The following is a 144,179-nucleotide window of genomic DNA, read 5'->3' as shown; positions in this document are numbered from 1 at the left end:
GTAATGAAAACTGTATTATTAGTAGTAATCAGCATGGATTCATGAAAAATCGTTCTTGCCAAACCAATCTATAAACCTTCTACGATGAAGTGAGCTGCCACCTAGATAAAGGGAAGCCTGTGGATGTGGTGTATCTGGACTTTGCAAAGGCCTTTGACACCGTCCCCCACAAACGCTTACTGTACAAACTAAGGAAGGTAGGTATGGACCATAAGGTGAGTACCTGGATAGAGAACTGGCTCGAGGGGAGAGTCCAGAGGGTGGTGATTAATGGGGAGTACTCGGATTGGGCGGGTGTGGAAAGTGGGCTCCCCAAGGGTTCTGTCCTGGGACCAATCCTGTTTAATTTATTCATAAATGATCTAGAGGAGGGGATATCGAGTACAATCTCAGTATTTGCGGATGATACTAAACTAAGCATGCCAATATCTTCTATGCAGGATGTGGAAACCTTACAAGCGGACCTGAACAAAATAACGGGGTGGGCAACTACATGGCAGATGAGGTTTAATGTTGAAAAATGTAAAGTAATGCACTTGGGTGCCAGAAACCAGAAAGCAAGCTATTCACTAGGGGGGGAACCTCTGGGTGAGTCTAGGATGGAAAAGGACTTGGGGGTACTGGTAGACAACAGGCTTGGCAGTGGCATGCAATGCCAAGCCGCTGCAAGCAAAGCCAACAGAATACTGGGATGTATAAAAAAGGGGATTCACTCCAGAAATAAAGAGATTATTCTCCCGCTCTACAAGACTCTGGTCCGGCCACATTTGAAGTATGCTGTTCAGTTCTGGGCAGCGGTCCTCAGGAAGGATGTGCTGGAACTGGAGAGAGTCCAGAGAAGGGCAACAAAAATAATTAGGGGAATGGAGGACATCAGCTATGAGGAAAGACTACAAGCACTGAACTTATTCTCTCTGGAGAAGAGACGATTGAGGGGGGATATGATATCAATGTACAAATACTGTACTGGCGACCCTAGCATAAGGAACAAACTATTCAGAGAGAGGAGATACAATAAGACACGTGGCCATTCACTAAAACTAGAGGAAAGGCGGTTTAACCTTAAAATGCGTAAGGGGTTCTTCACTGTAAGAGCGGTAAGGATGTGGAATTCTCTTCCACAAGCAGTCGTATCAGCTGGGAGCATTGATAGTTTCAAAAAAACTATTAAATGGGCACCTTGGAGACCACAACATACAGGGGTACACAATGTATGGTTAAAAGCAAACACACACACATCATAGGTTGAACTGGATGGACGGATGTCTTTTTTCAACCTCACTAACTATGTAACTATGTTCCTGAGACCCCATCTCTATGGACAGTATACCAGCTTGGTGGTTTGACCAGATCCATAGGCCATGTCAAGACTCATAGCCCATGTCAAGAAGATGAATCTATAAAATCTAATTCCTAAAAGCCCTACTTACACTTTGAGGGTGAAACTGAAATTAACTTGGAATATGAAGAGGCTAGGAATGTATACCCAGGTGACTGTACTACTGGTAACAAAACAGAAGGGGGTACAGTAGAACAAATAGAAGAGGGCACCAGATCTGTATAAGCAAGATAAAAAGTGTAATTTATTAAGTATCACTTACATGTAAACAAGCTTTAAACTGCACACAGGGCTGGTATAGTTGCTCAAATGAAAGTAGTGGTCTCGATGGACTGGCACAGACCAGGAATCGCCATGGGGAGAGCGGGCGGCCTCCAGGGCTCTGACACACACCACTGCAGCTGAGTGCACAAGCAGACAGATTAAGAAAGGGGGCGGGCCGCATCGTGTTTCCGAGGCCATGCCTCCTTCGTCAGGATAACCCGCCCCTCACGAGGACAGATATATATACTATCATGAAGGGGAAAAGCAACCAATTAAAAATGAGCACCCAAAGGTTAGGGGGAGGAGGGAAGAGCACTAACAAAGGCAGAGCTATCTATAAAACCACAGACAAAAGGTAAATATAAATATAATCTGATTGTACGTAGCACATCATGCTACACCAGCGCAGATTGTAGCAACTATGAACAAGGAAATTCCTCTCCAGTCCAAAGAAAATAAATAATAATTATTAAAAAAAAAAAACAACACTACATTGTAACAGCAGCAATAGTTTTAACAATGTAAGGATAAATATTTATAACTACAAAAAACTATAAACTATAAAACTATTAGAAAACTATTATTTGGGACACATAAACATCAAATGAATATTCAATTACCATACATTGCATATGTATAGAGTATAGGGATCGATCGATATCGGTTTTTCCTTGCCGATACCGATATCGATATTTTGGCCATTGCATATCTGTATCAGCCGATATGGGCCGATATTTTGAACATTTAAACTTTTGCAAAATAAACACAATTTTCTACACAAATCTGTTACTAAACATGTTAATGTTTGTTTATTAACATTTTTAACATTAACTGCATGAAAACTGATGGGAAAACCGCACTTGCAGGACATCAGTTTCATATCATCTGATTGTGAATGATGCATAAACTGCTGCAGTAGTGCACTCACTCACTGCAATAATTTTAAATCACTACTGCAGTGCAGTCAGTGCAAAACTGCTAGAAAAAAAGCTAGATAAACAGCTAGACAGTGGATTGGAGTCAGTGGACTACCGCTGCAGTAGTGCACTCACTGGAATGATTTTAAATCACTACTGCAGTCAGTGCAAATTAAACTGCTAGAAAAAAAGCTAGACAACAACAAACAGCTAGACAGTGGATTGGAGGAGTCAGTGGACTGCTGCTGCAGTAGTGCACTCACTGCAATGATTTTAAATCACTTACTGCAGTCAGTGCAAAACCTCTAGAAAAAAAGCTAGACAAAAGCTAGACAGTGGAATGGATTGGAGTGAAGTGGACACTAGTACTATACTACTACACTTTCAATACTCCCAGTTAAGTAGAACAATATTATAGTACAGAAAGAATAACATTTCAGCATGTTCACCAGTTAAACGGCTTCTGTTTTTTTCATAAATTGCTGCCACTTCACTAAAAACACGATCACTTGGTACCGGGGAAGGAAGAGCAGAAAGGTATCTTCTAGCATGAGAAGCAAGTCTTTTGTAGCGTGCCTCATTTTCTTTCCACCACTGAAGAGGATCACCCCTTCTTCTGTCAATCACTGGTTCCTTCAAATAGAGATGAAGTTCATCATCCAGGCTCATTATTGCAGATTCAGAAGAATCCTCCGCATGAGGCCCCAATAAAACACTGAACATGGCATCTATTCAACCACGATGAAGTTTCTCTTCTGTCCGTTGTCTTTTTGGACATTTTTCTCTTTTTGAAGCATCCTGCTCTTTCACATTAGAAACCTGCTCTTCTTGACTTTTCTTTTTGGCAGGAACCTCCTGTTGAATATCTTCTGTCAGCCATTGTTTTGCATTGGCCAATACATCATCAGAAGAGAAAGGATGGTTCTTGTATCGAGGATCCAAAAGACATGCAAGTACAACATTTTTATTCTCTTCGTGCTTCTCAAAACGTTTGGCGAGGTTGTCCCTCATGGCCTGCCTACATGTTTTAGTGCCACCTGTGTTGGGTCCTTCATTCTCTTGAAGAAGACAGATGACACAGATAAGTCGTAATGACTCACCTCTAGTGTCACTTCCTCTATGGGAGGAGGGTCTCAATGACATAGGCTACATTGTCCCACTGATCAGCAGTAGGACAAGAATATCCTCCATATTCACCTGAATATATGGTAACAGCTCGCTTCTGCTCCAGCATTCTTTGCAGCATGTGAAGTGTTGAGTTCCATTGTGTTAGAACAGTGTTAATCAAGTTGTTTTTGGGTAGGCCAAGGTCTTCCTGAATGCACCTCAGTCGCTGCTTGGCAAGGATTGCATGGTGGAAATGGCCTGCGCACCTCTTTAACATGCTAATTATGTCAAGCAAAGCTCTCTGGTTTGACATACAATCATTTACCACAAGTTGGAGGGTGTGTGTCATGCAACTGAGGTCTGATACTTCAGGAAGTCTCATTCCTTTCACCATGTTCGTTCCGCTGTCTTGAAGCACAAGCATCACTCCGTCTTTGGTGATTCCCCATTCTTCTAGCATGCCTAAAAACCTTTCTCTAATGTACTCCCCAGTGTGGGATCCTTGCATCACTTTTATATTCAACACCAAATGCCTTCTTGTCCATCCGCTGTCAATGAAGTGGCATGTAAGACTCATTAGTGATTCTGTTTGTCCTGACCAGCATGATTCGTGAATGAGAGTGAGTTGCCAGCATTCTCTGGTTTCAGCATAGCCTTTACTTTCTCAACGACCTTTTGGGGAATCTTTCCCAACATTTCAGTTCGATAATACTTGTCACTCTTCAGTGTGTACCTTGGCTCAACTATGGACATCAACCGCTTAAATCCAGAGTCAGACATCATTGTAAATGGCTGGTTTTCAGTGACCATCATCTCTGTGATTACGCTGTCCAGCAGTTGGGATCTTCCATCCGATTTTAGCCACCTGATTTTTTTTTCTGAAACATGTCTGTTATTGTTGCCTGGGATAGTGATGTTTCACCTTGTGATTAATTTTGTTTTTTCTGTGCTGCATGATATAATTCAACATGATGAACTCTTAGATGGGCCCAAAGATTTGATGTATTTTTGGTTTTTGCAGTTATTGATCCCATGCTTACATTGTTTGTGCACGTGTTGCACACTGCTGCTTTTCCTGGAGGTGGACATGAGAAATAGTCCCAGACCACACTTTTCATTTTTCTATCTGCATCCATCTCCATTGAAATTTGAAAGATACTACTGAGATTGAATATAGGCATAAAAAAAACTGGCTGGCTGGCACCCTGTGGTGATGAGTGGCTGTCACGCTTTGGTGGGTGGCTGGCTAGCTGGCTGGCACCCTTTGGTGGCTGGCTGGCACCCTGTGGTGGGTGGGTGGCTGGCACCCTTTGGTGGGTGGCTGGCACCTTGTGGTGGGTGACTGGCTGGCACCTTGTGGTGGGTGACTGGCTGGCACCCTGTGGTGGGTGGCTGGCTGGCTGGCACCCTGTGGGGGTGGCTGGCTGGCACCATGTGGTGGCTGGCTGGCTGGCACCCTTTGGTGGGTGGCTGGCTGGCTGGCATCCATCTCCATTGAAATTTGAAAGACACTACTGAAATTTAATATAGGCTTAAAAACTGGCTGGCTGGCACCCTGTGGTGATGAGTGGCTGGTACCCTTTGGTGGGTGGCTGGCTGGCTGGCACCCTTTCGTGGGTGGCTGTCTGGCACCATCTGGTGGGTGGGTGGCTTGCACCCTGTGGGAGGTGGCTTGCTGGCTGGCACCCTGTGGTGGGTAGCTGGCTGGCACCCTGTGGTGGGTGGCTGGCTGGCTGGCACCCTAGGGTGACTGGCTGGCCCGCACCCTGTGGTGGGTGGCGGGCACAATATGGTGGGTGGGTGGCTGGCTGGCACCCTAGGGTGGCTGGCACCCTGTGGTGGGTGGCGGGCTGGCTGGCACCCTTTGGTGGCTGGCTGGCTGGAACCCTTTGGTGCGTGGCTGGCTGGAACCCTATGGTGGGTGGCTGGCTGGTACAGGCCCAGGGCCTGTGGCTGGCTGATTGGTACAGGCCTGTGGGTGTGTGGGTGGCTGGCGGGATGGATGGCACCGGGCAGCTGTGGGTGGGTGTATGTATGGTGGCTGTGTTAAACACACTGTGTGCACTGTACACTCACTGTCCCAAGACTTCCCGACTCCAGACGAGGCTGAGGGAGGCGGCCTAAAAAAGGCAGAAGCTGTCAGAGTGCGCGGAGGCACGTGGCGCAGCATACGCAATGACGTCATGACAATATTGGCAATATTGGTAACCTCCGGGGCCGATTCCAATATATCGGGGAAAGTGCATATCGGCCCTCGATATATATCGGCTTTGCCGATAATCGGTCGATCCCTAATAGAGTAAAATTCTGTTAGGAGCATATGAACATGTAAGCATATATGAATATATGTATGAAAACTGTTAGAAACTAGTTTACTAAGAGCCAATGTTAAAGTATAATAAAAATGGATGCAACCTAAAATGCATGTATAGGTCAGATATGCGCAAGCTCACCACATGTAGCCTCTAAAATTATAGAAGATACATATGGGGAGAAACCCATAAGGGACATACATACATACATACATACATATATATATATATATATATATACATATACATACATATAACAGATATATACTATAATACCTAATCCATATATGTCTACCTACAGACCCAAGTGTCCACATGTATCAAAACATGTACAAAGAAAAAAATATACAATACTCTGGTCGGGTCTCATATTTTATTTATATATACCTTTGTCTGTATTTTTATAGGTAGCTCCGCCTTTGTTAGTGCCCCTCCCCCTCTCCCTAACCTTTGGGCTGTTTGTCCGTGTCCATGGTGTCGTGCACCAGGAGGAACCCAGGACCCACTGCACCAGTGCAGGGTCTGACAATAGGTCCAAGGATTTCATCCCGATACTTAATGGCAATCAGAGTGCCATTGTCTAGCCTATAGAGGTCTGTGCATCCCTCCATAGCTATGCCTTCCCAGACTATCACTGACCCACCATCAAACCGGTCATGCTAAGCAATGTTACAGGCAGCATAACATTTTCCACAGCTTCTCCAGACCATTCCACGTCTGTCACCTGTGCTCAGGGTGAACCTGCTCTCATTTGTGAAAAGCACAGGGCGCCAGTGGCAGACCTGCCAATTCTGGTGTTCAATGACAAATGCCAATTGAGCTCCACGGTGCCGGGCAGTGAGACAGGGCCCACTAGGGGACATCGGGCCCTCAAGCCACCCTCATGATGTCTGTTTCTGATTGTTTGGTCAGAGACATTTACACCAGTGGCCTGCTGAAGGTCATTTTGTAGGGCTCTGGCAGATACTGGTCCTGCTGATGGGGTAAGAATCTTCCACGGCCCTATCCAGCTCTCCTGGAGTAATTGCCTGTCTCCTGAAATCTCCTGCATGCTCTTGAGACTTTGCTGGGAGACACAGCAAACCTTCTGGAGATAGCACATATTAATGTGTCATCCTGGAGGAGTTGGTCTGCCTGTGAAACCTCTATAGGGTCCAGGTATGACCTCATGCTACTGGTAGCGACACTGACCCTAGGCAAATGCAAAACTAGTGAAAAACAGTCAGAAAAGTTGAGTAGGGAAAAAAATGTCAGTGGTCTCCACCTGTAAAACCATTCCTGTTTTGGAGGTTGTCTCATTGTTGCCCTTCTAGTGCACCTGTTGTTAATTTCATTAACACCAAAGCAGCTGAAACTGATTACCAACCCTTTCTTCTACTTGACTGACCAGATCAATATGCCAAGAGTTTATTTGACTTGGTTTTTTTGAGCAGTGCACTTGGGATTCGACTTTAACCATTTTTGTTTTTGTAATAGAGGCAATTCATTTTAAAAAGTCCTTTTTTTTGTCAACTAGAGGTAGGCCATAACGTACTTGGGTTTGGACTTAAACCATTTCTTGTGATAGTACTAATTCATTTTAGAAAGTCCCTTTTGTGCTAGTCAAATACATATTATTTCATGTTTCGTGTGTTAGAAAGATAGTACAGAATGCATATTGGCTCATATGATATTTATAGGCTGTGGACTGTTAGTGATAGCTCATTTGTACAAACTTTCTATGATGATCTGTTTGGTAAATTGTTTTAGATGACAGGATAGTTTATGTAAGGATTTGTAGTAGATGTAGATGTGGAAAAGTTGTGCTTTATTCATGGAGAGTGTTATTGATCTCTTCTCTGACTAAATCTGGTACAATACATCTGGCTGCATTCCATTAAATAAATGCATTCAATTTTGTTTAAACATCATAAGAGACTTACTCAACAAACACAAAACGGTATATATAGCTAGCGATTGTTAAAATAAAAACTGATGATGTCTCATGGCTGGACGACACCTCATGTTTACAAGGTCCTATATTTAGGTAGGAATAAGGTTCAGCTTTGGGTCTACCACATGTTGAAGATAAACCAAGAGTGTTTAAGGTTCACAATCCCAGTGTCTTTTTTGGGGTTTTTATTGTTGTGGTTTTATGTATTTGTTCTGCCCATATTGGTCATAGCAAATATGTTATAGATTATACTGCAATGTTGTTTTACATTGCTGCCATCTAGTGGTCAGAGTTAGTTATTATTTGCCAGAGCTTGACAGGAAGTACTGTTTTCCTCAGAGAGAGAGGCTGTAACCTTTAACCTGGAACTGTATTTCCTCCATTTCACAACTGACTCCCTGATACTGCAGACAGCAGCAGAAGAGCTCCTATCTATTCTTGGGCTAATGATGGAATTGTCTGTAAGTACATTCACTGGTGGAGTGAGGCTGCTGTATAATGTTTAATGTACTGACACATATGTTTTGTTTATGCTTATGTTGTAGTTTTACAAAGTTATTCAGAAAAAAAGAATACATACAGTTCTGATGTCTCCCGTTTCTTGACTTCTGAATTATTGTTAAGCTGTCTGACTAGTGTTATATAACAGTTCAATAACGCGAAGCAGAACAGTAAAAAGACAACCACGTTCTTTCGGGAATAAACTGAGACGCCATTACTGCAGCATGAGTCTAAGATCAGGAACAAAGTACCAGGCTGATGTCACGCTACCGCCGACACAGCAAGGCAGGGAGAACATTCCTGGCGCCCAGCAAGACGATGCACAATCGCATGTATCCAGAAATTCACAGGCTAGCAAGATGTCCTCAGCAAGTTCCTCAGCGGCTAGAGCTCGTGCCAAGGCAGAAGCTGCCCGCGTCCAGCTACAGTACGCAGAAAAAGATGATGCAGGAGTTAGCATCAAAGAAAGCTGTCATGGCACAAGAAGATGCTGAATTAGAATCAAAATTGCTCATCCTGCAGTGACAGGTTGCAGTTGCTCAAGCAGAGGCCGATGCCTACATGGGAACAAGTCGATCAGGAAGTGAAAAATGATATAAAGGTGCAGAGGTTCCAGAAAAACCTCTATTCTCTGCAGATCGTACAAGTTAGTAGGGATGATCGAACGGTTCGGGTCGACCATCGGTTCGACCCGAACATTGGATGTTCGATATTCGGCTGAATACCGAACTTTTTGCAGTAAAAGTTTGGTATTCGGCCACCAGAACCGCCCAAAATGCACTGGGACAGGAACTGGGCTTTAAAAGCCCGTGATTGGCCCAGAAACGTCTGCAAAAGCCAATGAGGGGGCAGGAGTCTCCTAGGAACGTGATTGGAGTGACTACGGGGACCAGAGGCCAATCAGGAGTGAATACGCCCCACACTATATAAGATAGCCCCGCCTAACCCCTAGCACAGTGATACAGAGCCTGTTGAAGAGAGTTGAAGCAGTTCTCTAACTCCTGCTTTGCTACACTACATTTTCTACATATCGAGTGGTTCTAAAGCTCCATATAGCAGAATTGTATTTAGCTTATAGCCAGTGTAGTTAGATACAGTTAGATCTACTGTACGAGTGAGTCTACTACGCCGCTTATTTACAACTGTATGTTACTATTATTCACCATGGGGTATTTTTCCTTTCATGTGAGCACTCAGGGCACCCGCCGCTGACTACTCTGACTGCTCGTTCATCTCGAAAAGGAACATCTCCATACATCAACATACAGGTTGTACCAAGCTATTTGCGCCACCTAGTGGCCACTCGTGGAATTTCACTTATCCACTTTTTTATTTTAATTTATATATTTTTTTCACTCACGCTGATACAGATCAAGTGGCACATTCATTTGGAAATCACTCACATATCTTCGGTTGTGGGTCTTTTGTCACAACATCGGTTTATATATATATATATACAATTTCTTCGCATGTATTGTTTGATTTGAATATATCTTTGTTATCCATTTATTATTATTTTTAGATATTGCACCATTTGTGGGTTATTGTCTACCAGTACACTTCCCCTTACACTTCACAAGGGGCATTTTTTATTTCAGAGGTAGCGCCACCACCAATCTTCACACTTCTTCTATAACACTTGCACCTTACACCCAAGGTCTGATTGGGGCAGCTTACACCTCTATCTAATATATTTCTCTCCCAAACATCTAGTCCGTAGCGCTGGTCATATTTCTTTATTAGATACAGCGATTGTGCTGGTTCTTAGAGTTACAAAAAAAACTTAAGGGACAGTGTCAGTCTTCTGCTGTATGGAGCTTTCTATTTAGTGCGAGGAAAGGGATATCTAGTGTAGTTAGGGAACTTTGTACTACATTAGTTATATTTAATAATTGAGTTTCTGTAGGGAAAGTGAAAGTGTGAGGGTTCTGTTTAGTGAGCACGTTGCACAGTGCTGCTGTATCACAGCAGGTATACGTGCTTGCTAGGCAGCAAAATACAGTGACAACTTCACGCCTGTTGTTCAAAGCGTTAGGTCCACTGTGCAAAAGGCTTTGCTACTGTGCGTGACACGCATCTGCTGTGCTGTATCCAGCGATAACTGTGGGTCGCATAGCAGTGTGCGTTTTTCACCGCACACAGTTGCCAACGCATCAGTGACAACTTAACGCCTGTTGTTCAAAGCGTTAGGTCCACTGTGCAAAAGGCTTTGCTACTGTGCGTGACACGCATCTGCTGTGCTGTATCCAGCGACAACTGTGGGTCGCATAACAGTGTGCGTTTTTCACCGCACACAGTTGCCAACGCATTAGTGACAACCTAACGCCTGTTGTTCAAAGCGTTAGGTCCACTGTGCGTGACACGCATCTGCTGTGCTGTATCCAGCGACAACTGTGGGTCGCATAGCAGTGTGCGTTTTTCACCGCACACAGTTGCCAACGCATCAGTGACAACCTAACGCCTGTTGTTCAAAGCGTTAGGTCCACTGTGCAAAAGGCTTTGCTACTGTGCGTGACACGCATCTGCTGTGCTGTATCCAGCGACAACTGTGGGTCGCATAGCAGTGTGCGTTTTTCCACCGCACACAGTTGCCAATGCATCAGTGACAAATTAACACCTGTTGTTCAAAGCGTTAGGTCCACTGTGCAAAAGCCTTTGCAACTGTGTGTGACACGCATCTGCTGTGCTGTATCCAGCGACAACTGTGGGTCGCATAGCAGTGTGCGTTTTTCACCGCACACAGTTGCCAACGCATCAGTGACAACCTAACGCCTGTTGTTCAAAGCGTTAGGTCCACTGTGCAAAAGGCTTTGCTACTGTGCGTGACACGCATCTGCTGTGCTGTATCCAGCGACAACTGTGGGTCACATAGCAGTGTGCGTTTTTCACCGCACACAGTTGCCAACGCATCAGTGACAACCTAACGCCTGTTGTTCAAAGCGTTAGGTCCACTGTGCAAAAGGCTTTGCTACTGTGCGTGACACGCATCTGCTGTGCTGTATCCAGAGACAACTGTGGGTCGCGTAGCAGTGTGCGTTTTTCACCGCACACAGTTGCCAACGCATCAGTGACAACTTAACACCTGTTGTTCAAAGCGTTAGGTCCACTGTGCAAAAGCCTTTGCAACTGTGTGTGACACGCATCTGCTGTGCTGTACACAGTTGCCAACGCATCAGTGACAAATATGCCTGGTAGACCAAGAAAAGGCATACATGGCCCTGCTGCTTCTAGGGTGTCTAGAGGCAGGGGTGGACGTGGTGGTCAGTCCTCAGCCAGGCCACCATTTGGATTGTTCTCCGGCAGTGGCCAAGCTATACGTCCACAGTATGTACAGGAGGTGGTGGACTATATGACCAAACCCTCATCATCGGCATCATCTGCAACTACAGTGACCCAGGCAGAGAAAAGAGGTCAGTCTTCTGCAGTTGGCAGAACAAATACAGATGAGTCCATGTCCACCTCACGTCCTCCCTTAGACCCAACTTCAGACATGACAGAGGAGTCCGCTGAGCTCTTTGACCACAGTGTCGGCCATCTACTCCAGCCTGATGCTCAGTCCTTTATGGAGTCTGATGTTGGGTCTGAGTTTGAGGAGGAGGCAGAGCAAACAAGAGGGGAGAGCAGACGGCCCGCTCCATCTAAGGCCGCACCTGTTGTCTCCCGGGCCAGGCCTGATGCTCAGTTTTTGATGGAGTCAGATGTTGGGTCTGAGGTTGAGGAGGAGGCAGAGCAAGCAAGAGGGGAGAGCAGACGGCCCGCTCCATCTAAGGCCGCACCTGTTGTCTCCCAGGCCAGGCCTGATGCTCAGTCTTTGATGGAGTCAGATGTTGGGTCTGAGGTTGAGGAGGAGGCAGAGCAAGCAAGAGGGGAGAGCAGACGGCCTGCTCCATCTAAGGCCGCACCTGTTGTCTCCCGGGCCACTATAAACACCTCATCTTGCTGGGCCTTTTTTGAGACATCCCATGCAGACAAAACGGTTGCGATCTGCAAGATTTGTAAGAAGGGTATAAAACGTGGCAAAAATGTCAACCACCTGGGTCGGCCTCCTAGTCCTCCTCGCGCTCCTCCTCATGCTCCACCTGCTCCACCTGCACATCAGTCTGTTCCTGGCCCTGCTATAGTCACTCGTCACCTGTTGGCAGCCTCCACTGACAGGGATGATGATATAGCAGGCAGTGTCGCATCTACCTCCAGCACACCACCAGCTGTAACATCTAGACGCCTAATTTCGATTCCACACATGCTGGAACGAAAAAAAATGTATACTCCCCGCCACCCACATGCCCAGCGTCTAAACAGTAGTTTGGCTAAACTACTGGCTCTGCAACTATTACCATTTAACCTGGTAGAGTCTGCTCCCTTCCGTGACTTCGCAAAATGTGCAGTTCCACAGTGGCAGGTGCCAAGTCGGCATTACTTTGCCCGTAAGGCCCTGCCATCCCTATACCAACATGTGGAAGGCAATGTAGTGTCGTCCCTGGCCAAGTCAGTCAGCCGTAAGATACACTTGACGGCTGACACTTGGTCAAGAAAACATGGGCAGGGACGGTACATTTCTGTCACTGCTCACTGGGTGACACTGCTTGCCAGCGGAAGGGATTGTAGCCAGAGCTCGGTGCTGCAGCCAGTGTTGCCCCCACGTCTGCAAACAGCTGGTGGTGTCGCTGATCCGGGTAGATCGATCACTTCTACCCCCTCCTGCTCCTCCTCCTCTACCTCCTCCATGCCCTCCTCTGCAGAATGGTCCTTTGAATATGATGAGGTACCACGTAAACGTTCAAAGGGCTATTCTATGTCTCAGGCCAAAAGGTGTCACGCAGTGCTGCAGCTTGTGTGTCTAGGGGACAGGCAGCACACTGCCCCTCAGATTCTTGGGGCTCTGCAGGCACAGGCCCAGAGGTGGTTGACACCACGCCAGCTGCAGCCAGGGATGGTGGTTACTGATAATGGGTCAAACCTCCTGGCCGCCCTTCGTTAGGGAAAGTTAACCCATGTGCCATGCCTGGCGCATGTCCTGAATCTCGTGGTACAGCGGTTTTTGAACTCATACCCGGGAATGCAGGATGTGCTAAGGATGGCAAGAAGGGTGTGCAGTCACTTCAGGCGGTCGTACAGTGCCACTGCACGTTTGGCCGAAGTGCAGCACGAGTTTCACCTGCCGGTACACCGCCTCATCTGTGACATGCCCACCCGCTGGAACTCCACCTTGGCTATGCTGCAGCGCCTGTACACGCAGCAGAGGGCCCTCAATGAATACCTATGCGAGTACGGCACCAGCACTGGCTCTGCGCGCCTGGGCTTCTTTTCACCACGGCAGTGGCTTTTGATTAAGGATGCATGCGCTGTCCTCTCGCCATTTGAGGAGGCCACAAGGATGGTCAGCCGGGACAGCGCATGCATCAGTGACACCCTACCGGTACTGTTTTTGTTGGAGCACACTCTGCGTGGCATTATGGACAGGGCACTGGAGGCAGAGCAGCAGGAGGAAGAGGAGGACTTCCTTGCCTCTCAAGGCCCCCTTTATCCTGAGAATCCTGACCCCATTATGCCTAGCTTCCAGAGGCCCGAGCAGGATCCAGGGGTGGAAGAGGAGGAGGAGGAGGACGATTCTGCGGGAACTTTTGCAGGGTTTGAGGAGGAGGAGGAGGAAGACATGTGGCAATCTGCAAGGCCTAGTTTGACTCCCTCAGGACACTTTGGAGTAGTGCGTGGCTGGGAGGAGGAGGAGCCCGTTCAAGATAATGTCGTTTTGAGTGACCCCGAGGAGTCAGCTTCTGAGGCCTTCGCTAATTTGCGACGCATGGGAAACATCATGCTTCAGAGCCTGCGAAAGGACCCCAGAATCAAGGCCATTAAACAGACTGACCACTATTGGTTAGCCACCCTACTTGACCCCCGGTACAAGTCTAAAGTCTCGGAGCTTTTCCCATCCACCCAGAGAGTCCACAGGATCAAATCCCTTGAGGACAGTCTCAAGAGGATTCTGGTGAACACGTTCCCCGACTCCCGTAGGGTGCAGGGGCGGGGACAACCTACCATGGATTCTACTGGTGGTCACGAGAGGAGCGTTGGAGAAGGCGTGCGGTTGACGGATGCCTTTCTGTCTTTTTTTAGTCCTCCCCGCCCAGGCCTCTCAGCTGCCACATCGCATCGACAGCGTCTGCATCACATGGTGGACGATTACGTGAGGGCACAAAGTGACACAGAGGACTTTTCATGTGACGAAGCCGATCCACTGGCATACTGGGTCTTAAGATTAGACCACTGGCCAGAACTGGCCCAGTATGCCATGGAGTTGTTGGCCTGCCCTGCTTCCAGTGTCCTATCGGAACGGGCATTCAGCGCAGCAGGAGGATTCGTCACAGACCATCGAACGAGACTCTCCACCGACTCAGTCGACCGTTTGACATTCATTAAAATGAATCAGTCGTGGATATCAAGCTTTGATGCACCTGATGCAGACCTTGTAGACTAGGCTATCGTTGTGATGTGGCTGCTGAGCCTCAGTTTAAGCCTGGACCATGGTGCCACCCTCAAACCCTCCTCTCATTTTCTTTACGTTCACAGAACCTCATTTTGGTTATAACAAAAACTACCATCTTTGCGCACCTGTTCCACAGGTGCACACCTTTACAATTTTTGGGCCTCCTTCAACACCAGCTCTTTGGGGTTAAGGTGGGGAGGCTATGCTAAAACAAAAACTACCATGTTTGCGCACCTGTTCCACAGGTGCACACCTTTACAATTTTTGGGCCTCCTTCAACACCAGCTCTTTGGGGTTACGGTGGGGAGGCTATGCTAAATAAAAACTACCATGTTTGCGAACCTGTTCCACAGGTGCACACCTTTACAATTTTTGGGCCTCCTTCAACACCAGCTCTTTGGGGTTATGGTGGGGAGGCTCCACCAACACCAAAACTACCATGTTTGCGCACCTGTTCCACATGTGCACACCTTCATAATTTTTACGCCTTCTTCAACACCAGCTCTTTGGGCTTACAGTGGTATGGCTCCGCCAACACCCAAACTGTAACAATCCTATAGGCTCACCTGACTCAGAGGACTGCTGGCCGGAGGTATGAGTGGAGCCCAGTGGCAAGGACCGCAGGCCGATAGTAGGTGCAGGGAGTCTGGCAGAGGCTTGGTCAGATAATCCGGGTTGGCTACGGTGGTAGCGGTGCTGGATGCCGGATGGACACCAGGTAGTACTCTGCTGAGGACACGGGTTCACCTGAGGTGCGGAAACTAAGTGATAGCTGGTTTTCACTAGAGCCCCTGATGGTGGGGATAGACTGCACTGCAAGCTAACACCAGGACGCGGTCCTCAGGATCACCCAGCCAGGCAGAGTGCAGGTTTGGTCCGAAGGCGGAGGAGCAGACAAGGGATAACCAGAGAGAAGTCAGACGAGCCAAAGGTCGGGGCAGGCAGCAGTAAGCGTGGTCAGACAATCCGGATCAGCAACAGAGGTAGCAGTTCAGTAGGTAGGGACAAAGCAGAAGAGTAGTCGGTAGTCAATTCCTGGTCAGCGTTGGATTTGTGGTAGTAGATAGAGCAGCAGATGAGGAGACGCTTGATCAGGGCTCAGGAGCTCAATAATCAGCAAGCTTGAGTGCACGGGGCTGGACTTATATAGGGAAGTACCAGGTGTCAGGAATCAAGGGTGATGAGAAATGCTTGGCAAGACTAAGGTTTAATAATAGGCTTCAGGGAAGAATGTTCAGGGAAGAATGTTCAGGGAAGAATGTTCAGGGAGGAAAGTCCAGAGAGGACGGTAGCCTAGTAAGCAGGGCTACCGCCTGGGATGTGGCTGGTCACGGGTTCGAATCCCGACACAAACAACAATTTTTGCGCACCTGTCACACAGATGCATATCATTGTAATTTTTTCCCTACAAAGGCAATTATTGCCTTCATTACCAGCACTTTCATAGGGATATGGTGTCAAGGCATCGTCGGCACCACCAAAGGCCCAATTTTTAAGCATCCTTTACTTCTATTCAAAGTCAAGAGACAACAGTATTCATCCAAAACATCTCTAATCTTGTTCACTCTGCACTACATTGTGGCCCCTACCCCTAACCCTAACCCTCAATGTATCCGTGCATATATGTCTGTTTCTTGTGAGAATTCAAGTTAAAGTGCACCAAACACCATTTTACATGAAATAAAGTGCAACTACATACATCCTTGGACTTCTTGAAAACATTTGGTAATAATAGCCCCATTGTGGAAATACACCCATTAATTATATGCACATTTAAAGAGACAGCACCTTTTTCCAAAAAAAACTCGAATCTTGTTCCCAGTGCACTGCATAGAAACATAGAAACATAGAATGTGTCGGCAGATAAGAACCATTTGGCCCATCTAGTCTGCCCAATATATCTGAATCCTATGAATAGTCCCTGGCCCTATCTTATATGAAGGATAGCCTTATGCCTATCCCATGCATGCTTAAACTCCTTCACTGTATTTGCAGCTACCACTTCTGCAGGAAGGTTATTCCATGCATCCACTACTCTCTCAGTAAAGTAATACTTCCTCATATTACTTTTAAACCTTTGCCCCTCTAATTTAAAACTGTGTCCTCTTGTGGTAGTTTTTCTTCTTTTAAATATGCTCTCCTCCTTTACCGAGTTGATTCCCTTTATGTATTTAAAAGTTTCTATCATATCCCCTCTGTCTCTTCTTTCTTCCAAGCTATACATGTTCAGGTCCTTTAACCTTTCCTGGTAAGTTTTTTCCTGCAATCCATGTACTAGTTTAGTAGCTCTTCTCTGAACTCTCTCTAGAGTATCTATATCCTTCTGGAGATATGGCCTCCAGTACTGCGCACAATACTGCATTATGTCCCCATCATACACATTGGCTGTGCCGTTGATTAGGAGCAAAAGAAAGGTGCGGTTAAGCAAAAAAGTCATTTTTGAAGGTTTGGTATGCTATAATTCTGGTTCTGGACATGCTACAGAGCTGAAACTTCACAGGTACACCTTTTAGACCCCCCAGACACTAAATCCAAAGAAATCTCTTTTTTTTTCTTTTTTTTTTTTTCTTTTTTCAATAATTGGCTCTCTATCAAAAACGACAATTTTTTAGAACTTTTTTTTGTGTGATTAATAGTCCCTGGGGCATGACCCAGAACCCTAGGCACTTTTTAGGGGCATTTATTGGGTTTTAGGGCTTCAAAATGGTGTTTTTTTATTCCAGAAGTTCGGGTCCCATTGATTTCAATGGGGTTCTGGAATCCGAACCGAACTTTCCTGAAATTCGGGTGTTCTGGTCGAACCGAACTTTTCAAAAGTTCGATCATCCCTACAAGTGAGTACATCCAGAACCTTACTGATGCACACGCAAAGGAACAGTCTCTTAAACCTGAAGCAAAGGAAGTCAGGCCGAGATCAACAGACCCCCCTGAGCAGGCCCAATCAACCACATGAGGTCAGCGGCTGCCAGCAAATCTAGAATGAAGCACCAGAAACCCCTAAGAACAAAAAACAAGTGTTCCCATCACCTCAACCTATAGATTACATGCGCGAACAACAATGTGCAGTGGGCGTCACCAAATATCTTATCCGCAAAGAAATGGTTAGCTCAGGCTTTCTCCAATTCGATGACTGTCCTGAAAACTATTGGGCATGGAAATCTTCTTTTCTGAATGCCACTGAAGGTCTGAACTTATCACCAGCAGAAATGCTTAATTTAATGATAAAATGGCTTGGTACCGAGTCAGTAGAGCATGAGAAGAGGATGAGAAGAGCAAACCTGTTCAATCCTGCAGCAGGACTCAACATGACCTGGAAAAGACTAGAAGAAACGTATGGATCCCCAGAGGTAATAGAAGGAGCACTGTTGAGAAAACCTGAAGTCTTTCCCAAGGTGGGCTACAGAGACAACGTGCGGCTACAAGAACTAAGTGATCTTCTACTAGAGATAGAATATGCCAAAGAGGATGGCTACTTGCCAGGACTTTCATATCTAGATACAGCTAGAGGCACTAATCCCATAGTAGAGAAACTGCCCTCAAATCTGCAAGACAAGTGGATGTATGTGGGAGGTAAATTCAAAGAAGATTATGGAGTCGCCTTTCCCCCTTTCTCTGTGTTTTCTAGGTTTGTCTGACAGCAAGCGAAAATCCAAAGTGATCCCAGTTTCGCCTTCACCACCAGCGGCAATCAATCGCACAGACCTGAGAGACCTCACAGACCTCACGGTAGGACCTCTGTATCCACACACACAAAACACTACCAAAGCACCCACAAGGTACACACCATAGAAAACCCTGATAGACATTGCCCAATACACAAAAAAACACATCCACTAAAGAAATGCAAAGGCTTTAGAAGCAAACCCATTGCAGAGCGGATGTCCTTCCTTAAACAAAACGGCATCTGCTTCAAGTGCTGCGGATCTACTTTTCACATTGCCAAAGACTGCAAAATACCAGTAGAATGTACAGAATGTGGCAGTGAGAGACATATTGCAGCTTTACACCCTGGCCCTGCTCCTGCTCCACTAGAGACTGTAGAACCCAGGAAAGATCAGGGCAGGGAGCAACAAGAGACCCCACTCTCCTCAGTAATGTCTAATTGCACTGAAGTATGTGGACAGGGCAAGAGTGCACGATCATGCTCAAAAATCTGTTTAGTGACTGTGTATCCCACTGGCAAGAGAGAAAGGACAGTGAAAATGTATGCAGTGCTAGATGAACAGAGCAACAGATCCCTTGCAAATCCCTTGCAAAGTCAGATCTTTGATATCTTTAACCTTAAGGCAAGTGCAGTTCCATACACTCTAAGGACATGTGCAGGGAGAATTGAAACCACAGGGAGAAGAGCTACTGACTTTACCATTGAATCCTTCAATAAGAAAGTGCAGTTCCCACTTCCTACCCTAATAGAGTGTGGCATGATATCTGACGACAAAACTGAGATTCCCTCTCCAGAAGTAGCCCATCACCACCCTCACCTCCGCTCAATTGCTCACCTTATCCCAGCTGTTGAGCCAGATGTTTCTATCCTACTTCTTGGGAGAGACATCCTTTAGGTACACAAGGTGCGCCAGCAAATCAATGGACCTTATAATGCCCCCTATGCACAGAGACTGGACCTGGGGTGGGTCATTGTAGGAGAAGTTTGCCTGGGGACAGTGCACCAGCCTGACAACATTAGCACTCTGAAGACGTCCGTGTTAACAAATGGACGCAATCTCTTCTCAGTCCCTGTCACAACAGCTTCATTGTCAAGGAAAGCTTTGGCAGGTCAACACAACACTGTGACTCTTCTACACTATATGGTAAAGAAGAAGTCAATTCCAACATTGAAACAGACAATCTAGGGATTACAGTGTTCCAGAAAACTAAAGATGATGACAAACAGGCCCTCTCTATAGAGGATCAGACCTTCTTGCAGATTATGGACAGAGAGGCTTACCAAGATGACAATCACAGTTGGGTGGCCCCTCCCCCCTTTCGCACACCCAGAGGTGTTTTGCCTAGTAACAGGGAACAAGCCATGAAGCGTTTGCATTCACTCAGCAAAACACTGCAGAGAAAGCCAGAGGTGAAAAGAGATTTAATTAAATTCATTAAAGGGATGTTAGACAACGATCACGCTAAAGTTGCAGAACCACTTGAGACAGACAGGGAACACTGGTATCTACCAATGTTTGGTGTCTACCATCCACACAAACCTAACCAAATCAGAATAGTTTTTGATTCCAGCGCAGAGTATAAAGGAGTCTCTTTAAATGACATACTTTTGAGTGGCCCTGACCTAAACAATACTTTGCTAGGTGTCCTCATGCGCTTCAGAAAAGAGCCTGTTGCTTTCACATCAGATGTGCGACAAATGTTTTATTGTTTTCTTGTCAGAGAAGACCACAGAGACTTTCTACGTTTTCTCTGGTACAAAGACAATGATATAGACAAAGAAATTGTCGAGTACAGAATGAAAGTGCACGTATTTGGCAATAGCCCATCTCCTTCTGTTGCTATATACTGCATGCAAAAAGCTGCCCAGAAAGATGCAGATCGCTATGGACAAGAAGCCAAACACTTTGTATTGAGACATTTCTATGTAGATGATGGACTTGCTTCTGCTAGCACACCTGAAGATGCAATTTCCATCCTCAGTAAAGCAAAGCAAATGCTGGCAGAATCCAACCTGTGTCTTCAAAAAATTGCTTCCAACAGCCAAGAAGTAATGGAAGCCTTCCCTGTAGGAGACAGAGCTAAGGACCTTAAGAATCTTTGCCTAGGTACAGACACTCTTCCCCTGCAGAAAAGCCTAGGCCTAAGTTTGGATCTAGAATCAGATAGTTTTGTTTTCAGAGTTTCCTCAGAGGAAAAGCCTTTTACACGTAGAGGCATTCTATCTACCGTAAATAGCCTCTATGATCCCCTAGGATTTGTATCGCCTGTGACAGAGGTAAGGTCCTAGTTCGGGAACTGTCATCTGGGAAAAGTGAATGGAATGCATTGCTTCCACAGGAGAGACTAAGTGAGTGGGTTCAATGGACAGAATCCTTGCAAATGTTAGAGCACCTAAAGATAGACAGATGCTATGTGCCCGTATCTCTATCAACAGCTTGCAGGAAGGAACTGTGTATCTTTTCAGACGCATCCATGACAGCTATAGGTGCAGTAGCTTACTTGAAGGTAATTGATGCAGAAAATGTGTGTCATGTTGGATTTGTCATGGGAAAGTCCAAATTAAGCCCTAAACCAGCCCACACTATTCCTCGTTTAGAGTTGTGTGCTGCTGTACTTGCAGTTTGAAATGTCTGAGCTAATCACAGATGAACAAGACATTGACTTTGATGCTGTGAAATTCTTCACCGATAGCAAGATTGTCCTAGGGTACATTTGCAATGTGTGACATTTGTATGTCTCCAACAGAGTGAATAGAATCAGGCAATCTACTCACCCAGATCAGTGGTTCTATGTATCTACAGAGCAAAACCCTGCAGATTATGCCACTAGACCTATTCAAGCAGTATGCCTTTAGAACTCTATATGGTCCTCCGACTCAGATACACCTATTGTCCTTACCCCAGCAATGTTGTTGACTCAAAGGGTGAACTCTTTGTCTGCTCCATCTGGAACCATAAGTACAACCCAAATTCATGCAAAACAATAGAAGCAAGTACAATGCTTGTCAGACACCTTTTGGAAAAGATGGAAGAGAGAGTATCTGTCAAACCTGCAATTCCGTAGGAAATGCACTGAGGATCACCCAAATGTAAAAGTGGGTGGTGTTGTTCTGTTGAAGGACAGCCAAGAGAGCAGAAACGAGTGGCCTGTAGGACTTATTGTCAATGTTCTACCTAGCAGGGATGGCAAGGTTAGAAAGGTAGAGGTCAAGATTGTAAAAAATGAGACTGCCAGAATTTATCACAGACCTATAACTGACATTATAGTTTTGATATCAGACTAACTAGGATTCCATTTTCCTCTTTATATGTTTTTTCTGCATAGCAGTAATTGTTTGGGTAGTGACATAATAAATTATGCCAGACAGGGAGTGTTCTGCCCATATTGGTCATAGCAAATGTGTTATAGATTATACTGCAATGTTGTTTGACATTGCTGCCATCTAGTGGTCAGAGTTAGTTATTATTTGCCAGAGCTTGACAGGAAGTACTGTTTTCCTCAGAGAGAGAGGCTGTAACCTTTAACCTGGAACTGTATTTCCTCCATTTCACAACTGACTCCCTGATACTGCAGACAGCAGCAGAAGAGCTCCTATCTATTCTTGGGCTAATGATGGAATTGTCTGTAAGTACATTCACTGATGGAGTGAGGCTGCTGTATAATGTTTAATGTACTGACACATATGTTTTGTTTATGCTTATGTTGTAGTTTTACAAAGTTATTCAGAAAAAAGAATACATACAGATCTGATGTCTCCCGTTTCTTGACTTCTGAATTATTGTTAAGCTGTCTGACTAGTGTTATACAACAGTTCAATAATGCAAAGCAGAACAGTATTTGTCTTTAATTTTATAGTTGATTAATGGTAAGTGCCTATTTTTAGCTGGTGTCCTGTCCATAGCAAACGTTTTTGCAGCAGCAGCACATTTTACCTGTAAAAAATGTACTTTTGTGTATGGGCAGGATTTTGGAAGTTCTATTTATTTTGGGGAGTAAGTTGTTTTTAGTCTATGTTACCACATCTAGTATGTTCATATCCTTACATAAATGATCCTGTACTCTAAAACGGGGCCTTTATTTGAGGTTAAACTGTTTTGTTTTTTGCTGCAAGGCTTTCCTTTTAAAAAGTAGGCTTCTCCTGAACAATTTTATACTGCTGTGCCTTCTTTTTTTTGTTTTTTAATATATTTTTATTAAAGAATATCAAATAGAAAATACAGAAAGTACATACACGGCACTACAGAACCAATGAGTGATATCCATAAAAACAGTAACATTCATTTAGGAGTTGCAACAAAAATCAAAAATATGCAGGATAACAACCAATAACTGTGCCAAATGAACAGAAGTAAAGAAAAGGGGGTATGAATCAGAGTGAGAAGGAAGATGGGAGGGGGTGGGGGAGGTGGAAGGTCCCGTCCAGAGGCCCACATATGTAAGTCGTTGTGAGAAACTCCGTCATATCTAGGCCTAGGTCAGCTCAAGGTAGGGAGGGAGCACCGAAGATGGGAGACATAGCTTCAGCATAATGCGAGGAATATATAAAGGCGAACCAGCAGGCCCATCTTTTCAAATAAATCTGGGCTTGATCTCTCAAATCAAAAGAAAGGTCTTCCATGCAGGCAAGATAGGCTACTTGCTCCAACCATATTGGTATGGAAGGAATGGTGGGCTGTTTCCAAAATTTGGGGATTAAAGATTTTGCTGCATTAAGTAGATGGGGAGTAATAATATTTTTTTGTATCGGCCCACTGGTTCACCCGTACAATGGAACATAACTGCCCATGGGTCGTCTGGCACCGCATAGCCCTGTATGATTTTGATCCAATGTAAAACAGATGACCAGTAAAGCCTCAGAAGTGGAAAGAACCACCAGATGTGCACATGGGAGGCAGTCTCTCCGCAACCCCTCCAGCATTGAGCAGGATAGTCCTGAAACATCGAGTGCAGTTGAAGCAGTGAATAGTGCCACCTGGATAGAAGTTTATAGTTAATTTCCAAAGATTTCATTGAAATGGAAGAGGTGTGTGTCATTTGAAGGATCCGTTTTCATTGAGGGACCAATAAGGGACGATCCAAGTCCCGTTCCCATTTTGATAGAAACGTGCCAGTGTGGGTAACATCCAGTGATAGCAAAGCTTTGTACATAAGGGATTGTCTGTCTCTAGGAGGTTGAAGCATAGCTAGGACCGCTTCCACAAGGTTGAGGTTCATCTTAGAGCGGAGAGGCTTGGGCAATGCATTCACAAAACCGGTAAGTTGTTGATATTGCCATTTGATCATTGGTGTGGCAGGGGTACGGTTGAGCAGGGTAGACAAAGGCAGGATGCTGTCTGCAGAAGTAATGTGCTGTAGCAAGGTTGGAGATGATAGAAGCCATTAGCCAAAAGCGGGGTCCATCCCCCCGGTAGAAAATAGGAATGACCCACTAAATGCATCAAGGGAGAGTTATACGCCGAAGAACTGCGCCTGTGTAAAGAGTCCCAAACAGCGAAGGTAGAGACAGTAAGAGGGGAAGTGTCAGCAGAATGCAGTCTGAAGCGGTTAGGTATCCACAATTGAGGGTATAAAGCGGAGTGATGCAGGCCCGACTCCAATTGGACCCATAGTTTAGTGTCTCTATGGTGCTTCCAGTCCAGCAGACAGAGAAGCGCCGAAGCCTCGTAGTACTTTTTAAAATCTGGGAGGGCTAAGCCGCCCTCAGTCTTAGGCCTGGCGAGTTGGTGGTGAGCGATACATAGGCGTTATACTGCTGTGTCTTCTGTAATATCTTAAAGCAATATTAAACCCAAAAGCAAATATTTATTATATTGCAGCTTATCAATTCTTGGATGTGATGGCTTCCTTCATTTTCTTCTTTAGGCTTTCTTTTCTTTATTTTCATCTGCTGATCCAGCCAATACGTTTGTTATTTTTTTAACAGAACAAGCTCTCCAGCAAATGTATCAGTTACAGTATGGAGACAAACCATTTACTACTACAAAAGTGCTTTCAATGATCAGCTTTTATTTATTTTTAAAAAAAATGTCTGTAGTTGCTGATGTAAATGCAGCATGAGTTTGTTAGTGTATCTAAATTTACTGGTACATCTAACACCCCCCTCCCCTCAGACTAACAATGCTGCTGTCCAAAGGTGCCTCAGTGTTGCTTTATCCAGAGTATATGTACTCTAATACAGGAGGTGTAGATCATCAGGTAAAAATAGAGCGAAAAAACAAAAAAGCAATTTAATGCAGCCATCACATCGAAGGTTTGGTAAGTTGCAATATATTACATTTTTTCTTTGGGGTTTAACCACTTCCATACAGAGCAGTTAGACCCCCTTCCTTCCCAGACCAATTTTCAGCTTTCAGCACTCTCACACTTTGAATGACAATTGCTCAGTCATGCTACACTGTAACCAAACAAAATTTTTATCATTTTTTTCACACAAATAGAGCTTTCTTTTGGTGGTATTTGATCACAACTGGGTTTTTTTTTCTTCGTGATATAAGCAAAAAAAGAGCAAAAATTTTGAAAAAAAAAACACTTTTTTTTAGTTTCTATTATACAATTTTGCAAAAAATTAATTTTTCTTCATACATTTGGGCCAAAATTTATACTGCTACATATCTCTGGTAAAATTAACCCAAATTAGTGTATATTATTTAGTCTGTGTGAAAGTTATTGAGTCTAGAAGCGATGGTACCAATTACTGAAAATTGATCACACCAGATGTACTGACTGCCTATCTCCGTTCTTGAGGCCCTGAAATGTCAGAACAGTACAAATACCCCCCAAATGACCCCTTTTTGTAAAGTAGACAGTCCAAGGTATTTAGTAAGAGGCATGGTGAGTTTTTTGAAGTTATAATTTTTTCCCACAATTCTTGGGAAAATGAAGAAAAAAAATTGTTTTTCTTTTTTTCCCAAAACGTTGTCAATTTATAAGCTATTTCTAACACATAGCATGTACACAGCAAAAATGACACCCCAAAATTCATTCTGTTACTCCTTCTGAGTATGGTGATACCACATGTGTGAGCCTTTTACACAGCCTGGCCACAAAAAGAGACTCCACGTCCAAGTAGCACCATAAGGCGTTTTAGGAGCATAAATACACATAAAACTTTCTTACTACCTATCACACTTTTCAAGGCCCTAGAGCACCAATACAATGGAAAAGTCCACAAAATGACCCCATTTTGGAAAGCAAACACTCCAACGTATATTCTATGAGGCATTATGGGTCCTTTGAACATGTCATTTTTTTCCACAAGTTTTTGGAAAATGTGGGAAAAAAATAAAAACTTTTTTTTTTTACACAAAGTTGTCAATTTATAGGATATTCCTAACACATAGCATGTACACAGCAAAAATGACACCCCAAAATACATTCTGCCACTCCTCCTGAGTATGGCAATACCACATGTGTGAGACTTTTTCACAGCCTAGCCATATAGAGGGGCCTAACATCCAAGGCGCATCATCATGCATCCTAGCCACTTGCCTAGGCCTATTTTTGACATTTGGTGTTTACAAGCTAAAATCAGTTGTTTTGCTAGAAAATTGCTTAGAACCCCCAAACATTATATATTTTTTTTTAGCAGAGACCCTAGAGATTAAAGTGGAGATTATTGCAATATTTTTTATCACACCGTATTTGCGCAGCGGTCTTCCAAACGCAATTTTTTTGGAAAAAATTCACTTTTTTTAATTAAAAAATAAGAAACCAGTAAAGTTAGCCCAATTTTTTTCCATAATGTGAAAGATAATGTTACGCCGAGTAAATAGATACCCAACATGTCATGTTTCAAAATTGCGCACGCTCACGGAATGGCGACAAACTTTGGTACTTAAAAATCCCCATAGGCGACAATTTAAAAATTTCTACAGGTTGCCATCTTTGAGTTACAGAGGAGGTCTAGGGCTCAAATTATTCCCCTTGCTCTAACGATCGCGGCGATACCTTACATGTGTGGTTTGAACACCGTTTACATATGTGGGCGGGGTTTCCATATGCGTCGCTTCTGCGCGCGAGCTAAAGGGGACAGGGCGCTTTAATTTTTTTTTTTTTTTTTACTATTTATTTTATTTATTATTTTTTATTTTTACACCGTTTAACAAAAGAAAAAAAAAATGGATCATTTTTATTTCTATTACAAGAAATGTAAACATTACTAGTAATAGAAAAAGGCATGACAGGACCTCTTTTTGTGAGATCTGGGGTCAAAAAGTCCTCAGATCTCACAAGTACACTAAAAGATAGAAAAAAAAAAAAAAAAATTATTATATAAAATGAAAAAAAAAAAAAAAGGACATTTAAACCGGTTGCTAGGCAACAACATTTTCCGTAGCTCTGGGCCTCCAAGACCATAGAGTCAAGTGAGGGCAAGCTTGCCCTCACTCGACATCCTGTCTGTGAGGATCCGGGACCGGATCGTTTTCCCCGCTGCCGGCGGGTCCGGTAAGCGGGGAAAAGGACCGGACGCGGTGGGAGGGGGGGGGAACCTCTTCCGCCATCCCGGAAGGGTGATCCCATGGCGAATCCGCCGCTGGGACCACCCTTATCGGAAAGCCAACCGTCCACCGTTTAAAAAAATACCAGGGTTATGGCAGCTATCTGCTGCCATAACACCGGTATTTAGGTTTAAACGGAGGACGTATATAAACCTTTTTGGACTTGGACATGGTGGCTGTATGAAGGGTGACCGGTACTCGGGTACTTTGTTGGGCAGGTGACAGGTACTCTGGTACTGATGAGCAGGTGGCAGGTACTCGGGTACTCCGATAGGCAGGTGACAGGTACTCGGGTACTCTGATGGGCAAGTGACAGGCAGGTGATAGGTACTGATGAGTAGTACTGATACTGATAGGTGATACTGATACTGTACTGATGGGTACTGATGATCAGTACTGATACGTGATAGGTACTGATGAGTACTGATGAGTAGTGATGGGTACTGATGGCAAGTACTCGGGTACTTCAGGCGTCAGGTACTCTGATGAGCAGGTGGAAGGTACTCGGGTACTCTGATGGGTAGGTGACAGGTACTCAGGTACTCTGATGATGGGTACTCCGTTGACAGGTAATCAAAGTATCCGAGTACCTGTCATCAGAATACCCGAGTATCCGTCATCAGAGTACCCGAGTACCTGTCATCAGAGTACCCGAGTACCTGTCATCAGAGTACCCGAGTACCTGTCATCAGAGTATCCGAGTACCTGTCATCAGAGTACCTGCGTACCTGTCATCAGAGTACCCGAGTACCTGTCATCAGAGTACCCGAGTACCTGTCATCAGAGTACCCGAGTACCTGTCATCAGAGTACCCGAGTACCTGTCATCAGAGTACCCGAGTACCCGTCATCAGAGTACCCGAGTACCTGTCATCAGAGTACCCGAGTACCTGTCATCAGAGTACCCAAGTACCTGTCATCAGCCCATCAGAGTACCCGAGTACCTGTCATCAGAGTACCTGATGGGCTGGTGACAGGTACTCGGGTACTTTGATGGGCTAGTGACAGGTTCTCTTTATTGGGGGGGGGCAATCAGTGTGTTTAGGGTGCACTGTAGTTGGTAACTAGCTGTTACCACAATCTCTTCCTCACACAGGATCAGTGTGTGAGGAGGAGAACACGGTGACAGCTAGTTACCGTGTTCTCTGTTGACATTTGTGACCGGCTGTGATTGGACACAGCCGGTCACGTGGTAAAGATCCAATTTCATTGGCTCTTTACCTAGATCGGGGATCGACTCTGTCCGAGGGACGAGCCTCGTCCCCGATCGCTGCTCTGCGCGCCCCCGGGGGCGCGCATTGCAGAGAGAACGAGCGGCTCGTGCAGGAGCCGCTCATGTGATCGGCTGTGACTGACACAGCCGATCACATGGTAAACAGCCAATTTCTATTGGCTGTTTACCTTGATCAGGGATGGGCTATGTCCGAGGGACGAGCCTCACCCCCGATCGCCGCACTGCGCGCCCCCGGGGGCGCGCAGTAGCAGCTAGAGCGGGCGGACGTCATATGACGGCCGCCCGGAACGGTAAAGCCATCCTGCCGGCGTCATATTACTATGCGCCGGTATGGATGTGGTTAACATTGCTTTAACTCTTGTCGGAAAATGTTTACCTGTACTCTTTGTCTCTAGTCAATTTGGAGCAAAATTCAATATTTAAAATTGTCCTGCTGCTGGCAAATTTTACACTGCTGTGTCATCTGTGGTCATTAAATTCCTGGAGTAAAACCTCAAAATGTGTTTTTGTCTATAGCAAATTTGGGTCTAAAATTGCTATTTAAAATTGTCCTGCTGCTGGCTAAATGTACACTGCTGTAACATTTGTAGTACCTTAAAGTGGTTGTAAAGGTTCTAAGGTGTTTTACCTTAATGCATTATCTGCACTAGGGTAAAAAAGCCTTCAGAGTGCAGCCCCCCCAGTCCCCCTTATACTTACCTGAGCCCAATCTTGATCCAGCGCTGTGCATGGGAGCAGAGGCTCTCTCCACTCTCTCCATCCTCATTGGCTCACAGACAGCAGCGAGAGCCATTGGCTCCCTCTGCTGTCAATCACAGCCAGTGAGGAGGGAGCGGGGGCAGAGCTGAGCCATGCTCTATGTGTCAATGGACACAAAGAGGCCGCTCTGGAGTGAGCCTGCACAAGTGCCCCTATATCAAGCCGCTTTCTATGGAGGAATTCAGTGGGGGGGGGGGGGTAAGGAGCTGGAGGCCCAAGAAGAGAAGGACCAGGGCTGCTCCATACAAAGCCATTGTACAGAGCAGGTAAGTATGACATATTTGTGATTTTAAAGCAAAAGCATTTGTAGGTTTACAATCAATTTAATTGTGTTGTAAAACCCCTATCTGTGATCTTGTTACCAGTAAAAATTGGGCAAAGAATTGCTATTTAAAATTGTCCTGCTGCTGGTCAATTTTACATTTCATTACAACTACATTACATTAGTAATACACCTGCCTGCACTCTTTGGAGTTGATAACTAAAGGAAAATAGACTTTTCACTTTGAAAGTGCAGTTGCACTCTACAAGGGAATTACTCCTACAGCTTGGTGAATAAGGTGAAGTTTTGCTGGCTTTCAACATAAAAGGAGCTGGCTCCTTGCCCCTAGGAGGGGTTCCTGTGGATATACTGCCAAAATGTAGCTGGCTACTCTGCTAGAGTGATTGCCCCCTTTGGGGAGGGGGTTGATAGGAGCCCAATCGGGGTTCTTAGTAAGGGTCCTGAGCCTGGGGACCCTAAGGACTGATTATGATTTCAGGTACTTATATAGCGCTGTCAATTTAAGCAGTGCTTTACATATACATTGTACATTCACATCAGTCCTTACCCTCAAGGAGCTTACAATCTAAGGTCCCTAACACACATATATACATAGTAGGGACAATTTTATTATTATTTTTATTCAGGATCCAATTAACCTACCAGCATGTCTTTGGAGTGTGGGAGGAAACCTGAGTACCCGAAGGAAACACACGCAGGCACAGGGAGAACATGCAAACTCCAGGCAGGTAGTGTCGTGGTTGGGATTCGAACCAGCGACCCTCTTGCTGCTAGGTGAAAGTGCTAACCACTACACCACTGTGCCGCTGTAGCTGTTAATCATGGACTGACTGCCTTCATAGATTATTGCTAATCATGGACTCTAAGGGACTTGTATTGTCTTATGTGGATTCTGATTTTTTGCCTAAATGGACCCCTGCCTTACAAGGGACTGACTTATGGGCTTACCTCCTAATGCATGAACATTTCTTGGGATATTAGAAGAGCTCTGTATAGGAATTGTGTTGAGAATGTTTCTTAAGAATTGTACTGTTATCAGCAACTACCTCAGTAAAGGATATCGTTTGTTTACTTACTTTTTCTGGTCCAAATTCTTTTAAAGTTGTGCATCACACAGTGTATCAAAAGAACAGGGCTTGCAACACAATAAAAGGACTGAGTTAGGGGAAAATACAGTACATGGTTTTAACAAACAGAATGCTTTCCAGAGGAAGCTAATGGTAAGGATAGAGTGGGGCAAACGGTTCAAACCGAGCAAAAGCACAGCCTGTACATCGCCGGTCGGGCTAACACCCAAATTTTTTGACACTCGTCATGATGTTTGCCCACAAATCCTCCCACAATGCACTGGGTGCTGCACAGTGCATTCTAAGCCCTAAATGTAAAAAGAAAAAAAAATGCTTCGCCCAGGACAAAGGCTAATCTCCATCTGCCTGCTCCGCCATTTGACAGTTCTTATATAGGTAAGGGACAGGGCCATCTGGTGATGTCATCTGATTGCACCACCCCCTTGTGATGTCACCGACTGGCGCATGCTCGGTCAGTGATTTCACAAGGGGGCAATGCCACCAGGTGACATTGTCCCTTACCTATATAATACTTGTCAAACGGCGAAAGCCTGCAGTAAGCGGTTAGCCTTTGTTGCAGGCGGAGCATTTTTATTGTTTTGGGTCCAGCAGTGGAGGTGGTGTTGTGATTGACTATGGATCTACTGTACATCGGTGGACATTGTTTTTTTTTTTATTTTTAATAAACTAATTGTCAAAAACTGTATGTGTGTTTTTATTTCTTTTTGATGCTTTTTTAGTGAATGGGTAGGGGTACTTACCCCATACTTATTCACATGGGGGGGGGGGAATCTGGAGGCCCCCTTGTTAAAGTAGGTTTCCAGATTCCGATAAGCCCCCTGCCCGCAAACCCCCACAGACACAGCCTATGGTTGTCAGGAAGAGGCCCTTGTCACCATCAACCACAAAGCACCCTCCCTATGTTGAAAGTATGTGGCCTGGTATGGTTCAGGAGCGATCGCTTGTCCCTCCCTTTCCTGACCTGGCAGGCTCCATACCAGGGTCCGGTATGGCCCAATGATCAACAAAAGAAATGTGACCACACTCGGAAGAAGATGAAGATGGAAGTGTTTTATTCCCCGTTCACTTGAAAATAAACAATGCTTCACATAGACAAGGGACAGGTAAACGCGTTTCATGATTCCACAGATCGCTTATTCATTACCAATGGTGAAACGCGTTTACCTGTCCCGTGTCTATGTGAAGCATTGTTTATTTTCAAGTGTACGGGGAATAAAACACTTCCATCTTCATCTTCTTCCGAGTGCGGTCACATTTCTTTTGTTGATCATTGGACCATTGGATGATGGATCCGACCTGCACGGAACACTTTATCTCACCTGAGTGGCTTTTTTCTGTTACCTGTAGGGTCCGGTATGGCCTCTATACCCATTTGATTTTTTGCAAGTTCGGGTCCCATAGACTTCAATGGGGTTTGGAGTTCGGGTCTGAACTTTTGCTATGTTTGGAAGTTCTGGTGAAAACGAGTGTTCAGCCCATCTCTAGCTAAGGGCTACAATGTCTGTGTCACATGCAAGCAGTCAATCAGCCAGAACACGGGTGACATGGCAGAGGTGATAGTCACTCTGGTAGTGGAAACGGTTAAGTGCTTGGCACCTCCACTAGTAGCTGTTTCCTCACGCTTTGGGCCCGGACCTGCGGCACATGAATGCCTAGGGACTCAGCTTGAAGTCAGAGGAGAATAAGAGCAAGCACAGTGGTTGGAGAAGAAGAGAGAGCATTTATTTTATTCCATAGCAACCATGGGACTAGTCACTGGGAGAGAGGGGACATGTACTGCTGGATTGGTGGGATCTGGTACAGGCTCAGCGGTACTGGTCCCTTAATGCTGCACACCTGGGAAGTGGTGTTCTTTAAAGTAAAGTGTGTCTGAAGTATCAGAGGTGTAATGCATTCAGCCACGGATTACAACAAATTACCAGTGAAGTTGCCCCTCAATTCTCAGTTCGGGATATCTGCCTTAAAGTGGTTCTAAAGCCTTAAGGTTTTTCACCTTAATGCATTCTATGCGTTAAGGTTCTAGAACCTTCTGTGCTGCAGCTCCTCCCCAGCCCCCCCCTTTTTCCTCATTGGACTGGTTGATAGCAGCGGGAGCCATTGGCAGGTCCCGCTGTCTGTGTCAGTGGATGCACGGGTGCCCCCAGGGAGATCGGCTTTCAGTGAGGGCACTCTCTAAAGAGGAGGGGCCTGGAGCGCCAGCGGGGGACCCCAGAAGAATAGGATAATGGCTGCTCTGTTAAAAAGCATTGCACAGAGCAGGTAAGTATAGGCATGTTTGTTTTTTTAATTTAAAAAAAAACTAGGGTTTAATACTGCTTTAAGGTTGACTGCCTCTTGACCACAGCTCCCTGCCTTGGGGTTAGGCATTAATGAGTGCAGTTCCACTTGCGCCTAAGCCCAACCCACAAACTGATAATACATATATTTATCCGCATTGTACAGACATGGTTAACTATGGTAAGCAAACCTCCCTAGCCCCCTCAAAAACATTACAGAAAGAAAGAGAAAAGTAGTTTTTTTTAATGTCGCAGTGTTAAAAAAAAAACATGTAAAAAGGTAACCAGCAATTTTTTTATATATGCAAAAATATAGCAAACCCTGGTTCACATTGAGTCACCTTTCACTGCCACATCCTTTAATAAACTTGGAAAAATTGGATGTTGGGATACCGGCATCTACCGTCATACTCAAGGCTATGAGGGAGATGTATCGGCATAAATCCACTAAAGGATTGGGACATTGAAGGCATAGACATAGGGTGAAAAAATAGAAGAATATGGACCAAAATATAATAATAAAACATCAACATTATTGAAATTCACATAGCAAAAAATGTTAAAATTGTTGATGCAAAGAAACATCACAACAAGTAGAAAATATACACAAGATTACAAGGTAATACATAGAACCAAAAATACAGTAATGGAGGTCACCAGGGTCCTACATGTTTCGCCGTATAGTAGGCTTCTTCAGGGACCAATGCTGTTTGTGACCTGTTTTATGGTTCTAAGCAAGGTATTACAAGGGTCAATGGCCACAGCTATAGCACATATGCATTGACAGAAAATTTACATATATGCATAAGCATGTTGCTTACCAATAATTAAAATTAGTAGGGATATCCATTGACAGCGACAGGGGGTCCTGAAGGAACGAGCAACCACACGGGGTAAACCGGCTCAGGTCAGAAAGTGACATAGGGCCGCATGTCTCCAAATTTGGCAAGCATTGGACCGGACCAAGGTCCACAGCGGGAGTGTAAAATTCCACAAAGAGGACAGGAAATAATACATATATCCAAGCCTCTAAGAGAGAAATTAGACAGAGGTATTAGTATTGGGATATGTTAAACTACAGGATCATACTTCAGTGTATAATATGATGTATGGTGAGAAAAGTGTACAAGAGAACAGTAGTCCCAGGTGAAGAGAAGTGATAATTGGAGAATAGTCCACCGTGAAAAATAAGAGTAAAGACTTAACCACCAAAAGGATTAATTGGGTGGTCTTTTATCCAAAGTTTTGGTGAAAGACCATCCAGAAGAGTGAGCATATGCGAGTGAAGACTGAAAAAGAGGGGACAAAGAGAGTCCAAAAGGTATAAGATAAAAATGCCAACTGTGCAGTATATTACCAGGGGTGGAAAAGAGAAGTAGAGGAGAGAAATAGAATCAGAAAGTAGTTTACCAAAGTGCAGTATTTGCCTAAATTCATAAAGAAATTAGATTTTTTTACATTTTTTTATTGGATATGTTTTATGGCAGAAAGTAAAAAATATTGTTTGGTTTTGTTTTTCAAAATCTTTGAATTTAAATCTTTGAAACTGCAGAGGTTATCAAATACCACAAAAAAGCTCTATTTGTGGGTGGGGGTAAAGAATAATCGTTTTATTTGGGTACAGTGTCGCACGACCACGCAATTGCAAAAAAGGCCTGGTCATGAAAAGGGGTAAATTTTTCAGAGCTGAAGTGGTTAAAGAAGAATTCCAGGTCTGGTAATTTATACATAGTTACATTGGCCCATCTTCCACCAATGTAAATATGTATGTGCCATATGTGTTGGATTCCATGGAAGCAGGAAATCATTGTAGTAGGCACCACTTCTACAATAATCTCCACTAGTTTCCGGGTCCTGTGCTCTTCTGCTGCATTGTGAACACAGGAGGTCACTTGTTTGGCATGGGCACCATTCAGGGAACACTTTGCATTTTCTCAACAAATGCAAAGCATTCTCTGATTGAACGGAATTGAGGGGCAGTGCTGCAGCATCACAATCTTGTTTACTAAAATGATTACCAGCTTCCACAGGGATCCCACATGTAATGAACATACATACCTGTACTTAAATTGGTCTAAGCTGTCCAATGTAAAAATTGCCATACCCAAACTTCAGCTTCAAGAAAACTGCATGCAGTGAGGCAAGATGCTAAACAGAGAAAAATGATAGGTTTACATAGACTTTGATATGTACAATATCATAGCTCCCAACTGTCCCTGATTTTGGGGGACTGTCCCTGATTTGGAACAAAGTCCCTCTGTCCCTATTTCCTCCTCATTTGTCCGTCATTTTGGTCTGATCCATATAGTTGTATATAAAATGCACTAAAGTGTTTTACAGTGTTAAACCTTTCCTCCAATTTCTAAATTGTTGCATTGGAAAATTTCAAAAGCCAGTATAAAGAAATAGTAGTGGTGAAAAAAAAAAAAAGTACCTGTGTGTTTAATTCAATTTTTTTTTGTATAATTGTCCTTTAAGGGGCGTGGCAGGGGGTGTGTCCCATGCCTACAAACTTTTGCTAACAGGTGTCCCTTGTTCCCATCTCAAAAAGTTGGGAGGTATGCAATATGCAAGTTGAAGTATATGTATGTGTTTATTTGTATTATTTAAACAAAGACAAAAAAATACAATTAGTGTAGCAAACTTTTTTTTTTCATAAATTCTTTATTTACTTGGATACAGTAAGTGCATACAAGTGGTTCAATCAAGTCAAATTGTAAAAGGTATACAGAGTAGCAAGCCAACCAACATGACCTATATTTCCATGTCAGTATTCTATACATTTTTTATTTAATTGAGATTTATTTGTTAGCCATGATTATTTTCTGAAATGTCTAAAACTTGCAGTATTTAGAATAGTTCATCATATCTCCCAGCTTTGTTCCAGCCAGATATTGTTGGAATTTTTCATCCATCTCTTTGCTCTGTTCTTCAGTGAAGAGGCTCTTCCAGTCTCCAACTTGTCCTGTTCAAAAACAAAAATGATTTCTAGATTTTGTAACAGAACTAGCCCAGCACAGAATGAAAAAATTGATGAATCATTAAAGAAACGTGTGTCTATGTAGGCATAGGACTGCCTGTGGTATATTGGTATATAGGTTGTACTGATAGATAGTAGGGAAAAGCATGCCATAGCCATCATCTTATTGAACATTACCTATATTATATGGATGCAAAGCGTGTCTTTAATACAGAGATGTGAAAATCACTATTCTGTTCTGCAGTTTTTATACATAACTGTGATGATCTTTGCAAGTGCCTCACTCTCCTTTTTGAAGACCAAAATAAAAAAATAAAAACAGGCACCCATATGCTTTTATGACACTTTTTTCTCTTTGTTGAAAATTAAATTTCCTCATGTGGTCACTTTGGAAATTTTGCAAAAATATCTAGTTGCTTCATATTTCTTAAAGGAAAATACATTTATTTATTGTTAATATTGAAAAGTGTTTCTTAAAGTAATTTTTCCTTTCTTCCTTCCCAGTTTTATATGCTTGCTGTACAAGCAAGCATTTTTTGTTATTAAACAAAAAAAGACATGAGGGTTAAGAGCCCATTCACACTAGCACGACTTGTGAGGCGACTTGTGTAGCCCCAGGTCACTTGACATAACAAAAGCAATGTTAATCAATCAGTGCCGTCTTAATTGGCACTACTGAAGTCGCTCTGACTTCAGAAAAGGGTCCTGTACTACTTTGAGGCGACCTGTGATCCGACTGTCCCATATACTTCAATGGGAGTCGCCTCCTTCTCTTAATTGAAGCGACTTGTTATCAGACTTTCCAGGAAGAAGAAAGAGATTAGCCAGGCATTCCCCACAGACAGTCGCCTGTCTCTTCAAAGTAGTGCACAAGTCTCTTCCAAGTCTCTTCCAAGTCTCTAAACAAGTCTCTAAACAAGTCTCTAAACAAGTCTCTAAACAAGTCTCTTCAAGTCACGGGGCGACTTTCTGGTCGTGGTAGTGTGAACTGGCTCTTACAATTACTTTAATAATTACAGTATCTGTTAGTATGCAATATACAGCACTACTCTGCATGTAGAATCCTTCAGATTCAGATTATGAGGAAAAACCAAAACCTAGAGTATATAAAGTACATAGGGGGGGGGGAGTACTGCTACAGAAGCTATATTAACCTTATCATTAATGTCTAGATGCCAGACCGAATTTAGCATGTGGGTGGAAATGAATGCGCCTATTGGGAACATTCACGAAAGCGCTTGCTAATGCCTTGGACACAGGCAGGGGGACCCTGGTCATGTGAAAATCCGCATTCTGGTGACACCACAACTTAGAAGCAAGCCTTGCACAGTTCCACTTTGTACAGTAAGAACTCCTCTGTTGAGCCCTCATCCTGTGTAAATGTACACTTTATCGACTGTTGGGTTTTATCTATTAACCCGTGCGAGCTGATGATTGAATATTTATTTCTTTATTCATTCTTTGATGTTTGTCACTTTATTAGCGCAGATTGTTTTTTTTTTTTTTTTATTTCAAATGTACACTTTAGCCCCTCTTTTCCGAATGCAGCATTTCTAAGGGGATACTGCAGTGCCTGTATCCCACTCCACCAGCTGAGCCATGATTGCCACCTCACTCCCAGTGACAATGTGAGAATCCCGCCATTCACACACTACAGACCTCTGCTGCTAAGGAGATTTAACACTTTTTGGATCCACTTCCTCTAGGCTAGATCCATAGGTTCCCTGTGTCACGATGCCCATGCATGGCGTACCGATTGCTAGGGAGAGGGTCAAGCTCACCAACTCTATCACTACCAGGGTAGACAAGGCACTAACCTTTAGCTGGTAATTGGAGTGCAGCAAGGGTGGTGACAGAGCAGGGTTATATGCCAGAGGTCCATAAACCACCATTCTTAATCCAAGTCTGGTGGCTTTCTATGTAAGTGCTTCATATGCCATTGCACTGTATGGATCTTTATTTGTTTTATATCGGATATTGTTTTAGCTCTAATTTTTAATAGATACTACACTATGAGGAGATTTCCTCTCTCTTTTTTGCTTGGTAATTCAATATACCGTTTTTTCGGATTCAACATCTGAGGAAACTCTATCCTTTGGAGGGATAAGAAGATTATTCCCCACCTGACCTCTATTTGGCTTCATTTAACACACAGTAGCTGTCTTGACATGACAGCATATGGGTCTGGTGAGTTTTCACGTTTTACTTTGGTGGAGGATCTTTAATGGTGTCGGTTTGAATTATATGGACACAGAATATTTCTATCCATATGGTTTTGCTGCCTTTGGACATTTTTAGTTATTAATGGACTGAATTTTACATATATTACATCATACATTTATTTTTTTGTATTCACTGGTGATTGCAAGCTGCTTTTCTATTGATTATTAGGCGCTGACATTTTCTTTTATGTACAGCTTCCCAGCCAGGTACACTCACAATTTCTAATGACGTGGAGAAATAGGTTCCAACCAAACCGACAGTGTCTGTTCGGAAGGCAACCAGAAAATATGCAACCCTACGCTTTCCCTCCTCATTAGGAACCTTTCCCTAGAGCTATTATTGTCCCTCATAGATAGGGTACCTGTCTCTACTCTACCAACTCACCAAAAGCATGCCAAACCTGGGAGCTAGGGCCCTTAAAAGGCTCAGCCTGGCCCAAGATGGTCCTCGGAGTCACTTGGGGAGACAGCATTCAGTTGGATCACTTCCCCAGTGACCCAGGAAACCATAGAGGAGCCATGTTCCTCCTGACTTTCTATCTGCAGTCGCCGCGAATAGCGCCAGCTGCAGTAGGGAGAGCAGACTGCACCTGCCTACACGCTGACTGGGAGATATAAATATTTAGGGATTTGATAACAGATGGAAATAGTCAGGGCAATGCAGTAAAGCATTGCCAACAGTTTGGCACTTTAGACCTTTAAAATAGCTTGCGCCACATTCAAAACCCCCTACTGACCATTGCATCAATTTTACTGACATGTACAGCAGTCTCAGGTAGTTCATAATAGCGCCACTTTGTAAAAAGGGTGCTGTTAATGCGCAAAATTTAAAATAGATAACAAAACTGGAGGTAATTAAGACCTACTGTAACTTGGTGTACAGAGGCAGGCAAAGTGCTTGTCTCTGTATGCAGTGTTGCAGAGCGGCAGATTTGCCACTGCTACCCTCTCCCTGTCACTGGTTGTTACAGCCTTCTTAGCAACCAGTGATGCTGCAGTGGGCAGAGCCTGATTGTGAAGGTGTCAAACTAGCTCCAATTGTACGCTCTCCCCTTGTAGCAGAATGTCTATCAGCTAACTATCAACCCACTGCCTGCTGTCAATTGCAAAGGGAGCTGACCTGATGGAAAACTTGTGTCTGTGAATTCCCATCAGACTCCACCTTCCAAGGTACAAAACTGGCTGTACATCACAAGCCACGCCCCTTGACATTTTTACAGTAACAGTGCATATGTATAGCACTGATTACTGTAGTAATGTCACTGGTACCCCCAAAAGTGTCAAAAATGTTAGCCAGGGGTCCAATCTGTGCGCCGCAATGTCGCAGTCCCGCAAAAAAAAAATCGCAGATCGCCGTCATTACTAGTTTAAAAAAAAAAAAAACAATAAAAATTACATAAATCTTTCCCTTAGTTAGTAAACGCAATAACTTTTGCGCAAACCAATCAAAATATGCTTATTGCGATTTTTTTACCAAAAATATGTAGCAGAAAACAAATTGGCCCAAAATGTTAAAAAATTTAGATTTTTACATTTTTTGGGGAATTTCATATAAAAAAATGTGAAAAATATTGTTATTTTTTTTTTTAAATTGACGCTCTTCTTTTGTTTATAGTGCAAAAAAGAAAAAAATCGCACAGGTGATCAAATACCACCAAAATAAAGCCCTGTTTGTGGGAAAAAAAGGACGTCAATTTCATTCGGGTACAGTGTTGCACGACCGCACAATTGTCCGTTAAATTCACGCAGTGCCGAATCGCAAAATAGGCCCTGGTCTTTGAACAGCCACATCCTCCTGGGCTTAAGTGGTTAATAAACAGATGAAATACATAAATAGTGGCTGTTTTAGCAGCCAAAGGATTTTCATTTCTGTCTATCCAGTCCTTTGGTTTACATAGTTCTGCCACACAGCAAAGCCCTTTCTGGAAGGACATAAGACCTGATTTTGCTGTGATTAGGTAACACTTGCAGGTTTTGCGCCTCCCCCAGCCTGTAAATGGGTAGAGAAAAAATAGGCAGCAGGCTGATGGTCTCATCTGTCTGTCACTCTTCTCTCTCCAAGGTCAAATTCATTTACTTAAACTGCTTGCCTTTAAAAAAAAATCATGATGTATTGATAAATACAGAGCCGCACTAATTGTATATCTGCCTGGAGTTCAGCTTTAAAAATGCTACAGTTTAAGGACCTAACGATTTCTAATAATATATATATTCTCTCCCAAATTTTAGAATAGTTGCTACCTTTTCTGAAGAAAGCTTCATTGAGTTTCCCATGTGTGTTCCCAGATTTTTCTTTCATAGATGTAAAAGAAGTTCGTCTTTCAACCTCACGAAGTTGCTCTTCTGTCAGAGGAAATTTAAGGAATTCTGAGATTGCTTTCAGTTGAGTTAGACAATCCTTAAAGTGAAAAGAAACAAATGGTTAGTTGCTTTTAAACTATAGGTAGAGTAGTGACAATTTTTGTTCATATAGTAAGGCTACATTCACGCAGGCCATTAAGACCTGTTTGAATAGTAGCGTCAGGAATCTTCTGAATTCCTTATGCGACTCTGATTGGCTATGTGCGCTGGCCTAATTCACTATACAGTAATGACAGGTCGCCAGTGGCCCCAGCTATTCGCGGCTCTCTGCACAACCATTGATTACCTGTGGTGACCCCTGCTGGACACACTGTGTGCAGGGACCACCGCAAGTAATTGCTGGCCGTGTGGACAGCTGCAAATACCCGTAATCGCTGGTGACCTGTCATTATAGTAAATAGGGCCAGCAGCCACACCTAGCCATTCAGAGCTGCAGCAGCAATTAGAAGATCCCTGCCACTACAATTCACACCAGCCTAAAGGCCCTTTCAAGCGGGCTTTCCGATTAGGTCCACCTGTCAGTTATTCAGGCGGACCTAAATGGATGCTCCATGCATCTCTATGGAGCAGTGGATGTCAGCGGTGACATGTCCGCTGACACCCACTGCTATCCGATCCGATCCTGTCCATGAAATCCAGACAGATGGAAACCCTATTTTCCATCCGTCTGGAGGATTGGATCGGATGAAAATGGACAGGCAGTCCGTTATCATCCAGTTCCCCCATAGAGGAGAGCGGGGATCTGACAGATCTGTCTCTGCAAAGTAAGCGGAGACAGACCTGTCTTCTGCCTGCTCAGCGGGGATCGGGGAATCGATCCCCGCTGAGCAAAATGGAGTCCGCCTAATTCACCTGTGTGAATGTAGTCTTAAAGAAATCCCCTGTTTGTAGATCGTCTTCCCATTTACCAAAAGAGAGCATCCCCTCCCTCACATTGCTTATAATGTATAGTTAGGAATCTGACCGGGTTTGATTTGCGAACAGTTTCATAAAACATTTTTAAATTCCAACTTTTCCCTGAACCCCATTCAGTCCTTGGGGGGATTATTCTTGAAATTCAACTTGCTCCTTTTTTGGGGCAATAAAACAACTATAGTCAAAAAAGGCATTGCCACTTGGTACATGTACTAACCACAAAATTAAAGTAAAAATTAACATCCAGCAGGGAGAGGTCCTGTTCATGCTTTGAAGACTACATTGAAGATGCACACATTCTTTAACTGCTTCCCACCCAGGCTATTGGCAAATGATGACCGAATAGGAGCACTATAGTTCCAGGTGGAAGTCATATGATGTCCTCCCAGTCACGCACCTTAAGCGCTGCAGCACGATCTGTCACCTGCTGTGTCCACCAGCAGACACAGCAGATGGCTATGGTTGCCACCTCATCCCTTTAAAGCCGAACACATATTAATTACACAGGTTCTGTGGCTGATTAAGGTGGTAGTTAAACTCACCTGGTGCCTTATCTGCATTAAATTAGCCCCAGAACCTGTGTAATTCATATGAGTTTGGGTGTAAAGGGATGAGGTGGCAACCCTACAGATGACAGATACAGCTGCAAGAAAAAGTATGTGAACCCTTTGGAATGATGAGGATCTCTGCACAAATTGGTCATAAAATGTGATCTGATCATCATCTAAGCCATAACAATAGACAATCACAGTCTGCTTAAACTAATAACACACAAAGAATGAAAAGTTGCCATGTTTTAATTGAACACACCATGTAAACATTTACAGTGCAGGTGGAAAAAGTATGTAAACCTATAGACTAATGACATCTCCAAGAGCTAATTGGAGTGAGATGTCAGCCAACTGGAGTCCAATCAATGAGATGAGATTGGAGGTGTTGGTTACAGCTGCCCTGCCCTATAAAAAACACACACCAGTTCTGGGTTTGCTTTTCACAAGAAGCATTGCCTGATGTGAATGATGCCTCGCACAAAAGAGCTCGCAGAAGACCTACGATTAAGAATTGTTGACTTGCATAAAGCTGGAAAGGGTTATAAAAGTATCTCCAAAAGCCTTGCTGTTCATCAGTCCACGGTAAGACAAATTGTCTATCAATGGAGAAAGTTCAGCACTGATGCTACTCTCCCTAGGAGTGGCCGTCGTGTAAAGATGACTGCAAGAGCACAGCGCAGACTACTCAATGAGGTGAAGAAGAATCCTAGAGTGTCAGCTAACAACTTACAAAAGTCACTGGCGAATGCTAACATCCCTGTTAGCGAATCTACAATACGTAAAACACTAAACAAGAATGGATTTCATGGGAGGATACCACAGAGGAAGCCACTGCTGTCCAAACAAAACATTGCTGCACGTTTACAGTTTGCACAAGAGCACCTGGATGTTCCACAGCAGTACTGGCAAAATATTCTGTGGACAGATGAAACCAAAGTTGAGTTGTTTGGAAGAAACACACAACACTATGTGTGGCAAAAAAGAGGCACAGCACACCAACATCAAAACCTCACCCCAACTGTGAAGTATGGTGGTGGGGGCATCATGGTTTGGGGCTGCTTTGCTGCGTCAGGGCCTGGACGGATTGCTATCATGGAAGGAAAAATGAATTCCCAAGTTTATCAAGACATTTTGCAGATGAACTGAAGGCCATCTGTCTACCAGCTGAAGCTCAACAGAAGATGGGTGTTGCAACAGGACAATGACCCAAAGGATAGAAGTAAATCAACAACAGAATGGCTTAAACAGAAGAAAATACGCCTTCTGAAGTGGCCCAGTAAGGGTCCTGACCTCAACCCAATTGAGATGCTGTGGCATGACCTCAAGAAAGCGATTCACACCAGACATCCCAAGAATATTGCTGAACTGAAACAGTTCTGTAAAGAGGAATGGTCAAGAATTACTCCTGACTAGAGTTGAGCGGACACCTGCATATCCGTGTTCGGCGGGTTCGGCCGAACTTGAAAAAAAAGTCTGGGTCCGTGTCCCGGACTTTTGCCGAACTTTTCCCGGACACCGAACCCCATTGAAGTCAATGGGGACCCGAACTTCCAGGCACTAAAATGGCTCTAAAACACCAATGGAAAGGGCTAGAGTGCTGCAAATGGCAGCAAAACGTAGTTAAGAGCATGGCAAGTGCTCTGCAAACAAATGTGGATAGGGAAATAAAGTAACTTAAAACAACCAAAAAAAACCCAGAAAAATAAAACAATGTTCTTCATCTCTGAAGGACGAGGCCCATATGGAGTAGGAGGGAGGTTGAGGTGGTGGTGGATGTGGCGGTGTCATAGGCGTGCGCACAGGGTGTGCCGGGTGTACCTAGGAACACCCTAATCACCTAGGGCACATTAGCATTATCGCTCTGTTTGCCAGTGAGGAGATGGGAAAGATCTCCCTCGGACCTGCTCTGCTCTATTTCACTTTGCCAGCAGGGAGAGTAATGTATCGGGGCCATATACATGTAGGTAAACACATGCATGTGTATTTCAACTTTGGGGTGCACACCCTAATGCAATAGGCTGCGCACACCTATGGGCGGTGTAGGTGGAAGCGGCGGTGGAGGAGGACCAGGGCCGGATTAAGAGCATCATGGGCTTGGTGCTGAGGATTTTGAAGGGCCTTAAGGGCCGTGCCTTGGCATGCACCCAGAGGAGGAAGGGTGCAGCCATGCATGCCTAATTCAACATGGGATGCTGTCTCTGAAGCCCATAAACACATCCATGCATCGTCAACTGTCCCTCCTTGTCCGGCCTTCGTGCTGTGTGGGGAGGTTCTGAGGGAGCTGCCTGGGGAAGCGAGCATAGAAGCCAGACTTCTGTGTTTACAAATGACAGAAGAGCGCTAACAGTGAATATGGCCAACCCGGGGCCTATATTAAGGTAGGGGCCTGGAGCTGCAGCTCCAATAGCCCCTACGTTAATCTGGCCCTGAGGAGGATGAGGTAGCCAACACTGCTTTTTTTCAGAAATTTTAAATGAGGGTACACCCCAAAAGAGTGAGAAAGAGCAAAAATAGAACAATGGCTGGGTAAGGTCGGTATCCATCGCTATTCTGCACAAGGTACGGAAAAGTCCCGTGGGATCCATGCCTGGTTCATTTTAATGAACGTGAGCTTGTCCACATTGTCTCTGGACAGGCGGCTGCGCTTGTCTGTTATAACACCCCCAGCCGTGCTAAATACCCGTTCAGATAATACACTGGCTGCAGGGCACCCCAGCACCTCCAAGGCGTAAAGGGCAAGCTCAGGCCATGTGCCCAACTTGGAGACCCAGAAGTTGAAGGGGGCAGACACGTCATTCAGTACGTCTAGGCGTGTGCACACATACTGCTCCACCATGTTGGTGAAATGCTGCCTCCTGCTAAGACGTTCCATATGAGCTGCTGGTGCTGCTGTTTGTTGTGGCGTGCTGACAAAGCTTTTCCACATTTCGGCCATGCTAACCCTGCCTTCTGAGGTGCTGGCGGTGCCCTGGTTGCGTTGGCGACCTCTTCCTCCTCCTCCTCCTCCTCCTCTGCCTTGTGCTTCCACTGTGGCCCCGTTGTCAGGTGGGAATGCCAGCAGCATCGCGTCTACCAGCGTGCGCTTGTACTCGCGCATCTTGCGATCGCGCTCCAGTGAGTGAATTAAGGACGGTGCGTTGTCCTTGTAACGGGGATCCAGCAGCGTGGCAACCCAGTAATCAGCACAAGTTAGAATGTGGGCAACTCGGCGGTCGTTGTGGAGACACTGCAGCATGTAATCGCTCATGTGTGCCAGGCTGCCCAGAGGCAACGAAAGGCTGTCCTCTGTGGGAGGTGAATCGTCTGTGTCCTCTGTATCCCCCAGCCACGCACCAGTGATGGCCATGAGCTGGCCTGGGTGCCACCCTGCTGTGAACATGGTTCCATCTCCTCCTCCATCTCCTCCTCCTCATCCTCCTCATCCTCCAGAACTGTGCCCCTGCTGGACAATTGTGTCCCTGGCGTTTGTGTGTGCAGGAACCCACCCTCGGAGCCCCTTGCGAATGACTGCCCTGAAAGCCTTGGAAATGTTACCTCTTCATCCTCCTCCTCCTCCTCCTCCTCATCCTGTGCCACATCCTCTTCCATCATCGCCTGAATTGTTTTTTCAAGGAGGCATAGAAGTGGGATAGTTAAGCTGACAACGGCGTCATCGGCACTGGCCATGTTGGTGGAGTACTCAAAACAGCGCAACAAGGCACACAGGTCTCGCATGGAGGCCCAGTTATTGGTGGTGAAGTGGTGCTGTTCCGCTGAGCGACTCACGCATGCGTGCTGCAGCTGAAACTGCACTATGGCCTGCTGCTGCTCGCACAGTCTTTCCAGCATGTGCAAGGTGGAGTTCCACCTTGTGGGCACGTCACATATGAGGCGGTGAGCGGGAAGGCCGAAGTTACGCTGCAGCGCTGACAGGCGAGCAGCAGCAGGGTGAGAACGCCGAAGGTGCGCACAGACGGCCCGCACTTTCTGCAGTAGCTCTGACATATCGGGGTAGTTTTTAAGGAACCTCTGCACCACCAAATTCAGCACATGCGCCAGGCAAGGGATGTGCGTCAAACCGGATAGGCCCAGAGCTGCTATGAGATTTCGCCCGTTATCGCACACCACCAGGCCGGGCTTGAGGCTCGCTGGCAGCAACCACTCATTTGTCTGCTGTTCCATGCTCCTCCACAACTCCTGCGCGGTGTGTGGTTTTTCCCCCACACAGGCAAGTTTTAAAACTGCCTGCTGTCGTTTACCCCTGGCCGTGCTGAAGTTGGTGGTGAAGGTGTTACGCTGACCGGATGAGGAGGCGGTAGAGGATGAGGAAGCAGAGTAGGAGGAGTTAGGAACAGGAGGCAAACTGAAGCGCCCTGCAATCCTCGGGGGTGGAAGGACATGCGCCAAATTGCTATCCGCCTCAGGCCCATCCGTCACTGCATTTACCCAGTGTGCCGTTAGGGAGATATAACGCCCCTGACCGTGCTTACTGGTCCACGTATCGGTAGTTAGGTGGACCTTGGCACAGATGGCGTTGCGCAGTGCACACCTGATTTTTTCCCCCACTTGGTTGTGCAGGGAAGGGATGGCTTGCCTGGAAAAGTAGTGGCGGCTGGGCACGACATACTGTGGGACAGCCACCGACATAAGGTTTTTAAAACTGTGCGTCTCCACCAGACGGAATGACAGCATTTCAAAGGCCAAGAATTTTGAAATGCTGGCATTCAGGGCCAGGGATCGCGGGTGGGTAGAGGGGTACTTCCTCTTCCTCTCAAGTGTTTGGGAGATGGAAAGCTGAACGCTTCCACGGGACATTGTGGAGATGGTTGGTGACCCAGGTGGTGGTGTTGCTGACAGATCGTCTGTTTGCGGGGTGGCAGGTGCTGGTATCACTACAGATGTGGATGGAGCGGCCGAGACTGCAGCAGAAGAGGAAGCAGGATGAGCCAGAGACGTTTCTTGGTTTTGAAGGTGTCTACTCCACTGCAGCTCGTGCTTTGCACTTAGATGCCTGATCATGCAGGTTGTGCTCAGGTTGAGAAGGTTTATGCCTCGCTTCAGGCTCTGATTGCACAGGGTGCAAACCACTCGTGTCCTGTCATCAGCACATTTTCTAAAGAACTTCCACGCTAGAGAACTCCTTTGAGCTGGCTTTGCTGCGCTCATTCCCTTGCTGCGTTGGGCAGTAGCAGGCGTAGCGTCTAGGGCATGGCCGCTCCGCTTCTGCACCCTGCTACCTCTTCTGCTGTGCTGGTGGCTCTGTGCGACCACTGCCTCTTCCTCCAAACTACTCAGGTCACCTGCATGACCTTCCTTCCATGTGGGGTCGAGGACCTCATCGTCCTCCACATCATCTTCCACCCAGTCTTCACCCCTGCCCTCCTTGTCGGTCTCCACAATTCTGAACGCCGCAGCAGTTGGCACCTGCGTTTCGTCATCATCGGAGACGTGCTGCGATGGTCCTTGCATGTACTCATCTTGAGAAATAAGTGGTTTGCCATTGCTGCACTAAATCTCTTCCACTTCTGGGGCAGGGCTAGGTGGATGGCCCTGGGAAACCCTGCTGACAGAGTCATCAAAAAGAAGAAGAGACTGCTGTATGACTTGGGGCTCAGACTGCTTGCCTGATTTCCAAGGGGGTGAGGGCATTGGCTGCAGGTGCCAACTCTGACCTTTCTGCAGTAGACTGGGTGGGAGACAATGTGAAGGAACTGGAGGCACTGTCAACAACCCAATCTACTATCGCCTGTACTTCTTCAGGCCTCATCACGTCTAGAGGCGCATTATGCCCTACCAAATACTGCTGCAGGTTCTGTCGCCAACTCACACTTGAGGAAGGTGTTTCACTTGTGCATGTAGCTGGCACAGATCGACCACGTCCTCTCCTTGCAACAGGAGCTCTACCAGCAGCACCACGACCCAGGCCACGGCCCCTATTTGACGGTCTCCTCATATTTCTGTAATTTATGATCTTGCCTTAGAAAGGTGTTTATTGAATAGCGGAACAAAACAACAACAGTATCGCATGGGTGTATCTCACAGTCAAATATGCAAACTATGCCGCAATTTAATGTTTTTTACCCCAAAAGGGTGTATATTGACTAGCGGAATAGGAAAAAGGATAAAAAACGGTGTATCTCACACGTACAAACACAGACTAGGCCCCGATTAAAATTTTTTGTACCCTAAAGGGAGGATGAGGAAGAGGAGTAGGAGGAGTTGGGAACAGGAGGCAAACTGAAGCGCCCTGCAATCCTTGGCGGTGGAAGGAGATGCGCCAAACAAATTTAAAAGGTGTATCTCACACGTACCGATACAGACTACGCTGTAATTTAATTTTTTACACTCCAAAAGGGTGTATATTGAATAGCGGAATAGGAAAAAATTTATAATACGGTGTATCTCACACGTACAAACACAGAATAGGCCCCGATTACAATTTTTTGTACCCTAAAGGCAGGATGAGGAAGAGGAGTAGGAGGAGTTGGGAACAGGAGGCAAACTGAAGCACCCTGCAATCTTCGGCGGTAAAAGGAGATGCACAAACAAATTTAAAAAGGTATATCTCACATGTACCGATACAGACTATCCCGCAATTTAATTTTTTACACTCAAACAGGGTGTATATTGAATAGCGGAATAGGACAAATTTTACAAAACGGTGTATCTCACACGTACAAACACAAACTAGGCCCCGATTACTATTTTTTATACCCTAAAGGCAGGATGAGGAGTAGGAGGAGTTCGGAACAGGCAGGAGGCAGACTGAAGCACCCTCAAATCCTCGGCAGTATGAGATGCGCCCCAAAAATTGGAAAGGTGTATCTCACACCTACCGACACAGACTATCCCGTAATTTAATTGTTTTTACCCAAAGGTGTAGATTGAATAGCGGAATAGAAAATATGATATCAAAAGGTGTATGTATCTCACACGTACCAACACAGACTATGCCGCAATTTAATTGTTTATACCCAAAGGTTTTGATTGAATAGCGGAATAGAAAATATGATATCAAAAGGTGTATGTATCTCACACATACCAACACAGACTATCCCGCAATTTAATTGTTTTTACCCAAAGGTGTAGATTAAATAGCGGAATAGAAAATATTATCAAAAAAAAGATGTATGTATCTCACACGTACAGAACCAGACTAGGCCCCGATTACTATTTTTTGTACCCCCAAAGGCTGGATGAGGAGTAGGAGGAGTTCGGAACAGGCAGCACCCTCAAATCCTCAGGAAATATGAAATGCACCCCAAAAATTGGCAAGGTGTATCTCACACGTACCGACACAGACTATCCCGCAATTTAATTGTTTATACCCAAAGGTTTTGATTGAATAGCGGAATAGAAAATATTATCAAAAAAAGGTGTATGTATCTCACACGTACAGAACCAGACTAGGCTCCAATTACTATTTTTTGTAACCCCAAAGGCAGGATGAGGAGTAGGAGGAGTTCGGAACAGGCAGCACCCTGAAATCCTCAGAAGTATGAGATGCACCACAAAAATTGGAAAGGTGTATCTCACACGTACTGACACAGACTATCCCGCAATTTAATTGTTTATACCCAAAGGTTTTGATTGAATAGCGGAATAGAAAATATGATATCAAAAGGTGTATGTATCTCACACGTACAGACCCAGACTAGGCCCCAATTACTATTTTTTGTACCCCCAAAGGCAGGATGAGGAGTAGGAGGAGTTCGGAACAGGCAGCATCCTCAAATCCTCGGAAGTATGAGATGCACCCCAAAAATTGGAAAGGTGTATCTCACACGTACCGACACAGACTATCCCGCAATTTAATTGTTTATACCCAAAGGTTTTGATTGAATAGCGGAATAGAAAATATTATCAAAAAAAGGTGTATGTATCTCACACGTACAGAACCAGACTAGGCCCCAATTACTATTTTTTGTACCCCCAAAGGCAGGATGAGGAGTAGGAGGAGTTCGGAACAGGCAGCACACTCAAATCCTCGGCAGTATGAGATGCACCCCAAAAATTGGAAAGGTGTATCTCACACGTACCGACACAGACTATCCCGCAATTTAATTGTTTATACCCAAAGGTTTTGATTGAATAGCGGAATAGAAAATATTATCAAAAAAAAGGTGTATGTATCTCACACGTACAGAACCAGACTAGGCCCCAATTACTATTTTTGTACCCCCAGAGGCTGGATGAGGAGTAGGAGTTCGGAACAGGCAGCACCCTCAAATCCTCGGAAGTATAAGATGCACCCCAAAATTGGAAAGGTGTATCTCACACGTACCGACACAGACTATCCCGCAATTTAATTGTTTATACCCAAAGGTTTTGATTGAATAGCGGAATAGAAAATATTATCAAAAAAAGGTGTATGTATCTCACACGTACAGAACCAGACTAGGCCCCAATTACTATTTTTTGTACCCCCAAAGGCAGGATGAGGAGTAGGAGGAGTTCGGAACAGGCAGCACCCTCAAATCCTCGGCAGTATGAGATGCACCCCAAAAATTGGAAAGGTGTATCTCACACGTACCGACACAGACTATCCCGCAATTTAATTGTTTATACCCAAAGGTTTTTATTGAATAGCGGAATAGAAAATATGATAAAAAAATTGGTGATTTATCAATAGCACATGTAAACAGCAGTGTCTTATATCAGTCAGCTCTGCTGCAGGCTATGGAGTGAAAAAAAAAAAAAATTCCCCTTTTAAGTTTGTAATTTTTAACTAGATTAGTACAGACTATGCCACAATTTAATTTTTTTAACCCAAGGGTGTATATTGAATAGTGGAATAGAAAAAAGTGTATAACTTTTGAAATCACTCAATAATAGCACATGTGAACACAGCAGTGAATTATCACAGTCAGCACAGCAGCACTGAAGGAAAAACGCTGCACACAGTGACTGATAAAAAAGACTTTTCTCCCTCTTCCTCAGTGGGCAAAAAGATTGTGTTCACTGCACCCCACACACAGCAAAATCGATGTGGACCACTGACACCTGCCTATCTCCAGCCTCTCCCTAAAAGGATTGATAAGATCGGTCACTGCAAATACCCCCCCCCCCCACACACAGCAAAATCGATTGTAGAACACTGACCCTAAAAATCAGCAGCCTCGCCCTAAAATGCCTATATCTCGCCCTGCCTAAAACACTCCGACCTGTCCCTCAATTCTATTCGGACACAAATGATTTTTGCCTGTCTGTCCCTAATCAGCAGCCAGCACGTATGATGTGTGCTCTGTCCCTGAACTACAGCATAATGACGCAGCGGCGCTCCGTCTCAAACTTATAAAGACTTGGTCACATGCTTCAGATGGCCAATCACAGCCACTAATACATTTGTAGGCATGGTTGGGATGGCTTAAGGCACACCAGTTAAACGCTTGTTGATTGGCTGTTGAAAGCCCGCCATGAAAAGCACGCCAATGCATACAAAACCCGGAAATAAAATGACCGAACACGGATTTTTACCCGAATATACAGTAAAGTTTTCAGGTCCGTGTTCGGGTAACAAAAATCCAATTATTCGGTACAAACACGAATAATACAGTCCGTGTTCGCTCAACCCTACTCCTGACTGTTGTGCACGTCTGATCTGCAACTACAGGAAACTTTTGGTTGAAGTTATTGCTGCCAAAGGAGGTTCAACCAGTTATTAAATCCAAGGGTTCACATACTTTTCCACCTGCACTGTGAATGTTTACATGGTGTGTTCAATAAAAACATGGCAACATTTCATTCTTTGTGTGTTATTAGTTTAAGCAGACTGTGATTGTCTATTGTTGTGACTTAGATGATGATGATCACATCACATTTTATGACCAATTTGTGCAGAAATCCATATCATTCCGAAGGGTTCACATACTTTTTCTTGCAGCTGTATTTGTATCGGGCCACCCCTGATACCATGTGATCGCTGTGACCAATCACAGCGATTACATGACAGTTGTACACAATGAAGGGCTTTTATTCATAGCCATTTCATATGTACTATTGTGATGATCCCTGTGATTGGTCACAGTGATCACAGGATACAGACAGATACCAATCACCTGCATCTGTATCATGTGACAGTTGTGGACAATCACAGCTAGCACTACATTACACAATGAATGGCTTTTAATGAATAGATGCCATTCATAAAATGACTGATTATAACAGTGATCGTCACTGTTATAAGCAATCATAGTGTAAAAAAAAAAAAAAAACCTGATAACTTACCCAGAGCAGTACAGTGTCACTATGGTAATACTGCACTGCTCTGGTGACAGCATGTAAAAAATTTTCCTTTTTAACTGTCACCAGTCAGTGTCCCTGATCACCACCACATCAATCATATGATGATGCTGTACTGCTCTGGTGGCAGTATGTACAAAAAATATATATATTTAATTTCTTAATTTTCCAAAAACATTTTAAAAAATGACAATGTCAAAAAACTTACCATGCCTCTTACTAAATACTTTGGACTGTCTACTTTCCAAAAAATAGTTACTTTGGGGGGTAGTTTTACTATCCTGGCATTTTAGGGCCTTAATAAATGAGATAGTCAGTGAGTACATCAGGACTAATCAACTTTCAAATATACATATATCCTATAATTTGTGGACTCTATAACCTTCAAACAAAGTACACAATATACACTGATTTGGGTTATTTTACCGACGAAATGTAGCAGAATACATTTTGTCCTAAACTTATGAAGAACAATAATTTTATAACAGAAATTAAGTGTTTTTCTTTTCAAAATTTTCAGGTTTTTTTTTTTTTTATTTGTTTACATACCAAAAAAAAACCCAGATGTGATTAAATGCCACCAAAAAAAATCTTTATCTGTCTCAAAAAAATTATAAACATTTCATTTTGGGTACAATGTTACATGACTAATTGTCATTCCAAGTGTGACAGTGCTAAAAGCAAAAAATTGGCTTGGGTAGAAAAGGGTGAAAGTGTCCGGTATTGAAGTGGTAAATTACAGGTTTGGGGATATGTTAAAGCTGCATGTAGTGTTGCACAATGTTCATGGGCAGTATCAGAGTAACTGTAAAAACAAAACTTACTGTTTTCATATCTTCAAATTTTACTACCATTATATTATCTTCATCAATGTGTTGGTTCCACTCAGCTAGATTTTTAAAATATGATCCAAAACACACTAAAACAGAAAAAAATTAGGTATAAAGTGACAGAATTATAATTTATGCTGAAAAGACTACAGAAATGTAAAACCTATAAATAACATGAAAAAGGTTATGAACAGGAAGTTATCACTTCACAAGACTTAAGGGATCGAAACTTATTTTTTAACTTATGGAACAACTTTTTTAAAAGGTGTTAGTGGTATTTTAAAGGCAAAAAGGCAGCAACCAAGAGAAGTTGAAGTGGTATTAAACCCCTGAAAAAATGGCGTTATTGGCATTTCCTATGAACATAGGTATAATGGTGGCCATGTCACTACCTGTCACCGGCAAAATAGTCAACGAATCACTTCCTGTCTGCAATTTTTCTAAAGAGACGCTGTTTGATGTCTGACACTAGAGGACCCCTTGATAACGTCCTATTGGACGAAACGCATCAGGGAGAAGACACTAGTACTGAGGTCAGGCAACTGTCCAATACTAGGTCGGTAGTGGCACCCATTGTCATATGGTTTTATGATTCATTTTATTTTGGCTTTTAACACATCCAATAAATACTACACTATGGAGACTTCATCTGGCTCCCGGTGAGCTTTATTTACCACAGCTACATCTGGATGGTATGAGTTGCTGAACAGCCTTCCCCACAACAGATGACTGATCTACACTAAGTGTAGATGTAGTGCGTGTTTGCTGCTGTAGTGACAGCCAGCTTTTCCGGTGAGTGACCATTTCACAGGGGTGTGGTGGATGATTCTGGAGCACTGTACTGGATCACTTCACTTTTCAAGTCACCACCAATTGTTTGTGCACAGCTGTGCACTGAACTGAATAAGTTTATATAGCTGATCCTAGCATGGGATTGTGCATTTAAATCTATATTTCTCACTAATATGTATAAAAGGTGTCGCACAAATTCTCAATACAGGCTGACCAGTCCATAAAACATATAATGAAAGTCCGCATGAAAAATTCAATCCACACCAGCCGATTAGAAGTGCAGGGAGAGGAAAGAATCTGCCACCAGATATTGTGACTATATACTCCTACCAGATACACAGACCCACAAAGGTCATACAGCGCAGACAACACAGGTGTAGCAGGATACAGATGCAATCTGACTCTCCCCCACAGATTATTAGTGAGATGGTTGTTGTGGCTTCTTGATTGCCTCGCCACTTATGTAAAAACAGAGATGCCCCTCATAGTGTAGTATGCCTAAACATTTTATTAAATATAAAAAACAAAGCAGCTTATACAGAAATGTAGAGTGACAGCGTCCTGTCTCAAATGCAACATACAAGCGTAGGTTGGTTTTCCCACCAACAAGATGGCCGCCGCGCCCCCCGTCTGCTTATGCGTCACCCTCAGCCAATCCCGACGTGTTTCGTCGTATAATGACGTCATCAGGGGTGTGGCTACATGGAGAAACCGCACCAATAAATAGCCAGGGGAGGCGGAGCATTCAAACTAAACCCGGAAGCGGACGCTTAACCACAAGCGCTCCAACCGCCGGAAGTTACTCTTATATATGGGGAATAGCCACTATAAATAACTTGACTCCCAAATAGAATTATATAACAGAAATCAAATATATATGCCTTAAATGTAAGTGGACATATTATATAATGAGCCCAATAGAGCAAAAACTATATGTCAGTTTATGAAAAGCATGTCTAAAAGCAGATCGGGTGACGGCTCCACCTAGTGGCAGGAAACCAACATGACAGATAAAAACATCCATACAACAGCTAGCCACTTGAACATATATATTACATATAAAACATCCTAACAAAATAAAAAGCTGGATCTATTGTAAAATCAAAGAATTAATTGATTGATAAATCGGCCGAAAAAGAAAGAAAACTATTTTTCCTACCCATTCCGCCACACAACATATTCTTTCATAAAATATACATCAAAAAAAAAAATCTCTCATTTTGCAGCTGGATCTTCAATAAAAGCACTTAAAATGGTACAGAGGTAAATAACACAGGCTGGAGGGGACCATGGTCATTTAAGAGTTGCTAATAAAGGCGTTTATGTCCCATTCGATGTTGAGCCCAAATGGGGCATAGGATTTGATCTTGTAAATCCAATTTGTCTCTAATCTGGACACGCCTCTGGTCATGTTACTACCTCTCCAGCTACCCGTAAACCTATCAATCCCGAGGAACAAGGTGCAATTCGGATTCCTATTGTGACACAAGTGATAGTGTCTGGAGACACTATGCTTTGGATATCTTTTGATTATGTTGGCAACATGTTCCTTTAGTCCGCTTCCGGGTTTATTTTTAATGCTCTGCCTTCCCTGGCTATTTATTGGTGTGGTTTCTCCATCTAGCCACACCCATGACGACATTGTTATATGACGAAACACGTTGGGATTGGCTGACGGTGACGTATGCGCAGACTGGAGACAGGGCGGCCATCTTGTTGGTGGGAAACCTAACCTAGGCTTGTATGCTGCATTTAAGACAGGATGCTGCCACTCTGCATTTCTGTGTAAGCTGCTTTCTTTTTTATATTTAATAAAACGTTTAAGCATATTACACTATGAGGGGCATCTCTGTTTTTACAAGAGTGGCAAGGCAATCAAGAAGTCACACCGATCATCTCACTAATATTCTGTGGGGGAGAGTCAGATTGCATCTGTATCATGCTACACCTGTGTTGTCTGCGCTTGTGGGTCTGTGTATCTGGTAGGAGTATATAGTCACAATATCTGGTGGTGGATTCTTTCCTCTCCCTGCACTTCTAATCGGCTGGTGTGGATTTAATTTTTTACACGGACTTTCATTATATGTTTTATGGACTGGTCTGCCTGTATTGAAGATTAGCACGACACCTTTTATACATATTATTGTTTTAAGATTTTTTGTTCAAATCTTATGTGTCAGCTGCTTCCGCTATAATTTGATGTCTAATAGATTTACATTGAAATTAGCGCAGCAATATATACTTATTATTGCTTATATTTCTCACTATATTGTTTTTTTATGGTTGATTTTCATTCAAGATTGGACTTCTTTATATACATTTTTTTCACTTTAGCACTTTTTGGACTTTATTTCAACGTGTTGTCCATTTATAACACATTTCACATTTCATTGTTGTTCATTTACTTTTGGCGCTACACACTTTTCTTGAGATTATTTTTAAAATTGGTATTTTACTTATCTGTGTCAGCTGCTGCCCCGCCACAGCGCAGAGATACACATTTTTTATTTGAAAAACAAAGATTGCTAATCCTAATGGTGCCTGCATTCATTTTCCTCGAATTATACTACACACACTTCCCATATTAGGGTATCTGTATTCTGGATGAAGTTGTAAAGTATACACCTTTGGACAGCAGCACTGTCAGTCTAGGGAGAGGATAGTGTTAGATTAACAGATTTAGATGGATTTGATAAACAATAGGAAGCTCAATACCAGCTAACACGTTATAAGCAGTTACAGCAAACTGTCTTTTTCCTTTTGATATAAGGCTCCATTCACACCTGGGCATTCCGTAAATGCAGCAAAATGCCAGACGCATTCATGATGCCATTAATTTTAATGGTTCCCCCAATCAAAGTACGATTTTGCCATGGTTGTCACATGATAAATCAAGCTGCAACTGCGGCAAATCGCAGCGAGTGCCCAAAAGAAGCTCCTGCTCCTTTTCGAGCAGCAACCTTTGCTCATTGCAATTTAGCCATCTCTCGATTCTGCCCATGATTCTGGAATGCCCAGGTGTGAATGGAGTCTAAGGCCCCTTTCACACAGGTGGACCGTTCACATCCGCCTGTCCGTTTTTTTTGGCGGATCTGAACGGTCCCCCCATGCATCCCTATGAGGCATCGGATGTCAGCGGAGACATGTCCGCTGACATCCAATCCGATCCGTCAAATCTGGACGGATGGAAACCCTATTTTCCATCCATTGGATCGGATCGATCCAGTGGATCGTATCGGATGAGAACAGGCCGGCGGTCCATTCCCATCTGATTCCCCCATAGAGATGTATGGGGAACTGACAGCTGTGTCTCCGCACACAGTGCGGAGAACAGCTGTCATCCTCCTGCTCAGCGGGGGATCGGAGGATCTATTCCCCGCTGAGATAAACGGAGTCCTTCCGACGGACGGATAGTGTGAAAGAGCCCTTAAGGTTTTACATAAATTAATACAATCTGACTATTGTAAGCAGCCCTGTCAGTGGTAAATGGTTTGTCTCAACCCTCTAGCTGCTACATTGTCTAGATATCTTGGTCTGGTAAAGGAAGGTGAAAAATAACAGACCAACTGGCTGGATCACCTAGTAGAAATGTAGGACAAACAAGAAAATCAATTTAAATAATTTTTGCTTTAATTTTTGGGGTTTACATTCTGAGAATATTTATTTAAAGTGGCTCTAAAGGCAAAAGTTTTTTTTTTTTACTTTAATGCAGACCTCTAATACTTACCTGAGCCCCATCTCAATCTCAATGAGGAGGACTCTCCCTCCTCATTGGTTGAGACAGCAGTGGGTGCCATTGGCTAATTTAGTACTCTTTTCTGCCTTTTTACCTGTTCCAGGATTCTCTGTTCTGCTTTTTCTTACTTTCTCTATCTGTTGCCTTTTGTCTCCCTGATACATCACGCTAGGTCTGAGCAGCAGTCTTGACTTCTTATATACCCCTGCTATTTATTTCATATATTTTATCAGTGCTTTCCATCCTGTGTTTTGTTTACGTAAAGCTGGCCATACATGGTACAGTTTTTGTTTTTTTTAGCTGGCCAGCTAAATTAAAAAAATCGAAACAACTGATCAACGCTGGAGCCCATTGGGAAAATCTTACAGCAGGTCTATTCATGAAAAGTCAATTGATTAATAGATGAGGGTGAGTATCCTGATTCTTATTGCACAGCTAAAATGTTTATTGGAACATAAATTACAGTTCTTTTGGCATAGTCAATTTTTTCAAACATATATTGATGCCAAAGTCACCCCAATAGGACTTTGAATTCAAGTATTCCCCACTGTAAACAACCCACCCTTTATCTCTTAAATAAGTGAAAGAAAAATCTCACCACATGTTCACTCAATATGTTTGAGATTTTGAAACAATATTATGATACTGAAATGAATAATCTGGACAAGAAGATTCAATCTATTTCACAAAAAATATCTGAATGTCATCAATCTTCAACATTTGCAAAAGATAAAGAAGGGAATCTTTAGATATATAATAAGCAATTAGTGCAATTTTTTTTCGTAAGACACAATTGCTTTCAAAGCAGGCAAAGCCTACAAATGGCACAATAGCAATTGGAGATCTAACAGAGGGATAGGCGGCTCTAGTAATCGAAGGGAAGATGGTAATGTTTCTGATTCATCCACTCCATCTTCTACTATATCTTTTCAGGGTCCAACACGAAGACATCATGGATCGGCTAAACACAGGGAATTTATCCAATACTGGATCAGGTGGTGGTAATTCACATGGTGGATATAACTATTCCTCTGATACACGAGCACCTCCATATAAATGTAAAATTTCCTCAGTCTCCTGATAAGGAGGGATCGCTGCACACTCAGAATGACACAGGTGATGGGTATGAGCAACAATATATTTCTTCTTCACAGCAACACTTAACTCATTTATCCACATTGCACACCCCTTTACCTAATAAATCTAAGGAATGTACGGCTAGCACTAAGGCCTCATGCATACTGGACTATATCAAAACGCCAGTAGAAAGCTGTAGCTGTAGGAGTTTTTCTGCTTTTTTTTTTTTTTTTTTGCAGTAGCGTCTTTCAGCAATTTTTTTGTGTTTTTCAACAGTAAGGTTTTTTTTTTAGAAAAACTATACTCCCACAAAATCGTATTGCTCACTGATAAACGCCGAAAAGCCACGTTCTTTCGTCCTTTTTTCAGCTTTTATCAGAGTTAGAGCGTTTTTGCAGGTGAAAAAACTCCTCTCAAAACCCACTAGTTCTGAGGTTTTTTTCCAGCCAGAAAATGCCCCTGCCAAAAACTGCTGATAACAGCATATGTGTGCGTGGACACTAAAGCCTCGTACACACGCAACGAATTTCCGCTGACCGGTCGTTCGTCTTTTGTCCAGAGTGGTGTCTGTTGGTTGGAATGTGCTCTAGACTGCACATGAATTTTGCGTCCGACAGAATTCTACTTCAGAAGTGATGTCATGTGTTGGATTGCTTTCTTTGTGTTCTTTCATCTCTGAGCATGCCCAGTCTTGCTCATAAGATTTTTCCCTGACGAAATCTGTAATGACTGCATGAAAATCAGACGTGTTTTGACGGTGGACAAAAATCTTATAGCCTGCACACCAGAATTTTTTCGCCCGAAAAGTCAGAGTCGGTTGTTGGAAGCATCATACTAACAAGCCGAAAATCGGCGGATCGGCCGTCGGACGAAAATTCCTGGCCGAATTTCGACGCGTGTGTACGAGGCTTTAGGCCTAATGCGCACTGCAAGTTTTTACAGCTGCTGTTTTTGGCATCAGACGTTTTTTTCTGCAGCAGTAAATTACCCAGCATGTTATCCTATGTGCCCATGTGTCTAACTCTGATAAAAGCTGAAAAACAACAGAAAATGCTGAATAAGGCCTTTTCGGCATTTATCTATGTTTTTGAGCCATACGTTTTTGTTGGAGTAAAGTTTTGCTAAACAAAAAGCTAAAAAAAAAACCCTACAGCTGAAAAAAGCTAAAAAAAAACCATGAAAAATGCTACTGCAAAAAGCTGAAAAACACCTTCTGCATCTTCAGCTTTCTACTGATGTGCATGAGTGTGCATGAGGCCTTAGGATAACATGCTGGGGAGTTTATTGATTGCAGAAAAAAAATGCCTGACGCCTAAAACAGCAACTGCAAAAAACGTTCAGTGTGCACGAGGCCTAATGCCCCGTACACACGTACCAATCGTCGGCAGAACGATCGGCCGTCTTTTGTCCGAGGGCTGTCTTGTCTGTTGAAAAGTGCAAAAGACTGCACACGTATTTTGTCGGCCAACTACAGCCCACTGCAGAAGTGATGTCATGTGATGGTTAACTTTCCGTGTCTTTTTTCTTTTCTGAGCATGCCCAGTCTTGCAAATCTGCTGTCTGTCGGCCGAAATCTGTACTGACTGGCGAACAATCGGCCGTTCTGGTGTTGGCCAACAAAAATTTTAATGCTTGCACGACAGATTCTGTTCGGCCGAAAATGCGCTGTCGGCTGTCGGAAGCATCATACTAACAAGCCTACAATCGGCCGATCGGTCATCGGCCAAATCTTTACGGCCGACAATTGGTACGTGTGTACGGGGCATCAATCTCACCAGCAGAAGATCCCTTTAGGGAACTAGGAAGCATTTGTAATGAGTCCTATTTAAATCAATTATATAATTTCACATGTAGCACTGTCCCCTTGGGAGTTGCTTGTAGTTGTATGTTCTTCTTGGCCACTTTGACCCTGTGAACTGTCCAGCCCTCCTGACACTCTAGGTTCAGACATGTTGTGTATAACTTTAAATGACACACTGACACAATGCAGATCTGTATTACCTCTTTAGATTTACTTTACTCAAAAGGAAAGCTTAAAGGAGGTATTAATCAACTAGGCCCTAGGTAAACCACCACGACTCAGCTGAAATAATACTAAGAGAAAAGTTAAATAATCAGTTGTGGTAGCAAGCAAATACCACCAATATGCACAGTATCTGACAGTAAGTGAATGAATCTCTCAGAAACCTATGAATTGTTATGAAAATACTCCTACTAAAGGGGAATCCCAGGCCGGCCTATAGTAATGAGAGATGAGGTAATCTAGTTACCAGTAGTGAAGGAAAAATTTGATTCATGTGGGGTGATCCCCTGAGTGCCACATCCCAAATTGGAATACAAGAACAATGGGGTTCCCCTTGGGGCGGGACTTTTAAGGCACTGTATAATATCAAGATACACAGTTTATTGAAAACTTTATTGAAAAAGTATATAAATACAAAGAAAATGGTTAAAATAATTGGCAAGTTGTACAGACATTATATACACAGTGAAAATGCACCACATATAAACCGCGGGTGTTCACCCGACGCGTTTCGGAGAGGAACCCCAAACTCCTTCTTCAGGGGTGCCCGCAGGAGGTGGTCTAAGGATAATTAGTATGTAAGTAATGTGTCATCCAAACAAAAACGTGTACATTGTAATAATTTCACAAAATTTCAACAAAGCACTTACATGTTCACTGTAAAGAATGGAGAAACTTGCCTGCCTGTAAAGGCTAAAAAACAGGAGATCAATATGCCGAAAGGCGCCAACCTGGAATGCCGTGTGGAAATGCTCGATGTTGGACCCAAAAGAAAAATTCTCTGAATGTCACAGGTGGTTGAAAAACTGCTTGCAACCCGAATTCCCCGAAGGGAAGAAGGGGGTAGGAATAGCTGGAACCAGGCTTTGCTATTATCTTCACCGGCAGTTGAAGCTCAAATAACAAATGATTCCCAAGTGTAGCACAGTGTCAGACAAGCAATACGGGTTAGCTGATTCTAATGCGTGTGATGCATGAAATTCGAGATCAACACTTGGGAAGCACAGAGACAGTCTGAGAGAGCCGAGAATAAGTCTGCAGTGTCAGATAATTGTAGTCTGCTCCAAACTACACACATGTCATTCAGACGCCTATTATGCCCCAAGATATTGATTGAGTATCTGAAAATCAGGACTTAGAATCTACATTTAATATCATTAGTTTAATCTCACAAAGTTTTTCGGATATAGAGCTGTCTGTCCTCAAACTTGGTTTAACTTCTGTCCTTCTGTCCTTACCATTTTGATGTGGTCAAGGATATTGAGTTATTTGCACGGAAATTGAATTTTAAAGCCATGTTTCATGATGCAAAACAGAAAGCGGGAAATATATAAGATATCCAACATAGACATTCAAGAGCAGAATATAGAACCCTGGGGGATCTAACACCATTAGAGGAAGAAGGTGGCTTCTGGGATAATTCACAGGATTTTTTCCATAACATGGAGCAGGTCGCGAAGGTAGATACTTTGACTCCTAAATAAACACCAAAGGAATGAAAAAAGAAATCCTGTAAATTTCCCAGTTCGAGTAACCCTAACATTAAATTGTTTGTAGATCTAATTAGAAAATAAGTTGAAAGGATACCCCCTAGATCAAAGAAATTCTACCTATCAGCAGATCAGCAACCAGCATTACAATCACTTCAAGCCCTAGAGAGAATTATCATTAAACCGGCAGATAAAGGAGGAAATATTTTGATAAGGACAGATACTCAATAAATTCAGATGTTTGACAAAATCCTTCAAAATCGCTCATGGTACAAAAAAATCTCAGTGATGGAAATGTCAGCTTTCCAATGCACATTCGAAAGAATAATACATTTAGCATTTGCAAATCAACTAATTTAAAAAAATACATGAGACCTTTAGAAGGAACAGATCCTGTGACCCCAATATTCTATGCACTACCAATGACTTAAAATTGTTGATAATCCCACCTGGCAGGCCAATTGTATCAGGGATTGGATCAGTTACCTGAAAAGCCAGTAAACTAATTTAATTGACGATTACCTATGTCCCAGGGGCATACCTAGAGCATTTGGCACCGGGGGCGGATCCTATATCTGTCACCCCCCAGGTGGGCAGACGGCACACCGCACATCAATGATGACGCGTGTAGCGCCTACACGCACTGCGGCACACAACTCAAAAGAATCCTCCTCCCTCTGCCCCCCCCAGCGGCCAGGCCCCTCCTCCTCTGCAAAAACAGTGCCGACTGACCTGAGGCACCAGACAGAATACATGTGACTGGCAGCGGCACACTTACTATGTGCTAATGCCAGTGGCGTCACTAGGGTTGGTGTCACCTGGTGCAGTAAAACATGGTGTCACTCCCCCCTCAAAAAAATGATTTTCCTGTTTTCTGAAAGTGCGCCAAAGATGCAACATGCAGGACTTTTGGTGCGTTTTCAGAAAAGGCAGAAAAAAAATGTGCAACCTAATAGGTATCTATAGGACTGCAGATATAAATGCGGGTAAAATAGAGGAAGACCCCCCTTAACATTACACAGCCCCTGTACCTTTGGACCCCTTTACATTACACAGCCCCTGTACCTCTGGACCACTTTACATCACTTTACATTACACAGCCCCCGTACCTCTGGACACCTTTACATTACACAGCCCCCATACTTCTGGACCCCTTTACATTACACAGCCCCCCTACCTCTGGACCCCTTCACATTACACAGCCCCCATACCTCTGGACCTCTTCACATTATACAGCCCCCATACCTCTGGACCCCTTCACATTACACAGCCCCCTCCACACACCTCTGAACCCTTTTACATTACGCAGCCCCCCCACGGGTCCCTTTACATTACACAGTCCTCCATGGACCCCTTTACATTACACAGCTCCCCTATGGACCCCTTTACAATACACAGCCCCCCATGGACCCCTTTACATTACACAGCCCCCCATGGACCCTTTTACATTACACAGTTCCCAATGGGCCCCTTTACATTACACAGCTTCCCCCATAAACCCCTTTACATTAAACAGCTCCCCTCACACCTCTGAACCCCTTTACATTACATAGCCCCCCATGGGCCACTTTACATTACACAGCCCCCCCATGGACCCCTTTACCCCCATGGACCCCTTTACATTACACAGCCCCCCATGGACCCTTTTACATTACACAGCCCCCCATGGGCCGCTTTACATTACACAGCCCCCATGGACGCCTTTACATTATACAGCCCCTCCATAGACCCCTTTACATTATATAGCCCCCCTATGGAACTCTTTACATTACACATCCCCTCTTAGCTCTCCCTTTTCTACCTTATTAGGGCATGCAGGGCAGGAGACACAGGCACTAAAGCAGAATGGGAGAGGAAGTAAACAGCAGCCCTGAATAAAAAGCGGGAACTGCCGGAGTTAACTTTGCAAGTTAACAGCAGGCGATTGGTTGCTAGGGGATCCTAAAATTAACTCCTGCAGTTCCCGCTGTTGATTCAGGGTTGATGTTTCTTTCTCTCCCGTTCTGCTTCAGTGCCTCCTGCTCTGCTCTCCTGTGTTAGTGAGCGGTTGAGGCAGTCCGGCGGCCGGCCCTGGGTGTCACCCCGGTGCTCCCGTGCCCCGATGCTCCCTGACACCCCCCAATGTGTGACACCCGGGGCGGACCACCCCCCCCCCCCCCCCTGTTGGTATGCCACTGCTATGTCCCCACGTGGAATCATTACTTCACATCTAAAGGACACAATACATTTCCTGACAATTCTCGATTCATTGACGTGGAGGCCCTTTACTCCAACATTCCACATTCCATCGTACGCAAACCTATACCTGAGGGGGTGGGAGCAAGACCTATTTTCTTGAGAGGATGTGTCGATGTACCTCCGCCATATTGATTTATGGAAGAAGTACATCGATGATATCTTGATCTTCTGAAATGGTACAAGTGGGAAATTGGTTGAATTTGTCGACTCATTGAATGTGAATGATTTCAATCTTACATTCACTTTGGAGTGGCATACAAGTACCCTGCCATTTCTGGATTTGACGGAAAGACGCAGATAACTGTATCTTAACAAATCTGTTTAAAAAACCTACAGTGGGTAACTCTATTACACTATAAAAGCCCTCACTCTCAACACCTCATTAGAAGCATCCCACAAGAGCAATATCTGTGTATTCGCAGAAATTGCACAAATGATAATAAATTTGAAAAGCAGGCACTGGCACTGCAAAAATGCTTCTTAGAACGAGGATATAGCAAAAAGTCCTTAAAAAGGCATATAGAAGAGCAAAGGACAGTCCAAGGGATCTGTTGCTATTCCAAGGCGAACATGTGGATGAATGGCCAAATGTTCGACCGGTTCTTAACTTTAATAAGCAAGCTGACAGAATTAGGAAAATCAAGAAACATTGGCATATACTAACGGAGGATCCCACAATCTGTAATTTTGAGGATGAAAGACCTAATTTAACATTCAGGAGGAGTAGATCAATTAAAGACACCCTCAAGTCTTGTCATTTTTCACCCAATGGTGGAGGTGATCCATGCACACATCTACCAAAGGGGACTTTCAAATGTGGCAACTGCAACTATTGTCGCTATATCAATCAAAGCAGGGGAGTGGTGCTTCCAAATCTTGAGGTGTTCAAACCTAATTGCAATACAGTAGGTATAGTATACCTTCTGACCTGCAGCTGTGGGTCAATTTATGTGGGCAAAACCAAAAAAAAAATGTTGGCAAAGGATTAACCACTTGCCGACCGCCGCAAGTACATATACTGCGGCGGTCAGCCCCGTGCAGGCAAAGTGACGTACCGGTACGTCACTAGCCTGTGAGCCAATAGGGGGCGAGCGCACGCCGCCGGAGGCGCGATCCCGCCCCCGCTCATTCACGGACAACTCCGCGCGAGTGACCGGTGGACCCGATGTCTGCCAGTCACTCGCGATTGTCAGTTACAGTGGGAGAAAGGCAGGCGGCTAATGTAAACAAAGCCTGTCATTCTCCCTTGTGTAACAGCAGAGATCAAACGGTCCTGCTATGTAGGACCGTTGATCTCTGCTGTTACACACACAGACACATCCCTGCACAGTTAGAAGCATGCCCCTAGGGACACACTTAACCCCTCCCTCTCCAATGAAGTTAACCCCTTCCCTGCCAGTGTCATTTTTACAGTAACAGTGCATATGTATAGCACTGATTACTGTAGTAATGTCACTGGTAACCCCCAAAAGTGTCAAAAATGTCAGTCAAGGGTCCGATCTGTCCGCCGCAATGTCGCAGTCCCGCAAAAAAGACCTAATTTAACATTCAGGAGGAGTAGATCAATTAAAGACACCCTCAAGTCTTGTCATTTTTCACCCAATGGTGGAGGTGATCCATGCACACATCTACCAAAGGGGACTTTCAAATGTGGCAACTGCAACTATTGTCGCTATATCAATCAAAGCAGGGGAGTGGTGCTTCCAAATCTTGAGGTGTTCAAACCTAATTGCAATACAGTAGGTATAGTATACCTTCTGACCTGCAGCTGTGGGTCAATTTATGTGGGCAAAACCAAAAAAAAAAATGTTGGCAAAGGATTAACCACTTGCCGACCGCCGCAAGTACATATACTGCGGCGGTCAGCCCCGTGCAGGCAAAGTGACGTACCGGTACGTCACTAGCCTGTGAGCCAATAGGGGGCGAGCGCACGCCGCCGGAGGCGCGATCCCGCCCCCGCTCATTCACGGACACCTCCGCGCGAGTGACCGGTGGACCCGATGTCTGCCAGTCACTCGCGATTGTCAGTTACAGTGGGAGAAAGGCAGGCGGCTAATGTAAACAAAGCCTGTCATTCTCCCTTGTGTAACAGCAGAGATCAAACGGTCCTGCTATGTAGGACCGTTGATCTCTGCTGTTACACACACAGCCACATCCCTGCACAGTTAGAAGCACGCCCCTAGGGACACACTTAACCCCTCCCTCTCCAATGAAGTTAACCCCTTCCCTGCCAGTGTCATTTTTACAGTAACAGTGCATATGTATAGCACTGATTACTGTAGTAATGTCTCTGGTAACCCCCAAAAGTGTCAAAAATGTCAGTCAAGGGTCCGATCTGTCCGCCGCAATGTCGCAGTCCCGCAAAAAAAATCGCAGATCGCCGCCATTACTCGTTAAAAAAAAACAACAAAAATTACAAAAATCTTTCCCGTAGTTAGTAAACGCAATAACTTTTGCGCAATACGCTTATTGCGATTTTATTTTACCAAACATATGTAGCAGAAAACAAATTGGCCAAAAATGTTTAAAAATTTTGATTTTTACATTTTTTTGGGGGAATTTCATATAAAAAATGTGAAAATATTGTTATTTTTTCAAAATTTACGCTCTTTTTTTGTTTATAGCGCATGATCAAAAAATCGCACAGGTGATCAAATACCACCAAACGAAAGCTCTGTTTGTGGGAAAAAAAGGACGTCAAATTTGTTTAGGTACAGCGTTGCGCGACCGCGCAATTGTCCGTTAAAATCACGCAGTGCCGAATCGCAAAATAGGGCCTGGTCAGGAAGGGGGTAAAATCTTTTGGGGCTTAAGCGGTTAATGACCATGTAGTAGATATTACAGCAGGTGTTCTAGACAGTCCCATAGCTAGGCACTTTGCAGCCAATCATAAATATTAATAAATATTAAGCAAGTTGAATCAAGATGGATTTACAAATTGAAAGCCACCGAACCCCCAGGCCTAAATGACTAGTAGAGTGGGAATGAGCGGTAGGATTTTCAATTAATTAATATTAATTTTAATTAATGAAATTTTTTTTTCTATTATTTTTTATTGTTCACATTTGTGGACAAATAGGTAGGACCAGTCCCATACTGGGTGCCATTTAGGAACAATTGTCAGCTTTGGGAATACAGCTGCCTTATCCAGGGTCTGTCCCCTTTATCTTTCTGACTGGGGCTTTACTGTTTTATTTATTAGATCATGTTTCAAGTTTTACTGTAAGGGTTAAAAATATATCCCCTTTATTCTTTACATGAGATCTTCCTTTTTCTGGTTGTGATTATTTCTTTCCCTGTTATGGCCGATTTGCAGTTTGGATACCGCCCCCACCACGGTTGCCTAGCACCTGCTATGTTTGGTGTGACTATCTGGTCCGCAGTGTCAGATTGGGTCTGCCATACATCACTTCTGGACCAAGACTCTTGCGGAACAAGAAGTGACATCACTTCCGGGATGACACAATTTGTTTGGGAGTTTGAACGGATACCGGACGCTATTGTTCCATCCTCATGGCGTCCGACGGTTAGAAGGGAGAGGCCCACACTAAGCACGGGGGATCATATCTCCACTTCTGGAGATGCCCCCTCCCCCCGAATCTGGGGGTGTCATTACCTTTACATTGACACCCCCTGAGATTTGCAGATTTCAGTGTGAACCACTGGTGCGATGCGGGAACCAGCACTGATTTGCAGGGTTTCCCGCATGGCACCAGTGTTAACCAGGACTTAGGCTGGTATGCAAAGAATCTTAAGACAGTATCTGCACCTCTGCTTCTTGCTTCTTATCCCTTTTTTATATGAGTGACAATTATATGGTACAGTCAACCCCTTTTGATTATAGTTAAATCATTGTTGTAAATTGTGATAATATTATATTTCCCTGAATTTCATTTTTGAGGTATTTTCTAAGGAATATATGGGGTTTATTACTGACATTCTTACTTTGTGATTTCAGTCTCAAGGGTGGGTATTTATTTATTTTTTCTTCTTTGTCTCCCCTTCCCCATCCCCCTCTATGATCACTGGGTGTAGCTCAACTTTCTGTAAATGTTTTTGAGGATATAGTTTATATGATTTTGTTGAATATTGAATAATCCATACTGATATTGTATTGTTTTCTTTTTTTTTTTCCTTTCTTCAGTTACAGTAAGGGTCTTAGATACAAAATTCACAATACGTACATGTATGGTCCTGAAAAAGTTGGGGATCCCACGAAACACGTAGACCCCTTATCTTTACATGTATATCTGATACCCATGTAACTTGAAATTATCAAGAGGTTATTCTATGTATAATTGTTTTTAACAAATATAGCATTGTCTATATTTTTAGACTTTTGTACAACAATAAAAATTATACATTTTTTTTTTTTATTAATTTGTGTTTTCATTTGGCATATTCAAAATCCTAATATTCTATATTTTCCTAGAGTTACCAATGTATTTATGGGATGATGCCAAAATGAACTTGTTATAAGGTCTCATGATATGTTACATATTTAAAAATGACCATTGGCGCAATATCCTTGGTGCCGGGCAGGAACATTACTTTGTGGAGGCAATATTTTTTATGTTTTTAATGGGTTATTATAAACTGGCAGGGTTATGTTATGATTTTTCCTGTGGTTCTTTCTCTTAAAGTGACATTAAAGGCAAACGTTTTTATTTTTTTTTTTAAATAACAAACATGTCATGCTTATCTGCTCTGTGTTTTTCACAGAGCAGCCCCGATCCTCCTCTTTTCAGGTCAGACACCCCCCCTCTCCCTCCTCATTGGCTCAATGGCTCCAGCTGCTGTCTCAGACAATGAGGAGGGAGAGTACCCAGACAGCCGATGAACTCGTGCACATGGCTGGATCAGGGGGGAGGTCAGATAGGTAATAGGGGGTGCAAGGGGCGCTGCTGCACACAGAAGGTTTTTTACCTTCATTCATAGAACGCATGAAGGTAAAAAAAACCTTCAGCCTTTAGAACCACTATAATTATATGGGTGAGTGGACCAAGGATACCTGAACAGTGGAAAGGTGTATGGGAGATATCCTCTGGAAAAGCTTCTGTGACCCACCTCAGCTTAAGCTTGGGGGGTCAACATCTGTGGGTGAGTGCATACCCTTGTGGGGGCACAGAAGGTGGAGTGTGGTGGTGATATATTGAACACACAAGACACTTATTTTGGTAAACAGTTATGCACAGAAGGACTTTAAAGATTTGGATGGACTTTTTTATAGGCACTTTAATGAAGCACTTTATCATAGCACATATATATATATATATATATATATATATACAGTAAAACCTTGGATTGCGAGCATAATTAGTTCCGGAAACATGCTTGTAATCCAAAGCACTCTTATATCAAAGCAAATTTCCCCATAAGAAATAATGGAAACTCAGATGATTTGTTCCACAACCATTTATTCATAAGTCCTTCAGTTTATAGTCCATATAAAAAGAATATAGCATTGCGATAGGTTATATAACCATAAAATGTCCATCCACAAATAGCCGCTTCCACAAGGGGATTAGAAGCAAAATCCAGCAGGAGCTACAGAGTATCAAAGAGAAGAGAGGCGCCACTAAGTGTAGCAATATGGTTCCATTTAATGAAGGTACAACATTTAGCAACCCACATGGTTGATGAATAAAACAGGCACATCTAAGTATGCAGGCATCCGGGGTAAAGCTGTCCATATAGACCATCTTCTGCACCGCCAGCTGCCAGTCTGTAATCCTGACCGGGAAGACCACCCTGCAGTAAAGCGAGCGATCTGAAAGCGAGGGGCAGCATGGAAGGGATGACGTAGATGGCGGTGCGGAGGATTGTCTATGTGGACAGCTTTAGCCTGGATGCCTGCATCCTTAGATGTGCCTGTTCCAATCATCAACCATGTGAGTTGCTAAATGTTGTACCTTCATTAAATTTAACCATATTGCTACACTTTTATACTCAGCTGTGACTTGAGGCTACTTGTATATCAAGACATCGCTTGTATATCAAGTCAAAATGTATTTGAAAATTTTGCTTGTCATGCAAAGCGCTCTTAAACCAAGTTACTCTCAAACCAAGGTTTTTACTGTATATATGATTGTGTGGTTTATGACTAGGCACTCTGATAATTCACGATTTACAGCTCTTTTTTTTTTTTTACTCACTTATTGGATGGTGTATACATATATTTGTATTCAATTGAAGGGCAGCAACGACCCACATAGCACATAATATACACTGCTCACAAAAATGAAAGGAACACTTTGAAAACACATCAGATCTCAATAGGGAAAAATATCATGCTGGATATCTATACTGATATGGACTGGGTAATGTGTTAGGATGAATCGTTTGATGGAAATTAAAATTATCAACTTATAGAGGGCTAAATTCAAAGACATCCCGAAAATCAAAGTGAAAACATTATGCAGCAGACTAGTCATTTTGCTGAAATTTCATTGCAGCAACTCAAAATGGTACTCAGTAGTTTGCATGGCCCCCACGTGCTTGTATGCAGGCCTGACAACATCAGGGCATGCTCTTAATGACACGACAGGTGGTGTCCTGGGGTATTTCCTCCCAGATCTGGACCAGGGCATCACTGAGCTCCTGAACAGACTGAGGTGTAACCTGGCAGCATCGGATGGACGAAACATAATGTCCCAGAGGTATTCTATTGGATTTAGGTAAGGCGAGTGTGGCGGCCATTCAATGGTATTAATTCCTTCATCCTCCAGGAACTGGCTACATACTTTTGCCACATGAGGCCGGGAATTGTCGTGCACCAGGAGGAACCCAGGACCCACTGCACCAGCGTAGGGTCTGACAATGGGTCCAAGGAATTCCCCCCCGATACCTAATGGCAGTCAGGGTGCCATTGTCTAGCCTGTAGACGTCTGTGCATCCTTCCATGGATATGCCTCCCCAGACCATCACTGACCCACCACCAAACCAGTCATGCTGAACGATGGTACAGACAGCATAACATTCTCCATGGCTTCTCCAGACCCTTTGATGATTGTCACATGAGCTCAGGGTGAACCTGCTCTCATCTGTGAAAAGTACATGGCGCCAGTGGCGGACCTGCCAATTCTGGTGTTCAATGCCAATCGAGCTCCACTGTGCTGGGCAGTGAGCACAGGGCCCACTAGAGGATGTCAGGCCCTCAGGCCACCCTCATGAAGTCTGTTATTGATTGTTTGGTCAAAGACATTCACACCAATGGCCTGTTGGAGGTCATTTTGTAGGGCTCTGGCAGTGCTCATCCTGTTCCTCCTTGCACAAAGCATCAGATACCAGTCCTGCTTCTGGATTAAGGACCTTCAACGGCCCTGTCCAGGACTCCTGGAGTAACTGCCTGTCTCCTGGAATCTCCTCCATGCTCTTGAGACTGTGCTGGGAGACCCAGCAAACATTCTGGCAATAGCATGTATTGATGTGCCATCCTGGAGGAGTTGGACTGCCTGTGCAACCTCTGTAGGGTGCAGGTATCGGCTCATGCTTCCAGTAGTGACACTGACCTTAGGCAAATGCAAAACTAGTGAAAAACAATCAGAAAACATGACATTTCAGCAAAACGGACTAGCCTGCTGCATAATTTTTCAAATAGATTTTTAGGGGTGTCTTTGAATTCACATCTCTGTAGGTTGATCGTTTTATTTTCCATCAAATGATGTGGCATCCTTTCGTTCCTAACACATTACCCAGTCCATCTCAGTATAGAAATCCAGCATTATATTTTTCCCCATTGAGATCTAAAGTGTTTTCAAAGTGTTCCTTTAATTTTTTTTTAGCAGTGTATATACATACAGTATATCATTTTTTCCTAAGCACGAGTGTTTCCACATACCTATTTATCTGTTATACAGGTGCCTCCAAACTATCCACTGCAAGATTTTATCCAGCTAGGGTCAAAGGCCTCATACAGGTCTTCACATTACAGTAGTCTCTATTTCTGTACACACACCCACCCCTCTTCCCAGGTCTCTGTCAGTTTCCTCCAATGTCATTGTAACATTGTTAATTGCTATGATGTCCTCCTAACAACTTTGCCCCAGCATTTACAGAAGGGTGGCACTTCCTTCAGCCACACCTGCTCCACCTGCTACTACAGCCAAGCTACTGGGCTCTCCATGCTCCCAGCCACACCGTAAATGAGTGAGGAAAGGATGGACCCAATAAAGACTCTGATGTAAGGAGGGAGGATCTAAAGAGGGCTCTCCTATAAGGTGGGACTCTGATGGGGACCATAATGAAAAGGGGGGGCTCTGATGGGGACTTTTAATGTAAGGGGTCACTCTGATGTTAAAGAGACTCTAAAGGGGATTTTTCAGCTTGAGAATATTTGTAAAACATACAATGTGGCCCTCATATTAAAATGTTTCGAGCCGTCTGATATAGGTGAATGTGTCTTGTTCTACAGAAAAATAACCGCTATTGCTAGAAAAACTTGTCAAGGTTAAACCCAGGTCTGCCTTGTTTCTTTGTTTTAGGGTCTTCATCACAGACCACTCTCTGATCTCCCATATTTGGCCTTTGCTTTGGCTGATTAGCTCTCTAAGGTTCTTGACCCTAGGTTCATACATGTAGCCAGGTGCCTGGCTAGAAACAGAGAGCAATTTAAGGCACTGTGCTGCAGTGCTCTCTGTGCTCCCAATGGACTTCAGCTGCATGGGTTAACACTACCTCGCCTCCATCCACCAAGTTGCTGTATACCTGAGACTAGTGAGAGGCCATTGCTGCCATTAACCTGTTAGAACTAGCAGAAACTGATCACATGGGGACTGGCCATCTAACTAGCAGTATGATTTACTGCATGCATACTTTACTGGGACTGTACTCTTGTGCACCAGCTTAAAGACAGAACCCCAACTCTAGCTGGCTGAAGAATTGGAGCTAAGACTGCTCACTCAGATAGCTGCTTTACAAGAACTTTGCCTGTGGTCCATAGTAAGAGGTACCTCTTTAGGAGGTCCTAAATTTTCAGTGCTGGCATTCTTATACAGTGCATTGTAAAGCCGATAAACCCTAGAGGGGTTTGGGCAGCATTGATTATCATTGCTGTTACTGTTTTCTAATTCCATTACTTATTGCTGATTTCGTGGATTACCAGGTTTACTTTAATTTAACTGAATAGAACTCCATTCTATGCTGTTATAGCCTAGTAAATATATTGTCTAGTGAACTAATCCTTTATTTACTTATTTATGTGCATGTTGCTATCTACTACAACCCGTTAAATTATATTGAGCTAATTACCAATAACCAGTGTGACGCTTTTTGAAACTGAACCTTTGTTGTGTGCATGGTGTCTATATTTGTGCTCCCAATACCAGTGCAGTATCAATTTGTTTAACCTGGTTTGTCGATGGGGTTAAGGTTGTTCTTTGAGTTGCGGTAGAAGAACTGAGAATCCAATCTATCAAGCGGCTTCTGTGGGGGTGGTCCTATATACAGTACATATGTTTAACAGTGCTTCTGGTTTTCATTTTAAATATTTGACCTGGGTTTCATTGCCTACACAGCTCAGAGTCACCAGCTCCTCTAAGCATGATAAGTAGCCCCCTGCTATTTGTTATACATTTATGATAACCAATTTAGATTTAAAGGTTTCCTTTCCTAAAAAAAGAAAATAAATGGGATTTGTCTTTAGTTTTAAGGAATAAGGAACCTTAATATGCTAGAACATACATTACCATTGCCATTTATAAAATCCTTGAAAAACAAGTCCCAAGAGTCATAAGTAGGAAGCGCAGGCAAGCTTTTATGAAATCTGTAATAGGAAGTGGCTGCATCTTTTGGGTTACGAAGGACCAACAATATCTGTAGAGAAATAAAACAATTAAAGTTTTGTCTTTTTTCACTTTACCACAAAGCCCTTCCTCTCTACTAATAATGAATATTTACCTTTACTGTGTTCAGCTTTTACAGCCCAAACAAGGAACAAGCATTTATTTATTGAGTTTGATTTACTATTTTCTGTGAAGGTAAATGGGCTGTTAAGTGCTGCTGACTTCCATCATCCAATCATGTGCAAGCAAAAATAGTGCTTTTTTTATTTTCCTTGCCTGTGATTGTATATTCTTTGCTTAGTGAATTTTCCTCACATTCACTAAGCTAAGGGGAAATTCTATTGCAAAGAGCAAATTGAACAGCCTATTTGCCTTTGGTAAATCAACCCCACTGAGTTTATCATCTTGCCACGTACAGAATCTCACAAAAGTGAATACACCCCTCACATTTTTGTATATATTTTATTATATCTTTTCATGTAACAACACTGAAGAGTAGTGACAACACACAGCCATTAACCACTTCAGCCCCGGAAGATTTTTACCCCCTTCCTGACCAGGCCCAATTTTGTGATTCGGCACTGTGTTAATTTAACGGACAATTGCACGGTCGTGCGACGCTGTACCCAAACAAAATTTACGTCCTTTTTTTCCCACAAATAGAGCTTTCTTTTGGTGATCACCTGTGTGATTTTTATTTTTTGAGCTATAAACAAAAAAAGAGCAACAATTGTGAAAAAAAAAAAAACAATATTTTTCACATTCTGCTATATGACATTCCCAAAAAAAAATTAAAAAATCAAAATCTTTTAACATTTTAGGCCAATTTGTTTTCTGCTACATATTTTTAGTAAAAAAAAATCGCAATAAGCGTATTTTGATTGGTTTGCGCAAAAGTTATCACGTCTACTAACTACGGGAAAGATTTAGGTCATTTTTTATTGTTTTTTTTTACTACTAATGGTGGTGATCTGCGATTTTTTGTGGGACTGCGACATTGCGGCGGACAGATTGCACCCCTAACTGACATTTTTGACACTTTTGGGGGTACCAGTGACATTACTACAGTAATCAGTGCTAAAAATATGCACTGTTACTGTAATAATGCCAATGGCAGGGAAAGGGGTTAATACCATTGGTGATCAAGGGGTTAAATGTAAGCCTAGGGGAGTGATTCTAACCGTGGGGGGGGCAGGGCTTGTGAGATGACCATAGAGATATGCGAACCTATATAGCAGGATCACATGGTCTCTGTGATCATCCCAGGGAGAAGGCTGCTTGCCCACGACCGACATAGAGCTACGTCGGTTTGTCCAGGAGCGGCTGCCTGCCGCAGTAAATCTGCAGTGGGCAGTCGTCTAGTGGTTAATGTCTAAACCGCTGGCAACAAAAGTGAGTGCACCCCTAACTTAAAATGTCCTAATTGGGCCCAAAGTGTCAATATTTTGTGTGGCCACCATTATTTTTCAGCACTGCCTTAACCCTCTTGAGCATGGAGTTCACCAGAGCTTCACAAGTTGCCACTGGACTCCTCTTCCACTCCTCCATGACTACATCATGGAGCTGGAGGATCTTATAGACCTTGCGCTCCTCCACCTTCGGTTTGAGGATTCCCCACAGATGCTCAATAGGGTTTCAGGTCTGGAGACATACTTGGCCAGTCCATCACCTTTACTCTCAGCTTCTTTAGCAAAGCAGTGGTCATCTTGGAGGTGTGTTTGTTAATAACCCTTTGTGATAGCAATAAAGTAAAAAAATAAAAATAAATGAAATGTAAAAAAACAAAAAATAAAACAAACAAGATTATAATAAAATGTATTTTCATTTTTTTGCCATAACCCCTGTTGCCCCAACACACCCGCAAACACAAACACCCAGGGAGCGCATGTGTATGTAAACCACGGTCGCACCCTACATCAAGGTGACAGCAATATTTCTAGAACAAAAGCACCTGGAATTTTAAGACTTGACATGTTTGATATCTAATTACTCGATGCAACCACACCTTTTATTTTTTTTAACAAAAAATTAGTACTATATTGTGTGTTTGCACTAAAATTAATTTTATTATATTTTTTCCTGAAAATTTGTGTTTGATAAACAGTGCAAATATCATGCAACATAAAAAATTGCAACTATAATCATTTGATTCTACAGGGCCTCTGCTTTCAGAAAATAAATAATGTTTAAGTATCTCTATGGCCAAAAGTGAAGATTTTTACATGTGTGCAAAAGATAAGAAAAGAAAAATTGCTCTAATCCAGAAAGAAGAACTTTTTAGTACTCGAGTTTTCACCCATGCAGGATGAGGGGTTCCAGGGTAGACCTATTGGAGAGGACAGGGCTCTCTGGATTGGTAAATCCTCATTTGGCACCCAGAATTCGGGGAGAGATTTTTGGCTGGGATAGAGTCTCCGCACCCTGGGTACAGGAACTTTGATCCTGAAAGTGTTAAGTCAACTGCAGGAGAGGTCATAAGAGGAAAAGGAAATTGTCAGCAGGAGTCTTTGAAGGTGAGTGTGCAGCAGCACACACTTGGGTTGATTTACTAAAGGTAAATAGACTGTGCACTTTGGCACTCTTTTTTTTTTTTTGTAAATATAATGTGGTAAAGCTTCACTTTAAAAAGAATACCCATTAATGGATAATGAAAATCAAAAGAGCTTTACTGCATTTACTAAGCTCTAGGGAAAATTAGTGCAACTGTACTTGCAAAGTGCACAGTCTATTTGCCTCTAGTTAATCAACCCCACCGAGGAGTCAGAGTGATGGACTACTCGTGACTGAGACTCTGCATAGCAGCCAGAAACCTCTTCCTTGAGACATCTGAGGCAGGCAGAGACATAGACCTGTTAAAAATGAGTTAGTAGGCCGTGAGTCTATGTTGGGAGTTCAATAAAGAATATTTCCCTTTGCCAGCGGCTGGGTGGTGATCTTGGGCCCTTCATATTACAACTGGTGCTCAGCTGCAGGTACCCCAGCCAAAAAAGTTGTTAAAAGTAAAACTGACATTTAAAAGGGCCAGTGCCAGTTTTGTATGTCCAGGGTCAGTGCAGCACAGGCACAGAAAAACACTGAAATAGGCATTGAGGAGTTTTGAAAAGCCTTGGTTCAGGCTACAGTGGTACAGCAGGAGGTTGCTCGGGTCAACTACAAGCCCAGCAGCAGGCCTTTTAAGAAGCTAACCACCATTACGAGGAAGCTTCTCCTGACTTGTTGTCCCCTCATTTATGTTCCCAATGCTCCTTTCCTCCACATCAGATTAATTAAATTCCTGTGTATCCTCCTGCAGCAAACTACTGATGCTGTGCTCAAATAATTCATCTGACTCCCTCAGGCCAGTTTACAAGGCAATGGAAGTATTACCTGTAGAGGAGGAAGAAAAAGAGGACTCATTTGCAGCTGTTTGAGAAAATGTGCTCATCTGCACTTGGGAGGATGGGGAAGGTCTGGATGAGTAATTCCACAACCTCCTGTGTGCTCTCTGCTTTATAGAATGCCCACTTCCAGAAGAAACAGGCAGATGTGCCTTGCTTCTCAAAGAAGCAGTCATATCACTGCTTTTTTTTCTGCAGATGCAGAGCTCTGAGGAAGAGGACATGACCTCTGAAATGCATTCGATTTTCCATCTGATGATTGTGTGATGGAATCTACTTCCCAAGGCTGAAGCATATGAGTTATAACCCTGTTGATCTTTTATGTTTGTGAGTATCCATTTGCTATTTGGAATTTAATAAATTGTATGGTGGTAATGAAAGAGGAGTTGCGCCCTCTTGTGTATTTTTTGTAGTTGCAGTTAGAGATTTCTAGATCTGTAGAGGGCTGAACCTGAAGAAGCATTGCACACCCTATTACTGTCTCCTGGAGCACTGTGGATGAGCACTGGAGTGTTTATTTTCTGGTTTAGATACTGTGTTTCCAAGTAGCTGTGCCTGAAGAACCTCCATGGTTTCCTTTAGGCCTCCAAGACATAATAAATACAGGGGATTGCCCAACTCAACCCAACCCAATTCTCTGCATTGTGTTAAAAAACCTTTCACACCTACCTGAGCCCGATCTCAATCTTAAATATTTGCCATAGCCTGATCTTGCTCTTAAACACTTACCCAAGCCAGATCGCAATCAAGCGATGTGCCTGTCTGCAGCACCTCTTCTCTCCTCTCTCTCTCCCAGAGATGTATAGTAACTAAGTAGAACTACTTCACTACTGTACTTAAGTACCGAAAGGCGGTATCTGTACTTTCCTGGAGTAGAATTTTTTTCTCCTACTTCCACTTTTACTTCACTACATTTTTTCCATGATTTCAATACTTCTACTCCAATATTTTTTGTTTTGTGCTGCATAGTTACTCGTTACAATTATAAAAATTACCACTGCCAGAATAGTAGATGGCGGGTTTCATGAAGTTCAAAAAAATGTGTATAATGTCATGTGTAAATCAGCGCATACAAAAATAAATGCTACTGTATGTATAAATAAAATGGTCTACATATCTGCTGTTAAGGGGAAAGAGAACCTCCCCCAACCAAGGAGAGTCACAAGCGTACATAGACCTTTTTTCTGGTAAGTGGCTGATTTTGCTTTTTTCACTGGAAGTTGAGAGCACAGGTTTTGCAGTTTTGTTTCACTGGAAGAGTCTATTTGGATATTATTTTGCACTTACCTTCATCCGCCGGGTAAGGGGGAAATCCACAAGGTGGTGGGAGTCTGCACGTAATATTTGGAATAGCACCTGTTTGATTCCCGCACCTTTGAAAATATATTCATCTTGTTTTGTCACATATATATGGTATTATGGCATTATGGCATTATGGCATTATATATATATATATATATATATATATATATAGATAGACTTTTTATTGACTTTGATTTCATACACTCTTCCTTTATTTCATTATTGGAATATATTGTTGTATATCACATTGGTTTATAAATGATTTTGCGCACCAATAAGCTGTGGAGAAAAAAAAAACATGCAGGGAAGAGAAGGAGGGTTGCTTTAAAGGGGGAAGGGAGGGACATACTTTATCTGTTTTTGTTTACAAAAAGTTACAGCCAAAGGAATTGTGATTGTCCTTTAGGTTAATCATTTAAAATAATAAAAAACAATATGATGTTCAAACTTTTGACTTCTTTCTTTAATAACTACATAACACAGTACTTGTACTTTTACTTTCAGTACTTGAGTAGCACATTTTTTTTAAAATCTACTGGTACTTTTACTTTCAGGACTTGAGTAGCAAAATTTAAAAAAAAACTACTCGCAATACTTAAGTACAAAAAATGTTGAATACTTTAGTACTTCTACTCAAGTCACTTTTTGATAGAGCACTTCCACTTCTACTCAAGTCACTTTTTGATCGAGCACTTGTACTTTTACTCAAGTTTGGGTTTCGAGTACTTTATACAAGTGTGCTCTCTTCTCACAGGAGACTCTGCAACAGGATGAGCCATTGGGTCCTGCTCCTGTTAGTCAAAGCCTGTGAGCAGGAAGCGAGGGCAAGGCCAAGCTTTACTGTGTGTCTATGGGTGCACACAGCCCGCCTCGAACGATCCCACACGTGTACCCCCCATAGCAACTGGCTTGCTGTGGGGCACTCAGAGAAGAAGAGGAGATGCTGCTGACTCTGACCCCCCACACTCACACACACACACAAACAAAAATTAAAGGGCACCTAGCAAAATTACACTGCAAAAAAGAAAACTACATTAAACTACATCACTAAAAACTAAAACACTAAACACAGGTGGGGGGGGGGGGAGTGCAGCAGATAAACAGCATCAGAGGGCAAACAAAAAGGTAGCCCTAAAAAGGCATATTGGTCCATTCACTGAACACAGAAACACAGAGGGAGAGATTTACTAAAACTGGTACATGCAGAATTAGGTGCAGCTGTGCATAGTAACCAATCAGCTTCAAACTTCAACTTGTGCAATTGTGCATAGTAACCAATCAGCTTCAAACTTTAGCTTGTGCAATTAATCTTTGATAATAAAATCACATTAGTTTGCTATTTTCCCAAACTGGAAATGGCTAGAGTTTGGATCAAACTCATCTCTAGTCAAAATGGTGGATGGCTGTGGCTCCTGGTGTGGTAAGTAGTATTCAGTCGGTCAGCCCTCGCCTTCCCCTTCCCATCCCCCATTTTTTACTGAGTTCTCCTTACATACAGTAGGTTACTACTTTTAGTTCTAGTGGGGAAGTCATGTGTATTTTGGTCATGCTGCCCCTTTATTAGTACTGGCTATGTCTGGGAGATACTTAGGCTGTTCTGTGCACAGAAAGTGATTGCTACGGTCTCCCGCAAGCTGTGCAGGGGATATGGATGGGTGCTATATGGGATAAGGATGAGGAAGGCAGTGATGGGTGTAGCCCCTAAAGGGGGTAGCAGGAGCTCTGGTGGCATGTTTGTTTAAGGCTTCCACCCTGAATACTACATTGTATTTCAGCTAGAAGGAGGGTGAGGAAGATGCAGTTCTGCAGTATAATCCCTGACAGATGAATTCTCCATGTGTGTGCAGACTAGGACTATGCAACCTATTTTTTCCTGCTGTGAAAGCATCATGCGCTGGACTGCACACTGCTGATCTCTGCTGCTCAATTGTAAGTGCCACTACCCTATACTGCCCCGGTTTTTAGGCATCCCAGGGGAGGCATGTCAGGGAGTGTGGCCTTTGGGCAGTTGTGGTGGACCTGTTGGTATCTCCATGGGATCACTCAGGGCCGCTGATAGGGCAGTACAACCAGCCCTGCTGTACCGGGCCCGGGCTCCATGAGCTCCACTAGGGGCCCGGGCAGCTTTAAAGTTAACTTCTGCCTAAATAAATAGAAAGACTTTTAATCCCATCCCCCACTTCAATTTGCTTACAGGGTGTATAAATATATTTTCCTGGGCCCCATGAGGTCAACAGAGGGGCCCAGGAGGTGATAGCAGAGGAGGGACTTTATTTCCATTTTCGGGGCGTAGGCACACTAACCTTGTGCACTGTGTCTATGCTGATCTGAATGAATATGTAGTTCCGGCCGCCCACTGCATACTATGTCTTTCCTGGCGGAGTGATTCGTTTGTGCATGCTGTGGAATGAGGAAGTGACTGATGAGAGATGGATGAGAGGTTTCAGCAGTGCACAGACCAGCAGCACACAGTGACACTGACAGACTTCTATGGAAGGAAGGTACAGCTCCCAGACTCCCTGACTGTGTGCTTATAATCATATTCATTATGATGATCACAGCACAGCATGTACTTTATTGCTCTGGCTCTGTGTTATATGGCTTTTGGGTGCTGACTTTGCTAACTTATGGCCATACTGATTGTAACACAGTGCAGCCTTAACAAAGTCAGCACCCAGCAGCCATATGACACAGAAACAGAGCCATAAAGTACATGCTGTGCTGTGATCATCATAATGAATATGATTATAAGCATGAGTTGCTAGTTCACACTTGTGTTTGGAAGGGGAAAGGGGGTAGAACGTGCAGCTGAGCCATGTTTTTACCTCCCACTACCACCGCTCCCCTTAAATAGCCTTTCAACCAAGCTTTTGAATTAGGTCCGCCTGTCAGCTTTACATGTGGATCTGATTGAATGTTCCATGTAGGTCTATGGGGGTTTGGATGTAAATGGACTTGTGTCCATTTACACCCTCCTTCCTGCGGGTCTGCGGAGGTCTAGAAAAAAAAAAATTAATATTTTTCCAGACCTAAATGTTATAGATCACAGCTAGCATGATGTAAAAATGGATATGAGTGCATTTACATCTGGCCACCCATAGAGACATTACAAGTCATTCATAGACCTGGCTATTGATTGGCATGATTTTGGGGCCCGACCCCATTGTGGATCAGTTCGGGGCTAGGCACTTCAAGGTCCTATGGGTCCCGGGTTCTGACTTGCAAGAGGTTCAGGACTTCCTGATGCTATGGTCCTCAACAGACATTACCCCATTAGAAAAACACTTGAGGGTTCTCGATGCAGGGCCACTGATAAGCCAGTACATGAGCTTAGCAGGGAGGGCCCGGGCAGCCTCACAGACAAAATGCATCCCCCGCTCATTCCACTCCTACTACCTTAGGGGGTGTTATATACAACATGCAATTCCAGGGCCCCTTTCTGATTATGGGATGGTGGAGGCGGAGCAGTTGAGGGACTTTTTTTTTTTCAATTTTGGGCGCATGCGCATTCCCGCACCTGCTCCGCATGTTGCTGGCTGCTGTGCTAAAGTCCTGGATGCCTGCCACTGTGGCTGCCCATTGCCTACCCTGGCGGAGTGATCTTCCTCTGCTCAGGTCCCCACTCAGCAGCCGAGATCAAGAGGCTTATGTGAGGCGGGTGGCAGCAGCAGTGGCAAGGAGAGACAGCTTACAGTGAGCAGAGGGAGCCACACTATATTGTGGATGGAGCACATGTAAGCTGCAGGTTTAGTACGTTTCCTAAGTGAATTATTAACTTTTTTTTGTTCCACAGGTTTTTTATTTTTAATTGTACTGCGGCATGGAGAAGGGGCCCTAAGTAAATAAGCATACTTTGCTTTGTAATATAAGACCCACCTAAATTAGTTTTGCTAATTTTAGCTAAAATTGCAGAATGTATTGAAGCCACTGCATCATGTGCCAGTAAAGCAGCTAGCATTTTCAAAAGCAATGGTCAGCAATGGCTGATTACAAATTTTTATAATCACTGTATTTCTTTAAGAGACCCTGTCATGTAACAAAATACCCGTGTGATAAGGTTCTGATGGCAGTAACAATTTTCCAAACGTAAAAGAGCAATGCATGTTGTGAGCCGATAGATCTCCATCTTCTGCTAGTTATACTGACTTTGCTGTATGCTTTGTACACAGATCAGCGATCTGGCTATTTAGTCTCACTGCAAAGCAAGGAGAAAAAACAGACTGTTCTGTTAGTAAAAGCAGCACATATTACATATAAGGCAGGGTCTGGGGCGGGACCCGGGGCGGAGTTGAGGGTGGGGCTAAAGGGGGCCCCGTCAGGTAGGCTGTACGGGGCCCCATGATTTCTATCAGCGGCCCTGGGATCACTACACTCTGAATAATGAAAAAAGGATTAAGTGGGTGTGGCGCTGCTTATTTTTAAAGTGTGTCCCTTTAACAACACCTAAACATTAATATATAAAGTGACTAGATATAGTATAGTGATTCCAAAATATAATTCAAATTCATACATTTACAAAAGGAATACGACCAAGTGTATGCTTACTCCATTCATATAAGCTGTGCAATCAATCCAAACAAAATGTATAAATACTTGCAGAGTAATTTTTCAGAAAAATAACAAGTGGCAAGTGCCGTGTCAATAAAGTGACAAATGTTATAAAACAATGTTAAATCCCAAAATAATAAAGACCTACAAAAAAGTGACATACTCAAAAACAATAATACTAAGTCTATACATTATTATCCGGATCTCGCAGTGTGCCGGTGGTCTCACATGTGCTCCCCCCGCATTGACCTCACTCACCGAAAGCTTTTCCCCTTATGTGGTATAATCGCAATCACAGCATTTTGTGGCTGTACATATGCTCCAGATCTAGGGCTGTCCTCTCCTTTGCTCATCTGCCCCTCCAGATCTCTCGCATGCGAAGATAAGAACAACAGACGTATATTTGCCTATATTACACTTACATTGTGTAAAAAAACAGTCAGCATTTAAAACCATGAAGTCTGGGACCGAATCTGAGTTCCATGGCTTCAGACCGGAAGTGATGCAATGACACTGGAAGCTCCACCCTACGCATTTCGTCACACTGACATCAGGATCGGTGCCATCTTGATATACTTCCGGGCTTATATACATTACGGTATCATAGCAACCCAAGGACATGTGATTGGCGGCCATATTTATTATGTTCTCAATTACGGATAGAAATGGCTGTATCCCCACAGTAAGTTGCCACCGTCCCAAATGAACAGGAAATGTACCAAAAGGACAAATAATGAGGATCCACAAAAACTGTAGTGATGAAAAAGACTCTGAGTTCCAATCCGGGGTTCTAATAGAAAGATTCATTGAAAAAGGATATACAGTAAGAGGAAAGAACTAAAAAACTTAAAAAATAAGGTAAAGAACATGAACAGAGAATCACTCCTTGAAGACAAGAACAAAAACAAGGACATTGATGCAAAGAATATGGAAATGGCTTTCCTCACAGGGTTCAATAGACAATATAAAACAGTAGAAAAGATAGTGAAAAAGCACTGACCCATTCTAAAGTCAGATAAAACACTAGGTAAAATACTACCACAATAATCAAGGTTTATATACAGGAGAGCCCAAACACTTAGAAACAGACTGGTACACAATGTATTATATCCTCCTAAAACCATTATCCTTTTTTTAAAATCTTAAAGACTTTTTTGGATATCAAAGATGTCTTCCATGTAGGGTCAGTAACAAACAAACAAAGCAAGAAAAAAAGTCTCATTCAAATTCACTGCAACAAACAAAGAATTTAAACTTATTGAGATGATTTGCAGGTTGAGGGGGATATCAACTCAGGGGTGGCAGAGCTGGAGCATGCGCCCTCCCCCAGCTGCCAGGGGAGGGACGGCTCCAGGAAGAAGGGGGGCTGTAACTCAGGAAAGGTTAGAAAGGTTGTGGTAGTTGGGTACTCAATTATCAAGAGGACAGAGAGGGCAATCTGTAAAAAAGATCTCGTGAACCGAACAGTATGTTGTTTACCGGGCGCCCGCGTTCGGCACATCGCAGATCTGGCAGACAGATTATTGTGCGGGGCTGGGGATGACCCAGCGGTCATGGTGCATGTGGGCACTAATGACAAAGTTAAAGGTAGGTGGAGGATCCTAAAGAACGATTTCAGGGACTTAGGTAATAGATTGAGGAAAAGGACCTCCAAGGTGGTGTTCTCTGAAATACTGCCTGTACCTCGAGCCACACAGGAGAGGCAGAAGGAGATTAGGGAACTTAAGAAGTGGCTGAGGAATTGGTGTAGGAAGGAGGGGTTTGGGTTCCTGGAGAACTGGGCTGACTTCTCAGTCGGCTACCGGCTCTTTAGTAAGGATGGGCTGCACCTTAATGGGGACGGTACAGCTCTTTTGGGGAGAAAGATGGCCACCAAGTTGGAGGGGCTTTTAAACTAGGAGACGGGGGGGAGGGCTCAGAAGTAGAGTCAGTTAGGAGGGAGCAAAGGACTGAAGGCAGTTGGAGGGTCAGCAGCGACAGTAGGTCCACAACGTCAATCGGTAGGTCTGTGCAGGAGAACCTCAGACCAAACAGGAATAAACATAACCAATCACGTTTAACTTCCGTAAAACTAAGAGGGGTATATGCTAATGCCAGGAGCCTAGCTAATAAAATGGATGAGTTGGAAATGTTAGTTCATGAGGAGGACATGGACCTTGTGGGAATAGCGGAGACTTGGTTCGACCCCTCACATGACTGGCTGGCAAATATCCAAGGGTATTCGGTGTACCGGAAGGACAGGGTAGGAAAAAGAGGGGGAGGGGTATGTCTCTACGTCAAGAACAATGTAAGGGTGATAGAGAGGAGTGACATTACGGAAGAGATGAGTATGGAGTTAGAATCCGTGTGGGTAGAACTCCTTAGGAAAGGAGTAAAGGGAAAAGTAATTGTGGGGGTTTGCTATAGGCCACCTAAACAAGGGGAGGAGGTAGAGCTGGAATTTTTAGCACTTTTGGGTAAAGTGGCAAAGCTAGGATCAGTCATCATATTGGGGGGACTTCAATTATCCCGACATTAACTGGGGAGAGAGGATTACACACTCACATAAGCCACAGAAACCTTACAGGATAATTACATGTCACAGCTGGTGGATTCTCCTACTAGAGAAAATGCAATCCTGGATCTATTGATCACTAATGACCCAGACATAATCTCGGAGGTAGGAGTCCAGGACAACCTGGGCTCTAGCGATCACAGGATGATCACATTTAGTGTAAATAACAATAGAACAAGGCAAGTGGGGAACATAAGAACCCTTAACTTCAGAGGGGCAAACTTTCCAAAATTGTACTCATTGATGGAAAGGGTAAACTGGGACCGAACCCTAGGATCCCTGACCACAGAGGAAAAGTGGGAATGCTTTAGGAACATATTAAGCAAAGGCATCTTGCAGTGCATTCCTATGGGAAATAAATTTAGAAGAGACCAGGCCAAACCTGGCTGGCTAAACCGTAGTGTTAAAAACTTTATTAGGGGAAAAGAATTGGCCTTCAGGAAATATAAATCAGAAGGCACAGTATTGGCTTTCGACCAATACAAGGAGGCAAATAAGAAATGTAAACACGAAATCAAGATGGCTAAAATAGACTTTGAGAGACAAATAGCGAAGGATAGTAAAAAAAACCCAAAGAAATTCTTTAAGTATATCAACAGCAAAAAAACTAGGGCAGAGCATATTGCACACATAATTAGCGATGATGGGGGGATGGTTACAGAGGACACTGAAAAAGCAACCGTGCTGAATGCTTTTTTCTCGTCAGTATTTACACAGGAAACGGAGGGGTACACTGACCATGACTGTTTGGTTAGTAGTAATACACAGGACTTGCCACTATGGCTAACAGAGGGTGAAATCAGGGAAAGGCTGGATAAACTTAACACAAACAAATCACCAGGCCCGGATGGCGTACATCCTAGAGTACTCAAGGAACTCAGTAAGGTTATATCCAGACCACTGTTCCTGATCTTTGCGGACAGTATTAGGACAGGAGATGTACCAGGAGATTGGAGGAAAGCTAACGTGATTCCGATATTCAAAAAGGGTCAGAGGCATGTCCCGGGAAATTATAGGCCTGTCAGTTTGACATCGATAGTATGTAAACTTCTGGAGGGGAAGATAAGGGACTATATCGTAGAGTTTGCTAAAGACAACAGCATCATCAGTAATAACCAGCACGGGTTTACAAATGGGCGTTCTTGTCAAACCAATCTATTAGCATTCTACGAGGAGGTGAGCTGTCAGCTAGATAGGGGCAGACCAGTGGATGTGGTGTACCTAGATTTCGCTAAGGTGTTTCATACAGTTCCCCATAAGCGCTTAATTTATAAAATAAGGTCTGCAGGTATCGACAGTAGGGTTTGCTTTTGGATACGGAACTGGCTAAAAGGGCGTGTCCAAAGGGTGGTAATGAACAGCGCATACTCAGACTGGTCTGAGGTAGTAAGCGGGGTCCCCCAAGGCTCAGTCCTGGGTCCAACCTTGTTCAATTTATTCATAAACAGCATTGAGGTCGGGGTCAGTAGTTCAATAGCAGTTTTAGCAGATTACACAAAATTGGGCAGGGCAATAACCGCACAGCATTAAGCAGATATCCTACAGGATGACCTGGACAAAATAACGGAGTGGGCAACGACTTGGCAAATGAGGTTTAACGTAGAGAAGTGTAAGGTTTTGCACTTGGGGACTAGAAACATAAAAGCACAATACACGTTAGGAGGGGAACCCTTGGGGGAATCGAAAATGGAGAAGGATCTGGGAGTCTTGGTTGATGATAGACTAGGCAACAGCATGCAATGTCAAGCGGCAGCTGCCAAAGCTAGCAGAGTATTAGCATGCATAAAGAAAGGGATGTATTCCAGAGATAAGACTATAATTTTTCCACTTTATAAAACTCTGGTCCGACCGCATCTGGAGTATTCTGTCCAGTTCTGGTCGCCAATCCTCAGAAGGGATGTGTTGGAGCTGGAGAAAGTCCAGAGAAGGGCAACTAAACTAATTAGGGGATTGGAGGACCTTGATTATGAAGAACGTCTGCAATCGCTTGATTTATTCTCCCTGGAGAAGAGATGCCTGAGGGGGGACATGATAGCCATTTTTAAATATCTCAATGGGGATCTCAGCTTAGAAAAAAAGCTGTTTAGTCGAAGGGATTGCATGAGGACTCGGGGGCATACAATGCGATTAGAGGAGAAGCGTTTTAACCTCAGGCAAGTGGGGGGTTCTTTACTGTTAGGGCTACAAGATTGTGGAATTCTCTACCACAAGAGGTGGTTTCTGCGGGTAGTATGGTGGCTTTCAAAAGACTATTGGACGTGCATCTCAAGGATCAGAACATTCAGGGGTATGTGAGATGATTACAGCCACACACACCTACACAGGTTGAACTGGATGGACTATTGTCTTTATTCAACCTCACCTACTATGTAACTATGATTACGTGTACTAATACAAACGTCACACCTATCATATGCAGTGGCGTACCTAGAGCATTTGGCACCCGGGGCGGATCCCATATCCGGCACCCCCCCCCCCCCTTAAAATGTAAAAACACCCACAAAAATTTGTAATGTTTCAAGAGTATTTATTGCACATATTTCACAGCCCCCCATCACAGTGCCCCTTGCAGTCTGCCCCCCCCCCTGCAGACATGATACAAGAGATGGTCAGACTGCAGACATGATACCAGAGATCGTCAGAGACTGAGGATTTGATACAAGAGATGGTTAGAGACTACAGACATGATACAAGAGATGGTCAGAGACTACAGACATGATACCAGAGATGGTCAGAGGCTACAGACATGATACAAGAGATGGTTAGAGACTACAGACATGATACAAGAGATGGTCAGAGACTGCGGACATGATACAAGAGATGGTCAGAGACTGCAGACATGATACAAGAGATGGTCAGAGACTGCAGGCATGATACAAGAGATGGACAGAGACTGCAGACATGATACAGGAGATGGTCAGAGACTGTGGACATGACACAAGAGATGGTCAGAGACTGCAGACATGATACAAGAGACATGATACCACCCCTACCGAAGAAGCCAAACGGAGCCCATGCTCCAGGCATAACGCGTATAGGGAGGCGGAGCCTGCGTGCCTGACGCCGATCGCTCGGGTGCTACTCTCCAACACTGAATGCCATAATAGCAGGCACAGCTGAGTGCCCAACAAATGTGAGTTACCCCTTTATGCTCAATAAAAGCTCATTATTTACACTCAGAGAGCACTAGATCTTTGCTTTATCTTTATTTTATGTCCTGGCGACCCCCGGAGGTGAAGGCTGGAGAGGTTACCTGTGATAGTCTGTTTATCCCCTGATATGCTCATGCTGGCCCGTTTGGGTCTGGTATCAAGGTGAGAGGCCAATCTTACTGGTGGAGGGAGTTCACACACTGGTGGTTCCTGCTTGATTCACAAGGGATTGAGGCTGTCCTGTCATCACCTGGATATACTAATCATTACTTTGGAGCACTTTATATGAACATTTATGTTTCATCAGAGCACATATGATGGACACCATATTTTGTTGATAACACTTGTTGATTCATGTAATCACTAATTATTTTTGTGCACTTCTGGCGCAGCACGTTTTTTGATTTTTATGATACAAGAGATGGTCAGAGACTGCAGACATGATACATGGGAGGGGGGGGACTGGAGATCACTGGGGGGGGGGCAGGGTGCACATGGGAGTGGAGAGCACTGGGGGGGACTGGAGATCACTGAGGGGGGAGCCATGGTGCACTGGGGGGCTGTAGATCACTGAGGGGGGAGCCAGGGTGCACAGGGGTGTGGAGAGCACTGGGGGGGACTGGAGATCACTGAGGGGGGGGGAGCCAGGATGCAAAGGGGGTGGAGAGTACTGGGGGGGGAACTGTAGATTACTGAGGGGGGGTGGACAGCACTGGGGAGAACTGGAGATCACTGAGGGAGGGAGCCAGGGTGCACAGGGGGGTGGAGAGCACTGGGGGGGACTGGAGATCACAGAGGGGGGAACCAGGATGCACAGGGGGGTGGAGAGCACTGGGGGGGGGACTGGAGATCACTGAGTGGGGGGGAGCCAGGGTGCACAGGGGGATGGAGAGCACTGGGGGGGGGACTGGAGATAACTGAGTGGGGGGAGCCAGGGTGCACAGGGGGGTGGAGAGCACTGGTGGGGGACTGGAGATCACTGGGGGGGGAGCAAGGATGCACAGGGGGGTGGAGAGCACTGGGTGGGAACTGGAGATCCCTGATGGGGGGGCAGGGTGCACAGGAGGGTGGAGAGCACTGGGGGAACTGGAGATCACTGAGGGGGGGCAGGGTGCACAGGGGGGTGGAAAGCACTGGGGGGGCCAGGGAGCATTGGGGGGAGCTGCAAAGCATTGTGGGGAGCTGAAGAAAACTGGGAGGAGGGGGGCTAAGGAGCACTGGGGGACTGGGGGGGGGCTGGAGAGGGGGGGTTTGAAGAGCACTGGGGTAGGGGGGATGCTGGATAGCACTGTGGGGCCAGCAAAGGAATTTGTATATTAGGGGCAGTGGGACAGCTGCATAAAGAGGAATTGATCTTCTTTTCATATATCTCCTGCGTCTGTTGAATGCCTGCAGGAGAGGAGGAGAATCAGTCATTCAACGGACGCAGGAGATATATGAAAAGAAGATCAATTCCTCTTTATGCAGCTGTCCCGGCCGCTTCTCCTATCCAGCACACAGCACAGCACTTACCTTCTTTCTTCCTCCTGTGAGCAGCGTGCCGCTGACTGAAGAGGCTGCTATTGCAGCTGCCTTCACAGGGAGATGCGTGCCGGCCCGACGGCGCCGACGGGCACCCCTGAGCGGCCTGACACCCCCTCGTTCGTGGCACCCGGGGCGGTCCGCCCCCCCCCTGGTACGCCACTGCACCTATGTCATCGAGTGCCCATGTCAGATCCAATATGTGGGCAGAACAACTAGGCCACTATATGTTAGAATTCGGGAACATATTATGAATATTAGGAAGGGCTTCATTAAACATAGTATGTTAAGACATTTTAGGGAAATACACCAGAGAGACCCCTCACTCATGACTTTCTATGGTAAAGATAAAATAAAGGCACCCTGGAGAGGGGATAAGAACATTAAAATATCACCTAATGAGACCAAATTAATTTATTTATTAAATGCTCTCCAGCCCGAAGGCCTCAACATAGATATAGATCTTAACTGCTTTATTTCCAATGCTTAGACATTTCCCTATAGCCCTTATCTTCCGCAATATGCTATTTTTAACACATTTTATAAACCAAAAACATTTTTATTTAGATTGAATTTTACTCATATATATTCTCTATTTGTATTTTTATATTATTCTTTACTTTAATTTATATATTTGTAATAAATTAGTTATTGTCATTTAAATTCATTTGTATGAATTATTAGCTATTTCCAATATTGAGTATATATGCTATATACAGAATTTGAATAACGGCATCATAATAACCCTGTGGCAATAGATAAAGGCATTAGAAACAAGGGGTTAATGGCAGCACTGCATAATTGTATACATGGGCATGTGGCTCCCATTGACATAACACCAGAACATACACAAATTGGGATAGAAATATGGCCGATGGTCACGTGTTCTGAAAATCATGTGACATCGGTTATCTAGTTACTGGAACACATAAAGAATTGGGAACATAATAAATATGGCCACCAATCACATGCCCTTAGGTTGCTAGGATACCCTAATGTATATAAGCTTGGAAGTGTAGCAAGATGACACGGCTCCTGATGACATCAGTGTGACGAAATGCGTAGGATGGAGCTTCCAGCATGACTGCATCACTTTTGGTCTGGAGCCATGGAATGCAGATTTGGTCCTGGGCTTCCTGGTTTTAAATGCTGAGTGTTTTTTTTTTTTAACACAATGTAAGTGCAATTAATGCAATTTTTTTTTTTAAACTACAGGATTAAAATGATATCACACTATGGGGTATGCCTGTTGTTGTTATCTCAGCATGAGAGAGATCTGGAGGGGCAGATGAGCAAAGGAGAGGACCGGCCTGGATCTGGAGCATGTGTACAGCCACAAAGTGCTGTGAATGCGATTATACCCCATAAGGGGAAAAGCTTTCGGTGGATGAGGTCAATGCGCGGGGGGGGGGGGGGACACATGTGAGACCACCGGCACACTGCGAGATCCAGATTATAATATACAGACTTAGTATTATCGGTTTTCAGTACATGTCACTTTTTTGTAGGACTTTATTTCCGGATTTAACATTGTTTTATAGCATTTGTCACTTTATTGACACGGCACTTGTCACTTTTTATTTTTTATCTTTCTGCATAATTACTCTGCAAGTATATATACCTTTTGTTTGGATTGATGACACAGCTTATATGAATGAAGTAAGCATACGCTTGGTTGTATACCTTTTGTAAATTTATGAATTTGAATTATATATTCAGGTGATTCTGTTGGATATGGATTGGCCCCACATGTCCTGGTGCTCAGTCCTAGAACTCATTTGTATGGTAGTTGACAATCCTTCACATCGAATACTCTAAGAAGACCTGTTTTCCCAAGGGCCTGTTTACCACCCTGCTTTACAGTTGTTGGCTTTATTGACTTGGCTGTGGAAAGCCAAGTGTTGAGGGATAGAGGGTTATCAGATGCAGCTATCTGTACCATGCTCAAAGCTTGCAAGGCCACCCTTTGTAAGATTCATCATTGTACTTGGAAGATGTACTTTTTCATAGTAGGGGTATGACCTACTTTTTTCTGCCAGTTGCCTGTCTTCTGGCATTGCTCCAGCATGTAGTAGAGCAGGAGATGGCCATAAGCCCAATTAAGGGTCAGGTGTCAGCTTTAGTTGGTTTTGTTAAACCCTCTGCTGTTGTGCTCCCTGTCAGGGAATGCCTGAATAATGAATTTAGTCAGCTATATCGTTTAACCAATCAATGAACCACAGTACCTCCAATGCAAACAAAAAAATTATTAAAATAATTTACCTGACTAATTAATTACTTTTGAGATTTCTGCCCATGCAGAAATTTTTTGATTAACACAATAAGAGCGGGTGTAAATATGGACTGTTGATCAAAAATAAATTGATATTTAACAGAAGTCACTTTACAAACACCATAAATAATTATTGGGACATGAATAGACACTAAGAGATTTGCTAAGAGAGAGTTCTAAAATGATCTGTTACAGCAGAGTATATATATTGGAATTAAACTGAATAATTAATTTCCCCTCGTAGACAGCATAACCATTGATATAACTGCCTAGTAGAGAATCTGTGTTTTAGGGGATCTGGCTGTTATTCTCCTGCAGATAGAATAAGCACCGAAATACATAAAACTGTGTACCAATACGGCCAAAGAAAAGAAAAATAATAACAAAAATCAATAAAATAAAATTATCTAACTCTAGTTGGTATGTTATTGTGGGAGAAATACTACCGCAAGGATAATTGCAATTGGCTTAAACAAAAATCACAGGAGAATAATACATTATATTTACCCTCAGAAGCAATAGAGTGGAACGCTGTGGATGGATTGCCTTAAGATGGCTGCCGACCAGACCCTTCAAATGGCTACTGATCAATGGGTGGAGTTGTCTTCCCAAAATGGCATCTAGTAATGTTGGAGCTGTGTATCCTGGCTTCAGTGAAGTGTGTCAGTGTTGAGTCTCTCTCTTGATGACGAGGTGTGATCTGATGTATTTATTTATGGTGTGTGTCCCATCTGTGTATCCCTGTTTTTCATTGCATAGTTTGCTGGAAAGGGTGTATAGCAGTGTGAAAAGGGTCCATCTAGAATTTGTATTGTTAATATGTGGTCACACCCCTTTAGCACCTGATAGTTTAAATACATGTACACGCTATTTGAATTTGAGCACAGGTATTTATTTTCTCTGTTGTAACGCAGGTCAGTGACCAGTCCTGAATCTAGTAGCTCTCCCCCACCTTGTGTCTTTATGCCCCTTGTTGGCATGGTGTCCACCATAGCATTTGCACTTAAAGTGAAACAATAAAAATGAAAAATTCCTTTAAATATATTGTCTGGGGGGTCCCCTTTGCCTGCCTGTAAAGTGGTGCATCTGCAGCATGTATAGAACATGCTGCAGCAAGAAATTACATTTCTAAAGAAAAAAATTTAGGAGTTAAATCACATTTAAATTGACTCGCTGTTGCAATTGCTGGCCCGGCTCAAAAAAAAAGAAAAAAAAACGGTGTGGGGTCCTCCTCCAGTCTATACTAGGCCCTTATCCGAGCACAAAGCCTGGGAAGCCAGGAAAAAGGGTGGGGGACGAGCGAGCACCCCCCCTCCAGAACCTTACCAGGCAACATGCCCATGGGGACAAGTGCCTCTTCCCGACAACCCTGGACAGTGGTTGTGGGGGTCTGTGGGCAGAATCTTGAAGCCCCTTTAACAAGGGGCCCCCCCCCTATGTGAATGAGTATGGGGTACATTGCACTCTTACTCATTCACCCAAAAAAGTGTCTGTATTTGACAAGTCCTTTATTAAAAAAAATTTAAAAAATGTCCCCCAATGTAGAACCATTGTCAATCACGATGCCTGCCGCACTGCCAGGCCCAGAAAAAAAAACTCTGTGGCGAAGGCTGACTGCCTAATACCTACTCTGCCCGGTGACAGTTCTTAAATTTAAGATTAAAAGGTAAGGGGTGAGGCCACCTGTGATGTCCCTTGGTGACCCTGTCCCCTTGTAACATTATCAATCCAGCATGCTCCGGTCAGTGACATCACAAGGAGGCGTGGTCACCCGCTGACATCTTTAAATGACTCCGCCCCTTAGCAATTTAAGAAATGTTATACAGGGGAGCAGCAGTCAACAGGAAGCATTCAACAAGGCTGGATGTTTTTTTTTTTTTTCAGTTGTGGCGGTGCGGCGGGTGGCGTGAGATGGATCTACATGGGGGGACATTGTTTTTTATTTTTTAATAAAGGAGATTTCAAAAACTCGTGTACTACCTTTTTTCACTTTTTACACATTTTTTGAATGGTTAGGATATTCATTCACATAGGGGGGGCTAAGATCTTCGTGCCCCCTTGTTGTGCGGTTGTGGGGAAGAGACCCTTGTCCCCATCAACATGTCAAAGCCCCCCCAGCCACAAAGCACCCCCCCATGTTAAGGGCATGTGGCCTGGTATGGCTCAGAAGAAAGGGGCACTCACTCATCCCCCCTGCCCTCCCCCATTACTGGTCTGCATGTTTGAATAAGGGTCTGGTGTAAATTTTGGGGGGACCTTACACCATTTATTTTTATTTTTTTTTAATTTTGGCATGGGGTTCCCCTTAGAATCCATTCCAGACCCAAAGGGCCTGGTAAAGATGGGGGGGGGGACCCCACGGTGTGTGTTTTTTTTCAGAATTTTCTATTGCCGGCATTGTTTTGTTTACATTTCAGCTGTCAGTGGGGAAGCTCGCTGCTTAGCAACCAGCTATTCTTCACACAGAATTTGAATCGGTTGATCATCTGAATTCGAATCATTCTGAATATGTGGAATTTGTTAGAAAATGAATAAACAAAATAAATTTTAAAGAATTTCAACAAAATTTGTTACTATTCATCATTACTATGTAATTCAGGGATTCAGATACATCCAAATCTCCGAAAAACCAAAAATGAGTCAAATGTACGTCATTTCGTGCAAGAGCCACTGGGGGCGCGTGATCAGCACTGATTGGACACAGGGGATGGCAATCAGCGGGTCCGGCGGACTCAATGTCCACCGACCACCCACGATCGTTCCCAGGAGAGGCAGACACATTTAACCCTGTGATCACCCCTGATGTTAACCCCTTCCCTGCCAGTGTCATTACTACAGTAGCAGTGCAATTTTTTTGCACTGATCACTGAATTAGTGTTACTGGTCCCAAAAAAGTGCCAAAAGTGTCAGTTAGGTGTCCGATGTGTAAGCTGCAATGTCCCAGTCCTGCTAAAAATCGCTGATTGCTGACATTACTAGTAAAAAAATAAATAAATAAAAATTAGATAAAAATGTAGACGCTATAACTTTTGCGCAAACCAATCAATATACGCCTTTTGGAATTTTTTTTACCAAATATATGTAGCTGAATACATATTGGCCTAAATTTTTGAATAAATTAGATTTGTTCAATTTATTTATTAGATATGTTTTATAGCAGAACGTAAAAAATATTGTTTTTTTCTTTTCAAAATTGTCGCTCTTTTTTGTTTATAGTACAAAAAAATAAAAACCACAGAGGGGATGAAATACCGACATAAGAAAGCTCTATTTGTGGGAAAAAAGGACATTAATGTTATTTGGGTACAGCGTCGCACAACCGCGCAATTGTCAGTTAAAGTAATGCTGTGCCGTATCGCAAAAAATGGCCTGGTCATTAAGAGGGTAAAACCTTCCGAAGCTGAAGTGGGTAAAAATCTACATTCCAAAAATGTATTTTTTATTTTATACAATCCTGAATAATATAATTCCCTTTTATTTATTCTTTACCTTGGTTTCAAGCTCCTTCCAAAAAAAAAAAGAATTCCTGCATGTTGTTTCTTTGGTTGTCCTTCATTTATTTGAATAAAGGAGCTATCATTGACTGTGATATACAAAATTGTTGACTCTCCTTCACCTGGGCAAACAGATGTGTTGCCCTCAATACCATGTTTGTGGGTTCTGAAATCTCATAAACATAGACCGGGGTTTTTTTTTTTTTTACATAGGTAAAGAAAAACTATGTTTAATTTGACTAAAAAACTCTTTCAGTGTACCTGGGATTTTCCTACTTTCAGGTCTATTTACTAGACAAATGTCTCCATTGTTCTGGGATATTGGATGTCAACAGTGTCTTCTTATCTCGGCAAACAATCCTTCCAAGGCATTTTATCATTAACTATGAGATTCACGTGAGCCTAGTTTTTCAATCTTTTAAAATAGGGAAATTATAAAAATATATTTTTTCATAGAAATTCTAACTTTCCTTTTATCTGTATCTTTCTTCCGGGGCATTCTGCAAATCGACCATCCAGTCGGGCCACCATTGCTGCCATGGGACCTTAACCTGGTGTTGTAAAGGTCATTGCTAGTTGGTTTTGTTCCATCATCCCCTGGCAGGTAGCCACCTTCCATACCTTCATTCGGGGGTTACACACATCTCCCTTTTAGTAAATCCTCCCTTTGGTGACAATAATTTGATATTGTCATGTTACAAAAACTGCCTTTTGAAATTATTAAAGCAGTATTAAACCCAAAAACAAAAATGTAATTTATTGCAGTTAGATGTGGCGAATGCATCAATTTTTTGCACACAGCACTCTGAGGCTTGCCGCTGGTGGGGACTCTCAGCTGTGCGGTATCTCCCCGGGCTGAGGAGGTGGTGGGCCGGGTGGAGGTTTGGCCAAGCTTTCACTCCTACACACTCACATACGGCTGCTATGGCTGATCGAGCAGCTGAAACTGGGAAGGAGGCTGAGCAGAGATGGCAGCCTGGGGTCATCTACTTCCAGTAACAGGGTAAGTGGCTGAAGGGGGGAGCTCTACCTTTATCACTGCAAGAATTCCCGCTCTGCTCCATCTGTGCTGCTTTAAGCCTTACACAGCACATAAAGAACTCGAGAACTTCTCCCAGCTCTCCTACTACATACTGCCCACTGACTGGCTGTCCTCACCGCACACTGCCCACGGACTGGCTGTTCCTACACAGTGATCACTAACTGGCTGTCCTCACTGCACATTGCTCACTGACTAGCTATCTTTATTGCATTTTTGATAAGTTAAAAAATTGAAAATGTTTGTTTACATTGATAAATGTCTATTTATTAAAAAAAATTTTAATACAAAAAAGGAAAAAAAAGTATGTGTATAAATAACAGTATCCACTCACATTTTTGTAAATATTTTATTATATCTTTTCATGTGACATCACTGAAGAAATTACGCTTTGCTACAATGTAAAGTAGTAAGTGTACAGCTTGTATAACAATATAAATTTGTTGTCCCCTCAAAATAACTCAACACACAGCCAATAATGTCTAAACAGCTGGCAACAAAAGTGAGTACACCCCTAAGTGAAAATGTCCAAATTTGGACCCAAACTGTCAATATTTTGTGTGCCCACCATTATACACTGCCTTAACCCTATTGGGCATGGAGTTCACCAGAGCTTCACAGGTTGCCACTGGAGTCCTCTTCCACTCCTCCATGATGACATCACAGAGCTGGTGGATGTTAGAGGCCTTGCACTCCTCCATCTTCTGCCCAATAGGGTTTAGGTCTGGAGACATGCTTGGCTAGTCCATCACCTTTACCCTCAGCTTCTTTAGCAAGGCAGTGGTCATCTTGGAGGTGTGTTTGGGGTTGTTATCATGTTGGAATACTGCCCTGCGGCCCAGTCTCAAAAAGGGAGGGGATCATTCTCTGTTTCAGTATGTCACAGTACATGTTGGCATTCATGGTTCCCTCAATGAACTGTAGCTGTAGCACTCATGCAGCCCCAGACCATGACACTCCCACTACCATTCTTGACTGTTGGCAAGACACACTTGTCTTTGTACTCCTCACCTGGTTGTCGCCACACAAGCTTGACATCATCTGAACCAAATACGTTTATCTTGGTCTCACCAGACCACAGGACATGGTTCCTGTAATCCATGTCCATAGTCTGCTTGTCTTCAGCAAACTGTTTGACTTTCTTATGCATCATCTTTAGAAGAGGCTTCCTTCTGGGATGACAGCCATGCAGACCAATTTGATGCAGTGTGCGGCGTATAGTCTGAGCACTGACATGCTGACCCCCCACCCTTTCAACCTCTGCAGCAATGCTGGCAGCACTGAAACATCTATTTCCCAAAGACAATCTCTGGATATGATGCAGAGCATGTGCAACTGCTTTGGTCCACCATGGCTAGGCCTGTTCTGAAGGGAACCTGTCCTGTTAAACCGCTGTATGGTCTTGGCCACCGTAGTTTCAGGGTCTTGGCAATCTTCTTATATTCTAGGCCATCTTTATGTAGAGCAACAATTCTTTTTTTCTGATCCTCAGAGAGTTATTTGCCATGAGGTGCTATGTTGAACTTCCAGTGACCAGTATGAGAGAGTGAGAGTGATAACACCAAATTTAACACACCTGCTCCCCATTCACACCTGAGACCTTGTAACACTAATGAGTCACATGACACCAGGGAGGGAAAATGGCTAATTGGGCCCAATCTGGACATTTTCACTTAGGGGTGTACTCACCTTTGTTGACAGCAGTTTAGACATTATTGGCTGTGTGTTAAGTTATTTTGAGGGGACAGCGAATTTACACTGTTATACAAGCTGTACACTCACTACTTTACATTGTAGCAAAGTGTAATTTCTTCAGTGTTGTCACATGAAAAGATATAATAAAATATTTACAAAAATGTGAGGGGTGTACTTACTTTTGTGAGATACTGTATATATATATATATATATATATATATATATATATATATATATACATATATTTATATATATATATATATATATATATATATATATACAGTATCTCACACACACACGCACACATGTGTGCTTGAGCTTAGGGGTGTACGCCCCAATGGAATAGGCTGCACACAACTATGGCCTCCTGTATTAGTGAGAAACAACTCTGGATAAATTAAATGAGTAAAGGAGGTACAGAAGACAGCAGCAATGTCAGTCCCCAGCCGACTCTAAGACTGAGAACCAAGCAATTACATGACCACTGATCATTCAGTTCCCAATCTTCACTGAGCAGACACCAGTGACTGGCTCTGCCTTCCCGCTTCAGCGCTCACTGGAGTCCTAGGATATCTGCAGAGGCTGGACCGACTCTGTGACATCAGCTGAAAGTGAGCTTTAGCCTGCTGTTGGCTGAGTCTGTGTCAAAGGAGGGCAGAACTAAGTGCATTCCTGTGACCCAGAGAAGTATGACCAAACAAGCATTGGACATACTTCTCTGTTAATAACATTCTATCACAAAGTGGTATTACTAATCGCCATTGCTTCGGCACATAAAGCCTCTGAACTGGTGGTGCTGTCCTGCACTTTTTTTGGACCTTCATAAAGATAAAGTTGACCTCTGTCCAAGACTCTCTCTCCTGCCAAAATTAGTATCAGCTTTCGATTTGAATTAAGACATTGTGCTTTTCTAAGCCAGTTTACCCTAGGAAAATGTCTTTGGATGTATAGTAGTCAGGGTGATTAGGGTATATTTCACTGCCATGTCCAGTATTTGTAGGACAGAATCCCGTGTGTGTGTGTGTGTGTGTGTGTGTGTGTGTGTGTGTGTGTGTGTGTGTGTGTGTGTGTGTGTGTGTGTGTGTGTGTGTGTGTGTGTGTGTGTGTGTGTGTGTGTGTGTGTGTGTTTATAGAGGACCCATATAAGTGTCTTGCAGTGTCAACTGCTACTAGCTCATGCTGGATCCAACAAACAGAGAATCATCGTTTCTGGTTACAGCACTACAAGAGTGGTAAATGCATCCTGGGCATTCTGATGAGGTATTAATTACACAGGTTTGTAGAGCATCCAAATTGCTCATACATTCACCAGCCTTTACAAAGTGGATGTGGCAGCATTGGCCAATGTCAGTTTTAGGCAGTTTTGCAGCAACAGTTTGACTGGCCTGTCAGGTTTTTTTAAGGTAGTTAATATTTTTTCTTGCCTATTTATGCTCGTCCTGTTTTGACTTTGCCATGGGACGTCTCTGTTGGTGATTATCTAAAATGGAGCTTTGTCCTCCAATAAGTGAAAGAGAAAAGAACTTTTGTACTCACAATACAATTGTTTTCTCTGTTCTTCATTAGATGACACAACATCTGACTTGCCACTGCCCATGTGTGTAAATACTTAGTTTTTGTTTGCACTGCTATGCCATTTGACTGAATCGTTCCCAGTGTGTCTGTTGGACACCAGCAGGTCTTCTGGTTTTTTAGTTGCACCTAATTCTACTGCAGTTCTACTAATGGCCACTGGATGGCAACAGAGTGCTCTAAGTTCAGGTGACTGATAGAATAGAGAGCTAAAGAAATCTAACGTGTCCAAGATAGTAATCGTTCATTCAACAGACTGTGAGCTGAGGGGATTTCTTGCTGGCACAGATTTCACACTGGCACTGCTGATGCTGACTTCCGTCAGGAGACTCTGGGATTGGAAAGATAGGACCACCCCACTGCTTGGACAGCTTCTTCACATGGACTGTAACAGAGTCCTCTCAAGAGAGTGGGGCTTGCACAGATGCTGCATGCTCTTGTGCTCACCGCTGGTGACCCGCACACCAGACTTAACAGGGGAGGACCCAGCACCTGGGGACAGCTCACTTGCCCAGTCACTGCTCTCACAGTCACAGGATCTCTCTGAGCACAGGAAGATAGGGGGAGCTGGCATTTATACCCCCTGGGCGTGTCCAGGAGCTCAGAAGATGCTGGGAGCCCAGAGGATTGTGGGGAGTTGAGTTAAAGGGACTTAACTGGTCGACGCCAGCACCTGACAGGCACAGTAGGAAGCTTACCTACCTTCTAGAGGGCCAGCACGGCACACCCACGTGGGACGCCAGAAGCAAGCAGCGCCGCAGGAGCGGCGGCATCCTACTGCCTGATACAGAGCATCGGAGTGAGAGAGCTTCCCGGCTGCACTTCCGGAGGTCTGAGCACCGGCCAGGGTGAGCATCCCACTGCAAGGGACAAGAGGACAAGAGGAGACACACCATCCACTGTGAGTAGATGACTGATCAGAGGTACTGGACTTCTTCATCCCACATTTGAGTCAATCAGAGAGGTAAGGTGAGCGATACGATCCCCACACACAGACACTGTATGTTACTTATCCTTGATGGACTGACCCAGGATTATGGATGGATCACCGCTATTAAACCCTTTTTCCTCTGACTAGGTGGGCCCCATGCCCTGATCAGTATCACTACACACACTTTAAGACAGGTATATCCTGTATCCCTATCTTTGCTGTGGTAATACCTCCCCAGTTCCGGATTGGCCTGCTCCCTCCGTGCACCACGGGCTGAGACTGAAGTCCCATCAATACTTCATTGCCCCCGCCAACTGTAGATCCAGTAAGATCTTGTCCGTGTCCCATACCTACCGGGTGATACATACACCACCCCCATCACATGATTGGACTCTGTCCCTATGACTATAGAAGTGCCGAACAGTCCCTGAGATCTCCACAGGGAATCAGCAACTGTTTACATGTCGGGTGGCCACCCTTTTTATGTGTATATTTAGATTTGTGATATACCATATTCTTCCTTAAATCTTAGATTGGTTGCAATTATGTGCATTCTATATCACCCGAACGTGGACAGTCCTTGCTTACCTTAAGCAGGTCCGTTTGCCCTCTGCCGGTCATTACCATACTCACCATTAAGCTTTTCCAAGGTACACACCATTTTTACATAAACTGAATACAGAGCAGTAGACACCTCTACACACAGGGTTGAGTAAATTGGTGACTCAAATGAATTTATCATACGTCACCCGCTCCCCATAGTAAGCTCCTAAAACAGAACCCCAGTAGGTTCCACAGGTGCCAGGCAAGGTTGATGCATTTGCATTTCATGCACAACCGACACTGACCCGAGGGGTCGGCCATCAGCTACCGAGTCTCAATCTGTAACTAGGTAGTTTTTTATTTATTTTTTGTATCTATCCTATTGATTTCCATATTTTTTGTATGTACTGCACCCAAATTTAATAAAGGTGATATTTTGTTTTTGCACAAACCAATCCATGTGAGCTCTTCTTTAGCAACCTTCCAGAGAGGGCACCTTCCCTCTCTCTATTTCTGTGTTTTTGGTTACATGCCTGGTTGCGTAGGGTTCCCGGATCAAATTATCCGTATGGGTATGCTTCAATAAGGTCAGAATTTACTGACCTTAAGGCGACTGGATCCCATCCACAGCACAGCTTTTTATCTGTAGGTCCTTAAAGGGACTTGCACCTGAATCTGGATAAAGGGGCACCCCACTACAAAGCTAGTTAGCCTGAATATAGAGATAGTAATATCAGTAAATCAGTAATATCAGTACAATCAGTAAAGCAGTTCAATAACAGCTATATTCTAATTTAAATGATATTACCCTGCCTCAGTTTATGAATTAATGTGCAGTACTAATCTACTTAATCTCTTTTCTATGTGCTGAAATATTCTACCTATAATGTTTGTCTGGACACAGCTAGACACTCAGGTAGCACTTACCTTGGCCTTCTTTTCAAAGAACGACTTTGGTATATTGGGAACCCTCAAATGTGTTGTCATGATCCTTGGCGAAGGTTGTTCTTTACGTTTCTAATAGGATTTTGAAAAAGTAAGCAATTTAGTTGCACTCAAAATACATTAGCAAAAAGAAATACAAAGGTTTGTTGAATAAACCAACACAGAGTCCAGCAACTTTGTTCACATTGTGAGCAGCAGTTAACACACCAAATCATGTAAGGAAAACTACAGGAGCATTTGTTTACACCATAAATTAGCTTAATTTTACATTACTCTTAATTTCACTAAAATAGTCGCTAAGACTCTCTAGAGAATCAGTGGTTCTATGTGCAGAGAATGGCTTCTAAGAGAGACAGCTCAAAGTTCTGATATGGACATACTGACTGACACCCTTCCCAACAGTTACTTTAACATAGTAGCTGTCCACACAGTTATACGTGGTGAAAACAATATTGTGGAATTTTTTTTTTTTTTTAAAATACTTTCATTCTGAAAATATATGTTACACTCCTCTGAGCCCCGGAGGGACTCCAAGTGACAGCGTGGGCTGCCATTAACCCAAGGGTGAAGTCAACAGGTAATATTGGGGAATTGAGAAACACTGGGGGTCCTTCACTTTTTTCCTTCAAACACACAAGGGGAGAGGATTAAGGGCAACTTACGGACATCAGATCTGTTTCCAGCTCACACAATGTAGAAAACACTCAAAAAGGTACTAACAGCACTGTAAAACAGTACAATCCAGGTGGATAACAGGGCTTCTCTGAGCTTTATTCAGCTTCATCCAGATTCTTCCTCTAGCAGAGTCCCTATCCCTGGCTTAATCCTTCCTTTTTCTTTAAGCCAGGATAGCTTGTGGCCCAAATCCTGGCTTTCATTAGCCTGCACATATTAGTCCCCATACAGGCTCAACAGCACCCCTCCCCAGGCCAAAGCCCAGGGGGACGAGCCTCACAAGGTCAGCCCTAAATTTTTATGCTCTTTCCAGCAAGCACTGCTGGAAATACACCTCCTAGTGGTTGGCCACATGAATATTCATTAAAATGTGAATAGGTAAAAAAATAAGCGCAACCTAGGATATTAAAAATACAAATCTTAGTGAAATGTCATTAGCGAAACAAATCCCATTAAATATAAATATAAATGTCCATAATCGTGATATAAAAAAAAATCACATCAGAAATATGGTCGCAATAAAGTGCAAATAAACTCATGCAATAATCCAAATCCAAAGTGGAGAAAGTGCCAGTGCCTTGAAAGTGAATCTTTTATTGTGCACACCTCCACCCACTGAAAGATGGCCATTCACCTCACGTTCTGCCCCTATTACCATTGGGTCAGAACAAGCAGTCCCCTAAAAGGGATATAATCCTATGAATGATGATCAGCAGGTTTTCAAATGGTTAACGATCCTCCAATCCTATTTGAACTCAGATGTATCCCATGCAAATATAAAAAAAAAAAGGGATAGATCTAGTGCTCTAAATTTATCAATTTACTGAAACAATGTATAAACAAGAACACACTAACATTAGCCGGCACATCCAGCGGTGCAAGCTTTTACAGACAGTCCGCTTCTCTGATGGTACACAAAGCAAAATGGCTCAGCCTGCAGTCGGATGCCATGTGGGCATGGTGCTGCCTTAAAGTAGGAGTAAACACTTTTTTGGCACTTGTTCCTACAGGTAAGCCTATAATAAGCACGGTTTAGGAGATATTCACACTGCATGCAGCTAGTGACGTCACCAGCACATGTGCTCTGAATTGACAGTATATCCGTGCTGTCCCTTCAGAGCTCTATGCCATAGTCCGTGACCCCCACGCACATGTGTGGAAGTGACGTCATTACAACGTGCCCTAATCAGACGGCCGGAGGATGCAAACCTGGAAGGAAGACCGGTTGAAGATGGAAGTGCCTGTCAGAGGTGACAGTGAGGTGCTGGGGAGCTTCATTCTAATGTAAGTATTTCATAATGTGCTAGTATGCAATTCTGTTACCTTGCAGGGTTACAAAAAAATAATAAATATTTGTGTGGTTTACTACTGCTTTAAGCAGGGTTACATTTGTATTGTGTTCTTTCTTTTTAGGTGCATCTCCTCCTAACTGTTCCTGTATTACCTCTGTCTAACTTTATCAAATAAGTTATTCAAATTTGAACAGTTTTTATTTATCTGGTAAATACTGACCTCTATTAGTTGTGGGCTTCCAAATTCAAGTGTTAGTAGGTCTAACACAGTTTCTTGATTTTTAAGTATGCTCACCATTTCATTTAGTATTTGGAATAACCAGTTAGTACCTAAAGAAGATGGGAAAAGAGCATGTGAATACTGTATTCTTTTACAGTTGTGTATATTGCAATACTTCTGATCCAGATCTTCAAGTCACACAACCAGTTAATGTTTTGTACATATCCATACAGGTAGCCAAATCACATTTTCACATAAGGCTTTTTTATATGTTTATTGTGTTGAAAAAAAAAAAACACAAAACTATTTTCATCTATTAACCAGGTAAATATAAAATATTCCATATTTCCCTTTTCCAGCCAGAAGAAGGAGCTTTCATGGGGGAGGAAGGAAACACTACTGTTTACCAATGCTTCTCAGGGGGAAACACCATAGTCCACCAAGACAGTCATATTTTCCTTTCATTGACCCCCAAGGCCTTTTTGTTTTTTCTTCCTACTGACTGTTGATGCCATGACATTTTTGCTAACCACCGAGCAGCAGACATGACTATGTTTAACAGTCCTGACCTATGCACCCTGTATCTTGTACTGTGTGTTCTTCTCTTGATCCCTGCATTTTTTAGGCAGTAGTGTACATTATATACTACTTACTTCTGAACTGTATATGCTTTAATGTATGCTATATTGTCCATACAGCTGTTCTCTATATTCTGTAGCGAATATTACATACTGATGATCATGGTGATTATTGTCTCAGCAATTGCTAGTTGCTATGTAGTACCCAACTATTTTAATGAAGTTCAGAATGTTAGCTGTCTTCTAAAATTCTGTGCAGAGACATGCCATGTATAATTTTCAAAAATTTGCAATTTTAAAAATGATTCTGAGTGCTGTGGTTTATGTGTGTGTCTGTAAGACTCTAATTTGTGCCACTGTAAGTAAGGAGTATTTTGTGAGTGCAAGGACTATGGCATATGTGTATGTTGTATAGGCGAGTAGGCTTAGACTATATTAGCTATGTCTGATATTAAGCATAATTTAACCATGCCTTATTTTCATTGTGGCACGCTGTGTGCACCACGGTTCCCTAACTCCCTGGGGGTATCCTTCTTTCTCAGATTCTAAAGCTGGGAGGTAAGAATTTTCTGATGTTCTCCAGCTTAAATGGTATGGGAGAAGGTTTACAACAATAAATGTGACGTAACACTTAAAAGAAGTGTACTCCCCGCGCCTGGTGTTTAAAATAAACTAAATATTACAATATAAAAGTTATAAAGGCAGCAGCAGCAGTAGTGAAAGAAAATAGTCCTATTTTTTGGACTAACTACAGCGCGTGCTGATGTTTATAAATATAAAAAATGTGCAAAATACTGTGCAAACAATATATAATGAAGTGATCCCAGATACTTAATCAATATTTTGTAAATGATAAATAAAGATAGTATAAATAAATAAATAAATGATGTGACATATGAATCAATATTGTGACATAAATTGCATATAGTAAAGAAAAAGGTCTTTGAAAAAGTCACTGGATGTGACGAAACACGTCAGGATGTGGAACGCATTACGTGACGTACACTGGAGCGCAAGCCAGAATTACCTCCGCTCGCCACTCTTCATGGTTGTGCATTAATGTCACGGGAATTTTAGCCCATTTTTGCCTACAATTGCCGATTATTTTAATTGGAAAACCTGCTTTTATGGGAATAAAACCTTTTAAAAACTTTATCACACATAACACTCTGGAGCTTTTTATCTCTTTTACCCATCTACTGTATGCTGATACATGGAGCGGTGAAGAGGAAATCATCCCCTGCATATCCAGGAGGCACCACAAGGGGACCTACCATGGCCCTGAGGGCCTACAAGCGTGATTGGTCTCAATATCATATGATATATGAGACCCATTACATCTGATAAGTCATCCATCTTTTAACATACCACAGGATGAAGGAAACCAGCACCTGCACTTTTAAGAAAAATCACAATAATTGTGGAAAATATCACTGAGCACCTTCACTTTATAATCCACTTTTGAAGAAATCCTTTTGCACTGAAGAAAACCAAAAAATTGGAACTTTCACGGTTAATTTAACATCACGTGATGAACTTTTAAATATATATTTTAAATATATATTTATTTACTATATGCAATTTATGTCACAATATTGATTCATATGTCACATCATTTATTTATACTATCTTTATTTATCATTTACAAAATATTGATTAAGGGCTCTTTCACACGGGCGGTCCGATCAGATCCGCCTGTCAGTTTTTTAGGCGGATCTGATCGGATCCTCCATGCAGCTCTATGGGGCAGCGGGTGTCAGCGGAGGTCACCTCTGCTGACACCCGCTGCCATCCGCATCCGATCCTGTGCTGAAATCTGGACGGATGGAAGCCCTATTTTTCCATCCGTTCAGTAATCGGAGCGGATTGGATCTGATGAGAGCGGACAAGCGGTCCGCTCTCCTCCGATCCCCCATAGAGGGCAGCGGGTGCTGAGACACCTCACTCTCCGCACTGCAAGCGGAGATGGAGCTGTCATCCGCCCGGCTCAGCGGGGATCGCGGATTGATCCCCGCTGAGCAACACGGATCCGCCTGCGGAGGCGGACCGTGTGAAAGAAGCCTAAGTATCTGGGATCACTTCATTATATATTGTTTGCAAAGTATTTTGCACATTTTTAATATTTATAAACATCAGCACGCGCTGTAGATAGTCCATAAAATAGGACTATTTTTTTTCACAAGGTTTACAACAGCCACATATCATATGTTTGTGTCCTGCCAGCTTGAATCGTAGCTGCACATGGATGTAGGGGGGCATAAATGCTTAGTATTTCACCATTTTGCACAATGCTATAATTCTGCTTGCTGGAAGACACAGCCTGCACAGACTGAACCCTCACCATCTTCAAAGCAACCCCCCCCCCCCCCCAATCAAGATAATCTTCTAATCCTGGCCTTGAACACTTCATTCATTTATGGCCTTCATCTGCAGCAGCCTCTTGGATTACAAGTCTGGATTGAAAAAAAACTGTTGCTATAACATAAAAGGTGAAAGAGGAAAGCAGTGACTGTGTAAATGGAGTGAGTAGTGACTCTAAAGCAGGCATGTCCAACCTGCGGCCCGGGGGCCGCATGCGGTCCAGAATCTCAGGTAATGCGGCCCACTGCCCCCTGACAATTTCTTATTTTTTTTGCTGGGGAGGAAGGAAGTCGAGTCGGGGGCACAGCCACAGAGGCAGCCTTAGAGGGGATCATCCACTAGTTGTGTTAAATTTGTGCTGGGGGGGGGCGCGACAGCATGGGAATGGCGCGGCGGCGTTTTATTACTTATATACCTTAACTATAGTTTATATTTTATATGCGGCCCGAGACAATTTCTCTACACTCAATGTGGCCCAGAGAAGCCAAAAGGTTGGACACCCATGCTCTAAAGTATTGACTGGAGTCAATGAAAATTTTAAGTAAAGGATCAGAAGGTGCAAGTAAGGAGCCCCTGAGAAACATTATGGAAAAAGTGTGAAGTGGCCATAAAAAAAAGGGAGCAGTGACAGTAAAATGGAGAGAAGAACTAAGAGAAAAATCGGAGAATGAGAACAAAGCAAAAAAAAAAAGAAAAAACCCAAGGAAGTATATCTAGGCGAGAATGATCAAAATAGGAGAAAAGGGCAGCACTGAAGATGAAAGTGAAGTGAAAGAATGATGTGATAAGACAGTATTATATTTAAAATGTGTGTGAAGCCAAGTTTTAAAATTACTGTTCCCCTTACTTTCTTTGTATGTGGCTCATCTCAGTGCTTTCCCTCTCCAGGCAGCATGAGATTTGACAGGTCTGACAAGAAATCTTAGCTACAGACAGGGCATAGACATGGTACCTGCTTAGGTGAGTCATTCCCTCAGGAACCACCTACAGCGTTTAGCACTAGCAACGACAGAAGAGAGGGTAAAGGGATCATGCTGCAGGCCTCAGAGAGAGAGCTTTGCAGTTACTAACCAAACTATTTCTGACCATGAAGGAGGCTCCTTACACCAGTATATATCCAACATGGTTGCCAAGGTATACATGTCCATTCAGGATTTTGGAGACAGAATTAACCAATAAAATTGTGAATTTTTAGCGGCTCACAGTGATCTGGTAGCTACACACAATGATCATGAAACAGACACACACTGGCCAGAAAACTGAATTGACAGATGTGGAAGACTGCTCCAGGCAAATTAAAATCAAATTCAGAGGTATCCCTGATACAGTACCCCAGACAGCCCTTCTAGACTACCTACACTAGTTATTGCAGTCCTTCATATCTGAATGAAAGGGTTATGAGCTAATTATCAACAGGGCACATCACCTCCCCAAACCACAATTAATTTCGGAGTACAACCTTAGGATGTTCTGGCTAAAACACACTTCTATTATGCAAAGAAACTGGCAAAGCCAGTTAGAACACCCTACTCCCACAAATGTTTCTTTATACAGATTTCTCTCAATTTACCGTCCAAAGCAGGAGCAAGATTCTACCGTTGACCAAAGTTCTTAGAAACCACCACATTTTCTACAAGTGGGGGAACCCCACAAAGCTTTTGATTAACTGTCAGGGAAAAGGATTACTGTCTCATTGCTGGATACAGGGTTGAAGCTTTTGAAAGTTTGGGTATCCTACCTGATGATGCTTCTGTTCCCAAAAAACAAGCACCTGATAAAATCCAATCTGATTGGACTTGATATTGATTCTCCTTTACTAAGCTTTTGAGGAGCTTCATATTCATTGTTCACCGTCGCTGCTCACCAGGGCATGCACTCTGAAGGGATGGCACACCAGTTCACCGTCGCTGCTCACCAGGGCATGCACTTTGAAGGGATGGCACACCAGTCAGAGCTCTGTGCACGGAAATGACCAGCTATTTATACAGCCAAAGTCCACAAACCCGGAAGGACGAACAGGTGAATATAGAAGCGTTGGGGAGCCGTGCCAGCTCTGCGCTCGAGGGCACTGTGTCCAGGTAACTCTGTCCTGATGTGCTAGTATGCAGTGCATACTAGTACATTATGACTTAAACCTGCAGGGGCGCCCAATTTCTTTTATTTTCCTCGTGGTTTACCAACACTTTAAACAACTTTCCACCTTTCAACTTACTACCACAGGACACAGGATAGTGCCATTTTTCTTTCATCGTGGAGATGACAGGAACGCATGTGGTTGCCCTGGCTCTATTGCACATCAATACACATTTTTGTTTATTTAATATACTGTATAGTAATCATAGAGTTGTAATTGCTCATCTGCTACAGAAATAGTTAACATTATCAGACAATAGGAAACTACCACTCCCCCAGTTTTTAGGAAGGACATCCAAATCTTAAATTCATAGTGTTCTATGGAAGGCATGCTAGCTATAAAAAATAAAATGTTTAAGTTTCTTAAAGCTTGGCTAGTGTGTGTGCTTACTGAAACCTAGCTATGCATTGTGATTGTGAGCAAGCAATACACTGGTTACTATTTCTTTTTTTCCATTCTCTTTGGTGGCTTACCTCTCACCTATTTAGCATAGGGTGTAAGGCATGCAATAAACTGGTGTATGAACCTTGTGTTTTTATAGCCGAATGCAGGCCAGAATCCAACTGTATTCCTGACAGAAAACAAGAAGTGCCCTGTTTGCTTTTTGTTATACTGATGTAGATGTGCTGTCAAAATCGCTCATTTTATATACAGGTTCTGCTTATTACCTGCATAGGTGAACTATATTAGTTGTGCTTTAGGGTGATAATACAGAGCAAATTCTTGCTGCAAATATGTCTAGAGGTGTTTGTTTTTTAACCATAACTCCCTGCACAGCCTTTGAACGATGGCCACCAGGTTTTAAAACATCAGTTATGGGTATTTAGTCCTGTGACTTGGGACTGTGAAGTGGCATGACAAGCCATACTCCATGATTTCCAATGAGTACCGTACTGTACAACTTCAAGTCACAACGACTTCAAAGTAGTCCCTGCACTACTTTGGGCCAATTTTAATGCCTTTTGAGGTCCAAAGACATAGGCATTGCTTCAAGTCCAGTCAAAATCGCATCACAATCAGGTCAAAATCACGGTAAATTAACGGCGGCAAATCGCAGTAAAATCATATGACTTTTAGGTCGCACAAGTGTGAAAGGGACCTTAGTGTATGCTTTCTTCTGCTGCAATGCTTCCAAGCCTTTATTTGGGGTTGATATTTCTGGGTTTTAATTTCTTTTGAGAGCAAATTTTCTTATCTTTTATGTTGATAAGGCCTTATTAAAGCGGAGTTCCGGCCTCGGAAAAGTTTTTTTTTTTAAAAAAAACAGTCAGGGCTAGTGCATTCCACAATGGATAGCCTCTGAACTGTCCCAGGTCGCACTTACCTTTTAGAAGAAATACTTACCTTGAAAATTTCTTGTCCAGCGCTGCCATCTCAGGTGTGGGCAGCTGAAGCCAGGGCGTCCTCTTCAGTGTCCTCTTCTGTGTGTTTTTCGTCCCAGAATGTCCTGCACCGGCCCCGCTCGTTACTTCCGGGGCAGGCGCCTCATCCCTGCACAGCTTCTGGGCATGACGCGCCTGCACCGGAACTGACGAGCGGGGCCGGTGCAGGCGCATTGACTCCTGGGAGCGATGACGTTCAGCTCCCAGGAGTCATCGCAAGCAGGAAGTGATGGTGCGTGCCGCGGCTGCAGAGGGAGGAAGTAGAAGGAAGGTAAGTATACTTTCTTCAAAAACAAGGTAAGTAAACAAAAAAAAAATCAGGACTATCCATTTATTTTTCAGGTTAATGTCAGCAAGCGGATGGCCCAAAGTCATTTTTGAGGCCGGAACTCCTCTTTAAGGTTTAAAATGCTCAAAACACAGCTGGTTCCCTAACCCTTCAGCAAAGTGTAAAGAAAAGCATGTTACTTAATCAGAAAACTATATTGTAAAGACCAACACTCCAGGTCAAACAGAGCGGTGAGTGATTTTTAATTAGCAAAAAGTGAATGCTGTGCCACTGCATCATTAGAAAGAAATAAAAAAAAATTAAGTGCAAAAACATTGGTACCTAAAGCACCTCCCATTCACAACACCTTGTATCCCCATTGTAAAAATAACAGTTAAATGGGGTACACTATAAGAAAATCGGGCGAACGATCGTTCGATTTTCCTCGTTGTTGCACAGCAAATTGGAACCGATGAAAGAAAATTAGTACGAAAAAGGCTTATTTTTGTTGTTTAGTGTTTCTGATCATGCACAGTTTTTCTATTCTGATTTTTCTTGTACAAAAACGGTACACATTAAATGAAAAACGTTAGTTTTTTCCCGTACGAGACAAATTTTGGAGTTTGTCCCTTTGAGAATTTTTGTACGAAAATTCTGAATTGTCTGTAGACAGTTCTGTACACAAAATCGTACGAAAATTCTTTGGATGAAAATGTTCGCCCGATTTTCTTAAAGTGTGTACTAGCCTTTAGACATACACCTACTATCTATGATTAAAACTATTCCACTGCTGCCCAATTTTTCACTGCTGAGGCTTTAGGGGGTCTGTTTAGACTGTGATCGTACAGCTTTTGTATCCCCATAGCGTAATATAGACTGCTTGTACACAGCTCCAGCCACATAAAAAAAAAAAATGCTGATTCACACTGTACAGGCCACAGCACACATGTGAATAAGCCTCAAGACACAGAGCTTTATTTATGAATTCAATACAGTTTCACCTTTTAGATTTAGCAATAATGTTGAAAAATTATGTTGTGGTCCACCAATAATGAATTAAGTGTGTTTTTTGCAAAAAAAAATATTTTTTGGAAGAACTTACTGTAAAATCCTTTTCTTTTGAGTCCATTGCCAGAGGCAGCTCTCGTGCTTCTTAGACCATTGGGTTATGCTGCCCTAGGAGTAGTACTAGGCAGGAAAAAAAGCAATTCACCATGCCCACTGGGCTGTCCCTATAGGCATAACCCCCCACACCCTGCTCCAGCAAAACAGTTTTGTTGCAAGCAGTGAAAGAAGACACAAAACCATCCCCATAGCAGAGGGGCGGGTGCTGCATCTGTCAATGGACTCAAGAGAAAAGGATTTTATGGTAAGTTCTTAGACCATTGGGACGTCCCAAAGCAGTGTAGGCATGAGGGGTGGGAAGAACGCAACCAAAAAAAAGGTAACGTTTTTCCAAAGGCTAAACGTAGCCAACTGGGTAACAAAGCTCAACCAGAAACAAGAGGAGCCTACCATGGGGCACCTTGCCTTTGGTGGATTGGGGGAAGAAGAGTACTCTTAACCCCCCGCTAAGCCTTTTATCAACTCATCCAAGGAGGCTCCAAATAATCGCTCACTCAGAAAGGGAAGATCTGTTAAGGCCTTCTTAGAAGCTTGGTCAGCTGACCAGCTCTTAAGCGACACCATACACATTGCGGCGCATGGCAATCCCTACCGCTGACACTCTGGCACCCAGAGAGGCCACGTCCAAGGACGCATTACACAGAAACACCAGGGCCTGGGCTATCTGGTCCATGAGTTTAATCAAGGTCGGGGGAACTATCTCAGTGTTCAAGTTACCCCCTAAGCACTTTAACCCATTCCGTTACCATCTGTGAAAGCAGAATGGATACAAAGATCGGTTTTAGTACTGAACCCGCCAAAATATGGAGGTGGCGGGAAAAGGGATTCCACCCATCTGTAACCGGGTCCTTGTGGTTCCACGGGTACCACATTAGAATTGTTAAACCTGGAAACAGGGTGGTCCACCCTAGGTGGCACCGTCCAGCAGTTCAAGACCAAGTCAGCAAAAGGATAACGGCATTTAAAGCGCTTTGGCACCACCAGCATATGTGTATGCACTGCCATTGTTCATTCACAATATACTCGGGACAAGGAAACACCAGACCTGATTTCTGGGCTTTGCGGAAGCCAAAAAAAACTACCTGTGTTCCTGACTATGTGGGCTCATCAGTCAATTGTAAAGTTTCCCTCACTGAACAAATCAGTGCTTCCTCCATAGCACATTCCTGCGCTGCGGCTGAGGACAGGTCCTCTTTGCCATCCGATTGCGAGGACAGGGATCCCTCAGGGAGGGGGTTGTCTGTGGCGACCATATCAGTCTCTGAGTCAGAAGACAGAGAAAGCAGCGGCCGTTCTTGGCTAGCAACTTGTTTCATGACCAGATCAACATTTGATGCCACACTATCAAATGCTGCAGAAAGAGACACTATGGACTGCGATTTGGACGTACCGGCAGTTGCACTGAGGGGGTCTGATGGAGAATTTACTGCCTGGGACCCCATTTTGCAATGTTACAAAAAAAACTTGCACTGCCCCTTTAAATTCACGAAAGCGGTCCGCACTGCCTGATCGCTTTGTACTCAGAGTTACCCTTTAAACAGTGGCAGGTAGCAGAGTGTGCAGGGAATGCCAAGAAATGACCCCCAATACTGTACCACCTCACAGAGGAACCAGGAACGTCTGCAGCATGGAGAACTGAACACAGGAAGCGATGTCACAGGAAGTGGCCGAACGCTGCAATGCGGTCAGGACCAGTGTTGCCAACCGCCCGTAGATTTACGGGCAGCCCGTGAATTTTAGCCCATTTTCGGGCTGCCCGTAAATGCCCGTTACGGGCAGCGGCGCCCGTAATAAAGATGTCAGAACGGGCCGATGCGCAACTGCGCATGCGCCGTTCTGAAGCCTGTCTGGCTTGGAAAAGCTCGCCTATTTCCGGCTGGACGGGCGCATGCGCAGTAAAGAACTGGCGACGGTTGGAGCCATTTTTAAAAGACAGTGAGTGACACTGTCTTGCTGACTGCGGCTAGAGAAGAAGAAGAGGACGGGGCTCTCGCCGTCCTCTGGGAGAACCCACCGCCGCCCCTCCCGGTCGGTCCCCCCTCCTCCAATGGCGGGACACGAGTGGGATCGGTTCCAGAGAGAGGAGCAGCAGGAGCTCATCGGGCAAATCAGCGACATGAGAGTGCAGAACATGCAAGGTAGGAGCAACCCCCTCCCAGCAGCCTCTTGTAATTTATTGGTGTGGCTATAAGAAATAACATAAATCAAGAAAGTTGGTAAGTTAGCACTATACAGAAATAAAAAAAAAGCTGCTAGCACAAAAGGAGTGATGATACAACTCATAAATAACCAGAAAACTAAAACGGTGCAGTGCTTTGTGGATCCCTTGATAACGTGCCCCATAGGGGCCTATGTGCTGATGTCATTGCCGCTACATCTGTGTGTTCAGGAACAGCAGCTTTTGCTGTAAGTCTGGCCAATTCATTTTACTACTTATTTGCTATGCTATAGCTGTGTAATGGTGTTTAATACATTTTTAAATAAATTCTGCACAATATAAGCACTCTTGTTGGCTCCTGGTGTTGGGCTTTTTTATGCAGCTTACTGTTTTCCTGACTGATCCCCTCATCTCACCAACAAGAGGAATTGGGAGGGACTCTATTCTAAAAGAGACCATTAAGCGGGGGGGGGGGGGGGGGGGGAGAGACGCACACTGCTATGTTAATGGGGGTTTAAGCATTATGGGGGGTCCTAAAATCCTGGAGGTTTCGTCATTATGGGGGAGTAATCATTATGAGGGAGTGATTAATATCGTAGGGAGTCATCAGTTTGGGGATCAAATCATCCTGGGGTTCTTATTATTTTGGGGGTCTAATTGTTATGGGGGTCATATCATCCTGGAGGTCCCATCAATATGGGGATTATATCATGAGGGGGGTCTCATCATCCTGGGGGTCTCATAATTCTGGGGGTCCCATCATCCTGGGGGAGTCATCATCCTAGGGGAGTCATCATCGTGGGGGTCCCATCATTCTGGGGTTTTATCATTTTGGGGGAGTTATGATGGTGGGGGAGTAATTATAATGGGGGTTTGATCATTCTGGGGTCTCATGATCTTGGGGGAGTTATCATGCTGGGGGTCCCATCATTCTGGGGTCTCATCATCTTGGGGGAGTTATTATTTTGGGGGCAGAGAAGGACACTGTGCTATGGGGGCTAAAGGCAGGGGGCGGAGGACGACAGTGCTGTGGGGGGCTAAAGGCAGGGGGCAGAGAAGGACATGTAAATGGAGAAATATGGTTTATGACTTTTGTTTAACTTAAACACATTGCTAATAGCACTATCTGCATGTTTATAGTTTAATTATTCATATTTGCACGGTTTAGCACTGAAAACGGCTATTTTATGTACATTTTTGCAGTGCCAGTAAAAAATTGGTGCCGTCCGTAAATTTTGGCATTCTGCCAGTAAATTTTAGTCCGGGGGGTTGGCAACACTGGTCAGTACCCAGATACAAGGCCACACCAGGGATCTACCTAAAAATACCCCACAGGATAAAGTACTGCTGTATACCCCCCCCCCCCTTCCCGGGCGTCAGGAGCCAAATATAGCGCCCCCATGCGGGAGCAGGGAGGACAAGGCCGGAATCCTGATAGGCCAGGGGGGATCTTTTAGGAAAACGGGGTCCTATTATCCCCAGGAGTGGGCCCGCATCCCCCCCCCCAGAGGCCACTAGGGACATGGGGGGCTCAGTTTACTCACCATACCATGGACCAGGTGGGCTCCGCTCCGGACAGACCACCTCCCACCCTGAGTGGGGGTGCTGCCAGCCGAGGAGTACGCTGCGACTCAGGGCGTTCCAGGTCGTCGTGCCCCAGCGAGACATCCACTCGCAGCCTCGTCTCCATCCAAAAAGGGGCTCCGTCGTAGCGAGGCCTAGTGCGGGACTAAAACCTGCTCATGCTTGTAGGCCAGGCTGGGAGACCTTAAGAAACTAGATTGTCCAGTGCGAAACCTCAGCCGACATTGCTTGTAGATCACCAGGAGGATCCCCTGTACACTAACTAGCAAAGTGAGTAAAGATAAATAAAACAAAATATTCTTAAAAGAATAAAAAAAAAAACTGAGACCAAAGTCCCAGCAGGACCTAGGTCCTACTCCTTCACTAGGCAGAAACAAGCTATTTTGGTGGAGCAGGGTGTCAATGGACGATAGAGAAATATTGCTTTGCTATGCTTGGGATGCTGCTTTTGGTAAATGTTTCTAGAATAGCCAAATATGTGTACTTTCTGAAAAAAAAGTCCTTTTTGAAGGCATTGTGTAGGTAAAATATGGAATTACTAAGGATGTGATAGGTGAAATTGATTTTGACACACAATTTTGCTATCTAATTTAGCAGCTTAAGCAAAATGTGCCTAAAAATCTAAGTTTTCTTTATTTAGAATGCCTTTTTTTTTAGATTTTTGGCAATGGTCTTTCCACCATCACGTGTATATATATATATATATGTATATGTGTATATATATATATATACTGTATATATATATATATATATATATATATATATATATATATGCGTAATTCTTGTGAATGAGCAGCCCAAACCAATTGTATACATATATTATATATATATATATGTATATATATACGTATCTATGTATATAAATAAATATATATAATATATGTATATATATATATAATAAATGTATACAGTTGGTTTGGGCTGCTCATTCACAAGAATTACATGCAAAATAATGGTACCGCTTTCAGCACCTAAAATCCAAAAGAATCATACCGCCAGGGAGGTTAAGAGGCCTGGTATTTATAACATCAGATACAAGCGTGTTTGAATCCCAGACTGAAAAGCTGAGGGCCTATTTTCTCTGGTGAGTGGGGATTAGTGATGAGCCAACCTACCCCCATATTCGGTTTGCACCAGAACATCTCGAACAGGGGAAATGTTCAAGCGAACATACACGATCACAAGTCCTCATTTTAAAGGCTTAAATGTAAGTGGCTTTTAATCACCTGCTGGGCCAAGGATTTGAACCCACGGCATCTCACTTGCTAGTCTGTTATGCTAACAGTTACACCACCGAGGCAGCTGAGCAACCTAATACTCTCTCTGCCTAACAATTCTCTATCTGAGTTTGACAGCTCTTTTATAGGACTCTGACCTCACGAGCGCCCCATAATCCATTGCGCAGGTGCAGTGAATAAATTACTGAGGTCACTTTAGAAGGGGCGGGACAATTAATAGGTTTTAATTAAAATTCATAATTAATATTAATCACCCGCTGGCCTGGGGATTCAAACTCACAGCCTTTCATGTGCAAGTCTGTTATTCTGACAGCTAAGCCACCGAGCCAGCTGATTAACCTAGGACTCTCTCTGGCTAACTAGCTTCTATCTTAATTTGACAGCTCTTTTATGGGGCTCTGACGTCGCCCCATAATCCACTGCTTTAGGTGCAGTGAATAAATTACTGACGTCAGTAATTTATTCACTGCACTTGAGCAGTGTATTGTGGGACGGCTTGAGACTAGGGATGATCGAACTTTTGAAAAGTTTGGTTCGACCAGAACACCCGAATTTCCTAAAAGTTCGGTTCGGATTCTAGAACCCCATTGAAATCAATTGGACCTGAACTTGGTAATCAAAAAACACCATTTTTCAGACCTAAAACCCAATAAATGCCCCTAAAAAGTGCCTAGGGTTCTGGGTCACAAAAAAAATCACACAAAAAAAAGTTCTTAAAAATTGTCGTTTTTGATAGAGAGCCAATTATTGAAAAAATTATTGGAAAAAAAATGAGATTTTTGGATTTAGTGTCTGTGGGGTCTAAAAAAGTGGAAGTGGAAGTTTCAGCTCTGTAGCATGTCCAGAACCAGAATTATAGCATGCCAAACCTTTGAAAATGACTTTTTTGCTTAACCGCGCCTTTCTTTTGCTCCTAATCAACTACACAGACAATGTGTATGATGGGGACATAATGCAGTGCACTGGGAACAAGATTAGAGTTTTTTTTTGGAAAAAGGTGCTGTCTCTTTAAATGTGCATATAATTAACGGGTGTATTTTCACAATGGAGCTATTTGTCAGGACCCAAACTTAAACCTGGGACCTCCTCCAGTGTGTCTGCCAATGACTTTACTTGCTGAGCCACCTGGAATGCTGGACAGTTTCTTGGACAAATCCTTGAATGACCCTGCTGTGAATCTTTATTGCCTTGAACTTTGAACCCTTTGCTCCTCCCATGAACTTCCTGTTATAAGCCATGTCTTTGCACTTCCTGGTTGCCAGAATATTGTGCCTTCAACAGCCGATATCTCGCTTGTCTCTCCTGCTGCCGTCCGTATCTTTGCTACCTTCCGTTATCGACACTTGGCTTGTTCCTCGACTACGCTATTGCCTAATCCCGACCTGCAACTACTTGTTACCGACCTTTGGCTATTCCTAGACTACGCTTCTGCTTGATCCTGACCTGCTATATCTGCTACTGGACCCTGGCTTGCTCACCTCCTGGTGGGGCAATCCTGAGGACCGCGACCTGGTACTAACACGCAGCAAAATCCATCTCCACCATCAGGAGTGCTGGTGAACACCGGTTAGTACTTAGATTCCGCACCTCAGGTGAGCCTGCGTCATCTGCCAGTGTGACCTGCCTGTGTTCCTATCCAGCTGGTTCCTGTGTAAGCTGCTATAGCTATTGGTCTTCGAGCCTGACTCCAGATCGTGACACTATTATTACCAAATGTTTTCAAGAAGTCAAAAGATGTATGTAGATGCACTTTATTTCATGTAAAATGGTGTTTGGTGCACTTTAACTTGAATTCTCACAAGAAACAGACATATATGCACGGATACATTGAGGGTTAGGGTTAGGGGCAGGGGCCACAATGTAGTGCAGAGTGAACAAGATTAGAGATGTTTTGGATGAATCCTGTTGTCTCTTGACTTTGAATAGAAGTAAAGGATGCTTAAAAATTGGGCCTTTGGTGGTGCCGACGATGCCTTGACACCATAACCCTATGAAAGTGCTGGTCATGAAGGCAATAATTGCCTTTGTAAGGAAAAAATTGCAATGATATGCATCTGTTTGACAGGTGCGCAAAAATTGTTGTTTGGGTGTTGGCGGAGCCATACCACTGTAAGCCCAAAGAGCTGGTGTTGAAAAAGGCGTAAAAATTATGAAGGTGTGCACCTGTGGAACAGGTGCACAAACATGGTATTTTTGGTGTTGGCGGAGCCTCCCCACCGTAACCCCAAAGAGCTGGTGTTAAAGGAGGCCCAAAAATTATAAAGGTGTGCACCTGTGGAACAGGTGCGCAGACATGGTATTTTTTGTTTAGCGTAGCCTCCCCACCGTAAGCCCAAAGAGCTGGTGTTGAAGGAGGCCAAAAAATTATAAAGATGTGCACCTGTGGAACAGGTGCGCAAACATGGTATTTTTGGTATAACTAAAATGTGGTTCTGTGAACCGAAACAGAAGGAGAGGAGGGTTTGAGGGTGGCACCATGGTCCAGGCTTAAGCTGAGGCTCAGCAGCCACATCGCAACGATAGACTAGTCTACAAGGTCTGCATCAGGTGCATCAAAGCTTGATATCCACGACTGATTCATTTTAATGAATGTCAAACGGTCGACTGAGTCGGTGGAGAGTCTCGTTCGATGGTCTGTGACGAATCCTCCTGCTGCGCTGAATGCCCGTTCCGATAGGACACTGGAAGCAGGGCAGGTCAACAACTCCATGGCATACTGGGCCAGTTCTGGCCAGTGGTCTAATCTTAAGACCCAGTATGCCAGTGGATCGGCTTCGTCAGATGAAAAGCCCTCTGTGTCACTTTGTGCCCTGACGTAATCGTCCACCATGTGTTGCAGACGCTGTCAGTGCGATGTGGCAGCTGAGAGGCCTGGGCGGTGAGGACTAAAAAAAGACAGAAAGGCATCCTTCAACCGCACGCCTTCTCCAACGCTCCTCTCATGACCAGCAGTAGAGTCCATCGTAGGTTGTCCCCGCCCCTGCACCCTACAGGAGTCGGGGAACGTGTTCACCAGAATCCTCTTGAGACTGTCCTCAAGGGATTTGATCCTGTGGACTCTCTGGGTGGATGGGAAAAGCTGCAGCATAGCCAAGGTGGAGTTCCAGCGGGTGGGCATGTCACAGACGAGGCGGTGTACCGGCAGGTGAAACTCGCGCTGCACTTCGACCAAACATGCAGTGGCACTGTACAACCGCCTGAAGTGACTGCACACCCTTCTTGCCATCCTTAACACATCCTGCATTCCCGGGTAGGAGTTCAAAAACCGCTGTACCACGAGATTCAGGACATGCGCCAGGCATGGCACATGGGTCAACTTTCCCTGCCGAAGGGCTGCCAGGAGGTTTGACCCATTATCGGTAACCACCATTCCTGGTTGCAGCTGGCATGGTGTCAACCACTTATGGGCCTGTGCCTGCAGAGCCCCAAGAATCTCAGGCGTAGTGTGCTGCCTGTCCCCTAGACACACAAGCTGCAGCACTGCGTGACACCTTTTGGCCTGAGACATAGAATAACCCTTTGAACGCTTACGTGGTACCTCATCATATTCAAAAGGACCATGCTGCAGAGGAGGGCATGGAGGAGGATGAGGAGGAGGAGCAGGAGGGGGTAGAAGTGATCGATCTACCCGGATCAGCGACACCACCAGCTGTTTGCAGTCGTGGGGGCAATACTGGCTGCAGCACCGAGCTATGGCTACAATCCCTTCCGCTGGCAAGCAGTGTCACCCAATGAGCAGTGACAGAAATGTACCGTCCAAAAATAGAAAAATCCAAATCCTTGTGAATCAGTGCGAATGACAATGAAAAACTTCTTTGCAGTGCTCAGAACCACCTAAGGGTGGTAGGTGCTCCCCAAGGTAGTGAGTGACCAGAGTGTCACGGATCCTAAAATCACTGTGCACCCCCTTGTGAGTGGGCACTCACCTTATAAACGATTATAACAGGCCCCCTGAGGAAGACACGAGGTCCCTGTGTTGTCACGCGTAGGGGAGGGGCAAGGACGGACGGAGCGCTTCACTGATTGTAAGACTGTCGGGCTGCATTAGCAGAGGAGAAGTTACACAGCCACCGCGTCTCCCACTTTTCCATTACGGCTGGATTCGTTGTATGGATAATTGTATGCTGCTTGTTAAAGGTGCATGGATGCACTGAAATATGTGAGTTTATATCGATTCTTCTTTTATTGAAACAAATATTTAAAAAGGTATAAGCACTATTGGAGATTTCTTTTTTGCATATATCACGGTGATACTTGCTGCTGGAGTGTCATGGTTTGGATGGATTGATTTTCCTGATTGCCGGTATAAGGGCCAATTTAAATCGTATTTTGAGCCACGGACAACTGGATTAATAGGACCTAGAAGGGTCAACCCTGAGAACGAGCCCCTATAGATGTGCCTGTTATAATCGTTTATAAGGTGAGCGCCCACTCACAAGGGGGTGCACAGTGATTTTAGGATCCGTGACACTCTGGTCACTCACTACCTTGGGGAGCACCTACCACCCTTGGGTGGTTCTGAGCACTGCAAAGAAGTTTTTCATTGTCATTCGCACTGATTCACAAGGATTTGGATTTTTCTATTTTTGGACACTAATTATTATTAATATATTTTTTACCTACATATTTTGCACTTTATTTTTGGATTAATTTATGCTGAACTATACTAGGACTTTTTTATCACTGTGGTTTATAAATTGGAAACAAGATGTATATTGCACATTATTTGCACTATGCACTTATATGAGGATCTAAATAGATTTATTGAGAGAATATTGGGTTTTTATTATTATACTAAATTATTCACCGGTCACTTTGTATATTTTATATTGGTCATAATTTATATATATTATATTATATTATATTTTTTACCGATGAGGATTATTAGGGATTCATCCAATTGAACTTATATATGTGCCAGTTTATTTATTGAAGATTTTTATCGTAAATAATAGATTTTTATTCTGAGCAGGGCCGGCGCTATCGCTAGGCAGACTAGGCAGCCGCCTAGGGCGCACTGCTGCCAAGGTCGCAACCACGGCCGCTGGCTTACCTACTCTCCACTGGGAGGAGAGGGCGCCTGGAGCTGCTCAGTGTGTCTTTTCCTTTACGATCGGCCCTGTCTGTGGCGGCGCGGCAGCAATGAGCGGCACTCTCTGGGTGTAGGTGGCTTTGCATTCATCGCTACACAACGCGGTGATCATCGAGTGGCCAGCCAAGGGCAGATAGGTCTGAGCCTGGGACTTGGTAGAAGAGCTCAACAGCGGCCGCCTCCTCCCTGACCTCACCCCCCTGACCCCGCCCCCTAAAGAGGCGAGAAGCAGCGGGAGCAGCGTACCCGTGCTTCCAGAGCATGGACGGCTCCAACTTCCTCTTCTTCCAGACCCGGAGCGGAGGACAGGCTGATCGGGGGCACAGAGCTGTAACAGAGGACAGGCGGGAGGCGCAGGCTGCAGCGGGACTCAGTGGAACTGGACGGAATGAAAGAGGATCAAACAGCCAGACTGGCATCATGACACAGAAGATGAAGGTACCGTCCATCATACACAGACCTGGCCTGCACATCTTCAGACAGAGACTGGGACGATGTAACACAGGAGGGACTGCAGATAGGGACAGGGCTAGGGGTCTCTCTCATCACCCACCTCACTCCCTTTTCTCTCTCTCTCAGCCCTCCTCTCCCCCCTCCTCCTTCTCCTCTCCCCCCTCCTCCTCCATCTCTCCCCCCTCCTCTCCCCCCTCCTCCTCCATCTCTCCCCCTCCTCTCCCCCTCCTCTCCCCCTCCTCCTTCTCCTCTCCCCCTCCTCCTCCATCTCTCCCCCCTCCTCCTTCTCCTCTCCCCCTCCATCTCTCCCCCCTCCTCCTTCTCCTCTCCCCCCTCCTCCTCCATCTCATTCTTTCCCCCCTCCTCCTTCTCCTCTCCTCCCTCCTCCTCCATCTCTCCCCCCTCCTCTCACCCCTCCTCCTTCTCCTCTCCCCCCTCCTCCTTCTCCTCTCCCCCTTCATCTCTCCCCCCTCCTCCTTCTCCTCTCCCCCCTCCTCCTCCATCTCATTCTTTCCCCCCCTCCTCCTTCTCCTCTCACCCCTCCTCCTTCTCCTCTCCCCCCCTCCTCCTTCTCCTCTCCCCCCTCCTCCTCCTTCTCCTCTCCCCCATCCTCCTCCATCTCCACCCCCTCCTCTCCCCCTCCTCCTTCTCCTCTCCCCCCTCCTCTCCCCCCTCCCCCTCCTTCTCTCCCCTCTCTCTCCTCCTCCTCCTCCTCTCCCTCCTCCTCCTCCTCTCCTCTCCTCCTCCTCCTCCTCCTCCTCTCCCCCTCCTTCTCCTCCTCTCCCCCTCCTTCTCCTCCTCTCCCCCTCCTTCTCCTCCTCTCCCCCTCCTCCTCCTTCTCTCCCCCCCTTCTCCTCCTCTCCCCTCCTCCTCCTTCTCTCCCCCCCTTCTCCTCCTCTCCCCCCTCCTCCTTCTCCTCTCCCCCGCCTCCTCCATCTCCCCCCCCTCCATCTCTCCCCCTCCTCCTTCTCCTCTCCCCCTCCTCCTCCATCTCTCCCCCCTCCTCTCCCCCCTCCTCCTTCTCTCTCCCCTCTCTCTCCTCCTCCTCCTTCTCTCCCCTCTCTCTCCTCCTCCTCCTCCTCCTCCTCTCCCCTCTCCCTCCTCCTCCTCATCTCCCCCTCCTCCTCTCCCTCCTCCTTCTCCTCCTTCTCTCTCCCCCATTCTCCTTCTCTCCCCCCTCCTCCTCCTCCTCTCCCCCCTCCTTCTCCTCTCCCCCTCCTTCTCCTCTCCCCCCCTCCTTCTCCTCTCCCCCCCTCCTTCTCCTCTCCCCCCCTCCTTCTCCTCTCCCCCCCTCCTCCTCCTCTCCTCCTCCTCCTCCTCCTCTCCCCCCTCCTCCTCTCTTCCTCTCCTCCTCCTTCTCTCCCCCCTTCCTCTCCCCCTTCCTCCTTCTCTCCCCCTCCTTCTCTCCCCCCCTCCTCCTCCCCCCTCCTCCTTCTCTCCCCTCCTCCTCTCCCTCCTCCTCCCCCCTCCTCTCCCTCCTCCTCCTTTCCCCCTCCTCCTCTTCCTCCTCTCCCCCCTTCCTCCTCCTCTTCCTCCTCTCCCCCCTTCCTCCTCCTCTTCCTCCTCTCCCCCCCTTCCTCCTCCTCTTCTTCCTCCTCCTCTTCTTCCTCCTCCTCCTCTTCTTCCTCCTCCTCTTCTCCTCCTCCTCCTCTGCCCCCCAAAGCTGAAGAAATAGGTGGAATGGCGCTGCAAAAATCTCCATCCCCACCACCTCTACCATATCCATGGGCAGGGTGAAGGGGGTGGAGTCAGGGGCGGGGCCAATGGGGCGGCAAAATAAGGTTTCGCCTAGGGTGTCAAAAATTCTTGCACCGGCCCTGATTCTGCGCAACACAGTTTTATATGTTATAGATTGCTTACACTTTTTATGAGAAGTGAAGTGTTTACGGCATTTTAAAAATCTGGTATTATGAGGTAGCTCGCAGGAACTCTTTATCTTTTTAGAAATGTACCGTCCCTGCCCATGTTTGCTTGACCAAGTGTCAGCCGTCAGGTGTATCTTACGGCTGACTGACTTGGCCAGGGACGACACTACATTGCCTTCCACATGTTGGTATAGGGATGGCAGGGCCTTACGGGCAAAGTAATGCCGACTTGGCACCTGCCACTGTGGAACTGCACATTTTGCAAAGTCGCGGAAGGGAGCAGATTCTACCAGGTTAAATGGTAACAGTTGCAGAGCCAGTAGTTTTGCCAAACTACTGTTTAGACGCTGGGCATGTGGGTGGCGGGGAGTATACATTTTTTTTTCATTCCAGCATGTGTAGAATCTAAATTTGGCATCTAGACGTTACAGCTGGTGGTGTGCTGGAGGTAGATGCGACACTGCCTGCTATATCATCATCCCTGTCAGTGGAGGCTGCCAACAAGTGACGAGTGACTATAGCAGGGACAGACTGGTGTGCAGGTGGAACACGAGGAGGAGTGCGAGGAGGACTAGGAGGCCGACTGACTGATCTTTGGCCCTTTTGTGGGTTCTTCAAATGCTCCTGCCAACGTGCCAAGTGGTGGGTTGTCAAATGCCTGTTTAGGCAGCTTGTACCCAGGTGGTTGACATTTTTGCCACGTTTTATACCCTTATGACAAATCTTGTAGATCGCAACTGTTCGGTCTGCATGAGATGTCTCAAAAAAGGCCCAGCAAGAAGAGGTGTGTATAGTGGCCCGGGAGACAACAGGTGCGGCCTTAGATGGAGTGGGCCGTCTGCTCTCCCCTCTTGCTTGCTCTGCCTCCTCCTCAACCTCAGACCCAACATCAGACTCCATAAAGGACTGAGCATCAGGCGTGGCCCGGGAGACAACAGGTGCGGCCTTAGATGGACCGGGCCGTCTGCTCTCCGCTCTTGCTTGCTCTGCCTCCTCCTCAACCTCAGACCCAACATCTGACTCCATAAAGGACTGAGCATCAGGTGTGGCCCGGGAGACAACAGGTGCAGCCTTAGATGGAGCGGGCCGTCTGCTCTTCCCTCTTCCTTGCTCTGCCTCCTCCTCAACCTCAGACCCAACATCAGACTCCATAAAGGACTGAGCATCAGGCTGGAGTAGATGGCCGACACTGTGGTCAAACAGCTCAGCTGACTCCTCTGCCATGTCTGAAGTTGGGTCTAAGGGAGAACGTGAGGTGGACATGGACTCCTCTCTATTTGTTCTGCCAACTGCAGAAGACTCACCACTTTTCTCTGTCTGGGTCACTGTAGTTGCAGATGATGCCGATGATGAGGGTTTGGTAATATAGTCCATCACCTCCTGTACGTACTGTGGAGGTATAGCTTGGCCACTGCCGGAGAACAATCCAAATGGTGGCCTGGCTGAGGACTGACCACCACGTCCACCCCTGCCTCTAGACACCCTAGAAGCTGTGCCCCTTTCCGCAGGGCCGGTGCTTCCACTAGGCAAACTAGGTGGCCGCATAGGGCGCACTGCCACCTAGGGCGCAGCCATGGCCAGTGCTACATTCCTCTCCTGTCCCCTCCTCATCCCCTGTGGATGTCACCTCTAGAGAGGGGGGCACTTTGTATATGAAGAGGTGTGTACTGTTAAAGGGGGCAGTGTGTATATGAAGGGGCTGTAGGGTTAAAGGAGGGCAGTATGTATATGAAGGGGGTGTAGGGTGTATAGGAAGAGGGGTGTAGGGTTAAAGGGGGCCGTGTGTATATGAAGGGGGGTGTAGGGTTAAAGGGGGACAGTACGTAAATGAAGGGGGTGTTGGGGGTAAAGGAAGAGGGGTGTAGGGTTAAAGGGGGCCGTGTGTATATGAAGGGGGGTGTAGGGTTAAAGGGGGGCAGTATGTATATGAAGGGGGGTGCAGGGTTAAAGGGGGGCAGTGTGTATATGAAGGAGGTGTAGGGTTGAGGGGGCAGCGTGTATATGAAGGGGGGTGTAGGGTTAAAGGGGGGCAGTGTGTCCAGGAAGGGGGGTGTAGGATTAAAGGGGGCAGTGTATACAGGAAGGGGAGTGTAGGGTTAAAAGGGGAGGTCATAATGTACAGGAAGGGGGCAATGTGTACAGTTTTTTTTTTTTTTTTTTGGCGGGGGTGGGGGGGTGCAAATAGCTGGTCTTGCCTAGGGTGCAAAATAGTCTAGCACCGGCCCTGCCTTTCCGCAGCAGGGCCGCATATGCCTTTTCTTGGTCTACCTGGCATATTTGTCACTGAGGCGTTGCCAACTCTGTGCGGTGAAAAACGCACACTGCTATGCGACCCACAGTTGTCGCTGAATACAGCACAGCAGATGCGTGTCACGCACAGTAGCAAAGCCTTTTGCACAGTGGACCTAACGCTTTCAAGAACAGGCGTTAAGTTCGTCACTGAGACTTTGCCAACTCTGTGCGGTGAAAAACGCACACTGCTATGCGACCCAAAGTTGTCGCTGAATACAGCACAGCAGATGCGTGTCACGCACAGTAGGAAAGCCTTTTGCACAGTGGACCTAACGCTTACAAGAACAGGCGTTAAGTTGTCACTGAGGCAATGTATTTTGCTGACTAGCAAGCACGTATACCTGCTGTAGATATAACAGCAGTGCAACGTGCTCACTACACAGAACCCTGACACTTTCACTTTCCCTACAGAAACTAGATTGTTGAATCTAACTACTGTGGTATAAAGTACCTTAACTACACTAGATATCCCTTTCCTCACACTAAAAGAACAGCTCCATACAGCAGAAGACTGACACTGTCCCTTTAAATATTTTTTTTTTTTCTAACTCAAAAAAACAGCACAATCGCTGTATTTTTAACTACACTGACTGGCTGTAAGCTGAATGCAATTCTGCTATATGGAGCTTTAGAAGCACTCGTCTATGCAGCAAACCTAGTGTAACAAAGCAGGAGTAAGAGAAATGCTTCCACTCTCTTCATCAGACTCTGTATCACTGTGCTAGGGGTTAGGCGGGGCTATCTTATATACTGTGGTGCGTATTCACTCCCGATTGGCCTCTGGTCCCCGTAGTCACTCCAATCACGTTCCTAGCAGACTCCTGCCCCCTCATTGGCTTTTGCTGACGTTTCTGGGCCAATCACGGGCTTTTAAAGCCCACTTCCTGTCCCATTGCATCTTGGGCAGTTCTGGTGACCGAATTCCGAACTTTTACCGCAAAAAGTTCGGAATTCGGCCGAATTTCGAACACCCAATGTTCGGGTCGAACCGATGGTCGACCCGAACCGTTCGATCATCCCTACTTGTGACGTCAGGTCACTATATAAGAGCTGTTAAAAACAAAACCGCTCATTCCGCGGAAGCATCTGGAGAAGCAGGAGCTTCTTCTTTTTTTTTTTTTTCTATTTTTCAGGCGGCCAGGCGACTGATCATCAGGGGACAGTATTTTTTTATAAAAGACTTTTCCAAAACTCTCTTTTGTCATTATTTTTTTTGGTGAATGGGTAGGGGTACCATGTACCCGATATCCATTCACATAGGGGGGGGGCCGGGATCTAGGGGGTCACCTTGTTAAAGGGGGCTTCCAGATTCCGATAAGTGCACTGCATTCTCTTGCACCATGCCCACAGCCCCGCATTCTCCTCTACCATGCCTGCAGCACTACATTCTCTTGCACCATGCCCGCAGCCCCGCATTCTCCTGCACCATGCCCGCAGCCCTGCTTTCCCCTGTAACATACCCGCAGCCCCGCATTCTCCTGTACCATGCCCACAGCCCCGCATTCTCCTGTACCATGCCCGCAGCCCCGCATTCTCCTATACTATGCCCGCAGCCCTGCATTCTCCTGTACCATGCCTACAGCCCTGTATTCTTCTGTACCATGGCCGCAGCCCTGCATTCTCCTGTACCATGCCCACAGCCCTGCATTCTCCTGTACCAAGCCTACAGCCCTGCATTCTCCTGTACCATGCCTACAGCCATGCATTCTTCTGTATTATGCCCGCAGCACTGCATTCTCATGTACCATGTCCGCAGCACTGCAGGGCACTGTGGCACTATAGACAGAAGAAAGCCTGATGCGCTCATCTGCCCAGTGTCTACTGCTCTGCCCTGCTCCTGCCGTCACTCCATACACACTCACACCCCTCTGACTGCTTTCATAGTAATATAGAATGTGGGGGCCTTTTGGAGGGCGTGAAGTTTTTTTGGGTGGGGGGAGGGGGGGCAGCATTTCATTCTTGGACCCAGGCAGCACAATGTCTTGGGCCAGCCCTGCCTTCATGGTTTCTTGAAATGGGGCCCTGAAGGTTCTAGTTATGCCTCTGCTAACAGCATATCTTTGGAATGTGGGAGGACACAAAGCCTGACCGCTATTGTCTGTGCCTGTGTTAACCCTTGATGTGTCTGAAAGGAAGCAGAAGTCTGTGGTATAATAGGTTTCATTAAAATGTAGGATTGTACAGGTATATTCAGTAAGTGTACTCACCACATTTGGGAAAGCAGGCAATCAATAAATCATCCTCCCTGGCTTCAAATGTTTCCAGTACTTTAAATGACTCCTCACTGCAGACAGCACAAAGGTACAAAATCCCCTTATAATCGAACAGTAAATCCTCAGCTGATGTTTTGCCAGGTGCAAATAACAGGCTCATCAGTTTTTCACGATCCTCGGTTTGCTTAGAAACTGCCATGTCTCACTCTTGCAAATCAATGGCAGAATGGTCATTTCTTGTGCAACGTCCTATTTATATAGGCAAAGGGCGTGTTAGTATGTGTGTCAAAGGGCACAATGACATGCACATAGTTATACAAATTCAGGTTTAAAATACTTGGTAAAATATAAGTACAGAATCATGGAAAGTTCATATGACTGGGGGTGTGGTTACCATCACCCATTATTGATACATAACCTTAAATTCCTCTTATGTTGGGACAGTCCAATGAAATAAATTATGCTTTTATTCAGCAAAAGGCAAAATAAACGGAAGAAACAACAGTCTTGTCTTGTAATATAAATCCACAGAAGAGTAATGCCCCATACACACGTGCAGATTATCTGCAGACTTTTGTCTGCAGACTTACCAAAACCATATAATATGAGGTCAAACCTAAACACTTTCAATTTGTATGCAATCCGGCAGGCCCTTGCACTACATAGAAAAGGTTAGTCTGCAGACAAAAGTCTGCAGATAATCTGCACGTGTGTATGGGGCATAAAGCACAGTTTTCGCAGCAAACAGGCTTACAGGCAACAACTATACAGCTCAAGCCAGATCTACTGTCCTTTACAAAGGGTTTGTCTCACCCAGCAGGTCACAGTCCATAACTGCCCTCTATAATTAACCCTCTCTTCACCCTGTCCCAGGCTGACTCTCTACAATAGACAAAGAACATTGATTAAAAATAATTCATCCTTTATTCAAATTCCTCATAAAATCTCTCTCTTTCTTTTTATATCCCTCCATCCCTCTTTCTTTTTCTCTCCCTCTATCCCTCTTTCTTTTTCTCTCCCTCCATCCCTCTTTCTTTCTCTCTCCCTCCATCCCTCTTTCTTTTTATCTCCCTCCAAGTCTCTTCCTTCATCCCTTTTTCTTTCTCCCTCTCTCTCCATCTTTCTTTCTTTCTTTCTTTCTTTCTTTCTTTCTTTCTTTCTTTCTTTCTTTCTTTCTTTCTTTCTTTCTTTCTTTCTTTCTTTCATTTTTTCTCTCTCTCTCTCACCCTCAATCTATCGTTCTTTTTCTCTCCCTCCACCCCTCCCCCTCCTTCCCTCTTTCTTTCTCTCTCTCTCTCCTTCCATCTTTCTTTCTCTCTCTCTCTCCTTCCATCTTTCTTTCTCTCTCTCACCCTCCGTCCCTCTTTCTTTTTCTCTCCCTCCATCCCTCTTTCTTTTTCTCTCCCTCCATTCTTCTTTCTTTTTCTCTCCCTCCATCAGTCTTTCGTTCTCATTTTCTCTCTCTCTCTCCATCCATCCATCCATCCCTCTTTCTCTCTCCCTCCACCAGTGTTCCCTTTAAGGTGCGCGCGTGCGCGGACGCGCAGTGGAAATTACGTCCCGCGCAAGCACCTAGTTAGACGGCGCAGCCGCAGACGGAGCGGCCAGGGAGCAGAGCGTGCACCCCGAGAGCACGCCCATCGTGTGACAATAGCGAATGAAAATTCGCTATTGTCATACGGGTCCTCCTCCTGGCCAATCAGGGAGCGGGTCCTCCCGCTTCCTGATTGGCCGAAAGGCCAACTTCATGCCATTGGCCGAGGAGGAGGCACCGGGACTCGGGAGGATGGAGACGCGGGAAGCTGGAAGCCGGGGACTGAAGACAGAGTGCCGTGACCGTCCGTGAGGTAAGTGCACGGGGTCGCGGGGGGGCAATGCTGTGGCACTCTGCAATTTATTGGGGGCATTGCTGTGGCACTCTGCATTTTATTGGGGGCAATGCTGTGGCACTCTGCAGTTTATTGGGGGCAATGCTGTGGCACTCTGCAGTTTATTGGGGGCATTGCTGTGGCACTCTACAATGTATTGGGGGCATTGCTGTGGCACTCTGCAATGTATTGGGGGCATTGCTGTGGCACTCTGCAATGTATTGGGGGCATTGCTGTGGCACTCTGCAATGTATTGGGGGCATTGCTGTGGCACTCTGCAATGTATTGGGGGCAATGCTGTGGCACTCTGCATTTTATTGGGGGCATTGCTGTGGCACTCTGCATTTTATTGGGGGCATTGCTGTGGCACTCTGCAGTTTATTGGGGGCATTGCTGTGGCACTCTGCAATGTATTGGGGGCATTGCTGTGGCACTCTGCAATGTATTGGGGGCATTGCTGTGGCACTCTGCAATGTATTGGGGGCATTGCTGTGGCACTCTGCAATGTATTGGGGGCATTGCTGTGGCACTCTGCATTTTATTGGGGGCAATGCTGTGGCACTCTGCATTTTATTGGGGGCAATGCTGTGGCACTCTGCATTTTATTGGGGGCAATGCTGTGGCACTCTGCATTTTATTGGGGGCAATGCTGTGGCACTCTGCATTTTATTGGGGGCATTGCTGTGGCACTCTGCATTTTATTGGGGGCATTGCTGTGGCACTCTGCAGTTTATTGGGGGCAATGCTGTGGCACTCTGCAGTTTATTGGGGGCAATGCTGTGGCACTCTGCAATGTATTGGGGGCATTGCTGTGGCACTCTGCAATGTATTGGGGGCATTGCTGTGGCACTCTGCAATGTATTGGGGGCATTGCTGTGGCACTCTGCAATGTATTGGGGGCATTGCTGTGACACTCTGCAATTTATTGGGGGCATTGCTGTGGCACTCTGCAGTTTATTGGGGGCATTGCTGTGGCACTCTGCAGTTTATTGGGGGCATTGCTGTGGCACTCTGCAGTTTATTGGGGGCATTGCTGTGGCACTCTGCAGTTTATTGGGGGCATTGCTGTGGCACTCTGCAGTTTATTGGGGGCATTGCTGTGGCACTCTGCAGTTTATTGGGGGCATTGCTGTGGCACTCTGCAGTTTATTGGGGGCATTGCTGTGGCACTCTGCAGTTTATTGGGGGCATTGCTGTGGCACTCTGCAGTTTATTGGGGGCATTGCTGTGGCACTCTGCAGTTTATTGGGGGCATTGCTGTGACACTCTGCAGTTTATTGGGGGCAATGCTGTGGCACTCTGCAGTTTATTGGGGGCAATGCTGTGGCACTCTGCAATTTATTGGGGGCAATGCTGTGACACTCTGCAGTTTATTGGGGGCAATGCTGTGGTACTCTGCAGTTTATTGGGGGCATTGATGTGGCACTCTGCAGTTTATTGGGGGCATTGATGTGGCACTCTGCAGTTTATTGGGGGCAATGCTGTGGCACTCTGCAGTTTATTGGGGGCATTGCTGTGGCACTCTGCAATGTATTGGGGGCATTGCTGTGGCACTCTGCAATGTATTGGGGGCATTGCTGTGGCACTCTGCAATGTATTGGGGGCATTGCTGTGGCACTCTGCAATGTATTGGGGGCATTGCTGTGGCACTCTGCAATGTATTGGGGGCATTGCTGTGGCACTCTGCAATGTATTGGGGGCATTGCTGTGGCACTCTGCAGTTTATTGGGGGCATTGCTGTGGCACTCTGCAGTTTATTGGGGGCATTGCTGTGGCACTCTGCAGTTTATTGGGGGCATTGCTGTGGCACTCTGCAGTTTATTGGGGGCATTGCTGTGGCACTCTGCAGTTTATTGGGGCAAGCTGGTCACTCTGCATTGACGTCCCCCCCCCCCCCCCAATTGCTCAATCTAAAGGTTTGCGCTCAGAAATTTTTTTATTTGCTCAGCACAGTAAAAAATTAGAGGGAACATTGCCCTCCACCCCTCCGAAGTATCGCAAATGTAATAAATAATTCATAGTGCTTTTGTACTGCGCCATTTCAGTCTGTAATTTCTTGTTTTTCAAGCTCGTGTTATATTGTCCAAACATTGTGTTAAAGTGGAGTTCCACCCTATTTTTATACTTACCTCCATCTTCTCGCTCCGGGTCACCTGAAAAATAAATGGATAATCGCATATTTTTTTTTTTTTTACTTACCTCGTAGCGAAGAAAATATACTTACCTTACTTCCTTCTTCCTCCTTCCTCGGCCGCGGCCCGTCGTCACTTCCTGGCTCTGCAATGATTCCTGGGAGCTGAACGTCATAGCTCCCAGGAATCATTGCGCCTGCACCGGCCCCGACGTCAGTTCCGGGTCGCGCGCGTCATCCCCTTCTAAACAGCTTCTGGGCATGCCCAGAAGCTGTGGAGGGGTGACGCGCGCGACCCGGAAGTGACGTCGGGGCCGGCGCAGAGCATCGTGGGACCACAGAAGGCGGAAGAAGACGCCGAAGAGGACGCGCTGGCTTCAAGCTGCCCACATCTGAGATGGCAGCGCTGGACAAGACGTTTGCAAGGTAAGTATTTCGTCTTGCAGGTAAGTGCAACCCGGGACAGATCAGAGGCTAGCCATTGTGGAATGCACTAGCCCTGACTGTCCCGGGGGTATTAAAAAAAAAAAAAACAAATCCTGGGTGGAACTCCGCTTTAATGTTTAACCACTTCCTTACCGAGTCATGTAAAATGACGTCGGCAAAGTGGTTGTCTAGATCCGGGCCGCCGTCATATGACGTCGGCCCGTTCTAGCTGCTACTTCGCGCCCCCGGCGGCGCGCAGCGGCGCGATCAGGGATGAGGCTCGTCCCTCGGACATAGCCCATCACTGATCAAGGTAAACAGCCAATAGAAATTGGCTGTTTACCACGTGATCGGCTGTGTCAATCACAGCCGATCACATGAGCGGCTCCAGCACGAGCCGCTCGTTCTCTCTGCAATGCGCGCCCCCGGGGGCGCGCAGAGCAGCGATCGGGGACGAGGCTCGTCCCTCGGACAGAGTCGATCCCCGATCTAGGTAAAGAGCCAATGAAATTGGCTCTTTACCACGTGACCGGCTGTGTCCAATCACAGCCGGTCACAAATGTCAACAGAGAACACGGTAACTAGCTGTCACCGTGTTCTCCTCCTCACACACTGATCCTGTGTGAGGAGGAGAGTGTGGTAACAGCTAGTTACCAACTACAGTGCACCCCAACCACACTGATTGCCCCCCCCCCCCCAATAAAGAGCACCTGTCACTAGCCCATCAAAGTACCCGAGTACCTGTCATCAGGTACTCAGATGACAGGTACTCGGGTACTCTGATGGGCTGGTGACAGGTATTCGGGTACTCTGATGACAGGTACTCGGGTACTCTGATGACGGATACTCTGATGACAGGTACTCGGGTACTCTGACGGGTACTCGGGTACTCTGATGACGGGTACTCGGGTACTCTGATGACAGGTACTCGGGTACTCTGATGACAGGTACTCGGGTACTCTGATGACAGGTACTCGAGTACTCTGATGACGGGTACTCGGGTACTCTGATGACGGGTACTCGGGTACTCTGACAGGTACTCGGGTACTCTGATGACGGGTACTCGGGTACTCTGATGACAGGTACTCGGGTACTCTGATGACAGGTACTCGGGTACTCTGATGACGGGTACTCGGGTACTCTGATGACAGGTACTCGGGTACTCTGATGACAGGTACTCGGGTACTTTGAGTACCTGTCAACGGAGTACCCGTCATCAGAGTACCTGAGTACCTGTCACCTACCCATCAGAGTACCCGAGTACCTTCCACCTGCTCATCAGAGTACCTGACGCCTGAAGTACCCAAGTATTTGCCGCCTGCTCATCAGTACCCATCACTACTCATCAGTACTCATCAGTACCTATCACGTATCAGTACTGATCATCAGTACCCATCAGTACAGTATCACCTATCACCTATCAGTCAGTGAGTACTACTCATCAGTACCTATCACCTGCCTGTCACCTGCCCATCAGAGTACCCGAGTACCTGTCACCTGCCTATCGGAGTACCCGAGTACCTGCCACCTGCTCATCAGTACCAGAGTACCTGTCACCTGCCCAACAAAGTACCCGAGTACCTGTCACCCTTCATACAGCCACCATGTCCAAGTCCAAAAAGGTTTATATACGTCGTCCGTTTAAACCTAAATACCGGTGTTATGGTAGCAGATAGCTGCCATAACCCTGGTATTTTTTTAAACGGTGGACGGTTGGCTTTCCGATAAGGGTGGTCCCAGCGGCGGATTCGCCGTGGGATCACCCTTCCGGGATGGCGGAAGAGGCGCCCCCCTCCCGACGCGTTCCGGTCCTTTTCCCCGCTTACCGGACCCGCCGGCAGCGGGGAAAACGATCCGGTCCCGAATCCTCACAGACAGGATGTCGAGTGAGGGCAAGCTTGCCCTCACTTGACTCTATGGTCTTGGAGGACCGGAGCTACGGAAAATGTTGTTGCCTAGCAACCGGTTTAAAGGTCCTTTTTTTTTTTTTTTTCATTTTATATTATAATTATTATTATTTTTTTTTTTTTCTATCTTTTAGTGTACTTGTGATATCTGAGGACTTTTTGACCCCAGATCTCACAAAAAAGAGGTCCTGTCGTGCCTATTTCTATTACGAGGAATATTTACATTTCTTTTAATAGAAATAAAAATGATCAATTTTTTTTTTTTTTTAAACGGTGTAAAAATAAAAAATAATAAATAAAATAAATAGTAAAAAAAAATAAAAAAAAAATTAAAGCGCCCTGTCCCCGTTAGCTCGCGCGCAGAAGCGAATGCATACAGAAACCCCGCCCACATATGTAAACGGTGTTCAAACCACACATGTGAGGTATCGCCGCGATCGTTAGAGCAAGGGGAATAATTTGAGCCCTAGACCTCCTCTGTAACTCAAAGATGGCAACCTGTAGAAATTTTTAAATTGTCGCCTATGGGGATTTTTAAGTACCAAAGTTTGTCACCATTCCGTGAGCGTGCGCAATTTTGAAACATGACATGTTGGGTATCTATTTACTCGGCGTAACATTATCTTTCACATTATGGAAAAAAATTGGGCTAACTTTACTGGTTTCTTATTTTTTAATTAAAAAAAGTGAATTTTTTCCAAAAAAACTGCGTTTGGAAGACCGCTACGCAAATACGGTGTGATAAAAAATAGTGCAATAATCTCCATTTTATTCTCTAGGGTCTCTGCTAAAAAAAAATATATAATGTTTGGGGGTTCTAAGCAGTTTTCTAGCAAAACAACTGATTTTAGCTTGTAAACACCAAATGTCAAAAATAGGCCTAGGCAAGTGGCTAGGATGCATGATGATGCTCCTTGGATGTTCGGCCCCTCTATATGGCTAGGCTGTGAAAAAGTCTCACACATGTGGTATTGCCATACTCAGGAGGAGTGGCAGAATGTATTTTGGGGTGTCATTTTTGCTGTGTACATGCTATGTGTTAGGAATATCCTATAAATTGACAACTTTGTGTAAAAAAAAAAAAGTTTTCATTTTTTTCCCACATTTTCCAAAAACCTGTGGAAAAAAATGATATGTTCAAACGACCCATAATGCCTCATAGAATATACGTTGGAGTGTTTGCTTTCCAAAATGGGGTCATTTTGTGGACTTTTCCATTGTATTGGTGCTCTAGGGCCTTGAAAAGTGTGATAGGTAGTAATAAAGTTTTATGTGTATTTATGCTCCTAGAACGCCTGAATGTGCTTCTTGGACGTGGAGTCTCTTTTTGTGGCCAGGCTGTGTAAAAGTCTCACACATGTGGTATCGCCTCACTCGGAAGGAGTAGCAGAATGTATTTTTGGGTGTAATTTTTGCTGTGTACATGCTATGTGTTAGAAATAGCTTATAAATTGACAACTTTGTGGGAAAAAAAAGAAAAAAAAATTTTTTCTTCATTCTCCCAAGAATTGTGGGAAAAAATTACAACTTCAAAAAACTCACCATGCCTCTTACTAAATACCTTGGACTGTCTACTTTACAAAAAGGGGTCATTTGGTCGGTATTTGTACTGTCCTGACATTTCAGGGCCTCAAGAAAGGAGATAGGCAGTCAGTACATCTGGTGTGATCAATTTTCAGTAATTGGTACCATAGCTTCTAGACTCAATAACTTTCACACAGACTAAATAATATACACTAATTTGGGTTAATTTTACCAGAGACATGTAGCAGTATACATTTTGGCCCAAATGTATGAAGAAAAATTTATTTTTTGCAAAATTTCATAATTGAAACTAAAAAAAGTGTTTTTTTTTCAAAATTTTTGCTCTTTTTTTGCATATATCACGAAAAAAAAAAAAACCCCAGTTGTGATCAAATACCACCAAAAGAAAGCTCTATTTGTGTGAAAAAAATGATAAAAATTTTGTTTGGTTATAGTGTAGCATGACTGAGCAATTGTCATTCAAAGTGTGAGAGTGCTGAAAGCTGAAAATTGGTCTGGGCAGGAAGGGTGTCTAACTGCTCTGTATGGAAGCGGTTAAACACTGATTTTGTTGGAGGTAACAATAAATATCGCCTTATCGATAATTTGCATTTTTATTCTCATGGGTGATTGTGTAGGCAGGGCCCCAGTGCACTGCATTGCCTGGGGGCCTATAATGCTCTTAAGATGACACTGGGGCTCAGGGCCCCATGAGAGACTTACTCAGTCCGCCCCTGAAGGAGGTATATGCTGCGGGGGACAGCCGACGAGAGAGCAGGATGCTGCAGACAGAGCGGAGCCATCTCAGAGGTGGAGCCTTGTGTGCAGCTGCAGCTCTGCAGCAGGACAGTGTGTACTATCACACACAGGTCCACCATGGGGGGGGGGGTCGAGTGCACACAGGTCCACCATGTGGGGGGGGAGTCGACTGCACACAGGTCCACCATCGGGGGGGTCAGGTGCACACAGGTCCACCATCTGGGGCGGGGGGGCGGGTGCACACAGGACATCTGCTGCCCGGAGTCACACAGGCGGCGATCGCCTTTCCATGCCAGCAGACACATCTCTCCCCACTGGCAGCCGCACACAGCTCACTGAGGCTCCTCCTCCGCTCCGATGTTCTGATGTACACAGACAGGAGGAGGAGTACAGGAGGAGGGAGAATTCACTGCAAAAGCTGCGCTGATGATCTGAGGTCTGTTTATAGTTTAACCACTTGGCGGCCGCCCACTGCAGATACTGCGGCAGACGGCCGCTCCTGGGCAAACCGACGTAGTACTTCGTCACTCGCTCAGGAGACTCTAGGTGGTGAGCGCACGCCGGCAGCGGCGCGCACCTGCCCCCCCCTCGTCAGCTGGGGAGCCAGTGCGTGTGACAGGCAGCTCCAATGGCCACCGGCCACTTGGGACCTCCCCCCGCTGACAGAAAAGGACGGACGGCTGATGTAAATACAGCAGTCTGTCCTTCTTCCTGAAGTGATCACAGATCCTGCTATATAGGATCACATGTCTCTGTGATGATCTCACAAGCCACACCCCTCCACAGTTAGAATCACTCCCCTAGGCTTACATTTAACCCCTTGATCACTAGTAGTATTAACCCCTTCCCAGCCAATGGCATTATTACAGTAACAGTGCATATTTTTAGCACTGATTACTGTAGTAATGTCACTGGTCCCCCCAAAAGTGTCAAAAATGTCAGTTAGGGGTCCGATCAGTCCTTCTTCCACGGCATCCCTCAGTCCTCCTCCCATGGCGTCCCTTAGTCCTCCTCCCACGGCGTCCCTCTGTCCTCCTCCCACGGCATCCCTCTGTCCTCCTCCCATGGTGTCCCTCAGTCCTCCTCCCACGGCGTCCCTCAGTCCTCCTCCCACGGCATCCCTCAGTCCTCCTCCCACGATGTCTCTCTGTCCTCCTCCCATGGCATACCCCAGTCCTCTTTCCACTGCGTCCCCCAGTCCTCCTCCCATGCCGTCCCTCTGTCTTCCTCCCACGCCGTCCTTCTATCCTCCTCCCATGGCCTCCCTTTGTCCTCCTCCCACAGCATGCCTCAGTCCTCCTCCCACAGCATGCCTCAGTCCTCCTCCCAAGGCGTCCCTCAGTCCTCCTTCTACGGCGTCCCTCAGTCCTCCTCTCATGTCATCCCTCAGTCCTCCTCCCACGGTGTCCCCAGGGGTCCCCTAAAAAATAACTATGATAAGGAGCTCAGAGCAGTAAGGACTTGATTACATTTGCAGTTTGGGATCAGTAAAACCCCATAGTTGAGCCCTGTTTTTCCACCCCCAACCGCACCCCCTTTAACTGCAGTGGCCAGGGGTGCACACATGCCGCAGCTGGAATTATTCAACCTGTCACACTTAACAGGTGTAGCACCTGCAAAGTGTGACCCATTTTAGTGAGTGGGCTGCTCTGCAACTTTGTGCAGTACAGTGACCAAGGGGGTAAAGGAGGTGGTGAGGAGGCTTTTTATCACCTCCTCACCAACTGCTTTACCCCTTTGGATCCAACACTAGCATGCAGCAACTGCATGCATTGCACACAGTTTCAGGGTCTTTGCAGAGTGGCCCCATTCACTTGAATAGGTCACACTTAGCAGGCGCTACACCTGTGTAACAGGCTGCGGCTGTGACATGTGTACACTCCTGGCCACTGCAGTTAAAGAGGGTGTGGAGGGGGTGGTTAAAAATAGGGATCAAATATGGGGTTTTACTGCGCTCAAACTGCAAATGTTGTGTACACCTCTGGCCAGTGGGTGGATTTAGGGGAATGGCCAGTGGGCAGGCCCTGGGGAATGTTGGCGGTCAGGCCTGGGGGGAAGGCCTACAGCTGTGTAAGGGACATCAAAATAATTACCAGCCAGGCTGAATAAGCGTTCCTTCTTGCCCAGTGCCACTTGTGTACAGATACCAATGTTATATACACTGCTCAAAAAAATTAAAGGAGCACTTTTTAATCAGAGTATAGCATCAGGTCAATTAAACTCCTGGGATATTGATCTGGTCAGTTAAGTAGCAAAGAGGGTTGTTAATCAGTTTCAGCTGCTTTAATGTTAATTAAATTACCAACAGGTGCACTAGATGGGCAACGAAGAGACACCCTCCAAAACAGGAATGGTTTTACAGGTGGAGGCCACTGAAATTATTTTCCCTACTCATCTTTTCTGACTGTTTCTTACTAGTTTTGCATTTGGCTAGGGTCAGTGTCACTACTGGTAGCATGAGGCGATACTTGGACCCTATAGAGGTTGCACAGGCAGTCTAACTCCTCCAGGAGGGCACATCAATATGTGCCACTGCCGAAAGCTTTGCTTTGTCTCCCAGCACAGTCTCAAGAGCATGGAGGAGATTCCCGGAGACAGGCAGTTACTCTAGGAGAGTTAGAAGGTCCTTAACCTATCAACAAGACCGGTATCTGCCCCTTTGTGCAAGGATGAACAGGATGAGCACTGCCAGAGCCCTACAGAATGACCTCCAGCAGGCCACTGGTGTGAATGTCTCTGACCAAACAATCAGAAACAGGATTCATGAGGGTGGCCTGAGGGCCTGACAACCTCTAGTGGGCCCTGTGCTCACTGCTAGGCACCGTGGAGCTCAATTGGCATTTGCCATTACATGCCACAATTGGCAGGTCCGGCACTGGCGCCCTGTACTTTTTTCGCAGATGAGAGCAGGTTCACCCTGAGCACATATGACAGACGTGGAAAGGTATGGAGAAGCCGTGGAGAATGTTATGTTGCTTGTAACATCGTTCATCATGACCGGTTTGGTGGTGGATGCACAGACCTCTACAGGCTAGACAATGGCACCCTGACTGTCATTTAATATCAGGATGAAATCCTTGGACCAATTGTCAGACCCTACTCTGGTGCAGTGGGTCCTGGGTTCCTCCTGGTGTACGACAATGCCCAGCCTCATGTGGTGTGAGTATGCAGCCAGTTCATGGAGGATGAAGGAATTGATACCATTGAATGGCCCCCAGGTTTGCCTGACCTAAATCCAATAGAACACCTCTGGGACATTATGTTTCAGTCCATCCGATGCCACCAGGTTACACCTCAGTCTGTTCAGGAGCTCAGGACGCCATCCGTCATCTCATTAGGAGCATGCCCTGACATTGTCAGGCATGCATACAAGCATGTGGGGGCTGTACAAACTACTGAGGACCATTCTGAGTTGCTGCAATAAAATTTCAGGAAAATGGACTAGCCTGCTGCATCATTTTTTCACTTTGAATTTTGGGGTGTCTTTGAATTCACCCCTCTGTAGGTTGATAATTTTCATTTCCATCAAACAATGTGGCATCCTTTCATTCTTAACACATTACCCAGTCCATACCAGTATAGATTCTAACACATTACCCAGTCCATACCAGTAAAGATCCTAACACATTACCCAGTCCATATCAGTAAAGATATTCAGCATGGTATTTTTGAGATCTGTTGTGTTTTCAGTGTTCCTTTAATTTTTTTGAGCAGTGTATAAGGAATAGTACTCATTGTAGTACATATATCAGTGTTATAGGTACTAGCACTCAGTTTACAGAGATCAGTGTTATATATAGGGAATCGCACTTAGTGAATGCTATTCCCTATACAGTATATAACACTTATATCTGTACACTGAGTGCTTTTCCCATAATACTGACATCTGTACACTTTGGTGGGAAGAATGCTCCTTACATTGGTGGTCAGTGAGAAGAATGTCCCTTACATTTTTGGTCAGTGACAAGAATGTCTCCTTACATTTTTGGTCAGTGACAAGAATGTCTCCTTACATTAGTGAATAAAAGGGAAAGGGGGAGAAGGAAAACATAATGGGACTTTGAATGAGGTGTGTCGCTATATTGGTTAATAACATATGCCATATATATGTTTTACTGTCAAGTACAGAAAAAATATGTATAAAACCAAATATTTATTAAGAATTCAATCACAGATTATAAATATAGGTAGTACATATTGTAAACAAGGTAAGACATAATTTTAGAAACCATACAGAAACAACCACCATCAAGGTTAGTTAGAAACATGCAGCAATTATCATGGTTGGAACCATAACTATATATATATATATATATATATATATATATATATATATATATATATATAAAAGAAGAAAAAGCCATAAAAGCATAAATATGGTCACAACCCACCGACGTGGGAATAGCCATCGTGAGCGGTTAACGAGTGACCTCGTTAAAATAGTATATAATGATAAATAAGACCAATATGTGTAACACATGTTGACAGACAATTGCAACAATATTGCTCGATGCGTTTCGTGACATAATTATCACTTCCTCCGGAGCATGCAATTTATATATAATTCAGCTCACAATCTTGGGACGTGTATGGGGGACCAGCTGGTAGCGTCTCCACCAGGAACTGAGGGAGTAACCGTCAAGGCAGGAAAGAGAGAGACTGTAAAAGAAGTGCCTCATGTGCCTCATTTAAAGTCCCACCTGTTTTTACTCTTTCTTTTATAATTGATAGGGATGGAGGTGTGCCGCTATAGTCATACCTATTTAACTGCATATACACTGAGTTGATTTACTCCCCCCTTTGGGGGATTTGTGATCTTTATATATCATATTTTATCTAGGGTTGGAGCCTTATATTGTTTGATATTTCTACTATAATAAGTACTAGAGCCTTATATATATGTGTATGTATATATATATATTTATGATTCCAACCATGATATTTACTGTATGTTCCTTGTTTACAATATGTACTACCTATATTTATAATCTGTGATTGAATTCTTAATAAATATTTCGTTTTATATATATTTTTTCTGTACTTGACAGTAAAAAATATAAATGGCATATGTTATTAACCAATATAGCGAAACACCTCATTCAAAGTCCCATTATGTTTTCCTCCTCCCCATAATTTTGAAACAGGCTGGTCAGAGCTTTTTATTTTTTTATTTTTTAATAAACTGTTCACCTAAGGAGATATTTGTTGCACCTGTTATCTTGTAATAATTCATGAAAACCTTAATTTTGCAAATGTATCATTGTTGCACTTTATTTAACCTCCCTGGTGGTATTCCCGGTATATGTGGCTCGGGGCTAACTTTCAGTACCAAAAGCGGTAACCCCAAGCCACACTCGGGATTACCCCGCAATGTTACTCACCTTCCGTGTGCTCCCCCCGCCATCCTCCCCGCCATCCTCCCCGGCAGCCTCACACTCTCTCCCCGCTCTGTGCGTGGCTGATTGCCGGCAATTACCTTCCGGTTCCCTGCTGCGAGCGTTGCGATGCAGGGGGGTGAAATCGGCTGCAAATTCAGAAGTGTAAATACACTAAATGATATGATACAAAGCTGTGATCCTAACGGATTACACTGTGTCATGCCATTTCACCACAGGATTGCACCTGGTGACTTTTCCAGTACCCTGCCTGTGCTTTTCCAGTGCTTTTGTGCCTGGAAAACTTTGAACGACCATGGTGTCCAAAAAGCATTCTTTTTGCGAAAAAGCGCTTTTAGACAAACTGAAAAACAGCGACAGTAAAACGGAGTTACTTGAACAACTGAGCGATAGCGATTCGTGGGAAAATTCATCA

At 44.5% G+C, this 144,179-nt stretch overlaps 1 protein-coding gene across 2 annotated transcripts; it reads right to left on the bottom strand.

Moving 5' to 3' along the window:
- Positions 1-35,479: 35,479 nt before the first annotated feature.
- On the bottom strand, positions 35,480-129,962 carry LOC309549694 (sulfotransferase 6B1-like). 2 transcript variants are annotated; one of them, XM_082250142.1, is made up of 7 exons: positions 129,748-129,962; positions 105,011-105,120; positions 102,806-102,895; positions 73,783-73,909; positions 52,735-52,829; positions 40,104-40,260; positions 35,480-35,625 (listed from the first exon to the last, which is right to left on the bottom strand). In XM_082250142.1, the coding sequence occupies exons 1-7, from the start codon at positions 129,950-129,952 to the stop codon at positions 35,495-35,497; spliced, it is 915 nt and encodes a 304-aa protein (XP_082106268.1). In that variant the 5' UTR covers positions 129,953-129,962; the 3' UTR covers positions 35,480-35,494. The 2 variants fall into 2 exon arrangements, with proteins under 2 accessions (XP_082106268.1, XP_082106269.1); XM_082250143.1 differs by lacking the exon at positions 102,806-102,895.
- Between the last annotated feature and the right edge of the window lie 14,217 nt (positions 129,963-144,179).

The sequence above is a fragment of the Pelophylax lessonae genome (genome assembly GCF_965119305.1).
Source record: "Pelophylax lessonae genome assembly, chromosome: 3".
In the NCBI taxonomy this organism is placed as follows: Eukaryota; Metazoa; Chordata; class Amphibia; order Anura; family Ranidae; genus Pelophylax; species Pelophylax lessonae.
This window is presented reverse-complemented; position numbering and strand designations above follow the sequence as displayed.

Excerpts from the sequence above, each read along its gene's own strand:
- LOC309549694 (XM_082250142.1), bottom strand. The coding sequence starts at position 129,952 with ATGGCAGTTTCTAAGCAAACCGAGGATCGTGAAAAACTGATGAGCCTG. Across the intron at positions 52,830-73,782 it reads GGATTTTATAAATGGCAATG|TGTGTTTTGGATCATATTTT; the intron begins GTAATGTATGTT and ends TTTCTGTTTTAG. Across the intron at positions 35,626-40,103 it reads TGAAGCTTTCTTCAGAAAAG|GACAAGTTGGAGACTGGAAG; the intron begins GTAGCAACTATT and ends GTTTTTGAACAG.